Here is a 144,179-nt window from a genome sequence, read left to right as displayed (position 1 = left end):
GACTATTTTTATTTTTTATCATTTAATAATAGTAAAAAAAAGAACAAAAACAAAAACAAAACAAAAAAACGAAAGAAAATGAAACCAAACCAAAATCAAATGAAAGCAAACCCAGTTAGTTTGGGTTAGTTAAAACAAAACAAAAGCAAATGAAAGTAGGCACAACAAACAAAACAAAGCCAAACGAAAGCAAAGAAAAATAAAAACAAAATCAAACAAAAGACCAAAAAAAAACAAAACAAGTTAAAGTGAAACCAAACTAAAGCAAACAAAGCCAAGTGAAATCAAATGAAACCAAACAAAACAAACTTGAAAATGGATGCAAATATATTTTGTTTAATAATAGGAAAAAATAAGACAAGAATACTTTTTGTGTGCAAGGAAAAGAAAAATAACAACTTATTCAACAATTTCTTCCCTTCGTCGGCTCCTGCGTCAGCTGCACCACACACACGCATTGTGGTTTTGTTTCTTTGCACACAGAGTATTCTTGCAGCTTCATAAAAAAAAAATTAAATAAATAAAAATAAAAAACAAAAACAAAAAAAAACAAAACGGATGAAAATGAAACCAAGCGAGACACAAACAAACCCAAGCAAACCAAACAAATATGAACAAAACAAACAAAAGCATACTAAACCAGGCACAACCAATCAAAACCAAGCCAAACGAAAGCGAAACCAAACAAAACAAATAAAAATGAAAGCACACATATTTTGTATTTATTTTATTATTATTTAATAATAGTAAATAGGACAAAATAAAATATAAAAATAAAAACAAACCAAATAAAAACTTACAAAAGCAAACAAAACCAGGCACAACAAGCAAAACAAAGCCAAACAAAACTAAACAAAAATAAATAAATAAATAAAAATCAAGTGAAACCAAAATAAAAACCAAACAAATCAAACACATGAAAATGGAACAAACATATTTCATTTATTTCATCATTTAATAGGAAAAAAAATAAGACAAAAAAAAACAACATAAAAACGAAACCAAACGAGAAGCAAACAAACCAAGCAAAGCCAAACAAATATGAACAAAACTAAGCAAACAGAACTAAACAAAACCTTAAAAGGCCAAAAACGAATTAAAGTGAAACCAAAAGAAACCAAACAAAACAAATGAAAATGAAAGCAAACATATTTTGTTTGTTTTCATAAGTGAAAACAAACAAAGCCAAGCGTAACCAAACGAAACAAACAAAATTGTAAGCGAACATTTTGTACTTACTTTTTCATTTAGCAATAAAAATAAAAAATAAAATAAACACAAGCAAACCCCCCAAAAAAAAAAACAAAAAGGATAAAAACAAAATTAAGTGAATATGAACAAAACAAACGAAAGCAAACTAAACCAGGCACAACCAAATAAAACCAAGCCAAACTAAAGCAAACAAATTCATACAAGACCAGAAACAAATTACAGTGAAACCAAACGAAATCAAACAAAACCAAGTGAAAGCCAATGAAACAAAACAAATGAAAATTAAAGCGAACAGAAGACATGCAAAACCAAATGCTATAAATACGAACAAAACCATGTGAAACCAAACAGAACAAAAGCAAATCTAAGCAAAGCCAAACAAAGCCAAGCGAAACTGAAGAAAACAAGTTGAAGACACAAAAGCACATAAAACAGGCAAAACCAAAATAAAACAAACAAAAAAGACCAAACGAGTAAAAAAACTAACGAAAACAAACAAAACCAAAATGAAACAAAACCAAATAAAAGCAAGCACAAGTGGCTTAAACCAACAAGCAAACAAAATGAAAAAACAAAACTAAACAAAAACCACATTTCCCAAGTTAAAACTCTAGGTTTCTTACCTTGTGAGTAGAGAAGGATCTGCATCTCCAGTAGGACACAAGTAAAAATCTGCACCAGATTTTCCACTCCCAACAACCGGAAGGCCTCACTCAGTGGGAAGTCAGCCAACGGCAGCTCCCCGACACCAGGCCTCTGGCACAGGACAGGTTCATACACTCCGTGGAACTTTAAAGAGCGTCCGGGTGGCGGTAAAGGTACTTCATAGAGGATGTTGTAGATGTAGCTTTCCAAAGGAAGTGGGGGCGGCTGATGGGAGATGACAGCACGGTGCACCTGGGACAGGAAGCGTTTACAGGCGTGCATGAAGGGCATGGGCGTGATTAGACAGATAGCTTTGGACACATACAGAGTGTCGCGAACAGAGTCGTAGCCTTCGCTGGAGCAGCCACAGCTCCTGCGGGCCCCTTGTGAGGAGGATGTCGAGGAGGGAGACTCAACTTCATCCAGGCTGCTGGCTAAAGAGTCCATACTAGAGGAGGATGAGGATGATGAGGAAGAGGACGACGACGAAGGGCAGTTGTGGGCAGATGCATTATGCTCTGCTTGGTGCATCTGGTGTAGCGTCTGCATGGCGGAGCAGATCTGAGGGCTGGTCACCTCCTCGTAGAAGGTGTGGACGAAACCGTAAGTGCGAGATCCGTCTTCTCTCGTGATGAGGAAAGAGTGGAACTGTGGCGTTCGACTGTCACGCTGTGTTCGAAATGACAGACCTTTGGGCATGCAGAGCTGAAGAGAAAGAGAGAGAAAAATAGTGTGTTGACAAATCAATTCAACGTAATTTTTCAGCTTGTTTTCTGGCAAAAATTAGACGCTTTTGCACATACGCATCTGCTTTGATATTTATGCAGCACCGTGTTACATACTGTAACTTGTTAACATCCTATCAAAATAAAGTGCCATTCAAGTGCAAGAACTGAAAAGATAGAGAAAGGACAGAGAACAAAAGAGTGCAGGAGTGAAAAGAAGATTAGCCAAGAGTGGAATTGAAAAATGAAAGTAATCACTAGGGGAATTTTAGCCAGGCCTTGGAGGACTGAGAACTGAAATGGAGTTCTGTGATTGCAAGCTGTCTTTCAAGCACTTTTTATATGTGCGTGTGAATATTTTATGTGCAAACCTCTGCAGATAAGAGATTAGCCTTGAAAAATGTCTCAAAAGGAACACCACTATGTTTTTTTCCCTCTTAAATAATGTGACGGCATCACGACTGGCAGCTTGAACGCTTCAGGTGCTCCTTTACAGAGCGAGAACACGCACAATGAGCCGTTTCCATGCCGACGTAAGCAGAGAGCCTGGGTTGAATAATTGATGCTGGTGTCACTACCGCCAAGCTTCCGTTTACGTTTGCTGATGGAAAAAACGACCTTGCAGCACGGGAACGATAGGTCAGAGGTTTTCGTTACCTCTGCATGCTCTGGGACGGTAACACAAACCCTTCAGCTGATCGCTGCATGCAACCACAGAGTGAGTGAGAGTCTGCGTGTACACGTTTTGACACTCCGAATCAATGCAGATACAGATCTAGACTATGACTAATGTGAGAAATAGTGAGACTGCGTGTGGGAACCTTTATTTGAAACGGAAAACAAACAAGTTTAGATGTGTTGAATTTGATAAATTTGTTAGAAAAATTCACCCTAGTCATCAAGTCTTAGCATGCTCTGAAAGCTCACAAAGACACTACAAACAAAAACAATACAAAACAGAAGCACAAAACAAGAATGATAAAATATGACATGAATGAACAAAACCCAAAGCATATAAAATAAAACAACAGAATGATATAAAACAAATGAAAGAAATAAACACAGCAAAATAAAGAATGAAACAAAACAACACAAGACACAAAAAACAAAGCACACAAATAAAACAAAACAATAGAACCATAGAAAACAAAATGAAACAAAACCACAAAATAAAACAACAAAACAAAACACACAAGAAAACAAAGCACAAAACATGAAAATATGAGATGAATAAACAAACCTAAAACAAGTAAAACAAAACCTGATGCGAATGATGCAAACAAAAATGAAACAAAAAAGCAAACAAAAAGCACAAGAATGATAAAATAAGAAATAAATGAATAAACAAAACCCAAAACAAAATGAAAATTAAACAAAACACCAGTATGACAATGAAAAAAAAAAAAACAAACAAAAAACCCTAAAATAAAAAAAGCAACAAAAAACTCCTAAAAACTAAATGAAAGTAAAAAAAAAATGAAACATAACAAAAACCAAACAACCACAAATAAAAAAAAAAAAAAAAAAAACACAATAAAACAAAAGGCAAAACATGAGAAAATATAAACAAAACCCAAAACAAATAAAATAAAACAAAAGAATGAAACAAAACCACAAAACAAAAAAAATAAATAAAACAAACAAAAAAGAAAGACACACAAAAAGCACAAAACAAGAATTATAAAATATGAAATAAATAAAACCTAAATACAATAGAATGATACAAAGAAAAATTAAAATTAAAACTCCACAAAACAAAAAAGAAAACAACAAAAACAAAACAAAAAAGACACACAAAAAACAACATATTAAAATACGAAATAAAGGAATAAACAAAACCAAAAACAAATAAAACAAAACAGCAGAATAATACAAAACAAAATTAAAATTAAACAAAATGCCACAAAACAAAATGAAACAAAAACGAAAAAAAAAGTATGCAAATAAAACAAAACAATAGAAATGTGCAACAATAGAAATGATGCAAAATAAAAAAGTAAACAAACACCACAAAGCAAAATAAATAAATAAATAAAAAAACTAAAACAAAACAAAACAAAACAAAAACTGAATGACACAAACAAAAGAATGATAAAAAACAATGAAAAACAAAACTGTTCAAATCACTCCTAGAGGTAGTAAATCAAAAGTATAAACCAAACAGTTAGAAAGTGTCAAGTGCTGAATTCACTTACCATGTTAACAGCATCCTGGTCAAATGGGTTGCACTCGATGTTCTCTGGGTAGTGGGCAAGCACTTTGGACTTGAAGGTCCTTTTGAGGGGGCTCTGATCAAAGTTTTCCCCTGCAGAGTGGAATGGAACAAGTATTAAGAAGAGTAAAGGCCTGGAAACATCTTTTAAAATATTCATAAGCTTTAAAATGCAGAAGCATCTATGATATGAGCGTGTCTGAATTCTTATGCACGGTCGTAAATAAGAAGAGGTTTGTCATACGTCTCACTTACACTGCATTAAACTGATAAAAGCTTCATGGTTTAGCCACTAAACTGCAAGGCCTTTTGAATTAATAGTACAGTATGGAGTCCTCCACATGAACAAGTTAGAGGATTGCATACTTCTGTTTAGTTTAAGTGAACTAAGGTGTTAACTTATATTTTCAACAGTTACAGTTTTAAAAAATCTGGGATATTACTATAACACACACTTTCATTTTTAATTTTAATAGCTTAAGAACTTGTTGAAATAAACAGTGCTGTGACATGATTACTACAACTCTCAGGTATGTTGGACGGAGTAATCCACTTGTATTTACCATGTAAATGTGACCCAGATACGACACCTGTCTCTGAGGGGATAGCGCTGGTCTGAGCAGGATTCCTCACCCTCTAATCTCAACACTAACATACTCGCACCTACATCTGGGTTTGTTCACATTAGCAGCATTCATTTTCCCCTTCATAAACTTCCAAATAAGAATGTGTTAATTGATTTATGATATGTTGAATGATGATTCTTTAGGTCACTTTGGGTAAATTCCTAAATGGCTGCGTAAAACAACACTTTTTACTGTGTCAAAAACAGTGACCCATTTCGGTGTATGTCTCTTTAAATGATGACGAACTGCTGTTCACCCTGCCCCTCTCTTCTTTACCATCAAAAACAAAATGAAACCATTGCGTCCTCAGTGGCTCTGATGTCGGGAGAAAATCAAGACTCTTATGTTCACTTTTACATTCAAATACAAAACACCTGCATTGCTTACGAGACATTGTTGTCGCTACAGCATCGAGTGCGGAGAAAATGGCGAACAGCATACAACTGGCTGAGGGCTGAAATACGCTAATATGGGACAGTCTGTCAGCGGTTGTGGGTGGAGCCTGAGCAATATGACATCATACTGAACAGAAATTCAAAATGGCTTGATAATTGAGACTGTTTAGGTTTTTTTGGGGGATTTAAAAAAAAAGTGGAAGGCATAATCTGCCTTTATATTCCACACTTTGTTTGTCATACAGTGCTTTGTGCTGCGAGACGAAGTGGATGAACTTGTCGGATCTTGGCATTGTCAGATTTTCATTCTGGATTTTGGCGTTCGTTTGTACAGTGGCTCTGTATTGTCAAAACACCTCTCAAAATGCTTGCTACGGATGCGAAAAAACTGAAAATGGAACCCAATCAAATTTGTTTTATGACGGATGAACGTTTCGTAGGCAGTGCATAAACATGATCGACAGCGTGAGGTCGTATTTATTTTTTAACGTACGGAAATGTCGGTACTTTCTAATCAATTAATCGCGATTAATCACATTGAAAAATCAAGGTTTGTTTACATAATATATGTGTATATGTGTATTGTGTATATTTATATACATACAAATATACACAGTACACACATATATTATGTAAAACTTATTTTCGAAGTGATTAATCGCAATTAATCGATTATTAATACACATTAATATACGCAGTACACACATATTATGTAAACATATTTTTGATGTGATTAATTGCAATTAATTGATTATCAATCCATATAAATATACAAAGTACACACACATATGTAAACAAACTCATTTCTGTAATTAATTGCGATTAATCGATTATCAATCCACACAAATATACACAGTACACACACATACATTATGTAAACTAACTTATTTTCGATGTGATTAATTGTGATTAATCGATTATTAATCTATATAAATATACACAGTACATATATATTATGTAAACAAACTTATTTTTGACGTTTAATCGTGATTAATCAATTATTAATGATTAATTGATTATTAACGCATACAAGTACGTACACATATATTATGTAAACAAACTTCTTTTCGATGTGATTAATCGCGATTAATGGATTATTAATCCATATAAATATACACACTACACACACACATATGGAAACAAACTTATTTTTGATGTGTTCAATCGTGATTAATCGATTATTAATGATTAATTGATTATTAACGCATACAAGTACGCACACATATTATGTAAACAAACTCATTTCTGTGATTAATTGCGATTAATCGATTAGCAATCCATATAAATATACACAGCACACACACATTATGTAAACTAACTTATTTTAGATGTGATTAATTGTGATCAATCGATTATTAACACACAAGTACGCACACATATATTATGTAAACAAACTTATTTTCAATGTGATTAATTGCGATTAATCGATTATTAATCTATAAATATACACAGTACACACACATATATTATGTAAACAAACTTATTTTTGACATTTAATCGTGATTAATCGATTATTAATGATTAATTGATTATTAACGCATAAGTACGCAAACATATTATGTAAAACTTATTTTCGATGTGATTAATCGCGATTAATCGATTATTAATCCATATAAATATACACAGTACACACACGTTATGTAAACAAACTTATTTTTGATGTTAAATCGTAATTAATTGATTATTAGTGATGAATTGATTATTAATGCATATAAGTACGCACACATATATTATGTAAACAAACTCATTTTCGATGTGATTAATCGATTATTAATCCATATAAATATACAGTACACACACATATATTATGTAAACAAACTTATTTTTGATGTGATTAATCGTCAATAATCGATTTGACAGCACTATTAAATATATTAAAAATTTAAACGCATCAATAACCGGATTTGTTTAGGGTTAATATGCAGGTTCAAATCATGGAAATCATGATTCATTCTTTACGTCAGCATACAATGATGGTCTGAGAACAACAGGAAGGCACTGTGTCGCTTTGTACCATCATGAACGCAACAGTTTCATAAGACGCAATTGCTTTTTTGACTCAGTGCATGTTAGTGCATCTCAAACAAGCTTTGACAGCAAACCACAAGCGGGAACATAGATTGGAAAAGCGCCATGAACAGCGCAGATTACAGGAGCAGACAGTGTGTCATGCAGGATTTGGATCTGATGAGAGGTAAAAAGAAGAGATATAAATCGAAAGCAAACAGGATAGAGCGTGCAGTTAGCATGAAAAGATAAACAAGACTAACTAACTGACAATACTGATGTTACAAGTACAATTCTGATGAGATGAAAACGGCACTCAGGCAGTCAGAATGAAGCAAAGTAATTAAGATTGAGTCTAATTAACAACGTAGCTCATGTTTTGTCATGTATGAAAATTATTTACGGCGTGAGTCTGTGCTGTGGGGTGAACTAGCGGTGATTTGGCAGGAGAGAGTGTGTGTGACAGCCCTGGGCATTAACTAACAGGAAAGGACAGGGAGGAGGAGAAATCTACTAAAGCCCTTTATAACAGAGAGTCTGGGGCCGCAGGCATACACGTGAGAAGAGAGACACTGATGCAAACGCCCCATGAAGCCATAGCAGGAACAGCAGGAGAACGGCAGAAAAACAAGACAGGGAGGCAGTAAGAGACCGTCAGTGTTGTGAGAGAACAGGAACTGATTTAAAATAACAAGCTGAGGCAAATGACCCACATTTAACTATGATGCATATCGCATAGAGACAACCAGAGGAAAAGAGGGAGGAAGTAGTAAGGACTGAAAGCTAAATGACAACAATGACCCCGTTTACACTTGGTATTCAGAGTCGGTTAATTTTGATATGTAGCAATGTTTGATCAATCCTTGATGGATATAATGAAGTCTTGTGTATTTTCCTAACCAAACAGCCCATTTCCTTTGGAAATACATTAAAATGCAATTACATGAATGCGTTTTTAATATGTACAATCAACAAAGTGGCAGTCAAAAACACATTACCACATTACGTTTGTATATATTATATAAATGTAAACATTAATCTGTTCAGATGCAGATGGGACAGCAAAGGATACACTAAAATGAGGGTTTTAAAATGGTTAGAAGCAGCTTCAAAACAAAATAACCACTGAAAATTCTGGAGATTAAATTTATTTTATTGACATATCTGATTAATAAATATGAAAATAACATTAAATTTAACCTTAAAATTCAATAATATTTAACTATTAAAATATTCAAATATTAACTCTTACATTTATTCTAAATGATTAAAAATAAAACACTATTATTTATTCAATAATTTACCATTATATGATTTTAAAATAAAAAAATATTAACATTAAAAAAAATAATAACATTTAAATATTAAAATTCCCAAGCCGAAAAAGTGCACACATTTATTTGCACATAACTGCAGCAAAAAATTCTGGACATTAACATATAAACATATTTATTTTATTTACACAATTGCCTGATAAATATGAACATAATATTAAAAGCAACACTAAAATTCTATAAATATTTAACTATTAATATTCAAATATGAACTCTTGTAATATATTTATTAAAAATGATTTTAAAAATACTATTATTTATTCAATAAACAAACATCATATAATTAAAGAAAATACTAAAATATGACCATTTTTAAAAATAACATTTCAACATTAAAATTCTATAATATTTGCCTATTAAAATTCAAATATTAACTTTTATAATATATTTATTCTAAATGATGAAAAAATAAAATATTATTTATTCAATAATTTGTAATATAATTTTAAAATTCAAAAATATTAACATTTAAAAAAAAAACATTTTAATATTACAATTCTATAATAATTACTCTTTTGTAATATATTTATTCTAAATATTTTTAAAAACTACTATTTAATAATTTACCATTACATATTTTTTAAATAAAAAAATTAACATTTTAATATTAAAATTCTATCATATTTACTTATTTTTACATTTAATCAGTAAATATTACAACATAATGATATTAAATACTAATATTCACATCTTCAAATAATAATTTTTATTAAAAATAAAATAACCCCATCCTAAATATTACAAGTGAATTTAAATCACAATATTTAAATGTACAGTAAGAAATGTCTATTTTCTCACAAAATCAGACGATTAAAAAATAAAATACCATTTATTCAATCATTTACATTACATAATTTTACAATTCAGGGGCTACATTTGGGAAACATTTTAACTGAATCATTTGAGGTGGATTTTAATACCAGGTGCAATCAGGGCTGAAGGAAAGAAGGATGAGAAATAAAAATGGGGAAATCTAGGGAAGCGTAGCGGTGAGGAGGTTAATGATGACATTTACCTGCTGCCACAGCCTCTGGGTCCCTGCCCTGACGATCGGCCTCTAGCCATTGGTACAAAGCTGAGATGGCAAACACACAAACAGACAAACAAAAAGCAAAAATGTCAAACCAAACACAGAAATGGAGAAGCAAACAAAATGGATGCATGACTGAATTCAAAGTGCAATGGCTTTGCAGACACAGACAGCGTGTGTGTTATTTTGCGGGCTGAGCAGTGATGGAGGTGAAGTGAGACATGTTTCACAGCCTTTGCTTTGGCGAGCACAGCTTGACTGTAGGCTGTAATCTCTGCGGGGACGGAGACATCACGTTGCGCATGACCAGCAAGTGCTCGAAGAATATCTTAATGGTGGGTGTTAAAGGAACGCAACGAGGTGGTTAAGAAACATCTACATGTGCAACCCACACAAACACACACACACACCACCCTTTCTCTCTTCTGAAACACAGTCTTTAGTGCATGGCTAGCAAAAAATGTTTGGATCAACAAAATTGGATGCGTGCTTCATCAATTTCTTAAACATAACCCAAGACATTTAATAGACAATTTTGAAAATCCCAAACCCTCTCAAATAAAATAAAATAAAAAAATATTATAAAATAAAATAAACAGAAAAAAAATAAATAAATAAATAATTAAAAGAAAATCATAAATGAAATAAAATAGTAAAATAAATTTAAAAAACAAAACACAATAAAAAAAATAAAATAAAAGTAAAAAAAAAAAAAAACAAATAAAAACAAAATAAAACAAAAAATAAAGTAAAAAATACAATTTAAATTAAAAAAAAAAAATACAAAAAAGCAAAGCAAAAAAATACAAAAAATTAAGAATTAATTAAAATAATAAAATAAAAATAATAATAATTAAAAGAAAATAATTATGAATAAAATAAAAAAATAATTAAATTAAATGAAAACAAAAGAATCATAAATAAAAAAAAACAAAAGAATAAAATTAAAATAATAATAAATTAAATGAAATAAAAACAAATACAAAATACACAAAACAATAAAATAAAATAAAGAATTAATTAAAAATAAATAAAAAAGTAAAAAATAAAAAAGCAATAAAATAAAAAATGAAATTTAAAAATAAAATTATAAATACAAACAATAAACAATAAACAAAATACGAAATTAAATGAAAAGAAAATAATCATAAATAAAGTAAAATAAAGTAAAATAACTAAACAATAAAATAAAAATACATTAAAATAAAAATCATTAATAAAATAAAATAAAATAAAATAAAATAAAATGAACTAAACAATAAAATAAAAAATAAAATTATAATAAAAGTCATAAATTAAATAAAAACAAAAAAACTAAAATAAATAATTAAAATAATAAACAAAATTAAATTAAATTAAATTAAATTAAATTGAGAATACATTAAAAATGTTGTACAACTAAATCTACCGTTGTAGTAATGAGAATCCTCATCGAGATTATAGGTAATAAACTAAAATAAATAAATAAATAAATAACGGTTTATTTTATTCAAATTAAATATATATTTTATTTTAGAGAGAAAAGCAAGCCAGACGTGTTGTTCTCGAGATTCACCCACACAGGAAGCGACTGCTGTGTCTGCAGTGTTATGAACGGCATTTACAGGATGACTCAGCCTGTGCGTTACAAACAAACGTCATTGCTGGCTGAACGTGAATCAGGCACTCTTTGAACTCACCTAAGATCTAGAACTACCTCTGTTAAATCCAGCACCTGTCATAGCCGTCCTCATTTAATTAACCCATATCACACTTTTTCAAAGACTCCGCTACTTCTAACTTCCACAAAAAGTAGTCTTTTTGCACCAAGGTATTCTTTACAGCACCTTCGAGTGCAAATACGCATCGTACATGTATGCATATTACAATCAAAATCATCAGACAGCACTGCAGTCATTTTTCGCAAGACCTTTTTCTGCATTAACACCTGGCAGCAGTGAAAGAGAGTATTGGATTTGTGATATTGAGCTTCAAAGACCAAAACCACTGGCCTCGCTCAGAGCACCATTCATTTTAAAAGTGCTGATGGAAGACGGAGAAAGCGCAAGGGATGGCACACAATGTCTCCCGCAGAGCCTTTGTCCATCCTCAACAGTGTTACGTAACTGAGCTCTGAGCTCTATGTATGTGTGTGTTTCAAGTGCTGAGCGGGCACATTGTGAGCACGAAACATTGGGGTTCTTCTCGCAGGGTTTCGACAGCTCTGCTGTCAGCCTCATAACACATCTACTAAAGCTGTAATCCACAACAAGTCCCGGCCCGTCAAAACCTCAATGCTTTATCTTTCACTACCATAGAGATAAGCAAGAAAACCTTTCCCTTACGTAGTCTGGTATTGAAACTTCACAGGACAAGTGGTTTGATACGAGTTACTTTTAAAACAAGCGAAGGCTTGGAACAAGTAGTGAGTCATTCGTCTTCATTTAAGATATTTAATGAGAGCGTTCCAGAGTTTTATTAAGAAAAGAGCTTTGTGACGTTAGGAACACGCCATGGTTAACCTCAATCATTCAAATACACTCAAAACACCACAAAAAAGCACTTTTTCAGGCCATGACAAATCACTCAAGGCTGTCAAGATAATGTAACTCATATCAGCCTGTTGCAGATTTTCAGGTCAAGGTTTACAGAGAACAAAACAACCTGTGTGTTTACATCCACTTTAAAAATTCAATTTCAAAGTCTGACTAAAATCATATCAGTCCGTTTATTTCTGATTTAGAAACAAAAATGCTACTGCATACTGTCAGTCTTGCATACTACATTCCTAAAGCTTAGTGTAGGGGTGGGCGATATGACCAAAATCTCATTTTACAATATGAGTAATTTTCACGGTAACAATATATATCACAATATAGTTATTTTTGCTTTATCCCCTTAAGGGTCATATTTGAACATAGACGTTTGAACAGTGTACTATTCAAACATAAATTGTTATAATTTATGAACACTTTGGATTACAGACCTAAGGTTGGATTTTTTAAAAACAATCTGCAGATTATTGCAGAAGTGCAATCACTTCAAAACATTAAAAGAGAAGTCCACTTCCAGAACAAAAATTTACAGATAATGTATTCACCCCCTTAAAGATTTTCATGTCTTTCTTTCCTCAGACGAAAAGAAATTGTTTTTTGAGGAAAACATTTCAGCATTTATCTCCATATAGTGGACTTCTATGGTGCCCCAAGTTTGAACTTCCAAAATGCAGTTTAAACGCGGTTGTAAACGATCCCAGCCGAGGAAGAAGGGTGTTCTTCTTCTTTTTAATGTCAAACGCTCGTCTTGTCTCGCTCTGCCTGAACTCTGTTTTTTCCAGTTCATGACAGTTTGTCGAAAAACTCCAATCTCATGTTCTCCCTCAACTTCAAAATCGCCCTACATCGCTGTTTTACCTTTTTTGTTAAGGGTGTTTGATCTTCTTTGCATGTTCACTTTGCAAAGACTGGGTCGGTACTTCTGCAGCGATGTAGGATGATTTTGAAATGATTTTTGAAGTTGAGGGAGAAAATACGATTGGAGTTTTTTGACACCCTAACTGTCTTGAGTCAGAATACACAGAGTTTAGGCAAAGCAAGACAAGATGACCGTTAAACATTAAAAAGTACATACATTTTATTATTTTTATAAAAATAACCAATCGTTTCACTAGATAAGACCCTTCTTCCTCGGCTGGGATGGTTTACAACCACATTTGGGATCGTTTGAAGTGGCATTTAAACTGCATTTTGGAAGTTCAAACTTGGGGCACCATAGAAGTCCACTATATGCAGAAATGCAGAAATTTTTTCCTAAAAAACAATTTCTATACAACTGAAGAAAGACAGACATGAACATCTTGGATAACAAAGGGGTGAGTACATTATCTGTAAATTTTTGTTCGGGAAGTGGACTTCTCCTTGCTATAAAATGAAAGCCTTATGTCTAAATAAGTCATGTTCCAAATTTGAAGTTGATTAAAATAAATTGAGGATCCTGTGAGATTTTATTTATGATGTTGTATCACAAACAGCCAGATTTTTTAATGCATTTTTCCTGTCACAAATGTCTACATTTCTCTATCAATATTTCTTCCATCACAAAATATGGAATCTTGAGACTCTATCGACCTTTCTGACGATATGCATTTTGTCAAGATTACAAACAAATGTATTCTAAAAGACCATAATACATTTTGTAATATGACACCTGACACCGCCCACTAAGGGGGAGGAGACTGCTAAAAGATTTTAAAGTGCAATTTCCATGATAACATAATGTCTGATTTCAAAATGGTTTTCACAGTGACAGTCGCTACAATTAATGCATTCATTATCGATCCATGAATTGCGATGCATTGATTTATCATGACAGGCCTAGTCTCCTGGTATTCGCTTAAGTCTGACGTCAAGCTTCACATCTTCTGTGACTTCCGGGTCCAAACGTTCTATCAGATGACACGAGAAAACAACAAACGGAACTAATTATACACTCATAATGTGAGAACACTACCAAAAACTCCACACCGAAATCCCAGACAGCCAGACAATGAAAATATAAATAAATAAATATAAAAATGACTTGTTTTTGAGATGCTGTGAGCACAGAGACTATACACCGTAAATTTGAAAACATTTAGCTTAAATGTTTAATATAAATAAACAGTGCTCATAAACGGCTGCTAAGATAGTATTCTCAAGTGAAACAGCATTTGTTGGTGTGTTCATTGGATGCATTACGTCATCACTTAACAAGCCCATATCACCCAACCCTAGTATGCACTTACAGTCTGGTATAGTAAACTTGATGATACTGATAGTCAAAAGTTTATAAACCATATAATTGCCATAAAATACCACAGTTTTTAAAGTTACACAACAAATAAACTAATTAGCCTTCACATTTAACAGTACAGATACAAATCTGAGAAGCATATGAATCACACTTAGCTGAAATCAAAGTCACATGGTGTTCGATAAGTCTTATCTGAGGACACAGGTCAGCGATGAGCTGGAACTTTGTCAATGAACAAAGTCAACATGACCAGTTCATGGTCTCATTTGGTCTCACACATACACAAACCTAGCGAAGACCCAGCAGATTCGACTGCGCAACCTTTTTGACCTGTTTAAGACCCTAGATATGCATATCGACACATCCAATGCTTGCAACAGTATCTTGGTGGTTGAGAAACTTAAAACAACCAGAGCCATCACATATCCAGAGCTGCATTTCTGACTGTTATTAAAGTAAACATTTTAAAAGCTTTTATTTTGAATGCTGTATGCCATCAGACACCCAAACATACATTTATATGATGAAGACTTCGGAATGGCCTTACCTCAGTTTTAATCTATTAGGATGAGAGCCACGCAGAGTGGTAAAGATGTTATGTAAGTGGATTTTGCACCTGTGACATAACTCAGTTATGACAAATATTGCCCATTCGGCACCAGCTTCTGCACAGAGCTTTAAATAACTCTCATCTAGAGCGATGATACTTATGACAGATATTCACCCAAAGAAGACAAACTGCCCCCCAGATGCTTTTAAAAGCACTTGACCGACATAACCATCCCATATACGCACCAAGTGGCCAAAAGTATATGGACGCCACCTTGAAATTAACACATTTTGACTACTCCTGTCACTTCTGTGAGAACAAATCTTAATGATGCACAGTACAATCTTTGGACCCTCAATATAAACATACATGTTTTTAGAGACAACTAATTTAAAGTGGGACTCAAACTTTTAAATGGATAGTTCACCCAAAAATGAAAATCTAGATGTATATGACTTTCTTCTTTCAGATGAATACATTTGGACTTACATTAAAAAATGTCCTGGCTCTTCCAAGTTTTATAATGGCAGTGAATGGGTGTTAAGATTTTGAAGTCCAATAAAGTGCATCCATCCATCATATAAAGTACTCCATACTCTTCTGAAGTGAATCGATGCATTTGTGTAAGAAAAATATCCATATTTAAAATTTTACAAACCCTAATCTCCTCCTTCTGCTAACTTCTACATCACTTCAGAAAGCATTTATTAATCCCCCGGAGCGGTGTGGATCACTTTTATGATGGATGGATGCACTTTATTGGACTTTAAAATCTCAACAGCCATTCACTACCATTATAAAGCTTGAAAGAGACAGGACGTTTTTTAATATAACTCCGCTTGTATTTGTTTGAAAGAAGAAAGTCATATACACACAAGATGGCTTGAGGGTGAGTAAATAATAGGATAATTCTTATTTTGGGTGAACTTTTTCTAACATAGATTTGTGTTTACAGATTTTCCAACACTAAGGACATTTTACCAAATCTAATGTGGAAAACTAGCCTGCACAAACATGCATGGACTTGAAACCTTATTGAACATATCCTGCGATGAACTGACAGCAGGCTATTGCCTAACATTAGTGCCCAACATTATGATGCTCTCATGTCTTGCTAAACATTTCATTTAATATCACAGCAAAAACCATTAATCCCTCTTTTCCCTGCCACAACAGCAGCTTTCAATGTTCTAGGAAGGCTTTCTACTAGATGTTGGAACATGGATGCAGGGATTTGCTAGCATTCAGACACAACATCAGCAGTAAAGCCAGGCACTCATGTTGTGCAACAGCTTTAGGCTCATAACTTGCTGTTTATTTGAGTTTTATTCTGTTGCATACTATTTCTTAACTGGCCTTGCTTTGTGTATGAGGCATCGTTGGAACAGAAAATAAAAGCGTAAAAACCTACTTAAACCTAATATACATTTCAGTTTTTACATGTTAATAATGCAATCAAAGGCTAAGTTAATGACAGATAATTACAGTATTGGTACAGGTTGTGAAAATGAGTCTCACGTTTGCAATACAGCACTACACAGCATTGAAGTTCACTTCAAATTAAGCGGAGGGTAGATTACAGTTGTACTGAGTCTCTGAGTAGATTATGCTAACAGGCTTACAGACCCCCTCCCACCATCTTTGATCTCTGAGCAGTCTAAAAAGTACTGGGGAGGATAAAAACATGACTTTGAACTGCTTCTCATCAGAAATATCTTAATTTGTGTTCGGAAGATGAACGAAGGTTTTACAGGTTTCGAACAACATGAGAGAGAGAATTTTCATTTGTGGATAAACTATCCCTTTAAGTTTAAACTCCCTAGAGTGGACAAAGAAACAGAAAAGGAAAGCTTCAGCTACACAGCACTAGCATTTGACCCGTTTTCCCCCATTTCAGGCTTATTCAAGGAAAAGTCAATGGAAAGTCAGGGAGGTGTTGCGGGATTAGCATAGCCATTGTCCCAATGTCCACGGTGGTGCTCACAGACAGATGGTCCAGGAACCAGTTCTCTTTATGGCTGTCCACTACTGCCTTGCGTCTCTGCCTGCAGTCACAATACGAGCTGGTCGGCGTCAATAAGAAACAATGAACGGAGACACGTCATGCAGCCACAATGCAACAATGCACCACTTGACGCCCAGGTTTTAAAAGTCTTGTCTGGGCTGAAGCATTAGAAGCTTTTTATTAGGGATTTAATATATCAGTATTTAATATATCAGACAAGTGTCATCTTTAGCAAATGTCACAATGAGCAGTTTTAATATCAGTGCATCATTCAGTATTTTATTTGAAATTTATTTACACAACTCTTTTAGAAATGCATGCAAAACTGCAGAACGTTAGCTGCAACTGGGGATTTCAGAAGTACATGTAGTTTGGTATTGTAATCTGCTCTGAATCCATGTTTTTAGTTTTTGTATGACTCAGGTCACTGCCTAGACAACAAACCACTAACGGCAGACATACTGCTGGCTGGGCAAAATGTACCTCTCAGCATCTTGTTTGCCCAAGTACTTGTTACAAGCTGTTTAGGGACCTCTATAAAAGTTAAACAGAGACGATACAGTGCTTCAAAAAGCACCACTTTAAATCAACAGGTACCTGAAGAAGACCAGACACTGTCGATTCGCTGTTAATGACTGTTCAAGGTGTCAAATCCTCAGTAAATGAAGGTAATTGAAAAGACAGATCACCTTCTTTAGGTAGAGGTGTGAACGATGGAGACAGGCTAGTACATCAAAGACTGAAACATCTTTCTCTGCCAAAGCAGGAATGCCCATTTTATTGATGCATGGCACATCAAGTAAAACACAAGATGAGATAAAGGCCTGTAGATGCGGCACGCTGTGTAAGGGAACTGAAAACATGATAAAGGTGCAAATCACCAGAGCGGAAAGATCAGCATGTGCATGACTGTGATTCAAATTTTGCGTTTCATGTTTTCATTTCCATTGGTTATTACTGTTCACAATCACAACATGACAAATACCAAGGGACTGCATGCGAAGCAATTTCTTTCTCACATGTAGCTATCCTCTTCAAACACAAGAGGCCTATTTATAGTCTTATTTTTATTCCACTCAGAGCACATACATGACACCCTTAGGCTTAGAATATGTGCCTTGAAAGTGACAAGCCCTCTAAGAAAAAACATCCACTGTTGAACGAGAGGGGATAGAGACAGAAAAATAAACAGAAGCGAAAGATAAAGATAACATGAATGACGGCCAGCAGGGCAGCTTGTTTTCCCCAAATCACTTGTGGAAGCAATTTTGAGGAAGTTTACAATAAGACAGTTGCACTTTGAGATATGAAGCTGAATTAAAAAGTCAGACATTAAGAAATAAAGTCACACTGTAATATGCAAAGATGCACTGTGACAAAAAGTCACAATAAGAAGAAACAAAGTTACTTTGCATGACATATTAAGTTGCACTTATGAAATATAATGTCGCTATGCATTATATAAAACCACGTTGTGATATAGTCACAACTACAAGAAAAACAGTTGCCTGAAAAGTTGAGACAGCTTTGCATTGTGAGATATAATTTGCAATTACAAAATAAAAAAAGTCGCCTTGTGAAATATAAAGTTGCAATTATGAGAAAAAAGTCACCATGCACAATTAGAAGGAAGTTGCATTGTGAGATATAAAAAGTGGCAACTACAAGAAACAATGTCACCATGTGCATTTAGGAGAAACAAAGTTGCACTGTGAGATACAGTCGCAATTACAAGAAATAAAGTCACTATGCATGATATTAAGTCACATTGTGAGATAGTCACAACTACAAGAAACAATGTCGCCTTTAAAAGTCGAAGTTACAATAAAAAACCGTGCATTGTGAGATAAAATTGCAAAATGAAACATTGCAATTATGAGAAATAAAGCAATCAGGCACACTTAGGAGAAACAAAGTTGCACTGCGAGATATAAGTCACAGTTACAATAAATGAACTTGCTATGTGTGATACGAAGCCACACTGTGAAATATAGTCACAAGTACAAGAAAGAAAGTTGTCTTGTAAGATAAAACATTGCAGTTACAGGAGACATTGTGTTGCATTGTGAGATATAAAATTACAACTACAAATTCTAAAGCTGCAATTACAAGAAATAGTCACCACACACAATTAGGAGAAAAAAAGTTGCATTGCAAGATATAAAGCCACAACTACAAGAAATAATGTCGCCTTGTGAAATATAAAGCTGCAATTATAAAAAGTCATCATGCACAATTAGGAGAAACTAAATTGCATTGTGAGATATAAGAAGTTGCAGTTACAAGAAATAGTCACCATGTGCAATTAGGGGAAACAAAGTTGCATTGTGAGATATAAAGTGGCAGATACAAGAAATAAAGTCGCTGTGCATCATATAGTCACATTGCAAGATACAGTCACAACTACAAGAAACAGCCTTGTAAGTCGCCTTAAAAATTGCAATTACAAGACATAAATTCATCAGCACAAATAGGAGAAGCAAAGTTGCACTGTGAGATATAAAGTCACAATTACAAGAAATAAACTTGCTATGCATGATACAAAGCCAAATTGTGAAATATAGTCAAAACTACAAGAAACAACGTTGCCTTGTGAAATATAAAGTTGCAATTATGAGAAATAAGTCATTTTGCGAAACATACAGTGGAGATCAACAATATATAAATACTTGCTTTTTTCTAAAATATTGTTAATCTTCATCGTTAAAAATTTGATTTAGGAAGGAATATTAGCTGTAGGTATACCACTGTTCCACTAGCATTTTAACAAAAAACCTTCATTTTGTGAAAAACACAAATGATCAAAATTTGAGAACAATAACCACCGTAGCACAAAAGATGATTACAACAAAAATTTTGGAGGGTTACAGCTGTCAGAAAAGTGATTTGAATGACTGCAGGACATCACTAGCTTCTCAGACTGCACTGGTGTGATCTTGGTCCACTCTTCTTCATAATTTAATAACTATGGTGGGTTTCTTAGCCATAACTTTGTCCCCAACAATTTTCCAGAGATTTTCAGTCAGGTTTAGATCAGGACCAGCCATTTCATTATTTCAATGTTCTTAGCTTTAATGAACTGCCGTACCTGTTTTGCATGTCTTGCATAAAAATTGCAGGCTGATTGGGAGATGCTTGCAGGAAAGGAACTGCATGTTGCCACAGGAGGTTCTGATAAAAATTTGCATCCTGCTATGTATCTGTACAAGAGTCTCAACTTCTGCTATAGAAAACATGCCACAAACCATGACACGCACTTGGGCTTCAGTCTTTATCTCAGTTTGATGTTTCCCATTAGTTAAGCAAAAAATTTGCTTAACTAACTTGTGCTCATCGCTAAAGTGAACTTTAGGCCAGTTCTCCTCTTTCCACACAACATGCTCCTCAGCAAAGGTGAGTTTAGCCTTTTGATTCTGCTAATAAGAGTACACTTTTAGTCCGACTTCTCTAAAAACATGGCGAGACTGAACCGGCAAGCAATTCCAGCTGCAGTGCTGAACCAATTCCTCATTTAAAGTCTCTGCATTACCCTGTCTTCTCATGCATTTGTTTTACGTGGACAACCAGTCTTTTCAGGGGACTTAGTGTCACTGTAAACCTACAACAGCGATAAACTTTTCTTGCAATGGCTGAAAGGGTCATCCCTTTGGCCTTCATCTGGAAAACCTCCTGTTGCAGGGTTTCATCTTGCCAAGTCTGTGAAAACTGAAAAGTTAAGCTGCCAGTAAACAGGGTTTGTCATATAATTAAGCCAGTTAGCACCAGGCGCCTGATTAGCACCAATAACTTGGAGGTATCTAGAAGTATTCTCTAATTTTAATCAGCATTCTTTTTCAAATATGTAATTTAAGTTTTTTTTATACTGCTTCAGAATATATTTAACTCATGAAATATGCTTAAAAAACTGCTTTTACTCCTGTTAGGATAACTTCAAACACTAAACAGTGACTTGAAATTATGGGTTGTTCTCCAATTTTGAACTCCACTGTAGTTGCATTGTGACATAAAAAGTTATAATTACAAAAAATAGTCACCTTGCGAGATATAGCATAAAGTCGCAATTATGAGACAGAAAGAAAAAAAATCACTTTGCTAGATAAAAAGTTGAACTGCACTACATAAAGTTGCAATTGCAATAAAGTCACATTGTCAGATAGTTGCAACTATGGAGAACAAAATTACTTGCACTGCAAGATATAAAGATGCAATTAATATTGTGAGGTGGAAACGGTCGACTACAATTTGTCTTCGCAGAGGATGACAAGCTGACTCGAAAAATGGCAACTGTAGTAATCAGAGCCGAGGAAAACCACCTCATTAACAAGCCTCTGCCATCAAGGAAAGTAGGCACGGCAACTCAAAATAACACCAATCGAGGGGCCACAGTGCGTTTGTGTAATGAAAGATCACTTCAATTAACCTTGACACAGTCAAAACAACCTCGAATAAAAACAAGAAACAGATTGTACACAGACAGTCCAGTGAAAGGGCGACCAGCAGTGATGATTATGCGGAAAAGCCCAGGGAAAGGAGGGGAGATCGGTCGTATGAGTGCAGGGCTCCTCTGGGATTGGACGGCAGCACATTCAGTCATGCAGAAACACGCTGAGGTATCCAGCAGGAAATGTGTGTTTTGAACAATGGACGTGAGGAAACAGGGCCAAAAATATATCAGGAAAACCATCTCTCGCTCTTTCCATCTTCAAGTGGTTTGAATTACAAATGAGCGTTCTCATCTTTTCACAGTAGGTGCAACCAAAGCTAACCTTTAGAAACTAGGTCACCAGAGAATACAGGTGCTACGGGGTGGGGCGAGGGGGCTTTTCAAAACACTCGATATTGATCAAACAAGAACAGTACGATAATCTTCAACAAAGGTTATGTTGTACATGGATCTCACATGAAGCATCTCACAATGCTACACACAGTGGGACTTCACATGGCTTATCTGAGCAACCTGGGGAGCTGATAAAATCCAAGCCCTCATGACACTGGACACACACAGCAGTAAATTAATCAAGCTCAAACTGTTTAATCAGGATGAACTTTATCTGGGGTACCAGACCAATCTCACTGCAAAAAAAGAGAAAAGGCTGAAAGAGAATGGCTTTCTTATTGTTAACTAAAACTATTAAAAATAATTTTCTTTAGTTGAAATAAAGCTGGAATCATGTAAAATCTAAAAAAAAATATATATATATATGTCAAAATCAAATTTAAAATTAAATGAAAAAATGAGAGAACTGAAATGAAAAAAAATTAGAACTGAAATAAAATTAGTTGAAGAACTAAAATTAATCACTTAAAACTAAAATAAATAATTATAATATTTTAAATAAAACTATTTAAATATTAAAAAACCTAATAAAAATTACAATAGCACCTAACAACATTTAAAAAAGATTTTTAAAAAATTTAATATTAATAAATACTCAGTATAAATAATGCTAAAATAACACTGTCTCAGCTTTCTCTTTATGGGACTTTTTTTTTTTTTTTTTTTATTGAGATTGGTCAATATTGGATATTTAAATACTTCCATCTCTTTTTACATTTATAATAATAATAATAATAATAATGCCATCATCTAATGTACACTAATAACTAATAACTGTGAATAACTAAAATTACTCAAACTAAAATAAAAACAATAATAATATTTAAAATAAAAACTGTTTAAAATATAAAAAAAACATTTAACAAAAATGACAAAAGCACCAAAAAAAAATTTAAAAAGAAAATATTTAAAAAAAGCATAATTTAAATATTAATAAATACTGTAATAATGTATAAATAATACTAAAATACTCTCCTTCAATGTAAATCTATAGGATTTTTTAAAAAATGGTTTATTGATATTGGTCAATATTGGATATTTAACTGTACTTACCTTCTCTTTTTACATGAAGAATTAAAATTACTCAAAATAAAACAAAAAAGTAATATTTAAAATATTAAAAAAAAAGACAAAAGCACCTAACAAAATGATAGGTCTACACAGGTCAATATTGGATATTTGACTGTACTTAAATACTTCCTTCTCTTTTTTACGTTTATTATAATGCCATCATCTAATGTCTTACACTAAATGTAATCGTTTTAGCAAATCTTTTAGCAACATAAAAATATTTTTCATAATGTACATTATAATGTTGCTATGATGCCTTAATTCACTTGTTGCATTTAAAACACATGATTTTAGTTTTAAGTGTTTTCATTTGCACAAAATAGTTTATACATTTGAACGTTGGCCATTAATCAGTTATCTTACATTTTTAATAAACTGACATAATCCCACAATCATTTCAGATCACTATTTAGCAGCCATGAATAGAGTTTAACTTGCATATCCCGGGGCAGACAGGCCTTTAATAGCATAGGCTTATTGTATTGATTTTTACAAATTCCTCTCTAAAAACCTCTGTTCAAAGCAAAAATAGAAACTCTAAGCAGGTTCATCATTATGATGTGATCCCACGCGGCCTGCTCTGCACTCTCTCGGTTTAAAGCAACACATCTAATCCACGAGAGCATCACGCACATGCAGCTTAGCTCTTCATACGCTTCACCAGCAGTCTGTTAAACTGTGCCAGGCCTTAAAAAGGTAGAGCAATCAGCACATCTGTTAAAACAAGGCCAGACAAAGATTGGAGAAAAACAGAGTAGGAGCACACAGACTGGCTACTGGGATTACAAGCAGTAGTTGCTTTTGGAAGCAGTGTTTTCACTGACAATTACACTCATATTCTTGGCAAGAGCTTTTGTGCTTTCAATTCAGGTTACAAGAAATGTGCATATCGCACGAGAGACAACTACAACAAACACAAGGCTCATGGTGCCAAAAACACACCGCACAAAATGCATAGCATCAAATACAAGTCATCTGAGAGTCATCTGATGACACCACAGTATGAGTGATTGAAATCAAAATGATGACTAGTGACAGCCATGTGAACTGACCAGCACTGATTGCTCAATGCAAGTCACACTGAACCGCAATACTTTGTGAAATCTTTAAAAACCTTTCAAGTTCAATAACCTTTTAGATGCATGTTCGTGATAAGACCAAAATGAGAAGTTCAAAGACTTACAGTTGAGGTCAAAAGTTTACATACACCTTGCAGATTCAGCAAAATGTTAATTATTTGACCAAAATATTTAGAAAAAGCTTTCAAAGCAGGTTACAAGAAATATGTATATCGCATATGAGACAATTACTACAAACACAAGGCTTGTGGTGCCAAAAAGAAACCACACAAGGTAGATAAATTTGACTTATTTTGTCTTTTGGGAAACATGTATGTATCCTCTGTAGCTTCTGAAGGGCAGTACTAAATGAAAAAAAAAAATATGATATTTATGCAAAATGAGAAAAATGTAATTGAATGGGTTGAAATACACAAAAATGCTGAAAAACCAAAGAATTTGTGGGACCTAAAGGATATTTCTGAAGAACAGCAGGCAGTTTAACTGTTCAGGACAAACAAGGGACTCATGAACAACTATCAGTAAACTAAAAACAGCTGTGGATCATTCAAGTAACAACACAGTATTAAAAATCAAGTGTATGTAAACTTTTGAACAGGGTCATTTTTTATAAATTCAGCTATTACTTTACTCTTGTGGACAAAACGTCTTTTATGTGAAATGTCTTATTCAGGTCAGTACTAACTAAAAAATAACATGGATTTTGTATGATCCCTCTTATTTTTGGTAAAATAACAGTTTGCAGATTCTGCATGGTGTATATAAACTTTTGACTTCATCTTTATAAATGTATAATTGATTTTTCCTCCCATTTTTTTACATCTTGAGTCCTCAAAACTTTCTCAATCCATCCATATAAGCCACTGTTAGATGTTTCCACAGGATGCCAACAAGACAATTAAGCCAACAGATGATATTAAATACCACGCCACGATTTGACACCACAAGCCATCCAAAAATTCAGACAATCCATATACTGTATGAGGATAATGATGATTGTTTTATTGATGCTTTGAGGTTGGTCCATCTCCAAACACTGAATTGATCTGAACCTTTTTCTAACAGATAACTGATTTCTTTCCTTAATTTAGGTAATTGAGTATTAAATTGACTTATCCATCTATCGATGTCTACATCTACATCTAATTAAATGTTATGATACTATCTGTGCTATGGGTTTAATAAGCTTACACAGACTGTGTTTACATTTTTTTAGAATTGTAAGACACTGTGATCATATTTTCAGTCAGAAACACCATATGTCAGCTCCGTCAGAACATTGCAAAGCTATTAGTTGGATTTTAAATACTTTTCCTCATCAGAAAGAAACAATTTCATCTCTTACAAGTAGCCAATATCAGAAAAGAAACAAAAAGGCTACTGCATTTAATAAACGTGTGAAAAACATGTTTATTTTCTCAACACTGCATGTGTCCTCTGAGCACGCAATGTGAAGCTCTCAACACATTGGATTTAATGTTATATTTGTCAGATTTATAAGGAACGTTTGCCATATTTAAGCAGTATGCAAGGAAAACTTAAGATTGAACACAAACCCCTGGTGAAAAAAACAGCTTATGCTGGTAGGTATGTTTTGATGCTGGTTTAAGATGGTCCTTTGCTGGTTTATGCTGGTCCTTAGCTGGTTTATGCTGGTTCTTTGCTGGTTCATGCTGGTCCTTGACCAGCAACATGACCAGCAAAGGACCAGCATAAACCAGCTAAGGACCAGCATAAACCAGCTAAGGACCAGCATAAACCAGCAAAGGACCAGCTTAAACCAGCATCAAAACATACCTACCAGCATATGCTGGTTTTTCCACCAGGGACATAGATGAAAACCTGAACATTTTTAACACAAACCCAACACAATTCAGATATCTATCCCATATGTTGTAGCAAATTCCGTCCCATGTTTCAAAAATCAGTGCAGTTCTCTCATTTCTTAGGGTTTCTTGTCAAATTCGAGGTTGCTAATCCAAAAAAGCTATATTAAGACATTAAACACATTTGAATGTCCTATCAGGAGGATAATATGATTCAGTCTGGCTCATGAGAAATCAGTGCACGTTAGCTTGTGTTTATTATAGATGCTCTAGTACATTTACAGTCAGGTTACAATGTATAACACACAATAACTCCGTCTTACCTGCCAATGCATCGGGTTCTAGACCCGTTTCGTTGTCTATTCCGCATATAACAAAGTAATGTGCAAAGCGGCAGGGCGCTGACCCAGAGCCGCTCATAGTGGCGCTCATCTCGGCTCAAGCTGATCCGCTTTGTCCGCGTTTGTTATTCAGACCCAGCCAGCTCCATATCCAGCGTCCTCAGGCAAATGAAATCAACCAAAGCGCTTTTGTAATGAAAGCTAATTACCGATATTTTACGCGGTGAGCTTCGGAAAGCAGTCTATGTAGGTATAATTTGGTTTGAAGAGCGTTTGCTGCTGTGGCTGTGAGTTGTAGCTGCTTTTAGGATCGCACTGACGCACCGCTTCAGCTGATCACACTCAGCCAATCCAGACCTTTCAAGCGTTTCACCACAAGTATTTGTTTGAGATGGAGCGCGGACTGATGCAAACCGTGTTTTGTTAAATGTGATCACCGGCAAAAAATAAGCAAACAAAGATTGTTCATAAATCAAAGATGCATTTACAAATAGTATGCACAAATGTTATTACATCAGATCATATCTGATAAATATTTAGGCTGTTGCTTTGTTTTCCAGTTCATGTCTGATTTGTTTCATGATACAGCCTACAATAAATATGTAAAAGAGTTCGTTCACCCTGGTGAGAACTATAAGCAAATGAAGTTTTAAATAAACAAAAGTCTACATTTTCAAACACAGCAGAACCTTTTTAATGGGAACGCCTTTTGTGTGTTTGTTTTGTTTTTTTAAATGTCCATGTCAAATGCCAATAGCCTATATGTGACCCTGGACCACAAAACTAGTCTTAAGTTGCTGGGGTATATTTGTAGCAATAGCCAAAAATATGTTGTATGGCTCAAAATTATTGATTTTTCTTTTATACCAAAAATCATTAAGAAATTAGGTAAAGATCAATGTTCCATGAAGATATTTTGTAAAGTACCTATTGTAAATATATCAAAACTTAATTTTTGATTAGTAATATGCATTGCTAAGTGCTTCATTTGGACAACTTTAAAGGTGATTTTCTCAATATTTAGATTTTTTTGCACCCTCAGATTCCATATACTGAAATAGTTGTATCTCGGCCAAATACTTTTCTATCCTAAAAACCATACATTGATGGAAAGCTTATTTATTCAGCTTTCAGATGATGTCTAAAGCTCAGTTTCGGAAAATTGGCCCTTATGACTGGTTTTGTGGTCCTGGGTCACATATTTAAAGACATGTTTGAAATGCCCCAAGCAAAATATAGTTATTTAAACATAACATTTTTTCTTAACCATTCACACAAATTAGACATTAGCAGTCATTTTCTACTACTACTAATATAGCTGTTTATTTATGATTTTTTCAGTAAAATATCATACTTTGAATATCTTTGCTAAAAAAACAAACAAAAAAACAATATAATGTTTTAAAAAATGATATGTGATCCTGGACCACAAAACCAGTCTTAAGTCGCTGGGGTATATTTGTAGCAATAGCCAAAAATACACTGTATGGGTCAAAATTATAGATTTTTCTTTTATGCCAAAAATCATTAGGAAATTAAGTAAAGATTATGTTCCATGAAGATATTTTGTAAATTTCCTACTGTAAATATATCAAAACTTAATTTTTGATTAGTAATATACATTGCAAAGAGGTTAATTTGGACAACTTTAAAGGCGATTTTCCCAATATTTTGATTTTTTTGCACCCTCAGATTCCATATACTGAAATAGTTGTATCTCGGCCAAATACTTTTCTATCCTAACAAACCATACATTGATGGAAAGCTTATTTATTCAGCTTTCAGATGATGTCTAAAGCTCAGTTTCGGAAAATTGACACTTATGACTGGTTTTGTGGTCCAGGGTCACATATAATGTATTATCCACTGATAAGCCATGGTTTCCAATGGCAGTTTGGTTACCGCCTATAGCCAGTATATTACAATATCGCCCTCTGTTGGTTAAACCGACGTATTTATAATGCATCTGTGTGCTTTAAATCAACCATTATGGTAATAATCTACTGGGCATCACTCAGTGTTTTACTGTGGGCTAAAACGAATTAAAATTGTTTTAAAAAATCCGATATAAACTACGCAATAAATGGGAAAAACCACAAAAAATACACAGACAGTAAATTCAGGTATATGGACCCTGGTGAAAAAAACAGCATATGCTGGTAGGTATGTTTGGATGCTGGTTTTAGCTGGTCCTTTACTGATTTATGCTGGTCCTTAGCTGGTTTAAGCTGGTCCTTTGCTGGTTTTTGCTGGTCATGATGCTGGACCAGCATGAACCAGCAAAGAACCAGCATAAACCAGCAAAGGACCAGCTTAAACCAGCATCAAAACCTACCTACCAGCATATGCTGGTTTTTTCACCAGGGGACTCAATCTAGCCTAGTTGTTTTTCACACTTTTGTACTCCAAGGCCTCCCTCATTGTCGAAACAATTTTCAAATGAAAGTTTTTTAAGACCTTTTTCATTTTCAGAAATGTGGAATGTTAGTTATAGATTAAAAATAAGTCAAACTAAAATAATTATCATTAAAATGAATTCCAAAAGTTTCAAGTGATGAATGTTCTTCTCAATTAACGTACAAGACATTTCCAGTCATTCATGATTTGGATAAGGATTTAAGGATTTTTCTAAAAAAACAAAACAAAACAAAACAAAAAAACATAAAAATACATCCAATACCAGTCATAATTTTACTATTTTACTATAAAATTTTACTACATAATTTTACTAATTTACTATAAAATAACCATTTCCTATTTGAATATATTTTAAAATATTATTTATTCCTGTGATTTCAAAATGTACTCAACTGTTTTAAATATCGATAATAATAATAATAAAATTGAACAGCAAATCAGTATATTATACTGATTTCTGTAGGATCATGAACACTGAAGACCAGAGTAATGATGCTGAAAACTCAGCTTTGATCACAGGAATAAATTACATTTTAAAATATACTCAAATAAAAAGCAGTTATTTTAAATAGTAAAAATATTTCACGGTATTACTGCTTTTGCTGTATTTTGAATCAAATAAATGCAGGCTTGGTGAGCAGAAAAGACTTCTTTAAAAAAAAAAAAAAAAAAAAAAAAAAAAAAATTAAAATCTTACTGTTCAAAAACTTTTGACTGGTGATGTATTGTTTATACAAATGCCCAAGGCGTTTTAAGATTTTATTAGGTTCTACTAATACTACTAATCTATCTATCTATCTATCTGACACTAAGCCTTTACATTTGCTTCGAACTTTCAGGCTAGGCTTCTCAAGCCAACCTCAAAGTTCGTTCAAAAGTTAAGTTAGTGTTCTAGAAGAAGTGAATAAGTTTTAGCTTATTTTATAGCTTGTTTTGTCTTATTTTAAATCATTTTAAGTCCATTTGAGGCCTTCTAGTGCACTCCGGGCCCCTGGTTGAGAACTAATCTATAAGGATATTCTATACAACAGCGCTCTTGATTGTGTGATATTAAATATAACAGTGAATAACATAATGTTGTATGTTGTCAGAAATGGTTACCATAGTAATATTTCATCTATACAAACTTTTATTTGTGACGTCACTGTTGTGGGAGGAGCCTCGTGTTCATGAGGGGTCAGAAAGTTTTCTCTTTGCGCTACAATGTATAATGCTGAGTCCACACTTCACTGCTAAATGCCAACCATTCCCCTGCATTAGCCGAGTTCAGTCCATAGTTGGTCCACTTTCATCCACGAGTGCAGGTGTTCACTGGTGAATGCAGAAACACGATCTGTGTGAGGTGACGCATGTTTAAACCACACCCTGAACACAAAGAAGAACCACAGCGCTGCTACACGCCCAACAGAGAGACTCGAACACCTGACGCTTCATCCGCGAAGGACCCGATGGCGGAGGCGGCAGACTTTATGCGGTCTGTGTTGCCCGTTCACCGGGCTTTTTACTCGGAAGACTCTTCTTTAGCTTTACCGCAGGCGGACAAACTCGCCCTCGCAGACGCACACCGGCTGAACCGACTACAGCAACAAGTACAGCTTACTCTCTCACGGAAAAGAAAGAAAGCAAAACCGACAGGTATGTGGAATGAAACTCCATCAAATAAAAGTAAATGTGTGAAAATAAGCAGTGTTTTGGTTTGGAACAGAATACAGGTGTATACATTTTTATATTTCTGGGAAAAGTACAGTATGTCAGTCAAAGGTTATTGGTCAGGTTTCAATGGTTCTTTGTTCTCAACTCTTGGTATTTTCTATTTTATTTGCGTGTAAATAACATGCAAAAGCATATTGATTTATTCCCTCATTTAAATTTATTTTTAATATTCTTTACAAAAAGTACTGTGATTCTACTATGGTATATCATTGTGTTACAGAGTGACTTTGATGTATACAATAGTACTAAATAATGAGGCAAAATCTGTGTTCTTGTACCGTATTATATTTACATGGTACATCAAGAAATTTTTATCTTTTATCGCGATTAATCGCATCCAAAAAACGTTTTATATACATATATGTACATATATGTGTGTGCTGTGTATATTTATTATGAATGTATAAATACAAACACATGCATTTACATATTTAAGAAAGTATGTTTTTTATATATTAAATATATTTTATATCATATAAATTATTTAAAAATTAAGGGCTGTTTTATGATTAATCGCGATTAATCACGATTAATCACATCCAAAATAAGTTTTTGTTTACATAATAGATGTGTAAGAAAAATGTGTTTATATATTAAAATTATTTATGTATAATACCAATTATATGAATGTAAATATACATATGTAATTATTTTCAAAATATATGCTGTATGTGTGTGAAAATTAACTTATTTTGGATGTGATTAATTGCGATTAATCACTTAACAGCAGTATATACATGTAAATATTTGCAAATATTTTCAAAATACTGTATGTGTGTGAAAATTAACTTTATTTTGGATGCGATTAATCGCGATTATTCGCTTAACAGCACTATATACATGTAAATATTTGCAAATATTTTCAAAATACTGTATGTGTGTGAAAATTAACTTCATTTTGGATGCGATTAATCGCGATTATTCGCTTAACAGCACTATATATATATGTAAATATTTGCAAATATTTTCAAAATACTGTATGTGTGTGAAAATTAACTTTATTTTGGATGCGATTAATCACGATTAATCGCTTAACAGCACTATGTACATGTAAATATTTGCAAATATTTTCAAAATACTGTATGTGTGTGAAAATTAACTATTTTGGATGCGATTAATCGTGATTAATCGCTTAACAGCACTATATACATGTAAATATTTGTAAATATTTTCAAAATACTGTATGTGTGTGAAAATTAACTATTTTGGATGGGATTAATCACGATTAATCACTTAACAGCACTATATACATGTAAATATTTGCAAATATTTTCAAAATACTGTATGTGTGTGAAAATTAACTTTATTTTGGATGCGATTAATCACGATTAATCGCTTAACAGCACTATATACATGTAAATATTTGCAAATATTTTCAAAATACTTAAAAATTTCAAAAAACAAATCAAAAATAAAAGAAAATTTTATATAATGTAATTATAGTAATTATAATAACCATGTAATATAACTGTTTCAACTATTTTGTTAGTGAGACAGGAGAACCCTACCTTAGTTTGTCAGAAGTCACTCATTCAGACCTATTTAGTAGGATTTGTAAGTGATAATGAAGAATATGTTTTCCATTGTATTGTATTGTATCCAGTCCAATTGTGTGTTTTGGGCGTTGCAGAGTCCTCTCTCTCAGACAGTCTGTCCAGCTGTCATATTTCAAGTAGCTCATCTTTAGGAAGTCTGCACCTGAAGGTAAATACATTTTTCCAATGGGCAAATATGTTCTTAAAGAAACAGCTCACATTAAAATTCTGAAGCAGTTTGATGGGTTTGTGTCAGAAATGGACTAAAGTATTAGTTAGTGGGTGAACTAATCATTTAATATCGCTATTTTGATTCACTTGAGATAACAACACTATTCTTTGCAGCGGATCCCCGTCAGTCATGAAGTCACAAGGTTGTCACGGATGGTTGAACGATCTCGGTGGTCGAATACCGAGCCACCTCCATTTTACAGAGGCTATGGAAGCTTTCGTTACATTGCTAAAAAGCCGGCTTTCTGCTGGGGGTCTAATTCTCTCACACTCCCCTCGGCCCCTAGAGTCAACCGTTTTCACATGAAAACACAAACTTTACGTTACGCCCATTCTGAGGTTCTGCGAAACCCGAGGTTCGCAGACCTGTCGGGTGTCACACAGCTCTCCAGTAACCCTGTGTATGAGAACAATGACATAGATGATACAGATGACGTGTTTTTACCCGACACCCCACACAATGCTTCACAAGAGAGAAACAGGATGGAGATAGAGAAGCACACCCTTCAGAGGACCCTCTGCATGCCGAGAGAGGGGGGGTTTGGTGCTCAAGAACAATCAGAGAACGTGTCCTGGCACAGCCGCATACGGAAGCCGAGTCTGGAGCTTGTTGCAGGAAGACGTCTCTCCCAACCTGGCTCGCTAATCAGCATGGAGGAGCAGTCGGGAAGCTCGAGGATGATAGACAAGGTGGCGGTCAAACAAAATGCAATGACAGGGTCATCAAAGTAAGTCAGTAGTTTATAAATTTTAACTTTTAGTCATTTAGTAGACACTTTTATTCAAAGCAACTTACAAATGAGGACAATAGAATAGAAGCCTCTAAATCAATCTGACGTATTTGTTGCTTCTAGAAAGCATTTCTTTCTGGCTACTTTGTATTGGTTTCTATGTAAGTACTGGTGCTTCTAATTGGGCTGAGTTTGGAATTTAGCAAGTTAGAAGTGAAAGTATTTGATGGATGTATACTATGTGTCAGGAGCATTCACTCAGTATCATTATCTCATTATTGACTGAGATGGCTTTTAGCTGGTTTTGCATCTGAGCTCTTCATATATACACACACAATAAATTATATAATACTGAATTTAAATTAAACACATAATTGTGTGTAATATAATTTGTATATTATACGTTACAAAGATTGGTCTGCACTAAATATTAAATTGTGTACCCACAATTTAAGATAAGAAAAAAAAAATACACTATCAGTCAAAAGTTTTTGAACAGTAAGGTTTTTAATGTTTTTAAAGAAGTCTGAATTTTTATCATCATAATTCCAGCCACATTCTGATGTTCTGCTTTAAAAAAACATTATGATGATGTTGAAAACAGCCGAGTAGAATTTTTCATGTGTCTTTGATGAATAGAAAGTTTATCTGAAGAAGAGCATTTATCTTTTGTAACATTATAAATGTCTTTATCATAATTTTTGATGAATTTAAACCACCGTTGCTAAATAAAAGTATTCATTTATATAATTTCTTTTCCAAAAAAATTATACTGACTCAGTTTTTGAGTGGCATAGTGTATAATGTAACAAAAGCTTTTTATTTCAGATAAATGCTGATCTTTGGATCTTTCTATTCATCAAAGAATCCTGAAAACCTGAAACTCAGTTGTTTTAAATACTGATAATCATTTTAAAAAAGTTTGTTGAACAGCAAATCAGCATATTAGAATGATTTCTGAAAGAGCATGTGACACTGAAGACTGGAGTAATGACGCTGAAAATTTAGCTTTGATCACAGGAATAAATTAGATTTTAAAATATATTCAAATAGAAAACAGTTATTTTAAATAGTAAAAATATTTCAAAATGTTACTGTTTTTGCTGTACTTTGGATCAAATAAATGCAGGCTTGGTGAGCAGAAGAGACTTCTTTACAAAACATGGTAGTGTACATAGGTCATAAACATAGTAATTACCTTGAAACAAAGACATTTCTGTCCTTTGTCTGTTTGTTAAAGGAAGGTCAGACAAGCTGAACTAGGTCCAGAGATGACATTAAAAGGGGCTGTAAATCTTCTTGCACAAGATAATATGGAAACACAAATCACCGCAGCTAACTTCATACAGAACCAGTGCTTTAACAGTCCAGATGCTAAGAAAAAGGTAAGTGATTCTTTACTCCAAAATTACGTACGCTAGTACGATCCACCCAAAAGATGATAATATCTCTCACATAGTCGTCAAAGTCTAGCCTCAACAGTTGCGTTGATAACAAACACCTGAGGCAAAATGAAACGATGAGTCATATTGTTACATGGTGAGCTGTCACTTTAATTAAGTGGAAAATGGGTGTGGAGAAAAGTGAGAGGAAAGTATTTAGCGTGGTTTACGTTTACAGTGCGAGTTAGTAGGATGACTACATTTGGCGTCAGTGTTTCATTGACTTTAGTGTTATATTTGTGTTCGTTTTCTAAAGTACTTGACCTTCGTAGACTTAAATATTTGAACAAACTTTCAAAGGACAGTTCATATTAAAAAAGGGTGGTGTAGGTTTAAGATACATTTATCACAATTGAATCCTTAAGGAAAGGTAAATAAAATTATTTTAAAAATGTGAGCCATATATGGCAGTGAACGTATTTAAATGTAAAAATACTGGAAATCATCTTGCACAATTAAATAGCCAATATCGTCCAATTACAAAATATTAAAATATCTAAGATCTGTCAATAACCAGTATTATACATATATATTCTGCTTCCCTAAAAGTAACAATTTTGACTATTTTATAAACTCTTAGACTCATATAACTGGATTTTTTTTCCTTTTCTAATAATAGTTTTTCATGTACTTGTAGTTTTCATGTATGTTGATGAACTATAATATTAAGAATCAGGAAGCTGCCTCCCCAATCCACCCATATCATTTATGAAATCTAACCTGTAATTTTTGTTGAATGATAGTGGTTGTGACATTATGAATGTTAGCACATACGTGCAGACACAGCCGCCCTTGTTTACGTAAAAACAGTGATTCAGTGCTCAGCAACTCCACCTGTCCTGATAAAAGACAGTGTGAATTGGTAAGCAGAGGTTAACCAAAGATAAAAGGTCAAAGGTATTATTTAGATTTCTATTTCAAATATATGCTAATCTCTTAAACTTTATATTCTTAAAAGAATCCTAAAAAATAATAAAGGTTTTCACAAAAATATGAAGCAGCACAAGTGTTTTCAAAATTGATAATAATAAGAAATGTTTCTTAAATCAGCATATTACAATGATTTATGAAGGATCATGTGACACTAAAGAGTGGAGTAATAATGCTGAATATTTAGCTTTGATCACAGGAATAAATTACATTTTAAAATATATTCAAATAGAAAACAGTTATTTTAATTTGTAATAATATTACTGTATTACTGTATTTTTGAACAAATAAATACTACTGACCACAGCATTTTATAATAAGTCTTAAAGTTAAAATAGCCAAAACAGGCTGTTTAATCATAAAGAGAAATGCTGGAAATTAGTAATAAAAAACCAGTGCAAGAATCTTGACTAACAGAAGTGGACTTATAGGAAAATATTAAAAGATACAAAAATATACATAAAATATGATCTATTTACGTTTTAAGGTTTCTCATTTTATCATGTTCCATCTGTTCAGATACATTATCTTAAAGGCATCCCAAAGCTACTAAAGCTCATGCAGAGTGACAGCGAGGAGCTCCAACGGGCTGCTGTTGGTGCACTCCGAAATATTGTTTTTGAAAACAATGACAACAAAATGGCAGTCAAAGACTGTGAGGGGCTTCCGGTGATCCTGAGACTGCTCAAGAAGAACAGAGACATCGAGACCCGACGGCAGCTAACTGGTAAGGGAGCAATTTAGAGTATTTAAAGGGATAGTTCATCCAAAAATGAAAATTTTGTCATTATGTACTCACACACTCATGTCGTTCTAAACCTGTAAGACCTCTGTTTATCTTCAGAACACAGATTAAGATATTTTTGTTCGAATTGTTGATTGAAGTCATTATTTTTGTTTTCTTTGCACACATAAATATTCTCGTAGCTTTATAAAATTAAGGTTGAACCACTGATCTAAACTAGTCACATGGACTAGTTTAACAATGTCGTTACTACCTTTCTGGGCCTTGAACGTGTCAGTTGCATTGCCGTCTATGCAGAGTCAGAGAGCTCTCGGATTCATCAGAAATATCTTAATTTGTGATCTGAAGATGAACGAAGGTCTTACAGGTTTGGAACAAAATAAGGTTGAGTAATTACTGACAGAATTTTCATTTTTGGGTGGACTATTCCTTTAAGTAAAATTTGACTGCACTTTAGCTGATCCAGCTAAAACTCAAGCCATGTCCCCAACTAAGAAAACATCCAGATCTTGAACGTGTGACCTCTAGCCTCCCACTAATCTTGCAGATGTTATTCTCTCTCTAGGGCTGCTGTGGAATCTGTCTTCTCATGACCTCCTGAAAGAGCAGCTCGCTAGAGAAGCGGTCGAACCTCTCACAGTTGGCGTGCTGGTGCCCTGCTCAGGCATTTCTGAAGGGGAAGACCCCAAGCTGGAGCTCCTTGCTGACCCTGACATTTTCTACAATGCTACTGGCTGCCTGAGGTATTACCAGTGTTGGGAAGGTTACTTTGGAAATGTAATAGGTTACAGATTACAAGTTACTTGATTTAAAATGTAATAAGTAGTGTAACTTTTCAATTACTTTATTAAAGTAATGTAACTTATTACTTTTAATTACTTTTTGATTACTTTTCTAAATTTCTAATATTTTCAACTGTTAATCATTTTGAAACATTTAAACCATGCATAGTTAACCTTACAGTAGTGTTCAACACTGATTACTGTCAGACTTTCAAAGTCCTTCATCACTTGAATTAAGATTATAATAAGTAAGGAATAACATACATCTTTATTTTGCGATAACAACTGGCTGGATGTACATTATCCCACTTATTACACAGCTGCTTGATAGATTATTTAGATGTTTCGTGTCAAAATAATTAGACACAAAACACTGATCTGAGTTGAAATATTTGAACGCAAAGCTTCCATGAAGAAATCAGTTGCTAGCAAACGGCAAGTTCAAACTAGACATTTTAGGGATACAGTGCAGTCATACCACTTTTCTTACACAACATTTCACCACATAAATAATTAAGTAGTATTACTAATTTGTTAGTTATTTTATAATCCATTACTGTGGACAAAAAAAAAAGAAAAGAAATGGCAGCAGCTGCGTTTGTCTATCCACAATACCAGGATGACAGAATTAAGAAATTGTCTACATAATATTGAATTAAGCTTTAATATTTTATTACGTAACCAAACGCAAAGTGTCCGCCAAGAAAAACTATCAGGCGTGTAGCACTGACTTAAGTTGCCCCGAATTAGTCTGAGTTATTCGTTTTTACCAGTTGTTATCAAGGAATAACATACCTTCGAATGTCATGACTGACCAATCAGAATCAAGCATTCCACAGAGCCGTGTAATAATTTAATTTAAAGCACAGCTACCACAAATTCAGATTTTTTTTTTTTTTACTTATTTTTTGGGAGAGATGACAGGAAAGAGCTGGGAGGAGAGAGGGGAGCGGGATCGGCAAAGGGCCTCAAGACGGGAATTGAACTCGGGTCACCGTAAGCGCAGTTGCGCTATATGTCGGCACACTAACCACAAAGCTATTGGCACCAACGCCCCAAATTCAGACTTAACAGCTCTTATTTACTTTGAGATCATTGTGAGGTTAAATACAGATTTGAAATCATAAGAAATAGTTTAATAGCTATGATACTGGGTTTGAAATCAAATGTTTGCATAGTTATGACAGAAAACACTAGCATCTAACAATGCCTTGGAAAAAACAATCTTAAAAAATAAAGTTTATAACCCAAATAGGAAATAAAACAGTTATCATATAAGCATGTGTCCTATTCTGTGTCCTAAACTCCTGAAGCATTCGTCTCATTTTAGAGCAGTCAATGCAATTTATGAAAGAAGTCAATTAAATCTGTAAGTGGGGGTGGGTGTGTGAAAAAAAATTCAGATCCCTTTTGTAATCACTGGCATTTTTCAAAAGTAACTGTAATTTAATTACACTTTTTTTCAGTAACTGTAACTAATAACAATTACATTTATTTTGTAATTAAATTACGTAATTCCGTTACATGTAACTAGTTACTCCCCAACACTGGGTATTACCAATGGAAATAGTAGATGCAAAATGTTTTAAATAAAGCAGAGTTATTTTGACAAGCCAGGCCATTCTTAGTGTTTCAACTGCCAACATTATATACATCGATCTATAAAAGTTTTTTTTTTTTTTAATACTAATACTTGTATTTTGACCGGCATCATTAAACACACTTATAATATTACAAAAGATTACCAAATCAGCATATTAGAATGATTTCTGAAAGATCATGGGACTCTGAAGACCGGAGTAATGCTGAAAAATCAGCTATGTCATCATAGGAATATATGACATTTTAAAATATATTAAACCAGAACATGGTTATTTTAAATTATAATAATATTTTACAATTTTCAGAATTTCACAGTATTTTTAGAATAATGCATTTTGCATTACATTATATTTTTATTTATTTATTTATTTTTTAGAAATTTAAGTTCAGCTGGTCCAGATGGACGTAAAGCCATGCGGGACTGCGAGGGTCTCATTGAGTGCCTCATCTATTATATTCGTGGTACCATTGCAGACTACAAACCTGACGATAAGGTAAAGAGCTACTCACATTAAATCCCCTTCTTAATCAACAGCAACACTGAGTCTGTCATTTATGTCTAGTAATTAAAGGAGTCATATTACAAAGAATCAATTTTCCTTGATCTTTGAAGATAAAAGAGCTTGAAATTCCTGTGCTATGAAAACACAGGATGTCCTGTCAAGTGGAAAAAAGAAACTTTTATTCAAACTAAGCTCTTAAAACAGCTCTTTCTGAATGCTCGCAACTTGATGAATGCATAAGCATGCGACTGTCCACATTTTCGTCAATGAAACTTTGCAGCTCACCCTTTGCGAGGTAGTAAAGAGAAAGCCAGATATTATGTTTTATGTAGTGTTATATCATCTAATGTAATCCTGAGTGATTATTCCAACTGGTGAACAATTCATCCTAATTTAATTATTAATTCTTATTTTCCAGGCCACAGAAAACTGTGTGTGCATCCTGCACAACCTCTCTTATCGGTTTGATTGTGAGTTGCCTTGTGTGGATTCACCGGTGGAACAACAGCCCAAACAAAATCACAATGGAGAAACTAGCAACCCCGGCTGTTTCATCCTCAACAGTCCCAAAAATGCTGACGAGGTTAGTGTTATACATTGGATTTAACTGAAATGTATTAACTCTAAAACCATGCAAGAGGTAAATGAATTTGTTTCGTCATCAAAACAGATTTGGAGAAATTTAGCATTACATCATTTGCTCACCAATGGATCCTCTGCAAGAAATGGGTGCTGTCAAAATGAGAGTCCAAACAGCTGATCATAATAAGTAATCCATACGACTCCAGTCCTTTAATTAAAGGAGAAGTCCACTTCCAGAACAACAATTTACAAATAATTTACTCACCCCCTTGTCATCCAAGATGTTCATGTCTTTCTGTCTTCAGTCGTAAAGAAATTTGTTTTTTGAGGAAAACATTTCAGGATTTTTCTCTTCATTGGTGCACCGATTTTGAACTTCTAAAATGTCGTTTAAATGCAGCTTCAAAGGGCTCTAAACGATCCCAGCCAAGGAAGAAAGGTCTTATCTAGCGAAACGATCTGCAATTTTTATTTTTTTTTTTTTATATAAAAATTTGTATACTTTTTAAGCACAAAAGCTCGTGTAGCACTGGCTCTAGGATGCGCGTCCACCATGCTACGAATTAGTAATGGGTCGTTCTTGAACGATTCTTTCATTTTGAACGAATCTTCAGTGTGACTTGGGAAGAACGAGTCGTCTCGGGGAGTGATTCGTTCAGTCGCGCATGCGCAACATCTTATTAAGTTCTGTACTGGAATTAGTTCACCTGTTTCAAGTCTTCGGGTTTTTCGAGTCATTCGTTCATCTTATGGGGATGTCACGTGATGAATGAATGACTCAAACCCGAAACTTGTCAGATAAGAAGTGAGGTGAGCTAATCATAGACTAAAGACCCAGGTAAACAATGAATTAATCTTTAATGTTTCTTATAGCATTATAGTTCTGTCTTGTTGGTAGTGTGATCAACGTTTGTGTAGCAGTAGATGTGTTAGGGAAGTAACATGTAACATTTTAATCATATTTTGCTAAAATGAATGAAATGACTCAAAAAAAGATTCGTTCATTTTGCTGAACGAGACTCAAAGGTCCGAATCTGTAAAATGATCTGAACTTCTCATCACTACTACGAATCACGTGTAAGTTCATTGTCTGTGTACGGAGTATGGCGAAAAACATATTATTATCTTATTTTCTCCTACAACTTGAGAGGAGGACATCGTTCTACCTTTTTGTTTGTAAACAGCAACAGAAAAACATGAACATCTTGGATGACAAGGGGGTAAGTAAATTATTTGTGAATTGTTATTCTGGAAGTGGACTTCTCCTTTAATGTCTTGTGAGGTAAAAAACAAATACATCATCAAATGGCTAGTTCACCCAAAAATAAAAATTACCCCATGATTTACTCACCCTCAAGCCATTCTAAGTGTATATGACTTTCTTCTTTCAGACGAATACAGTCAGAGTTATATTAAAAAATGTCCTGGCTCGTCCAAGCTTTATAATGGCAGTAAATGGCTGTTGAAATTTTGAAGCCCTATAAAGTGCATCCATCCATCATAAAAAGTACTCCACATGGCTCTGGGGGGCTAATAAAGGCCTTCTGATGCAATTCACTGCATTTGTTTAAAAAAAAAGTCCATATTTAAACTTCAAAAACCATAATCTCTAGCTTCTGCTAACTGTTGTGTACACGTTCACGAGAGAGTAGCTATGGTTTATAAAGTTTTAAATAAGCATATTTTTCTTACACAAATGCATCGATTCACTTCAGAAGATCTTTATTAAGCCCCCAGAACTCTGTGGAGTACTTTTTATGATGGATGGATGCACTTTATTGGACTTTGAAATCTCAACACCCATTCACTGCCATTATAAATCTTGAAAGAGCCAGGACAATTTTTAATATAACTATGATTGTATTCGTCTGAAAGAAAAAAGCCTTATACACCTAGGATTGCTTGAGGGCGAGTAAATCATGGGGTAATTCATTTTTGGTGAACTTGAAGATGTTTTTAATGTTGTTTCCAGCTATCCAAAATATTGCTTTCTCCAGTGAAAAAGTTGTTTACAAAAAAGTGAAAAAGTTGTCTAAATCCAGCGTGAAATATGCACAGTTCAACCATGTTTTCAAGTAAAAACACTCCAAAACAGTACTAGATGAAAGTAAATATGAATTTTGCTGTGAGAGGACGAGAGACGATGGACATTTTTACTGGAGGAAGTGTAGTTATGGATTATGGAGTAAAAGCAACTGTTAAAATGTTCAAAGTTAAAATGCCAGAATAATGGATTTGTGTTTTACAAACACACAGTTTTCATTTCTTAATACTCTTATTGATGGATTGAAGTCATGTGGATTACTTGTGGATTATGATGATGTTTTTATCAGCTGTTTGGACACGTATTCTGACAGCACCCATTCACTGCAAAGGATCCATTGATGAGTGATGTAATGCTAAATATCTCCAAATCTGTTTGGAAAATGCCTTTAAAATCTTTTGAAATACAGCATATGTCTTTCAGATTCAAACTACAGTGATTTAATGTTGTAGCTGATGATGTAATCAATGCAAACGTGTGGCTTTTTTCCTGTTGAGTACTCAGACTGGTTTCTAATGCAAATGTAGTGGCGTCAAACACAAATTGACCTCATGCGGCATCGTACGCGTTGTGTCTCACCTCAGACTCAGGGAGCAGATGAAGTCTATCCCTTACTCGAAGAGAACGGCAGTCCTCATGGTGTAGAGTGGCTCTGGAGTGCCATCACCGTTCGCATGTATCTCTCTCTCATTGCGGTCAGCACAAACCAGCACACAAAGGAGGCATCCGTTGGAGCGCTGCAGAACCTCACAGCTTCTTCTGGAGAGGTATAATCCAAAAATGAATCTCAAAATAACTAAGCAGCACTGACTTCAAATCACATTTAGACTTAGATTAATGTCTTTTATCTCTATTAGACATCCCAAGCCATCGCACACTTCATCGTGCAAAAAGAGGGAGGCCTATCTCAGGTGAAGAAGATGCTACAAGAAGGAGAAAAGGAAGAGATTAGAATATCTGTGTCACTGCTAAAAAACATCTCTCGTTACCGAGAACTGCATGCAGATATTGGTGAGTTGCTTGCGCCAATAAACAATAACAGCTTATGGCAGAAGAGCGAATAAACAAATGGTTAATGAATGATTTATTTCTACAGTTAAGCAAGTGTTACCAGAGCTGGTTGCCATCCTGCCAAACTCTGACCGAAACGTTGAGCAGCCTATAGACATCACTGTGATGATCTGTCACATTCTCATCAATCTGAGCCACGCGTCTATACCGAACACTCGTGCCATCATAAACCAAGGAGCCTTACCCAAGATCATCAGCATCAGCACTAAAGACAACGGGTACTTATGGAATGTAAAGTCATTTATGTTCATTTATGTGATTTATTCTATTCATACATTTAATTCTCAACTAAATCTAGGTTTGGACCCACACGTGCAGGCCAGGCGGCTTGTATTTTACTTCATACCTTATGGAGGCATTCAGAACTGCATAGCAGTTTCAGAAAGGTGAGGTGTTTTGCTATATATTTGCATCTTACAGTCATGAAGTAATAAAGTGTTATTACTTAATGTTTTGGTTGGTAAATAAATAAACAAGCAGTATGAAGATCAGTTTAGGGCAGCTACTTAAGACAGTGTTTACAATGAAAAAATGAACTGGAGGAAGGCACGACAAAACTAATAGGACAAAACTCAGTAGTTAGTCTACATGCACTTATTTGTGGCACTGAAGCTAATGCGGTCATTTCACATCATTTCCTGATCTTATTATTCTGCCTCACCTTGTACTGATCATTTATGCTTGACTCCTTCTCACCTATCTATAAAAAGTGGCAAAAACAATTATGTGAGAAATGGTCAGAAAGATGCAAAGATTTACTAATATTAAAAGAAAAACATTTAAACACAATAATAGTTTAATCTATAGATTTTTAAAAATGTGTATTTTTCTACATATTTTTTAAAATATAGTTTTTTTATTTTATGTTAATTAATTTTATTTTCATCATTTACGCCTCACTCCCTCTCTCATCTATAAAAAGTGGCAAAAGGCCAACAATTATGTGAAAAATGGTCGGAAGGATGCGAAGATTTACTAATATTAGAAAACATTTAAACACAATAATATTTTTAATCTATATATTTTTTAAAATGTTTTTTTTTTTATCTTATCATAATTTATGCCTCACTTCCTCTCTTTCCAATCTATAAAAAGTGGCAAAAGTCCAACAATTATGTGAGAAATGGTCAGAAAGATGCAAAGATTTACTAATACTACAAAACATTTAAACAATAATATTTTTAATCTGTATTTTTTTTTTTTAAATATATTTTTTAATAGTTTAATTTATTTTCATTTATTTATTTATTTTATTATCATCATTTATGCCTCACTCCCTCTTTCTCCCATTTGTAAAAAGTGGCAAAAGGCCAACAATTATGTAAAAATGGTCAGAAATATGATTTACTAATATTTAAAAAAAAAAAAAAAACATTTAAACAATAATATTTTTAATCTATATATTTTTAAAAATTTATTTTTTCCCACACATTTTAAAAAATCATTTCTTTTATTTTTAATTTATTTTATTAACATCATTTAGCCTCACTCCCTCTCTCTCCCATCTACAAAAAGTGGCGAAAAGGCCAACGATTATGTGAGAAATGGTCAGAAACATGCCAAGATTTACTAATATTAGAAAACTTTTAAACACAATAATATTTTTAATCTACATATTTTTTTTTTAAAAAAAGTATTGTTTTCTATATATTTTGAAACATTTATTTATTTATTATTTTATTATCATCATTTATGCCTCATTCCCTCTCTCTCCCATCTATAAAAAATAGCAAAAGGCCAACAATTATGTGAGAAATGGCCAAAAAGATGCAAAGATTTACTAATATTAGAAAACATTTAAACACAATATTTTCAATCTACATATTTTTAAAAATGTATATTTTTTTTCTATAAAAAAATTTTTGTTTTTTCAATTTCTAGCCAATAAATTATTTTAGAGAATGGCGCAATTAGAAAAAACTACATAAACATAATAAAATTACCTATATAATTAACACCTATATAGTGTTTTACGATTTTATTAATTTATTAATTTCCCAAGTCTGTAAATACCACTTTTAAAACTATCTTGATTTTTGTTTTGTTTTGATAGCTTACTTTAAAGCATGCTTTGTCTTACGAAAGTCATCCTATGGCTTCCTTGGAAGTTTGTGGCCCCCTGGCTGAGAATTACTGATCTAGACTGTTAAAAAAATTATTTCACGTTTCAGATTTTGCTTTTTGTCAATGTATATTAACTCTTGTCATCTGTTTTTTTTAACCTATGGCAGGCCGGATACAGGAAAGCTGACTTCGTAAACAACAGGACAGTGAAAGCTGTGAATTCATTTCGTGATTAATAGAATCCAGAATTTTTTTATTTTTTAGGAATATTAAAACTGGTGCTAATAACAGCTGTGGTGTGTTTTTGTATATGTGCATTCATTGTCTTAATTTAATACTTAATAATTTACAATGTGTCTTAGTAAAGTCTGTCCAATTCTATTTATTTTTACTATCCTTTTAGTTTTTTACTGCCTGTGGTCTGTTTGGATAGCGATATTAAAGCATTTTCACCAACACGATACTGTATATTTGTTTTTATTTTGCAGTGGCTAAAGCCACTTCCTAGCTTTGTGTAGCAAAACAGTTTTTTATAATTTTCAAATAAACTGTTATTTTTTCTCCAGTCACTGAGGGGTTAATGTCTGTTTAGTTACCATGGTTCAGTTTGAGTACAGCCTGCTCTCTCAACGCTCCATTAAACACTGTTTATTAAAGCATAAAGCATTAATAAAAACCTCAAAGGAATTTCACATTTAACTCTGATACCCGTGATGTCTTCTGTAATGTGAGAATCACGCCATATGTTCAGGAAGTGATTTGAAGTCTTTTGAATAATAACAAACCATCATAATCCTCGGTGGGAGGGATTAAGCGAAAATTCGAATTCGCTTTATGTTTTCGACAGAATGAGAACAGAATCGAAACGTTCGACACATGCGTTCGTCGACAATAAATTACTGAGGTTTTATGCTTTGTTACTTTGTACAGCAGCTCGCTTTGTCCACAAAGCGTTTTAATGTACTTTTACGTCACATCCGTAAACAAAGAAGCTCATGCAAGCTGGACTGTACCATTATGTTACTAGGGGGTGCGCTTTAGTCTCGTACATGCGATATTGTAAAAAAAAATTGTCGTTTTATTATAAAACAATAGTTTAGTGACTGTTTGTGTACAGTCAATATCTTTCCTACAGTTTCATGTTAATTTTTCTTAACAGCTTTAATTCTCATACCAACGACAAAATAACAAAACCCCCAAGAGGAATAATAGATTCTCCCAGTTTCACAAAACACTACAAGCCAAGTGGTATTTTAAAGAGCCCTTTAAAGTGTGCTAAGGAAGGAGTATCAATACATTTCGAGGAAAAACTCGGTTGTCCGCTGTTGTTTGCCAAGTCCTCGCTTTCGGGGACTTGACTCAGGTAAATGTTCCCTAGTTTTATTCGTTTACAGTTTATATACGTAATATTTTCTTTGCAAGTTTAAAGAGCTGGACAGTGCTTATGTTTACATCACTGACTCACACTAAATCAAATGCATTGCTGAAGCATTAAAACATTGGAAAATAAAGTCGAGCACACTCGCTGTTCGCTTTATTAAATGTAGAGTTTTATTTATTAATATTTAACGTTATTTCACATCCAAATTATAAAGTGACTGTTTACTAATTCCACGTTGCTGGTCTTTAAATGGGTTGGGGTTTGCATGATCTGGAAAGTCCAGTTCGGCTGCTCTTCAGCTTTGACAGTTTGCTCGTGTTTTGTCCTTGTTTGTGTGCTGAAGATAAGGTCACGTGTGCAGAGCAGCTGAGCGCAGAGTGAGTGTGTATGTGGAGTTTGTGTGTGTCGTGCTGTTACAGCACCTCCTTTTAGGGCCCAGAGCTACACGAGCAATAACCGGTGCCAGAGGTGCTGTCATCGGTCCTTCCTAATTTAAACCTGACTAAGGATGTGCATGGGTTTCTGTTTTTACCCTGAGAACCGCTGGTCTATTACGAGAGGAGGTTGCAGTGCTTTTTTTCCTATGCTCAAAATAGACACTCTCTTTTGGGAGTAACAAGAATGGAAGGTTCTTGAATATGTTACGTCATTGGTGTTTCTCTCGTAACTGGGCTCCACATATTGGTAGAAGTACTGGTCTGGAGCAAGTTGAGGTGTACAGTTCATACAGTTCATATTAGTGCCCTAGTATGCATAGTAAATTCGACTTTGTTGTTTTAGAAATTATAATAACACTAAAATAAATATGGTAACACTTCACTATAAGGTGTCATTTGTTAACATGAATGTGTTAGCTAACATGAACAATACATTATTACAGTATTTATTCATCTGTTAATGTTGGTGAATAAAAATATAGTCATTTATTGTTCATGTTAGTTCAGTGCATTAACTCATGTTAATAAACAACTTGAAATTAACATTAAGATTAATAAATGCTGTAGAAATATTGGTCATTCTTATGTTAAGTAATGAACCTTATTGTAAAGTGTTACCATAAATATAATATAGAATAAATCAAATCAAATGTGAGGAAAATTATCTTAAAGGGACAGAAAAAATGATTCACCAAATGATAATGATTTATTTATTGAAATCTGTTATTTTTAGTCTTACTTTATGTTATTATAGTATTTAACACTTTGAATTTAAGTTTTAGTAGTTTTCCTATGTGCCTTTTTATTAATAATATTTTTATATTTTTATTTCTTCAGTGTACATTAGCAGTCAAAAGTTTTTGAACAGTAAGATTTTTAAAGTTTTTGTAGTCTCTTCTGCTCTCCAAGCTCACCATTTATTTGGTCCAAAGTACAGCAAAAACTGCAATTTTGAAATATTTTTAATATAGTTTTCTATTTGAATATGTTTTAAAATGTAATTTATTCCTGTGATTTCAAAGCTGAATTTTTAGCATCATTACTCCAGTCACATGATCCTTCAGAAATCATTCTAATATTCTGATTTGCTGCTCAAAAACATTTATTATTATTATTATTATTATTATTATTATTATTATGTTGAAAACAGCTGAATATATATATTTTTAGTTTTTTTTTGCTTTTGTTTTCCACATAAATGCTGGATCTTTCTATTCATCAAAGAATCCTGAAAAATGTACTCAACAGTTTTAAATATTGATAATAATAACAATAAAACAATTTTTTTTGTACAGTAAATCAGCATATTAGAATGATCATGTGACACTAAAGACTGGAATAATGATACTTAAAATTCAGCTTTGAAATCACAGGAATAAATTACATTTTAAAATATATTAAGATAGAAAACAGTATTTTAAATAGTAAAAATATTTCAAAATGTTACTATTTTTTGCTGTACTTTGGATCAAATAAATGCAGGATGGTGAGCAGAAGAGAATTCTTCTTCAAAAAAAAAAAAAAATAAATAAATAAAAATATTACTGTTCAAAAACTTTACTAGTAACTTTTACTAATATTTACTTCAGTTTTAGTTGTAAAATGTCAACATTTTAAATTTCAGTTTTCTCTCCCGCAAGTCTGAGTTTTTCATCAACTTTATTTGAAAACGTTTAAGAGTTTTAGTCAACAACAATTAATTTCTAACCCTCATGTTGTTCCAAACCAGTATGACTTGTATTAGATGGAATGTTCTTACTTGAAATGCAAAAGGAGACTTTAGAGCATTTTTTCCATAAAATCAAAGTAACTAGCGACTGCGATTGTGTTTCACAGAAGTAAGAAACCCATACAGGTTTGGAACGACATGAGGAAATGATAAAAGAATTGATATTTTTCGTTTACTATTCCTTTAACTCTCAGAATGTGCAGAAAATCATTGCAATTTCAAATTATTCTTGTTTTACAGTATCACCTAAAAAAAAAATTTGTCATAGATTTTGTAATTCCATTGTAATAGACAGAGCTGGGTAGTAACTGATTACATGATTACATAATCAGATTCCAAAAATCAATACTCGTAATTAGATTAGTATATTACATTTTATAATGCTTACAATCAGATTACAGTTACAGTTTAACTTTTGTCTATAGTCACAATATAAAATGGCCATGTAATAGTTATGTGAATAATTTTGCGCACCAAGCAATGGATCCCCATGTTAGATGAAAAGTCATCTAATGTAGTCAGTAGTCAGAATTCATTATCTAAAATGAGTAATCTTTTTCATCACGTAATCTGTAATTAGTAATGAACTACAATTTATAAGTAATCTATCTAGCTCTGGTAATACATGCCAACATGTAATTACAAGATAGTAAAATAAACAAGCAGTTTTGTCAGAGCATTAAGAATAATAAATCAGATGAATATAATTTGGTATCTGAGTGTTTTTATTAAATAATGAAAGTCATTGTTGACATTTAGTTACTGATGCTGACTCAACTTGCTGAAAATACTAGCAGCTACTAGGTTACATTAGGAAACAGGTGTGTAGTGAAGCCTGTAAAGGCAGAGGGGTGTAACAAGATAGGTTTGCTTTTAAAGATCACACTGTTATCCGGACGTTATCTGTTACCCAGGAGACAGCACCGGACAACGTCTGAATCACATTTAAAATACAATGTCCCCTTTGTGGGCCACATGAATATCACTGAGCCCTTTTGTTGGCCTGTTTATTTTCCTTTGCCTTTGCAAGTCACTTTTCTTTGTTATGCCAACGAAGCTTTATGTCCTTGTGGAATTTTCCGGCACTGAAAGTGTGCCAGCTCTAACTTTATCCTACTGTCATAGAAGTGATTGCCCCATTTCCACTAAAGCATCAGCTTCAGGTTTGTCATTTTAGCCACAAAACTTTTCTCTGTACCCGTTTACTTCATTTGCAGCAGCCCCTCACGATGCCACTGAACGATGAACGTCCCACCTCCACGTCTACAGTGGCCAGCGAGGACCAGAGCAGTGACACAGAGTCGTCGGAAAGGTGCGACAGTTTGACCTCGTCTAGCGACGTGGACTGTTCCCGCCAGAGCTTCACCAGCGATTCGTCCAGCAAACACAACTCTCCTTCATGTAGGTGTTGTACTAACATTCAAATGGCAAAAAATACAATTTTAGTATCATTTATATACAACGGTAGTATTTATCAATAGTTTAAATTATGTTTTAAATTTTTAGTTTTAATTTAAATTCAGTTTTAGTACTTTTGTTATGTGCTTTTGTCTTTTTAGGAGTTTTAATTAATATTTTTATTGATTTTTTTTTTTTTTACAATTACAGTACCAGTCAAAAGTTTTTGAACAGTAAGATTGTTAATGTTTTTTTTTAAGTCTCTTCTGCTCACCAAGCCTGCATTTTATTTGAACCAAAGCACAGCAAAACAGTAAAATTTTGAAATATTTTTACTATTTAAAATAACTGCTTTCTATTTGAATATATTTTAAAATGTAATTTATTCCTGTGATCAAACTAAATTTTCAGCATCATTACACCAGTCGTCAGTGTCACATGATCCTTCAAAAATCACTCTAATATGAGGATTTGCTGTTCAAGAAACATTTTATTATAATCAATATTTTTTATTAGATAGAAATGATAGAAATTAATACTTTTATTTCACAAGGATGCTTTAAATTGATCAAAAATTAAAATAATAATAATAAACATTTTTAGATAAATGCTGTTCTTCTGAACTTTCTATTCATCAAATAAACCCGAAAAAATTCTACTGAGCTGTTTTCAACATAATAATAAAAATAAATGTTTTTTGAGCAGCAATTCAGAATATTAGAATGATTTCTGAGGGATCATGTGACTGGAGTAATGATGCTAAAATTCAGCTTGAAATCACAGGAATAAATTACATTTTAAAATATAGTGGAATAGAAAAAATATATTTAAAATAGTACAAATATTTAAAAATTTTACTGTTTTGTTGCACTCAAATAAATGCAGGCTTGGTGAGCAGAAGAGACTTCTTTAAAAAAATATTTGGTAGTACGTTTTTTCAATTAACAGAAAAATGTAGTAGTTTTAGTTAACAATAATAACACAGATCTAAACATATTTTGTTGTTGTTTTTATTGTGTATAAGTCTATTGTTCTTTTTTAACCTGTATTGCCGATGTGTCCTCAGGCAGCCCACCAAAAACCCTAACGCTTGATGAGGTCATGGCCTCGGCTCGGGACCTTTCTAATCTGAGCCTGGCTCATGAAATTGTTGTCAACCGGAACTTCCACCTAGAGCCTCCGGATCTACCTCAAAATAGGTACTAAACTGTTGTTATATAATTACCATCTCCAGATATGCGTCCCACTCGATGTTCAGTTTCCTTAGTAACTGTTTATAACTATAAACATAATTACTAGACACGTGTATCTTGGCTATTATACAGTTTGCATACATACAAAATGGCCCATATCTAAAACAATTGAATCCAAACCTTTTTTTCCCTTAAAGCCTGGAGAAGAAAGTCAAGGATATGGTGCACAAGGCCTTCTGGGACTGTCTTGAATCCGAGCTGAACGATGACCCTCCTGAGTACGATTACGCCATCAAACTTCTGGAAGAGATCAGAGATGTAAGTTACGCATTTACTCGGATACAATGATGAAAAGCAGACTTCCTAATCATTTTTCTTTCCTATCATCAAAGACCCTGCTGTCCTTCCTTAACCCCGGCGCCAATCGCCTGCGTACTCAGATTATGGAGGTTCTGGACATGGACCTGATCCGCCAGCAAGCCGACAACAATGCGGTTGATATCCAGGGCCTCGTGTCTTACATCATCAATACTATGGGCAAGTTCTGCGCGCCGGTCCGAGACGATGAAATCAAGAAGCTCAAGGAGAACTCAGGCAACTTAGTGACACTGTTCAAGTAAGTTATTAAGGTGTCTAGGTGTATAGCTTTGTAGAACGAGGTCAGTTTCACTTTAGCGGCCATTGGCTGGTATAATATGCAAATAGCATGTCCCATTCTCATTCAAATTCATGCATGAAATCTGTGTACAGGTACATATATTTTCATGCACAAATGTGAACCTGGACCACAAAACCAGTCATAAGGGTTGTTTTTTTAGAATTGAGATGTATACATCATCTGAAAGCTGAATAAATAAGCCTTCCATTGATGTATGGTTTGTTAGGACAATATCTGGTTTGAAAATCGTAAAAATTAAAATATTGAAAAAATTAATTAAAGTTGTCCAAATAAAGGTCTTAGCAATGCATATTACTAATCAAAAATTACGTTTTGTTACATTTACGGTGAGATATGTACAAAATATCTTCATGGAACATGATCTTTACTTAATATCCTAATGATTTTTGGAAAAAATTTGAATAATTTTGACCCATACAATGTATTTTTGGCTATTGCTACAAATATACCTGTGCTACTTAAGACTGGTTTTGTGGTCCAAGGTCACAAATCATGAATCACCAATTACTTTCTTACTAAAATATGTTCGTAATTTACAAATAAATGTATCAACAACTGAAATCGCACATATCCAAAAATCAAATACAGGGTGGGCCCTTAATAAAATGGGAATGGTTGGTGATATTAACGTCCTGTTTGTGGCACATTAGTATATGTGAGGGGGCAAACTTTTCAAGATGGGTGGTGACCATGGTGGCCATTTTGAAGTCGGCCATCTTGGATCCAACTTTTGTTTTTTCAATTGGAAGAGGGTCATGTGACACATCAAACTTATTGGGAATTTCACAAGAAAAACAATGGTGTGCTTGGTTTTAACATAACTTTATTCTTTCATGAGTTATTTACAAGTTTCTGACCACTTATAAAATGTGTTCAATGTGCTGCCCATTGTGTTGGATTGTCAATGCAACCCTCTTCTCCCACTCTTCACACACTGATAGCAACACCGCAGGAGAAATGCCAGCACAGGCTTCCAGTATTCGTAGTTTCTGACCCCCTTAGACTTTTATCTTTGGGGTCATCTGAAGGCAATTGTCTATGGTGTGAAGATACAAGATGTGCAGCACCTGAAACTACGGATACTGGAAGCCTGTGCTGGCATTTCTCCTGCGGTGTTGCTATCAGTGTGTGAAGAGTGGGAGAAGAGGGTTGCATTGACAATTGAAAAAACAAAAGTTGGATCCAAGATGGCCAACTTCAAAATGGCCACCATGGTCACCACCCATCTTGAAAAGTTTGCCCCCTCACATATACTAATGTGCCACAAGCAGGACGTTAATATCACCAACCATTCCCATTTTATTAAGGTGTATCCATATAAATGGCCCACCCTGTATTATGGGTGCCCTTACAACTATTGTTATTTTAGTGTCATTGAGATACTATTATAGTTTGTATTCAAGTTCATATAGATTATACTTCAGTTTTAGTTTTTGTTATTTTAGTGTGTCAAGTTAAACTAAATTAAAATTAGAATGCCTTGACAACTTTTATATTTATATGGTTTTAATTTTAGCTCTTGTCTTAGTTAACTATAATAATACTGCTTATAACAATGTTATAATTGCATTTTATTCATAGATATTTCATCTTCAATATATCACAAAAAGGTTAAGAGCACATTTTTGTGCATAAGCACAGGTTGTGAATTACACAGAAATTTTTCATCACAAATATGAATAATTAACGCAGTTACTAGTAACTGAGGGGAATGCGAGACACAAATCAGTAATGGTGTTGTTTTCACTAACAGCCATGTTTTATGTGAACATTCACCTGAGGCAAGTAATTGACTTGTAAATGGTCACTTGTGTCGTAACAGGGAAATCTTCCGGGTGCTGGACCTGATGAAAATGGACATGGTGAATTTCACCATCCAGAGCCTCAGGCCAGAGCTTCAGAGGCAGTCGGTAGAGTATGAGAGAGCCAAATTCCAGAGCATTCTGGAAAGAACTCCCAGTAAGTCCACTAACAAATTAATTGAAAAACTATTGAAAAACTAACTGCATTTAAAAGGAAAAAATTAGAATTCTGTCATCATTTATCACCCTTTTGTCATTCCAAAACCACTTGATTTTCACAAAAAGATGATGTTTTGACTGTTTTTGTCCATACAATGAAAGTCAGTGGAGTTCAAAACAACATTGGACACCATTGACTTTGATTGTCTAGACGAAAAAAAACTTTTCATAATATCTCCACAGAAGAAATAAAGTCATACAGGTTTGGAACAACATATGTAAATGCTGACAGAATTTGAAGTATCTGAACTCTTTTGCACACCTGGCCTCTTAAGCTTTAACCTTAACATTAATTCACTCAGGTGCTTTGGACCACACAACTGAGTGGATCAAATCTTCAATAGAGGAGGCCACTCGAGTCATGCCACCAGCAGACAAGACCAGCGATTCTGGGCAGACCAGCAAACCTTTACCAGGCCCCACACTGGTGCTAAATACAGCCTACATCAGACTGCTCACCTGGGACGAGAGCATGGGCCCATTGCCTGAGGTTGGAGAACCAACACATATTTAAAGAGATAGTTCACCCAAAAATAAAAATTCTGTCATTAATTACTCACCCTCATTTCGTTCCAAACCCATAAGACCTTTGTTCATCTTCAGAACACAAATTAAGATCTTTTTGATTAAATCCAAGAGCTGTTTGACCCTGCTTAGACAGCAACACAACTGACACGTTCAAGGCCCAGAAAGGTAGTAAGGACATTGTTAAAAAAGTCGATGTGACATCGACTGGTTCAGGAGAGCAGGAAATTGTTCAAAGTCGTTATTTTTGTCTTTGTGCACAAAATGTATTCTCGTAGCTTCATAAAATTAAGGTTGAACCACTGATGTCACACAAACTATTTTATCAGTGTCCTTGCTGTCAGAGCTTTGAACGTGGTAGTTGCGTTTCTGTCTATGCAGGGTCAGAAAGCTCTCAGATTTCATCAAAAATATCTTAATTTGTGTTTCGAACATGAACGAAGGTCTCACAGGGTTTGGAATGACATTAGGGAGAATAATTAGTGACAGAATTTAAATTTTTGCAGTTTAACAGTTTAAATTTGCACTTGCAGACCTTGATGACGGATGAAGTGAGGTTGCAGGAGATGCAGCGGTCTCTTCAGCTGTATCAAGCGGTCGCGTCTGTTCTGCTAATAGTCTACAGCTCAATAGGAGGGGCCGTGTCAGGCCTGCCCGCTCTTGTCGAGCGGCTTAAGAAAATGACAGCGGTGCTGCTAGAGGGCATGCACAGCAAGTACGTCCATTCCCTGTCCTTCCCCTAAACTCTGCTCAGGCTAACACATGCACACATGACACACACATACTTTCACATTAATGTAATAATGAATCTATCAATCTAAAAGATCTTGCCTGTCGGCTTTGTTTTTTTTTCACGTTTGGCTTGCAGAGACTTTAATCTCACTGAAACTCTTGGAAACGTCAGTGCTCAGATCTGCTGTGAGGTCAACAAGTCTTTGGCTGAAAGAAACTTCCCAGCTCTGCCGGCTGAACTGCAGGAAACTTTAAAGGGCCAGATCTGCGACATTACCCAGGAAAACAACCCAATACGTACTCTTGTTGGTAAGAATATTTGAGTCTAATTAACAACACTTACGACACTGCAAAAATTATTTTTTTAAATTCTTTTTTTGACTTGTTTACCAGTACAAATATCTAAACGAACATTCTTAAAAGGGATAGTTCGCCCAAAAGTGGTGCTCTCGTATATGAGCATCGAGGATTGACACAGAAGAGAAGAAATTGTTGAACAAAGTCATTAGTTTAGTTTTCTTTCGCAGAAAAAGTATTCTCATTGGTTTAGAAAATTAAGGTTTAAACAATGTCTATGAAGGGTCAGAAAGCTCTCAGATTTCATCAAAAAAATCTTAATATGTGTTCCAAAGATGAACGAAGGTCTTGTTTGGAACGACACGAGGGAGCAATTAATGACAGAATTTTCATTTTTGGGTGAACTATCCCTTTAAATCAAAAGCAAAATAGATAATATTATACAATATATAAATTATATATAAAATTATAGAATAAAACAAGAAAAATATCTGCCAATGGGGTAAGAACAATAAACTTGTTTTTCCTTTAAGTTAGTTTATTTTTCTTTGCTCATTGCAATATTTTTTTATACTTTTTCTGTTTTATGCAAGTCAAGTCACTCAATGTTTAAGTAACTTGATTTAAGAATGTTTATAAATTTGTACTGGAAAACAAGACAAAATAAGTCATACTAGTAAGATTATGTTGTTGTTTTTTGCAGTGTAATATTGCCTAAAAATATTTTAATCTTAAAATGGAAATAAATTAAGTTAAATTTTGGATTAAAGGAGAAATGAGAAGTTTATAATTTTATAAAGCAGTTACATTAATTCTTCTGTAAAAAACGGTGTATTATTTAAGCTATAACGCTTATATATAACGCTTATGCATATAACAGGTAGCAAGCTTTTTCGCACAATAATATTATATTATACATGTATTGTTCACTTTTTGTGGCTGTACTATTGAAACCGTGATCTTTTTTCATTTATTGTAATTGTTAGAATGGAATGGAATAGAATCTGCGATCTCCACGTAAAACAGATCGTGCAGACCAAACCGTAAGTTGTAGAGACTTAAAACTTGGGGGGACGGTAGTACTCACACCGCTGACAACGCGACCAAGGCTCACCCGAAACGGTCTGACGGGAGCGCTACAGCGAACAAAAGTATGAAATCGCTCATAACTCCTAAAACGTCGGTCGCAGACTCAAGTGTCTTATGTTGTTGGAATCCTTGTCTCATGGCGGACAAAACACATGCCAATCGTGATTCGATCAGATTTGATTGTGGGCCTATTTTTGGGTATTTAGCATTTTTTTTGAAAGACCTACTTTTGCGAACTAGTCCTAGGTTTTTCACTCGATCGGAACCAAACCAGTGCAGAAAGACTCTCCAGTGAATATCAATACTTTAAAAAAAAAAAAAAAAACGTTCTCACCATCGCAAATGGACATCAAAACATTCGAAAGGGTCACAAGTGTCTATAAGGACATTTGCGTATCTCAAAAAAACATGGTCGCCATTGGGCGACAAAGTTTAAGCACCTGTTAGACAAGGTTAACGGAGGCCAATCAGAACGAAACTTGGTGGGCCTATTCGACTCATAGCCACAAAGGTCTGAGAGAAATTTGAAAGAAATCGGCCACTGGGATGGAGGTGATATCTTATTTTTCAAAGGCGTAAATGATCATACATCACACGGTTTTCCGCACATACATGCGATATTCGTATCATATGATACAACTCCTCATTTCGGGCAACTTTGCCTCTAGAACCACTGCTGTCAATCAAATCGTTTGTTAAATGATCAAAAACCTACTTTTGTGAACTAGTCAGGTTTTTCGCTCAATTTGGAAAAAAAGGATGCAGTACAATTCTTTGGACTCTCTAGGTCAATAATTATCCAAAAAAAAAAGGTTGAAATTTACCCTTTGGGAGGCTATAATGGGGTCGTTTAGAAAAGGGGCCTGTCCAAATGTACCCAAAATCCTATAAAGCCTAAAGGAAAACTCAAAACTTCACAAAACCTGGTAAACACATACGAGCTGGATTTGCCAAAAATGCTTTTACAAGATGCCTGTAAAGCCTGTTTTAATGTGCCTGTTCTGTCTCACAGAGGGAAGGGTACAGCAGTACTTTAGGGTGGTCCTCGCCTCTACCAACTCTCACAGGACACCCCCTCCCGTACCGCCAGGTTTGGGTCTGATTCAGCCAGAGCTCATGGGGCTCGGGGTCAATTTTGTCAATCTCGTCAACTTCAACAAAAAGGTTTACGGTCCTTTCTACGTGAGCATCCTGAAGAACCTACTTTTCATCGACATGCAAGCGCCAACTCCGCAGAACGGGATCATACAGGGGCCACCCGGCAGCCCGCTAGAGTCCAAATAAACCAGGATGCATCATTTACTTGATTCGTTACCATCACCAGACATTTCACTCACGTGTTTCCAAGTGAATTATCTGATGCTTGATTCAAGGGAATCACTGCAGTACGAAGACGACTGAAGAACAACAAGCTATGGTGCTTAAAAGGGGAAATTACGAATTTGGGTGGGTGGGGGGTTGCTGTTTATTATGTTACAAAGAAAATATGTTCCTTGCCAAGTAATATTTTTAGCATCTCTCTAACTGTGGACAGTGTTACTGCAATGGAAATGCAGTCATTACATACAGTATATTGACCATGTTTAAGTGCAAGGCAGAAACTTTTCTATATTTACATGTGTTGAAGACGTAGCCAAAATAGGCTAATATATTTGCATAGATCATTTACAGACTTTTGAGAATATGATATATCCGTTTAGAGATACCCGTGTTGTTGTTTCCCATGCCCACTTTCTAGATCATAAAAAAGTTTATTGGAACATCACATTATTTTGAAAGCATTGTATTAGAATTAACTGTATTTATACTTGAAAAAAAATGTCTGAATTTCTTATTTTGCATAATTTGAAATGGAAGAAACTTGAAAGTATATAAAGAGGGAGAATCACAAACTCCGGGAAGATAAAATTGAACAATGTTAAATTAATTAGATTTTTTTTTGGTCCTGGTAGTGTCATTTTATACAGACTGCATGATGATTTGTTGTCTTTTTATCCTTCACACATCAACATTTGGGTTAGTTTTGTATGCTGTTTGTATATCATTGTGCTTTGGTTACAGGCATGTTTGTTTTATGAAAATTAAGGCGAATGTCTTATATAATTGCATTGAGTTTTATTGTAACTATTACCAAACCGCATAGATCAAAACACTTGTTTTGTTGGTGAATATTTTTGCCGTTGTGACAAGAGAATGAACGACATTGTGTGTAAAGCCTTTGACATGACAGACCTTCAATTTAACAATTTTTCAATATATGTATTGTTTGTTTTCGAGATGTAAGAACCCATGTAAAAACAATAAAATATATGTAGTGTGACAAGCACTAAAAAAATAATAAAAGAAAGTGTGAAAACCAAACCGGTTTCTGCATTCACCTGACAACATTTAAAGGAGGGACGGGGAAACATTAATATTAACATCACATCACAGTTTGGGCTGTTTAGCTTTACTTTACGATTGAGACTCTTATTTTGCAAGGAAACTACTTCCGGTTTGTTGATGTTATGCTGATGACACATGAAGCTAGTTGAAGGCTAACCGTGTCAAACTCTTAACTATTTCTAGCCTTCGGGACCATTGTCACTGTTATTTAGTTTCTTTTCATCATTTCAAAGCTTTAACCATGATGCAATTCATAGTAAGTATTTACATCTGTTCGTGAGATCGTAAATGTGCGTTTATTCGCTTGCTAATTGACACTGTAGTAACTAGCTAACCAAAGATTTCGTTTAAACTAAATATAAACATTTACAAACGAATAATTTATAAACGAATGTATCTGTGATGTAATTTAAAAGCATCTGTTGTTGTTGTTTTTTTCAGCTTGGCTTCACTCTGGGGAACGTGGTTGGCATGTATCTGGCACAGAATTACGAGGTTATATTTATATAATATATTATATAATACTTATTCACATATTAACTGTCTGATTTAATCTGTGCCTGTCTAAAATAGTGTAGTAAAAGACTGGATTAAATAGCGTTAGTCTTGAAATGGAGAAAAGCTATGTTGTTTAGTGATCAGTGTCTGATATAATTTATTTTTTTAAATAAGGTACCCAATATTTCAAAGAAAATCGAGGCCTTTAAGAAGGACGTGGAGGCCAAGAAGAAACCCCCAGAATGAGGACACAAGTGCTGTGTGGAAAACATGGCTAACTGTAATTAAATTTAGATGGAGGGACATTTAAGAACTGGAATATAATATACCATGTGTTAAAGTATAAACAAAGAGCCCTCAAGATGCACAATATATTCGTAGTGTCAAATAGTGCCTCAAAATTGTTTTGAAAATTTGCATTTTGCAATGTATTCTCTGTCTTTTTTTTCTAAATCAGGGTAGATTTGTTTACACCTGATTTATTTGCTGTTACCTTTTGGATAATTATTACTATATTTTAAATCCAGTGGAATTGTTTTTTTGTTTTTTTTGTCAGAAATTGCTCGCAGTATGATGCAGTTCTTTGGTTTCCTGTATTTATGGAAAAACATGTTTGCAGTGCAAATAGAAACTGCACATAATCAAAACAAATCACTGCAATATCTTAATATTATGTAATAAAGGTGTGAGATTATACTATATTGTGTTGTTGTATTTATTGTATTGTTTTTTTGTTCAATGCTTTATTACCAACTCACTGTATCCACCTTATTTTTCAATGCGGAAGTAAGCTGTTTTCTGGTAATGTGTCAGACGTCCAGTTCGTAATCCGCCATAAAGAAATAACGAGAAGAATATCAAAGTGCAGTAAACGGTAAAACAGTTTGCACTACAAACCAGTGTGTTCATAATTAAGATACTACATTAAAATAATATGGTAAGACATGCCTGTTTGCAATATCAAGCAGCAAAACGACCTTTTGTGAAACTAAAAATAGCTGGAAGTGAATGAGACCGGAAGCCAGACACAAAAAAATTACAAATGGCTGCACCCACTCTTATGGGAAAAATAAGGTGGATAACAAAACACATTTCATATGCCTCAGAATAAAGGAACAAGAAGAGGAGAAAAAAAAAAAAAAAAACGAGAGGGTACATAAGCAGTTTACCGACAAATATATCTTACACAAATATTTACATTTCATATGCTATTACAATGAAATCTTAATACAGAAATATACTTTGCAGATTAGCACCATTAAATAACCTCATTTTATGTGAAAATGTTAAGGGATGAGCATATATTAATCGTTTTAACCGCTTTACTATTTTTAGATTTTGACATCACATCTATATACATTTTAATCTCTTTTTCAAGAACTAAAGAGGTTTGCACTTTGTAAACTTGCATTTATGAATGTGAAATTTACATAAAAATAAAATGAAATTTATAATAAAACAAACATCCTTTGAAGAACGATCTTTAATAAAATAACCCAAAATCTCATGTCTATAAGATAAGGAAAATGGTTTTAAAATATTACCATCAATGAAAGCTTTCACATTATTCCAAAAATGCTGGGTATATCGACAGGACCAAAACAGATGAGAGATTGTTTCACTGGAGCATTCACAAAAAGAGCATTTTAAATCAGTGTCAATTTTAAATATTGTATTGTTATTATTTTCTAGTAATACCTATTAAATAGCCTATGTGTCACATTTAATTGTATCAAATAAAAAAAAACAACAACTGCACATTACATTTTTGTTATTTAAATTTAGGGAAGACTTAAGAGCCATTCACATTAAAACTACATTTTTTCATGGTAGAAAAAACTTAAAAAATTATTTGTCTAAAACTTACGATCACTCATCTTATATGATAGTATACACTACCAGTCAAAAGTTTTTGAACAGTAAGATTTTTAATGTTTTTTTTTCTGTTCACAAAGCTGGCATTTTTTGATCCAATTAATTACAGAAATCAATACTTTTATTTAGCAAGGATGCTTTAAATTGATCAAAAATGATGATAAAGATATGTATAATGTTACTAAAGATTTCTATTTCATATAAATGTTGTTCTTCTGAACTTTCTATTCATCAAAAGAAACCTGAAAAAAATTCTACTCAGCTGTTTTCAACATAATAATAAAAATAAATGTTTTTTGAGCAGCAAATCAGAATGTTATTATGATTTCTAAAGGATCATGTGACTGGAGTAATGATGCTTAAAAATTCAGCTTTGAAATCACAGGAATAAATTACATGTTAAAATATATTCAAATAGAATACAGATAATTTAACCTTCTACGGTACGCAATATGATATCAATGAGGAAAAAATTATTTGTGATGTTTTTTCCTGCCTAAAATTGGACACTATAACAATATCAATAAACATTTTTATAATTGTTTTATTTATTTATTTTTTAAAAGTTTGTTGCCTCAAGGAAAGATTGTACCACAATGGAAAAAATTAAACATTTGATATTTTCATGCAGAAAAAATTAATCAACCTTTTTAATCAAACATTTGAACAAATAGATTCATCACATTTTTGATGTTTTGCACATCTCATATTTAACAAAAAGTATGATTTCATACCCACGTTGCTTTCAGGCAACACTGTACCATCGCGGATCAAAAGTATAACCAAACTATCATATCTGTTCTCATACCAAAACATTATAATTAGTGTTGTTTCAAAGTAAAAAAAATAAAATTATCATAACCTTATGCTAATATATAACTTATGCTTACAAGCATGCACATACACACACAAGCACATGCATCTCCTTCCTCACTAATGACTCCTCACAGCTTGTGAAAGCTGAGAAAGCACTTCCTCTCAACAGAATATGTGCAGATATTGTCTATGAATTACAATTCTTATAAACGCATTACAATATCATGCAAAAATTCTAATACATTTAGATAATTTAGATCAACTTTTTTTCTTACAAATATCATATACATGTATGCTATGCTACATGCCTGGTATGGCCATATGTGATTCCATTACGGTACAATGTTGCCTTGAGGCAACATGCAGTTTTTTGTAAATTCCTATGATATATTTGATGATATATTATGAAAAGTGTTTAAAAATACTTCTTTACTAATCAGTGAAGGTGATTCAGATTTTTTGCTGGCAATTATATGAAAGAAAATTGATCAAAACTGCACCTTTCTCTGGACAAAATATGGAGTCATGTGACATGTGCACATGTCCTGAAAGAAGGAGCAAAATAGACCCCTATGGGTCATGTGACCACTTTTTTGCAATTTCATTTGTTAGTATTAGACTTCTTCTTTACTATGATAGCATTGATTTATTAAATGGGTGGCTCATTTTATTTAAAAAAGGAGGCAACACGGTACCATAGAGGGTTAAATAGTAAAAATATTTCATAAGTGTACTGTTTTTGCTGTACTTTGGATCAAATAAATGCAGGCTTTTTTAAAAAAACATTGAAAAGTCTTACTGTTCAAAAACGTTTTACTGGTAGTGTACATTAAATAAAAAGCTGAAACTAAGAACTATAAAACCGTTACGAGCTACTTACAGACCTGTTAAAAGGTTGAAACAGTGTATAAACTTCCACAGGTTGGTAAAAGTGTGCTGTAAACACTGACCGGCAGATGGCGGGTTGGACACGGAAGTAAACAACTTCATCAGCGTTTTAAATACAGCGGTTTCGTCTCTGTGTACATTACGTTTATTACGGATAAAAAATAAGTATGTAAAATGCTACTTAATTACAATAAATATTTCGTAAAATAGTCTCATATTTACCACAGTGACGTTTGACACGTCATCACTGGGAACGCAAAAAACAATTAAAAATGCTTTAGATATTTTTTTAGCGTAGTACTTATTCAAAACAGAAATTATTCAGAAAACTAAATAATACGAGATGCATTAGTGTTGCAAAAGTTTAGGAAAGTTTCTCCGGAAGTCGAACGTGAGTGTTTCCGGTACGCGTGGCCGCTCCTGTTGACAGCTGCTACGAGAGACAAGCCAAGATGATTTCCCTCACCGACTCCCAGAGTAAGATTAACATAACCTTAAAATCTCAATGACAGCTGTTCCTTAAACAATGTCTAGCGTCAGTGCATTCATCTGCAAAGCTTGTTGTCTGTTTTATTTCGCCTGTCTGATTATTTATGCGCGTTTAGATTCATGCAGCTGCGCACAGATGTCGCTCTACCGGTAATAAGTCTAACTTAAAAGTGAATTATATCTCAGGAAACAGACTAAATAGATGTTGTGGGTTAAAAAAAGCTTGAATGTTGATAGTGAACTGCATTAGAGTGACTGCGTGAAGACAGAACAGTCCCGTACAGTTTTCATGCATATGATCATCATAATAATCAATAAGAAATGGTGGTGTTTACAAATAGTGTCTAACATTCATGTGGTGTTAAATGCAAATTACAACAGATACAGAACTGTCATTGATAAAACGTGTTTACGTGTCTTTATGGCTTTTCATCTCTCAATAGAAATTGGGATGGGGCTAACAGGATTTGGTGTGTTTTTCCTGTTTTTTGGAATGATCCTGTTTTTCGATAAAGCTCTACTTGCCATAGGAAATGTGAGTGGTCTTTTGCTTATATGTTTTAATAACTTTTTTTTATTATTATGCCTTAAGTATAAGCGTTTATTTGATTAAAAATACAAAAAAAAACCTGTAATATTGTTAAATATTATTGCAATTTAAATTAGCAGTTTTCTATTTTAATATACTTTAAAATAGAATTTATTCCTGGGAATTTTCAAGCATCATTACTCCGGTCTTCAGTGTCACATGATCCTTCGGAAATCATTCTGATATGCTGATTTATTATTAATGTTGGAATCAGTTGTGCTGCTTAATATTATGCATTTATTTATTGGAACCTGTGATACTTTTTTGTTTAAAAATAAACAATAACTATACAATACATACTACTGTTCAAAGTTTGGGGTCAATATTTTTTTTTTCTTTCTTTCCTTTTTTCTTTCTTTCTTTCTTTCTTTCTTTCTTTCTTTCTTTGAAAGAAATTAATACTTTTATTTGGCAAGGATGTGTTAAATTGATAAAAAGTGATAGTAAAGACTTGTATTGTTAGAAAAGATTTCTATTTTAAATACATGCTGTTCTTTTTAACTTTTTATTCATCAAAGAATAAAAAAAAAGTATCACAGCTTCCAAAAAAAAATAAATAAATAAATATATTATATATATATATATATATATATATATTTATTTATTAAGCAGCACAGCTGTTTCCAACACAACAAATCAGCATATTAGAATGATTTCTGAAGGATCATGTGACACTGAAGACTGGAATAATGATGCTGAAAATTCAGCTTTGCATCATAGAAATAAATTATATTTTAAAGTATATTAAAACAGAAAACTGTTATTTTAAATGCCAATAATATTTCGGGTTTTTTTTTCTGTATTTTTGACCAAATAAATGGAACTTTGTATAGAACTATATATTTAATGTAGTTATATATGTCATATACAACATATATTACATGTTTGTAAATTTCTATACATATTTATTTCTTTATTTTCACGCATGTTTGTACTAGTTTTACTACAGATTTCTACTTTTTTTCATCATATACTTTGTTATGCTGCTCTAGATTTTCCTGGTATTAAGTGTTCTTTTATAATAGCTAAAATACAACATTTTTATACTGTAATTTGAACATAAGTACAGATTCCTCCACCCAAAGCCATTTTCTATCTCTTACCTCTCTCTTGGTCTTCATTTATCTCAGATTCTTTTCGTTGTCGGTTTGGCGTTTGTAATCGGGCTGGAAAGGACGTTCAGGTTCTTCTTTCAGAAGCACAAAATGAAAGCCACCAGCTTCTTCCTAGGAGGCGTCTTCGTAGTGCTGATCGGATGGCCCATCGTCGGAGTGATTCTAGAGTTTTATGGCTTCTTTCTATTATTCAGGTATTTTTTACAGAATGAGAAAGCTCCTATCAAGGCAAATCGTATACATCTACGTAACTAGTAGCTCTGAGACGTTAGAGGCCAATACAGACAGGCTGAAGGCGGATATAGATATTATGTACCCAGATCAACTAAATTTACATATGAGTAAATGAGGGGAAAAAAGGAAATTAAGTAATTTAATTATTTAACATATTAAATGTACATTAGTCAGAGTCTGTCGGTAGATTTTGAACCTGTGAAAGGAAAGGGAACTAGCATTTCAGATCATTAATCTCAAAATTATCCCAATATTTCTTAATGATATAATCACTGATTCTCTTGATGTGTAGGGGATTCTTTCCAGTGGTCGTAGGCTTCATCAGGAGAATTCCTGTACTGGGATACTTACTGAATCTTCCCTTCATTAGTGGGGTAAGTTTTACCCAGCAGGGTGGTGAAGAAGAGAGTGTGAGGTGGTCTTTTTCTCCCTTCTTATTAAGGATCCTAAGATTGCAGTGAATTTAACACGTGTCCTAACCAGGCATGATGCAATACAATGATAAGTAACAGAGTGTAAATGAGCTGCCAAACCATTGAACAAGCATGTTCTGATTGAATACGACAGTGTTAACATTTACACCATCGGTGTGAACGGATAAATTACTTATCAATATTAACTTATTACATCATGTCTGGTTAGGACAAAGTCTTGAATTAAATTCACTTCTAAAGCTTTTGCTTGCTTTAGCAGCTGAGACTAACATGCTTTTCCACTAAGTGTAATACAAATCAAATATATTTTTATCTTATACTTTTATACTATATTTTATATTTTAATATATAATGCATATACACAGCTGTTCAAAAGTTTTTAATCTTTTTTAAAGAATTCTCTTACGTTCATCAAGGCTGCATTTACTTGATTAAAAATACACTGTGAAATATTGTGAAATATTATTACAGTTTAAAACTGTGGTTTTCTATTTTAATATGCTTTAAAATATAATTTATTCCTGTGATGCAAAGCTGAATTTCATCATCATTACTCCAGTCTTCAGTATCACATGATCCTTCAGGAATCATTCTAATATGCTGATTTATTATTAACATTGGAATCAGTTGTGCTGCTTAATTTTTTTTTTTTTTTTTGCAAACTTATTTTTTTTTTTTCAGGATTCTTTGATGAATGAAAAGTTCAAAAGAACAGCATTTATTTAAAATAGAAATCTTTTCTCTTAAAATCTTACAATATAAGCCTTTGCTATCACGTTTTATTAATGCTGTCAAACGATTAATCGTAATTTAATCACGATTAATCACATCCAAAATAAACGTTTTTGTTTACATAATATATGTGTGTGTACTGTGTATATTTATTATGTATAAAGACACAAATATGCAGTATATATTTTGCAAATATTTACATGCATATATTTATATTCATATAATTTATATAATAAATATGTAAACAAAACATATTTTACTGAAATATATACATGCATATAACAAATCGCGATTAATTGTTTGACAGCACTACTTTTTATAAATTTAACACATCCTTGCTGAATAAAAGTATTAATTTTTTCAAAAAAAAAAATTTCAAAATAGTAGTGTATATTGTTACCAAATATTTCTATTTTTTAAAAAATGCTGTTCTATTTATTAAGGAATCCTGAAAAAAAAGATTCACAGGTTCCAACAAAATATTAAGCATCAATAAGCATTAACTGTTTTCAACGTTAATAATAAATCATATTAGAATGATTTCTGAAGGATCATGTGACACTGAAGACATGTGGCAATGATGCTGGAAATTCATCTTTGAATCACAGGAATAAATTACATTTTAAAATATATTCACATAGAAAACAGCTATTTTACATTGAAATAATATTTCTAATTTTTCTGGATTCTTTTAATCAAATAAATAGTCAAATAGTAACTAACTCACACATTTAGATAAACACTTGGCCTTTTTTGGGGCAGATTCCCACCTGTTTTCACCTCATGCAAGAAAACTCTTGCGAGTGTCTTTCAACGTGTGTTTGTTGTTCTTTTAAAGCCTTCCTAAGGCTGAGCGGACAGTCAGCCATCTTGGTCAGTCACTGCTAATTCTGTCTTGCATGTGAGCATGAATCATGCCGTCCTGTGTGCACATAATATTTTAAGTGATAAACGTGTCATGAATCAAAATATTGTCATTTCATATCTATAAAAGTGGCCTAATCTTTCCCATAACTCTTTTTGTTTCTCCAGTATGTGGACACAATGAGCGAAAGCAACAACATGGTTTAACAGACTCTTTTTTTACCACTTATTTATGATGGATTTTCTACAGCTTTAACCTTACAACAGCCATGAGAAGTATAGAGGTCGTATTACCGAAGCTTTACATTCAGACGTGTTTCCACTGTAAGGACGTCTGAGAGATATATTTACGTCAGTGAAAAGCCAACTGTGCAGCGAGGAAAAGAAGCCACTCCTTCGTCGGCCGGCCAAAGCAAAGCAATCAATAGAGCTGCGTCACAACACGATTGCATCCCTGAACAACTGTGCCCTACTTTATAAATGCAAACTTCATGAAGAAGTTACTGGAGATCCTCCCGTGAGGAACGTTTCTTTGAATGTGCAGAAGCGACTTCTGAAAGTCTGTGTTCTGTTACAACAATGGCCTTGTTACATGGTTTTGTCTATAATTGTATTTTAAAGAGGGAGGAGAGCTGGAGGACTCTTAATTTCTTCATTTGTTTTTCTATCACACCTGCTGAAACTGCAACTGTGAGATTTACACTTTCTTGTAAAATTAAACTGTTACTAATCAGACTGGAATACAGAGATATTATTATTACTATTATTAGTATTATCATCAGCATTATTATTATTATTATTTTGTTCTTTCCCCGTTGTCAAAAATGTATTTCTAATTTTTATCACTGTCAGATTTTAAAATGATTCAGCTGCCACAAACGTTTGTAAATATAAATTGAAAAATCTGACATGAGGTCAGTGTCTGTCATTTTCATTGTTATTATTATTATTATTATTATTATTAGTAGTAGTAGTAGTAGTAGTAGTAGTAGTAGTAGTAGTAGTATTACTTTATAATATATTATTGTATAGTGTAAAAATTAAAAATAATAATAATAATAATAATATAAAATATATTGTTAATATTATATTGTTGAAATATATTGATAATATTAATATTTTGTCATGTGCATATCTATATCTGTCTATCTATCTATCTATCTATCTATCTATCTATATATATATATATATATATACACACACACATACTGTAAAAAATAAAATAAATGTAATTTTAATATAAATATATAACATTAAAATAAATATTGTAATGCTAATAATATTATGTACATTCTTTTAATGTTAATAATTTGTCTTCTATATAATCAAGTGTGTGTGTGTGTATGTATATATATATATATATATATATATAAATATAAAAATTGTATTTCTAATATTATTTCTAATTAAAAACAAAATGTAAATAAATGTAATAATAATATAATATATATTGTTATAATAGAAATATTCCATGTTTATTTATATATATATATATATATATATATATATATATATATACACACACACACACACACACACTGTAAAGTTAAAATTAACTATAATCTGATAAATATAAAATACAATAAAAAATAAATATAATAAATCTGCTAACAATTATATAACATTTAAATATAATAATTAAAAAATAATGTAAAATATATTGTTCTAATATTAATATTCCGTTTATATATATAATTATTAAAAAAAGTATATGAACAAGAATTTAAGAATATTTTTAGAATAAAACTGGACATGAGGTCAGTGTCATTTTCATTTGTATTGTTATTAATAAAATGGACATGAGGTCATTATTATTTTTATTTATATTGTTTTATATATTAAAAAAACTATTATTATTATTGCTTTATTATATATTGTTTTATAGAGTAAAAAAAAAATTATATATATATATATATATAAAGGGAATGAGGCTTGTTTTATTTTCTTCAGCCTAATTTTTTCTCCTAAATAGATTACAAAACAAGAAATCCTGGCAGACACCATACACATTTAAGCTTGTTTCTTATCCATTATTCCCTTCTAGAAGAGACATAAATTGCAAGTAATTTGGAGGCAGAGCCCAGCAGATATTTATATATGTAGTGTCAGCAGGGAAACCCCATCAGCCGCTCACTGTTCATTCATAAAAAACGATTAGCTGGTGTATTTGAGACGCTTCATTGCTAAAGGTGTAAACATATCAATACTTTCCGCCCTCTTCTTTTCATTAGTTAAGCTATAATAAGTGCCCACCAATGGAAATTTCCCTTCGGCAGTGCTAAAAAGCATCCTAGCTTTCTGATGTAAATGTAGCCAGTGTGTCTTCAAACGTCATAGCGGTAAAGTAGCCTTATTATTTTTACAGGAAGGGTTAACTAATCGCTCTGAAAGGTTCGTGGTCCGGCCCCGTTGTGAATCAATGGGACTTGACCTATAGCTGAAGACTAATTCATTCAACATTCCCCCACCCTGATGATTATAAATATCAAGGACAGGTTTCACAGTCTTCACTCTTGATCTTGCCTCTGAGACTCAACAGCTGAAGAAAACGTCTGACACTATGAAAGTAAGTCGGCATTCACGCTCGCATTTGTCTCGGACACTTTTACCAATCAACTTCTAAATAGACTGAATAAAAAGGGGGAATCTAGCGTGATTACCAGGAATTTAGTCATTTCAATATTAGAACTCTTGTGTTGGTACTTTTGTGCATTATGTAATTAACAATAAAGAGAAAAGAGGCTGATTGCAACATGGGAAATGATGTATTTTAACACGACTTCACCTTTTCAGGATTTAAGGACTCTTGCGGCTTACGCTCTTGCACTGTTACTACTGGCAACGTTTGTGTCCCATTCCTGGAGTGCGCCGAAGGTATGATACAATATTTATTTAAGCATTTATTATTTTAATTTAAACAATTCAATTATTTTTGAAATTACATTTTATTTTATAAATATTATATATAATATATATTAAAATATACTATTTTTATACAAAATGTGTTAAATATATTCTATATGAAACTGTGTACTGTCATTTTTATTTAAATGTTTACTAACTTAAAATTTATTTTATTTTATTTTATATTTATATTTATGTTATATATTAAGTATATATTAAAATATAATAGTTTATGCAATTTTTAAAAATATGTTATATATGAAATTATGTAAATAGTAATAATTTTAATTTTAAAACTAATTATTTGCAATTTATTTTATTCTCTTTTATTTTATAAATGTTTACATTTTACATTTGTGTATATATACATATACATATATACATATATATACATATATATATATATATATATATATATATATATATATATATACACACACACACACACACACATATATATGTGTGTGTGTGTGTGTGTACTAAAATACAAGTTTATACAATTTTTATACACTTTCTAAAAGTTCTATATGAAACAGTGCAATGTCATTTTTATTTAAATAGCTGCTACTTTAATTGTAAAATTGTAATTATTTTATAGTGTAATGTAATCATTCATACTTCAGAATTACAATAAAATTGAAATTTATTTTATTATTTATTTACTTTACACACACACATATACATACATATATATATATATATATATATATAAAAATATAACCTTTTTGTACAATTTTTAAAAATATGTTCTATATAAACGTCCAAATAATGTGTCATTTTATTTAATTTTTTACTATTTTAATTTTAAAATTGAAATTATTTGCCATTTAAAATATTTAAATAAATATTTAATAAATATTTAAATTGTAATTATTTGCAATTTATATTATTTTTTTAATTTAATACATTTTTTATATATATTAAATATACATATTAAAATAATATTTTATACACAATTTTTAAATGTTCTATATGAAAGTGTAAATAATATGTCATTTTTATTAAAACTGTATATTAATTTAATTTTTTTTTTTTTTTGCAATTTATTTTATAATTTTTAATAAACGTCTTATTTTAATTATGTTCTACATGAAAGTGCAAATAATCTGTTTTTTAATTAAAGGGCAGTTTTCAGCGTCGGAATTGGACGCCCCAAGCCATGTTATATCTGAAGGGCACACGTATGTTCCTGCTATTTTTTTTTTTTTTCAAACATATTTGAGCCTAAAACTGCATATACGGTTACTTTTGTTCAGTATGATTATGTATCTCTTTTTTATTATTTATAACAGAGGGACGACGCTTTGTGTCAGAAGACAGAAATGAAGGGGACTTGTACGACACAATACGCTTGGGTATGAATTAATAATTAAAAATCTCACAGTTTGATACTTTTTTGTCACCGTTATGCTTGCTAAGACTTCACACTGTTCATAATGCATGCAAGTATAATACAACTTACAATACTAAGAAAGCTTGTAAATAAATATTAGTCTTAATAAGCACACTCTCATTCTTCACAGAGTCACGCAGCCAAAACACAGAAAACCTGAGCATCTCTAAAGCGGCTGCATTTCTCCTAAATGTTCTCCAGCAAGCCAGAGACGAGGGTGAGCCTTACTGAAACCAGCTACAAGAGCGCCAACAACTTACTCTTTCATCTGAATACTTCCAGTTTTGTGAGCCATGTGGAATTTAATGTTTTCAAGCTCATCCTCTGCAACAATAACGCCCGTGTTTGACATCTCTGAAGATTCATCATTTACTGTTCAACACTATTACAGCTAGATTTGAGTAATGTTATGTGCGTCTCCAGTTTGTTTATATGATTCCACTTGCACTGGTCATTTAAATAACAAAGACTGATAGTAAGGCATTTGTATTTCTTTTTATTTCTTGGTTTCTTTCAGGTGAAATACTGGGTTGTTTTTTCAAGACATACCATCTTGGAAAAGAGACTATTAATGATGACTGAAATTGTGTGTAATATAAAATTAACTGTACAGATTTTTGTCCTTTTCATTTTCATATTAAATCAACATGTGAATTGAATGGTCTGTAAAATACATATTTGCGAATGTCTGAACATTTTCTCAATTAATTAAACTGAATTTGCACTGATAACCGGTGTATTGCGTAAGACTTTTTAATTAACTAAGATGGGATTTTTTACATTTTTGCACATTATGTACAGCACAGGTGTCTTTTCCTACATTTGAACAATTATTATAGCCTCATATGGCACCAATATGTGAAATTTGGTTTTCAAATACCAAGAAAAATGCGCATTTGGTACCAAATTTCCATCCAAACATCTCAGAAACGTCTTTCACAATAAGTTCTCAGTATTGTACTATGAGTCAAAAAAGTGAAGAACTGAAGAATTAACATTAATTTTTCTGTCTTGGTATTTGGTTTGTCCCACTTTGGCTTTACAAACAGCAGGATTTGAGTTGCATGAACTCCACAAGTTTGTCAGACCTGATAATCATGTTCTCCAGCATGATTTGAGCTTTGATGGAAGCCAGAATCATATGTACAAATGAGTTCACATGGTTCAGTTTTCATTAGTTACCAGTTTAAATGGGTTATTTAATCACAGATTTTCAATGTGATTGAACATCACTATTTTAAAGATATCTTCTCAATCATACTGGGGTGATATTTGATCAATAATCCACTCAAAAGCTGTAGTCAGACAAATGTGGCACATTCTCAGAGGGAAGTTGGTGTAAATCTGTCCTAGAGTCTGAATTACAGGAGCAGGAGGGTGCAGATCTCAATTCCCATTTTCCAGGGGTTGATTGCTCTTACCCTCAGGCTCTGCACCCAGAGTGAACGGTGCCTTGATGTTCTGCCTGTCCCTCTCCGCTTCCTCCTCTTCGTCATAGGTGTCGTCATCTTCCTCATCGCTGTGGTGAGGGGTGGAGTGGAGGGAAGCCGACGGGGATGGAGGGACGGAAGCGGGTCGGGGGTAACGGAAGCCTTGTGTCTGTAAAAACAAAGATTTAGTCACTGATTCTAGTAGTCAAAATTGCATTAGAGACTTGTTTATCCAGTAATTCATGTCACTTTTGTAATTTTCTCTGTGTGTAGATCAGTCTGTGGGGATCACCACAGTTTGAATGGAAATCAAGTCATTTTCCTGTGCAGGTAAATGTTATCCTGTCAATTAAATTCAAGAATGAAGCTCAACAGCAGTTCATCCTCATCACTGTGGGGTGTCAGACATCACACATACATTCAATAACACTCAGATTAGAAAGAGATGAGGTGGAACAAAGTGGATATGAAGTATTTGCTCCACATCAGCATGAACTTGTGACTTATTATTATGTAACGTCATCTTTACATGCACCTTGTAGAATCTTCAAAATCTTAAATATTTTACCAAAATAAGAGGGATCATATGAATGTTACTAAACTGAATAAGATATTTCACATAAAAAGATGTTTACATACAGTCCACAAGAGAAAATAATAGTTACATTTATAAAAATGACCCTGTTCAAAAGTTTACATACACTTGACTCTTAATACTGTGTTGTTACCTGAATGACCTACAATTGTACACATCTTTATTCCACTCAAAAGTTTACACCCCCGGCTCTTAATTCATCATTTTTCCTTCTGGAGCATCAGTGAGTGTTTGAACCTATTGTAATAGTTGTATATGAGTCCCTCAGTTGTCCTCAGTGTGAAAAGATGGATCTCAAAATCATACAGTTATTGTTGGAAAGGGTTCAAAACACAACAATGCTTAAAAAAAACCCAAAGAATTTGTGGGACCTGAAGGATTTTTCTGAAGAATAGCAGGCAGTTTAACTGTTCAGGATAAACAGGGGACTCATAAACAACTATCACTAAACAAACCACAGCTGTGATCATTCAGGTAAAAATTAAACGTATGTAAACTTTTGAACAGGGTCATTTTGGTAAATTCAGCTATTATTTTCTTTTGTGGACTATATGTAAAGAACTTTTATGTGAAATATTATTCAGGTCAGTACTAAATGAAAAAATAACACAAATTTTGTACAAGCTCTCTAATTTTGGGGAAAACAAATTAACATTTTGCAGATTCTGCAAAGGTGTATGTAAAAAAACCTAAACGGTCTCAATTATCAAGTCGTTTTGATTTTCTAGGTAGTATGATGTCATAATGCTCAGGCCCCGCCCACGACTGCTTACGGACTGTCCCATATTTGCATATTCCCGCTCAGCCAGTTGTATGCTGTCTGTAATTCTCTCTGCACTTGAGCAGCTGTAGCGATAACAATGTTGTTCCGACATCAGAGCCGCTAAAGATGCAGTGGATTAGTTTTGTTTTTGATGGTTATGTGCCAGTGAATACCCAAAAAAAACGGAAGAGAGGGGCGGGCTGAGTAGTAGATCCTTAGCATTTAAAGAGACATGCCCCGAAATGGGTTGCTGTGAACAGAGCCGTTTTTGACGAAGTAAAAAGGGTGTTGTTTTACACAACCATTGTGGAATTTTAACCAAATTATGTTACATACATATCATGAAGACCCTAAAGAATCATTCCAATTTGTGGAAAATGGACATCTGATGTCCTCTTTAAATGTCTTCACTTTCACTTTTGAACAGTTTACTGTGTCCTTGCTGATTAGAAGTGTATGTATTAAACCTGACCCCAAACCTTTTGAACAGTAGTGTATATTTCTCTTTATTGTGCTCTTTAAGGTTATATATTGAAACATGGAGTGCAGCAGTCTATCATGTTCTCATTGACAGTGATAGAGAAACATGACAGGACATTAATGTGCATCTGAGAGACTGTGAGTGTTCACAGGACTCACCGGTGCAATGTTAAGATGGTCCATTTTAAATTTACCAGGGAATGATCTGCTGAGGGCCAGATGCCGGGCATACATGTAGAACTAGGCAGAGAGAAACAATTCAAAACCATATTAGCCAATGGAGCTAAAGTAAATCACACCTGAATGCTCAGAGATGAAACTCACTCGTCCGAGGTATCTCCAGTCCAGCAGGTCAGAGAGCCTCTCTGTGCGGTTACGCTGGATTATTCGCTGTCTACGCGACTTCTGGCAGAACGAAAACATGAACTGAGTCAGCTGGTTACATGACTCGTCCGCAGAACGGAACCGCCGGTCCACAATGTAGATTCCTATAACACATACAGAAACAACAGCATAACTAGCTGTACCAGATTCAGTGTATTATATCAAATATGAAATGTAATTGAAATAAACTGATAATGCAAATAAAAGATTAAAGGGTTAGTTCACCCAAAAATGAACATTCTGTCATTAATTACCCTCATGTTGTGGTTGAATGAAGTTGTTATTTTTGTTTTGTTTGCGCACAAAAATAATACTCGTAGCTTCATAACATTAAGGTTTAACCATTTTGGACTATTTTAACGATCTTCTTACTTTCTTTCTGGGACTTCAACGTGTCTGTGCAGGGTCCGAAAACTCTTGGATTTCATCAAAATCTTAATTTGTGTTCTGAAGATGAATAAAGGTCTTAGGGGCTTGCAATGACATGAGGGTGATTAATTAATGACAGAATTTTCATATTTGGTTGAACTGTCCCTTTAAGCAGTGCAGACAGTTTTGGAAAGCAGTGACTTCACTCACCATATTCAGAGGGTTCAGAAACATGTTCCTCCATGAAACAGCCAAAACCAGACAGATTGGTGGTTACGCTGGGAATGCCCATGACGGTACACTCACCTGAACACATCACAAAACAGAAGATATGTATATGTGACCCTTGACCACAAAACCAGTCTTAAGCAGCAAGGGTATATTTGTAGCAATAGCCAATAATACATTGTATGGGTCAGAATTATCGGTTTCTTCTTTTATGCCAAAAATCATTAGGATATTAAGTAAAGATCATGTTGCAAGAAGATATTTTGTAAATTTACTACCGTAAATATATAAAAACTAAATTTTTAATTAGTAATATGCATTGCTAAGAACTTCTTTTGGACAACTTTAAAGGTGATTTTCTCAATATTTAGATTTTTTTGCAACTTCATATTCCAGAGTTTCAAATAGTTGTATCTCGGCCAAATATTGTCCTATCCTAACAAACCTTACATCAATGGAAAGCTTATTTATTGAGATATTGTATAAATCTCAGTTTCAAAGAATTGACCCTAATGACTGGTTTTGTGGTCCTGGGTCACATATATGATGCAAAAAAATATGATTTCATTATATGGGATCAGAGATCCCATGTATAAAAATATGCATTTTAAATAACATTTATACATAAAAAAAACAAATACAATATATACACAAATGGACAAAATATTAAGCTAAAAATATTAAGCCCAAACCCTTTGAAAATGCATCCATATTAATATATAATGAATCAAGTTAAGCAATTTTGATTGAAATGTAAGATGTTGGATTTAAGAATGTGAAACGTAACAAAATGGAAATGTGCGTGTGTGTTCTATGAGAAACCTGGAGTGTAGCCCCATGGTTCATAGTAGGATGGAAACACTCCCAGGTGGCAGCCGCGCACAAACTCCTCATAGTCCATGGGCAGCAAGGGACTGGTGGAGGACAAGAACTCCGGATGGAACACAATCTGACATAAAAACAATGAAAACATTTCTTTTCATTAAATAAAGTACATCATTTTTGTATAATAGTGTCATGGCAAACAGTAAAAATCTGAACTTTAATTCCAACTAGGCCAGTATGAAGAAGAAAAAAAACCTTTAAAGAGATAGTTCACCCAAAAATGAAAATTGTGTCATTAATTACTCACTCTCATGTCGTTCCAAACCTGTAAGACCTTCGGTCATCTTCGGAACAGAAATTAAAATATTTTTTAATGAAATCCGAGAGCTTTCTGACCCTGCATAGACAGCAACACAACTGACACATTCAAGGCCCAGGTAGTAAGGACATTGTTAAAATATACCATGTTTAGGGTCAGAAAGCTTTCGGATTTCATCAAAAATATCTTAATTTGTCAATTAAGATGAACAAAGGTCTTACAGGCTTGAAGGACATGAGGATGAAATATTAATGAGAGAATTTTCATTTTTAAGTGAACTATCCCTTTAATGTCTATCCCTAGATAACTGCACACCTTCACTCTGTCATTGCGTGCATTGAAGAGGCCGATTCGGCGGATGTTGCTCAGGATCGGGTCTGCGGAGTCGTCCAGCATGTTATGAGTTGTTACTGGAGGAAGAGAGTGTCTCTATGGAGAACAAATGCATGGATGCAATTGCATGTGAGTGTAAATGGCAATGGAAGTGCATTGAAAATTAAATCAATAAAAGCAGTGATCCATACGCAGCTGTTAAATGAAATTTCCATTTAAGGTCAATAGTAAAAATAAAAAAAAATCATAATCTTACTATCAAAATTGGCTGCTTGCTCTGCTTCTTTGTTTCTACTTGCACCAAATGCTTTCTATATATTATTTTTGCTAGTAAATTCAAGAGTCTGGGTCACTCATATAAAAAAAGTAAATGGACTTCAACCCTCCTGAAATATTAGACTCATTTCTTACTTTCATTCCTTCTTATAAACAAACACCAACGCTAACGGATCAATATCTCTCCCCGAAATATTGATACCCAGATAAATCTAACCAGAGTGGCTGTATATTGACTGGCTGCTCATAACGCTGCCATTAAAAAGCTGTAGAATAAATCTCAGTAACACATTCAATCGACCAACTGCAGACAGTCAGGAAACGCGGTTAAATACGTCACTAAGCTCTGTAACGCCAGTAATCCAGCAGAGTGATGCAGGGGATTCCAACGCAGATTTACAGAGGCGTAGTATGTCGATATTCACTATAACCTCAGCCTGACCTTTGATTAGAGTCCATTCATAAAAAAACATGCAGGGGAGGATGAATGAAACCCCACAAGAATGCTTATTCATTAGTTCTGAGATGTCCATCTTTAGACCCATATCCTAGTTTGTCCCAAAACACAACTAAAATAATAACTCTATTTTAATTTACACATCAAATAAAAACTAGATAGTATGTTAAGTTTAGTACATAAGGAATAATGATTTGTTTCGCGATAGTGACCCTCTGACTACATTTTCTTTCTTGTTTCACAGCTACTTACCAAATAAATAACTGGACGTGAAAAATTGATTAGAACTAAAATTATTTTAGCATGTGAAAAGAGAGCATGGTGTAATGCAAAAGACATGAAAATAGAAGATTGGCCACCATGCACATTTGTCAGTGTCCATTTATTGCAAAAAAAAAAACATATTAATGTGTCAATGCAAAAATACAAAGATATGACACCATTTTAGTGGCATGTTAAAAAAGGAAAAATTGGAAGATCATGCGATTATTTTTTAAATATTTTGACTTTGCGATTATGCGATTAAAGTTGTAATATTTTGAGAATAAAGTCAAAATGACCAGAATAAAGTCAAAATATTTCAAGAATAAAGTCAAAATTCAGAGAGTAAAGTAAAAATATTTTGTCAAAATATTTTGAGAATAAAGTAGCAATTAAAGTTATAATATTTTGACTTTGTTCTCAAAATATTTTTGACTTTATTCTCATAATTTCAACATTATTCGCGTAATTTTGACTTTATTGACGAAATATTTCGACTTTATTCTCGTATTTTCAACTTTATTCTTGTCATTTTGACTTTATTCTCAAAATATTTTGACTTTATTCTCATATTTTCGACTTTATTCTTGTAAATTTCGACTTTATTCTCAAAATATTTCACCTTTATTCTCATAATTTTGACTTTATTCTCAAAACATTTCAAATTTATTCTCGCAATTTTTACTTTATTCTCAAAATATTTTAACTTTATTCTCATATTTTCGACTTTATTCTTGTATTCTCGAAATATTTCAACTTTATTCTAGTAATTTTGACTTTATTCTCATATTTTCGACTATCTCGTATTTTTGACTTTATTCTTGTATTTTCGACTTTATTCTCAAAATATTTCAACTTTAATCTTGTAATTTTGACCTTATTCTTAAAATATTTTAACTTTATTCTCATAATTGAGACTTTAATCTGGTATTTTTGACTATTCTCAAAATATTTAAAATTTATTATCATAATTTTTACTTTATTCTTAAAATATTATGACTTTCTCATGATTTTGATTTTATTCTTGAAATATTTATTATATATTATATATTTATTATATATAATATTTATTATTTGTACTTTATTCTCATATTTTCGACTTTATTTTCTAAATATTTTAACTTTATTCTTATAACTTCTCGTAATTTTGTTTTTTTCTCTCAAAATATTGCGACTTTAATCTCGTAATATTCTCACAATTTTGACTTTATTTTCCAAAATATTTGGACTTTATTCTCGTATTTTTGACTTTATTCTCATAATGTTGACTTTTTTCTCAAAATATTACGCCTTTAATCACGTAATCTTAGATTTTTTTTACATCCCACTAAAATTCTGTCGTTGAAATATGACAAAGACAGTTAAAATTCTTTTCTTAATTCATGTTTAGAAATGTAGTTTAACATAACCTCTATTAAACAAATTCAATCGAATAACAACAACAAAAAAAAACAACGAAATTTTTAAAAAAAACTTTTTTTAAAATAAACAAACTTTTTAATACAAAATTGGAAAAAAACAATGTTTTAGAAGTATAAATTATATCTTGAAAGCACAATAATGTGGAGAACCGATAGGGATCAGTTTAGTTCGTTTTTAAATGTGAAATCTTGTTATGCAAGAAAGAACAAACATTTTGCCTGACCTGTGTTGCATAAATGGCCCTCTTCATGATTGTGAAATCATCTCTGTCCAAGATTTTGCTCATGTCTGGGATCTCACCCCTGTGATTGCAGAAGAGCTTCATTAGACAAGTAAACTGACTTGGCAGAAGCCTCATCTCATGAGAAATGACCCATTGACATCACACAATGTCATTATAAATATCCTAAAATCTGACAACCCCCTGGGGAAGTGCAGCGTACTCTCATCAACACCTGGATAACGCTGTGAATTATCAACACTTGAAGGCTACACAGCCACTCCAGTTGACATCAGATGTTCATACTTCCTGTTCATCAGCATATACTGACAGCATTTACCGTCACATCAATTTTGAGCCTTGTTTTGACAGGTCTGCATGAGGAAATCACCAACCTTAACAAGCTCTCGTAAAGCTTTTTTCCAAACTTCTCCTTCACCGACTGAGCTGTGTCCCTTTGAGAGAGACGAAAGAAGATTTGAGAAGTCTCACTCACTAAAGACATCTAAAAATAAGAGGCATTTCTGGATCGGGGCTTCCTTTCACTGCCTAATAAATAATATTAGTACAGCTAATAAAAGCTGATTCAGAATCAGGGCTCTACTAGTGTCATAAATTAAAAGAAAAAGACTAGCTCTTACTTTTAGAGTTAAAAAAAAAAAAAAAAATCTAAAATTTATGTACCACAGCTGCTTGCGTACAGCCTGTCCTTTAAGAGACTCCACGTTGAAGTTGTTGGTTTTGGCAGGCATGATGAAGAACACAACCACTGTAACATCACTCTTATGAACCTGTCAGTCAGCATGAACACAAACACACAATCAGAAATGAACATATTTTGCTCTGACTAGTACTAGAGTACATTTTGTGAAGAAACTTCAACAGTGAGTGTTCATACCCTCAGCAAGTAGTTTAATCTGGACAGAGACTCGAGAAACAGGTCTGCTCCTTTATTAGAAAACTCATATCGTCCCGCGATGAAAAAGAACAGGGTCTTTTCCAGATTGAAGTCCAGATGGCTGTCAAAGAGAAGAGATTTTTGAAAAACTATAACAAGCACTATATTTTTGCACAAGTGTGTGTTAATGTGCAAACAGAAGGAGCTCTAACCCGTAGAAGTGTCCCCTTACGAACTCCTGGATCTTGCCTTTGTTCATGGAGTGCAGGTTCTGGAACTCATGCATGGCTGAGAACTTCCTGACATTCAGGCCGTTTGGGGTGACGACATCTGCAAGGACCATAAATACAAACGTGATCTTTTCAACATGACATATTTGGAAGCCAATAAAAGCAGATGAGGTGATTTGTAATGCAAACCTGGTTGTCTATGGAGCATATGATTGGCCTCCACAGCTGTGATTTGGGACACGGTGGTGAAGACATGTGCGCAGTGTACCGCGGCTCTTTCCAAACAATACCGATGGTAGATCTGTCTCTCTCCTGCCTCTTGGTCTATGTTGAACTTTATGAAATAGAGAATAAAACAAGATGGAAATTAACCGTTTGAAAGGAAAGACTATGGGTTAATGTTACGCAGAGTCCAAAATTAATTTTTGCAACCTTTGCTGAAATAAGAATTCACAAGTCTCAGAGCTTCCCCTCATCAGCAGGTGAAGGAAGTCTCTGTGGGGCCAAAAGGCTTTTGCATCAGCCGGTAAATCATAAGATGCTGTCAATTATTCTTCAATCAACCCCTGCGACCTTCAGGCATGATGACCTTTATGCTCCCTACACCAGGCCCAATTATCACTGCATGCACTCACACCTGCTCAGTTCCACCTCTAATAAGTGTTCACTACACCAAACAACTTGTCTGATTTCTGTGGGACACACTAGCAGAAAACATGAGGGGTTACACCGGTATTGACGATAATCGTGATATTTAAATAACTAAATACCATTATCGTGTTAATCAGGAGTGTCGCATTATATCCGTATTGGCTACATTTGAAAATGAACAGCACATATACGACAATATTCAGGGTTGCCAGGTTTTCACAACAAAACCCGCCTATGGAATGAAAAACTTTGACACTGTGCTAAACTAAAAACTGTAATTGTTCAGCAGTGGAATGATTTATTGGTCAAAAAAAAGATAGATTAATTTGACTAATAGCATGATTATAGATATAATATATCGTTATCGTGAGTCCGCGATAAACGTTAGTGAAAAATATGATATCGTGACAGCCCTACTTGATTTGTGTCTTGTGTCTAAATTGTAGTATTTTGTAACACTGATTTTCCCCCCTAAATAAATACATTTTAAGCCAAAAACTTTATAAAGAAAAAATAAATGTTTAAATGTCTCTGCATTTTTAAAGATAATATGCCTGTGTATGATAGGGGAAAGGTTGCCAGATTTTCTCATAAACCTGGGGTAAAATACACATTTTTTTGGCAGGATTCCCTGGTAAAATAAGCATTTCAGGGGCTAAATATTACGCTGTAGGGGTAGCTTCAACCCGCGGACATGAAAAACAACCTGCGGCAACAGTGTTAAAGTAGCCCAATTCTGCGGTAAAACCGCAGACTTGGCAACACTGATAGAGATGACTTAAATTATACTAATAATTAATGTAGTTACATAATAATCTAATACATAAATCTATTAATATTGTTATTAATAATGTTAAGATTTTTTAAAAATGTTTTTACATTATAAAAACCTAAAAAAAAGGTCAAATAAAATAATGAAATTAACTGAAAAATAAAAAGTGAAATCATATTTACTCTAATAACGATTATTTTTTTTTAGAGCATACTTCCAGAAGGTGCCTAAATTAATTAACCTATATCAACATCTGTATCGACTCCTATATATCCCCAGGGATGGCCCATGGGTTTGTGGGGCCCCAGGCAAGATCATTAAATTGGGGGCCATTTCTTGATCTTACCAATACTGACATTTAATTCAAACTACATAACTAATGCATACATGCATAAAATCACTAAAAACAAGCACGCTGTAGTGAATGAATAAAGAACAGTGTATATTTGTGCCCTAGACCACAAAACCAGTCGTAAGGGTCTACTTTTTGAAACCGAGATTGATGGATACATTTAAACTTGAACACTTGAATACAAACACTTTTTAGTGCAGCACAATGAAAAAATGTGCACACAAAAAGTTGAAAATAAGTGAAAATCAAGTTTAAATGAAATGAGTCTGTATTGCCTGTAGGACGGGATGGTCCTGTATATTTTAGTCAATTGGTTATAATATGAAAGGGGCCTTTGAATATTGTTTTGGACAATGAGGGCCTTCAAGTCAAACAGGATGAGAATCAATGGTGTACACTGTCAAAACAATCCTCACCTTGTCCAAGTTGTTGTAGAAGTCTGCATTGCCAGCGCACAGGTACCGCCCCAGTAGGGTGGCATGTGTGGTAAAAATGGTTGCCATGGGAATCTTTCGGGAGCGGCTCAGTACAAGTCCTGTCCCAGCCTGCCACTCATGGAAATGAGCAACTACATTGGGCTTGTCTTGTAATTGGTCTGTTAACTGCAAATGGAGACAGACAGGTATAACATCATCAGCACATTATTCCATCAAACCTTCAAAGTTTCATCCCACATAGTTAACATACACTAAATTAATTATAGTGGGAATAGACTACAAAGGTACTGGTGAAACTACAAAAAAATTCCAGGCAAGCAAAATCAGATGGTAGAAGATTACAAAGGAGATCTCTTCACCTCCTTGAAGAACCAGGCCACAAGAGAACCAAAGATGAGCGAGTCGTTGGCCTCTCTGTCGTGATAGGGCAGTCCGATGCTGCACGCGTTCCATAGATCCCCCTTCCAGCGGTCCAGGTTCCAGGCAGCTGACCCAATATCAAACAGGATGACGTATGGACTACCCTCAATCAACCAGCGCCCAAAGTGCACCTGTATGTAGAGAGGAAGTGAAGGAAAAAACGATGCTAATAAAAACCATAGGTGGAGTGAAGATGTTGTCAGTTTTATTTCTCTTTTCTTGTTTAAACTTGTAAAATCAAAGACATCAGAAAAAAAGTGGCTTTTACTGTTTTTAATTTATTTTTAATTTATTGTTTATAAACTATTATAGTATTATTAATATTTTGAATGATCTTTTATTTGTGTATTTTTTTGCTTCTAAATTTAGTTTACATTTTAGCAATTTTTATACTAATATGTTTTTTAAAGGATTTCTGTTTTGCACTTCATTTTATTTCAGATGACAAAGCAACATTTGTCATTTTCATCATTTTAAGTTTCTTTTTTACTTGATCAAAAATACAGAAAATAAGAAATATTATGAAATATTGCAATTTAAAATTTCTACTTTTAATATACTGTAAAATACATTTTTTTCCTGTGATGCAAAGCTGAATTTTCATCAACCATTATTTTAGTCTATTCCAGTCTAGAAATCATTCTAATATATAGATTTATTATCAATGTTGAAAACAGTTGTGCTGCTTAATATTTTTTTGGAACCTGTGATACTTTTTCAGTATTCTTTGATGAATAAAAGCTAAAATGAAAAGGAACCATTAAGTCAAAATAGAAATGACGTTTCTACCACTATGTCTTTACAATCACTTTTTATTGAATACATCCTTGCTGAATAAAAATATAAATTTCTTTCAAACAAAATTTCTTTCTGTTCTTTTTAACATTTTCTCCTTATCAGGGTAAAAACAGTCATATTACTGCAATTTAAAACTGTTTTCTAATGGATAGACATAGATAGATAGATAGATAGATAGATAGATAGATAGATAGATAGATAGATAGATAGATAGTGCCTCAACTGGTATGTTAAAAAAAAATTAATCAGTTTCATCTCTGAAGTGAGACTCTAGCGTCATCTGCTGGTCAGAAGAAGACCAAGACAAAAAAATCAACATTTTTATAATAAAGATACACTGTTGCATAATAAAAGCTGCTTCATTTTCTAACTTTAATACTACTGTCTGACACTGATACGGCCGGCATGTCAATCCCAGAAGCTGTTGCCAGTTTAGAAGCATTTTGTTAATTGGTCAAATGACTACAACCCTCAATAAACCTGACCAGGGTCAATAACCACGTGTGCAATACCTGGCAACCGTTGTTAATCAAGGAGTCCATGGCGGCTTTGATGGCTTGGTTTGGAGGTTCACATTTCTCCACCTGGGTCTTGAAGTTGTGTTCGTAGTAGGGTCCCATCATGATGTAGTTCTCGCCCCATTCGTCCACTGTGATCTTTGCTTTAGTCTGAATAACAGTGTATATACCACCAACTGGAGACAAAGAAACAGAGAAGATGAACAAAATAAGAACATTGTTCAAAATAAGCCTTAACAGTATTAAATTAGTTAGTTTCAAAAGCAATTTTGTAACATCAAGATTACATTTAATATGATATGACAAATTACATACCCACAAACACCAATTGTTGTCTTCTAAAATATTCCACTAGATTTAAAAGTCTCAGAAATCTGGCTATTGATCTGGAGTTTAATGTTTAACCTGTTAAAGAGCCCCACTGATACAAGAGTGTATGAATTCTGCACACATGCACACATTTTACTAAATGACAGCTCTTGTTGAACTATTTTCAAGCCTTCTGATAATAGGTGAACAGTCTTGAGGTCAAACGCACTTTCAGAGGCCAAACTCACAAGCTTTTGGCCAATTTGGCCTAATGGACGGTGAACAATCATTAAAAAATTACATTAGACATAATTTCCAGCACATCTAAATGTGACCCTGGACCACAAAACCAGTCTTAAGTCGCTGGGGTTTATTTGTAGCAATAGCCAAAAAAACATTGTATGGGTCAAAATTATTGATTTTTGTTTAATGGCAAAAATCATTAGGATATTAAGTAAAGATCATGTTCCATAAGATATTTTGTAAAATTCCTACTGTAAATATATCAAAACTTAATTTTTGATTAGTAATATGCATTGCTCAGAGCTTCATTCGACAACTTTAAAGGTGATTTTCTCAATATTTAGAGTTTTTTGCACCCTCAAATTCCAAATTTTCCAAATGTTGGTCTATTATAGCAAACCATACATCAATGGAAAGCTTATTTATTTAGCTTTCAGCTGATGTATAAATCTCAATTTGGAAAAATTGACCCTTATGACTGGTTTTGTGGTCCAGGGTCACAAATATGACTGATATATAGTGGAAACGAAGTACTTTTAATATTTATGGAATAAAATGACTTACATATTTGCCTGTCAAAGGTTAATCTCATAACTAGGTGTCCTAAATACAACCAAATATTGTTTTCATAGGCAGTGTTGGGGAAAGTTACTTTTAAAAGTAATGTGTTACAATATTAAGTTACTCCCTAAAAAAGTAACTAATTACATTACTTAGTTACTTTTTATGGAAAGTAATGCGTTACTTTACTTTTGTGTTCTGTTGTGTTCTTTTTAAATCTGGGAAGGGCTTGCTTGTTTGTTTTTAATATAAAAAGTTCTATTTTTGGCAGATGTAAAAGCCTTTTCTAAAAGCCTCAGGCTTTTAGAAAAGTAAATTTACGTCTGTACAGCAGAAAGCAGAAGATAAAATGTCAACTCTTCAGCAATAAAAAAGGGAAAATAAATGTTGGATTATCTTGAGAAATTTTTGCTTATTAGTATGCTTGAATTGGATCATCAAAGGTCAGCAGCAAAGACATCAGTTAATAAAATGGGATTAAATGCATAAAGGATATTTGTATTATTTAACATATTTAATTATTGCAGGATTGCGTCATATTCTGAGTTGAATTTCACTGTTTTTATTCATTTTGAGGAATATTTTTTATTCATTTTTGTGAGTGAGATGAATTAATGCATGTTCACATTCATTCTAGAACTAACATCTTAAGATTTCTCTCAACATGGGGACAGAAGAGCTTTTAATTAATAAATGGGGGGAAAAGTAGCTGACAATAGTTTTTTGAAAAAAGTAACTCTGATATTTTCTTCTCAGTTAAAAAGTAATGCGTTACTTTACTAGTTACTTGGAAAAAGTAATAATATTACGCAACTCGCTTTACTCGCAATGCATCACCCCCAACACTGTTCATAGGCTACAATTAGCATAATTTGACAAAATTGCTTACATTTGGAAATGATGCACAATAAAACGACATTACATAAATTAAAACTTGAATCACACAGTGTTGTAGTTTCTTACCCTTATTGGTTACTTCCCAAGACACCTCAAAAAGCAAGAGGTCTTGCACAGGTAGACTTTCCTCTTCCCACAGTGGAAGTCCATTTAATGACGTTATCGACAAAGATCTGGACAGTCGCATCTTACAAGCTGTTACAAGTCGTTTTTTATCTATCAGCTGGTGTTGCAAATGAGAAATGGGCTGAATTACTATTATTGTGGTAAAAGTAAAGAAGCTAAAACCATCTAAACATCTACCAAGACACCAAATTCTGTGTCTCTGCTAGGTAATGGAGCGCCTGGAGGTCCTGGACACACTGTGAGCTGTCGCTCTATCTCTTGCTCTAACCTTTAGTGAAGTCTAAAAAAACCTCATGTGCACACTGTGAGCGCGTGTCTGAAGTCCACAGACATCAAGGCGAAACATTTGGCCGCAGCGCGCGAACCCCTCTGACTGCACGTGCACATGCACTTGCACAGCCCATATTATTCTTTTGGTCCGTTTAATACTTCCATAAAACAAATAGCATATCCCAGTGGGTTTAGAATGCATATTTTCTATTTTTTTCCACAAGAGTGTTTCTATTTTGTTTTTTTAAATTAAGGGTGAGAGAGAGAGCGAAAAAAAGAAAAAGTAAATACACAAGTTATGACGCACGTCTACGCGTGTTTGACGTTTGACTTCTGAACGACAACATTTGTTATTTATTGTATAGAGAAATGCGTTATCTACAGGGCAGTCCGGATTTAACGGGATCCAACAAGTTTATACAAAAAGTAAAGACTATTCAGTAACATGTTAAAATACCACAGACAACCAAATCAATGCTGATAGATAGATATATAGATAGATAGATAGTAACTGATTACATAATCTGGATTATGTAATCAGATTCCAAAAAAGACTAAATTACTTAGACACTAAATACATTTGTCATCTATTGCTTAATTTTTCAACTGGAATCTGATAACTAATTTCAATGACATTGCAGGTTTTTACAGTAGTGCCATTTTTAGACTGCAAAAATCTAAATTTAGCAAGACTGACATAATTTAGATAAATGGCATGCGAGTAAAGCATGGTTAAGTGTTTTTTGATAGCTTGATTGCCTTAAAGGAATAGTAACACACATACAGAGTTTGATTACATGTAATCTGGATTATGTAATCAGATTCCAAAAATTAAGTACTTGCAATTAGATTAAATTACATTTTTTTAAATACTCATAATCAGTCTACAGTTGCTTTTTATGGACTACATGATTAAAAATTATTCACAAAATAGCAATAAATTACTCACAGTTTATTGATTCTCTTTAATTCCTCTTTTTCATCTTTTAAGATTTCTTTCTAAAATAGCCTACTGCTTATATATACATTCGAAAAGCTTGTTTGGACATTCACATAAAGATCAGACATTAGTCAGGTGGTGCCAAAAATCATTTAGGTTTAAGAAGTGTTTTAACGTTGGTTCAACTACTAACGAACACATTGATTTTTATTTGAATTATCACTCTGTAGATTAACCATGCATTTAGAAGGCTTTTGTCCTTCAAATACATTTAAATGCAAAAATTCGCAAACTTTTTTTGTCATCTGATCCTCTTTCACCTAATATATTTACTCTTGAGATTTTAAAATAAATATTTTAATAATTAAGCATCACATTGGCATGTTCATTGGTGCTCTGATGTTGGTTATGGTCACATGACATGCAGGTAAACAAATATTTTTTTAAGTATTTATTTTGATTTAACATTTTTTATGAATGAATGAACGAATTGGTTCCTTCACAAACACCAGTTTGAGAAAATCTTAATGTAATATAATGTTAAATGCACTTCATGTTGTTAATAACAATAAATGCAATACATTTTCTTACTCTTTTGTATTTTTATGTCAGTGTGGTACAATATTATCCAATTTAAATCAATGTGATAAACAAGTTAGGTCAAAAGTAATCAAAAAGTAGTCTGATTGTAATACCTTTGGATTACATTACTACAATTTTTATAATCAGATTAAAATTTATATATAGATAGATGTTTTATAGGACAAATCTTATTACCTTTCAATTAATTTTTGTAATATTTCAACTAAATAAAGTAAACACTTAAAACCACTTTCTAACTTTCTGCTGATCTGTACTACTTTTCCTGAGAAACGTTAATCACTACCACTAACAAAATTACATATTTTCACATTCAATATTTACATTTAGGACATCTGTAGCATCACAAAAAATGCTTTCAGTGCACCATCACAAACGTACCAAAAACCATCGCACTTTTGCATAATTCATACTCACACCATGTAAGATAATGTAGTCTCATTATGCCAGGAATATTTTCTTCTTGTTATGCCATTCAGGTATGATCTTATTACCATGGCAAGATGACAGTTTATGATATTTTTTTCCACAAGGCGCTGAAAATGACTATGATTGTACATTATTATAGTGGCCTCATTCAGGTTTTCTTGCTACAAGCCCTTATTTTACTTTCATATCATGTTTTCCCTGGCACTGAAAGAGAAAAAACTAAAATTAAAATGTGTGATGTGTATAAAAACACACATAATGTGCTTTTGGTGGATTTTGCAGCACCTCTCCAGCTATTCGAATAATCACACTGGATTTCAGTGTACAATTTACCTTTTCCAAGAATAAATATAATATTTTAATAGTTAAAATGCTCTGGATGAGGCTACAGGGAGGTCCTATTTGCCACAGACTGTCATACATGTAAAATAAGGTCAGAGGATGTCACCAGCCAAGCTTTATATTGAAGCAGGACAGCAGAGAATGGCTTTGTTCCCTGAAGAGAGAAAGGCTCAGCTGTGCTGCATAAGCTTTACAACTCAGCAATATGAAAATCAAGGCACTGATTCTCTTCATGTCTGCAATGATCTGTCAGTCCACAGCTTTGAGAGCACCATTCACTGACATGGATACAACAGAGCCCATTCCAGGTAAGGTGATGCTTTCCCTTAGAAATACATGGTTAAGAAATCAAACAAAAGCTTGCTAATGAGTACATCTTACTTCACAGACTCCAAGCAGCAGTATCTCTCAATGGAGCGGAGGCAGTTTGACGAGCCCAGTGCTTCAGACGACGCCAGCCTTTGCTTTTTCTTCCAAGAAAAAGACGAATCGAGTCACATTTCCTGCAAACATCGATTAACACGCAGTAAATTCAACTACAACCCGTTTGGGCTGCGCTTTGGGAAGCGAAATGAAGCGACAACTACTGAGAGGGACAGACCCAAACACAAGCACCTGCTGCCAATGATGCTTTACCTGAGAAAACAATTAGAAACTTCTTGAAAATCGCTCTTCTGTCAGATGGAAGGACGTGGTTTGCTTGGTTGAAAACTGTGGGTAAATATTTCAGGCACGCCTCGCCTGTTATTATGCTTTTTTATTTCTCAATTATGGAATTTTATGGCGCACTTGTTTCATTGAGTTACTGTATATGTGCAATAAACGTTTTATATTGTTTGATGGCTTTGTTAAGTAAATCAAATGTGTTTATGATTACTGACAGGGTGCGAATTAGGAGGAAGGATTGACATTTTTTTTTATTATTATATAGTGGTATATAGTAGTCAACCCTGGTGAAAAAAGCAGCATATGCTGGTAGGTATGTTTTGATGCTGGTTTAAGCTGGTCCTTGACCAGAAAAAAACATTTAAGGACCAGCTTAAACCAGCATCAAAACATACCTACCATACCAACCAAAAAGAATACCTGTTCTTGTCTTAAGACAACTTTGATTTTTTTTTTTGCTCCACTTCAAATGTCGACTACTGTATATTCCTTTTAAAAATGCATTTCAAACATTTTAACCATTTTAGGTGTACAAATATTTTCAATTGGCTGTAAATAGAAAAACTGTCAGAGGGATGTTCGATTTTTTTTTTTTTTCCAATTCAGAACAAAACATTGACAAAAATGCTTTAATTTCCACTTATGTAATTAGCCAAACATCAGTCTTGAAAACGATTTGAAAAACAAAAAAAATGTTCCCCTAAGGTAAAAACGTCTATAATATGTACACTTATTAGTTAGACAGCTTGTTTTATCCACAAAAGGTACAAAACATTTGTATTGGTGCATGAAGATCACAAAAACAGCCCACAGACAGATCTGAACAGGTTATTTTATTAATTTCTTCTTACACACACTCATATTGCTAACATTTACAACATGATTCAGAAGAATGAATACATTTGTATCTCTCACTTCAGTCTCTTCTCCTCGACTTAAACAGAAAGACCCAAGAATGTTCCCTAATGATCTCACTAAATTATGTTCAGACAAGAGAGGTGTTGGTTCTTTCTTTATTGCCCACACAGTGACTTCGTTAACAAGTGCAAATGTGAAGAACCAAAGATGTTGCCCTTTGATCACTCTCTTTAGAAGAAAATTCAACATTTTGGATTATGCGTATATTAACCACAGTGGGAAAAAAAATACTTCAAAGCAACTGTGTCCAAAAGCAAGTGAGAAGAAAGAACCGACACAGAGTTAGAGAGTGTGTATAGATAAAGGAGTGTGAACAAAATTGTGGAAAAGCGTCTGATCTACAGATCCTTCAGGTCTTTCTGGATGCCCCACAGAGTGTCGGCGCTCTTCTTCAGCTGACCGATTTCGTCGTCAGTCAGGGTCATGTTGACGACGCTGCCCACTCCGCTGCTGTTGAGCACGCAGGGCAAGCTCAGGTAGACCTCCTCGCCGATACCATACATGCCCTACAGACCGCACAATAATAAAAAAACGAGGATTAGGATTCACTCAGTCTGTGCAATTCTGTGATATGGAGAATCGTGATGAGTGTAAACTCCTCTCACCTTCACCATGGTGGAGACAGGGTGAACCCTGTTCAGGTTCTTCACCAGGGTCTCGGTCAGGTCGGCCACACTGAGGCCGATGGCCCAGTTGGTGTATCCCTTCAGCTTGATCACTTCATAGGCACTAAGAGAAGATAGAAGCTACTAATTAACAATAAATACTTTTCATCATTTACGCCTGTCGTGCTGTTCAAATCCTTGCCGTTTTTTTTGTCGTTGAACGCAAAAGGAGAATTTTGAATACAAACCATGCATCCAAATATCCCTACCATATACTATGCAAAAAAAGCTGTATGAGAGATTAGGTAGTAGTATTAAGGTTGTTGATGAAAGCATTCCAGAATTTTTCTCCATATAGTGGACTTCAATGGGAGCCATTGGGTTAAACTGCAGTTTCAATGCAGCTTCAAAGGGCTCTACACAATCCCATCTGAGGAATAATGGTCTTATCTAGTGAAACAATTATCCATTTTATTAAAAAACCCCACAAATGCTCATCTTGCACTAGCTGGACTTCACGCATTATGTAATCAAGTTGAAAAGATCACACGTGGATAGTTGTTTGTCTGTGTACTCCGGTTCAAAAAGGTAGGGTAGGATGAAAAACTCCATCCCATGTTGTCCTCCAACATTGTTTTAGGCTTTTTTTTTGTAAAGGGCATTTGACTTTGCATGTTTACTAAACACTGGGTCAGTACTTCCACCAACGCATGACCTTTCCCACCTGACTATGTAATGCAGAAAGTCAAGCTAGTGCAAGATGAGCATTTGAGGTTATATATATATATATATATATATATATATATTTGAGAAAAAAAAAATATTATATTATATATATATATATATATATATATATATATATATATATATATATATATATATATATATAATTATATATAGCTGCATTGAAACTGCAATCCCCATTGAAGTCCACTATATGGAGAAAAATCCTGGAATGTTTTCCTCAAAAACCTTAATATCTTTCTGGCTGAAGAAGGAAAGAAGGAAAGGTTCCTTTAAAACCTCCTTTTGTGTTCATCATAAGGGTTTGAAATTATTTTTAATTCACCTTCTTAACAGCACTTTGATTAACTAAAATATATTAATACATATTCCTAATTGCCCATCAGTCAGATGACACAATGTGACCTACCTGTCCACAACCATCTTGTGAGCATCCTTCCAGTTCTCGCTGTCTTTATCTGTGCCGATGTCAGGGTTGAGTTTCTGCAGGCTGACTCCAGCCACATTTGCGCCACTCCATACAGGCACTGGTAAATAAAAACAGCAACATTAAAAATCAAATATGCTCTGATTGACTGCAACCATATCACTTGATGCAGCAATTCACATTCATCCATCTCATTATTCTTTCTTCATCTGGTTATTTTTCTTCCTCTCCACACCATCTCACATATTCCTCTCCACTAAGCTCAATCTCTCACCGCTGGAGTCTCCGTGCTCTCCCAGGATGTAACCGTTAAAGCTGCTGGAGTGGATGCCCAGCTTCTCTGCCATGATGTAGCGGAAGCGAGCGGAGTCCAGGTTGGTCCCGCTCCCAATGACACGGTGCTTTGGCAGGCCACTCAGCTTCCAGGTCACGTAGGTCAAAACATCCACTGTATGAACACAAAGACAACCAGAGTTACTACAAATACACTACATGAGCCAGCTTTAGAATTACATTTCGTTTTTTAAATCTCATTAGAAGCTGCGCAATATATTTGACCGAGATATTATTTGCTAATAACTATTAAAAAAAATACTTATTTAACAATTTATGGAAATTAAAGGGTTATTTCATCCATTCAAGAGAGTACCACTGTTGTCACATGGACTATTTTAACAATGTCCTTACTACCTTTCTGGGCCTGGGAACATTTCAGTGCAATTGCTGTTTATGCAGGGTCAGAAAGGTCTTATGGGTTTGGAACGACAAAAGGGTAATTACTAACAGAATTTTCATGATTTGGATGAACTTTATTTTAAAAATAGAATTTTAACAGGTAATTTGCTGCACTCGTTTGCATAATTGCATATTATTTACATTGGTTCCAGTGCAGTACAGCAAAATGTTAAAATTAAGCATGTTGAGTGTGTGTGTTTGCTCACCTGGATTGGACACCACAACGAGGATGCAGTCAGGACTGTATTTGACAATCTGAGGGATGATGTGCTTGAAAATGTTGACGTTTCTCTGCACCAGGTTCAGTCTGCTCTCACCCTCCTGCTGACGCACTCCAGCCGTCACCACCACAATACGGGAGTTAGCAGTCACAGAGTAGTCTGTCGGACAAATAAAAATCATAAACATACACTGCCACTCAAAACGCTGGATACCGGTACTGATTGCTACACTATTTACAATAGAAAATGCACCTTTTTTGAGAGAATTTCATTAATCTGACAACATTTTTGGACTTTTTGAGATCATAAGAAAAAAAGAGTGCATCTAAACTTAATGTATATTATTATATTTAATTGATATCAAATAAAATTTAATTTAAATGAAGTTAAATTTATTTATTTTTTTAACAGTAAGATTTTTTTAAAGAAGTCTGCATTTATTTGATCCAAAGTACAGCAAAAAGAGTAAAATTTTGAAATATTTTTACTGTTTAAAATAACTGCTTTCTATTGTAATATGTTTAAAAATGTAATTTATTTCTGTGATTTCAAAGCTGACCTTTTTAGCATCATTACTCCAGACACATGATCCTTCAGAAATCATTCTAACCACTGCTCAAAAAAACATTTATTATTATTATTATTACTGTTATGTTAAAAACAGCCGAGTAGAATTTTTTCAGGTTTCACTGATGAATAAAAAGCTCAGAAGAACAGCATTTAGCTGAAATAGAAATCATTATATTATTGTATCAATTATTACATCAATACTCATTTTACTAAATATTGCTAATAATAATAATAATAATGTTTCTTGCATATCTCAGCATAATACAATGATTTCTGAAGGATCAGGTGACACTGAAAACTGGAGTAATGATTGGAGTATGGACTGGAGTAATTCAAATCGAAAGTTATTTTAAACAGTAAAAATATTTCACAATATTACTGCTTTTGCTATATTTAGGATCAAATAAATGCAGGCTTGGTGAGCCGAAGAGACTTCTTTGAAAAACATTAAAAATCCTACTGTTCAAAAACTTTTGACTGGTTGAGCAATTTAATTAAAAAAATTAAAAAACATTTAAAATCATCCTATTTTTTACATAAACAGTCCTATTCAATAAAGCGCATCCCACCCTTATCAGCCACAATTTTAGGGGTCTTGAGGAACAGGCTGCCATGTTGCAGATCCAACATCTCCCCCTTCAGTCTATCCTCCACAACATCCACCAAAGCCAGTTCATCTGTAAGCTCCTACAAGACAAAAAAGCAACAGCATGGAAAATTATTCCTTGAAACACCTGGCACAATTTTGGCATAAAGGTGTGGTCCCATGTGAAGGCAGAATGTGCCAAACTTGAGCAAACTTCAAAGTTTTTGCCCTCAAGTGAAATTCCCAACCACCGGATTCCTTTTGCAATTACTAGATTTCTGGCAGAGAAACTTCAAGCAGTGGCAAATCTAACCACACCTTTATTTCAAACCACAGAAGACAAAAATAACACTTTGCTGATTAAGATGAGGCTTTCTTACCCTGAGCAGGATGCTGACGGCACATGCCATGCCCACCTGCCCCACGCCAACAATTGTGACTTTGTTCCTGGGGGGCTCAGCGGGGCCGCTGGCCAAAGGGGTGATCAGCTTCTGCATTACTGAGGCCATGATCCCGCTAAAAGAACAGAACCGAAAATGTTCACAATGCAAACTATTAGAAAAATGGAATCTGTGGGGTAAACGTTTACTAGGTTAAAGCTTCAGTTAAACTTCACATGATCAGGCACCAAAGATGGGTCAAGGTAACAAGGTCACCCTCATTGCGAAAACCATTACTCCATACTGAGAAAATTACCCATATCCTGAGTCCCGCTCAGTAATATAATTAGCCAATGGAGTCAGGTCACTCTGCCCCCTTTGCTAAATCTAGACAAACTGAAGGAGGGTTCTACACACGCAAGTTTATTTAGGCAAGGCATGTCCATGTTAGTCAATGTCCAAGGGGAAACCCTAATTAAAAGGATTTCCAGATGCATTATGCAAATAAAGCCTTAATTTGTAAATGTTTAGACTATTAAAATTCCATTCATTTAAGTTTATTACATCTGACTAGACAAGTCTAGATAAGACACCACCAGACGCACTGGCTTATGAACATGCAAAACAATGATCACATGTGACACTAATCCTAAATGGCGCTCATGAGGATTATGTTAGACCTTAGATATTATTATCTAGGAAACGTTAGATATTGCCACCATAAAATGTCTGAGTGCATTTGTCCCTGGCCATAATAATATAGTTACATCTTAACGGTCGTGTGCATTTATCTCCAAACCTTATCCTTGAATGCTGCTGCTACTTAATGAATGGAGAGCCATTCATTCATCATTTAATGAGCTGATATCATAACAAAATGATAACAAAGCAAGATGATATACATACACTACCAGTCAAAAGTAAGATTTTTACTGTTTCTAAAGAAGGCTCTTCAGCTCACCAAGGTTGCATTTATTTGTTACAGCAAAAACAGTACAAGTTTGAAACATTTTTACTGTTTAAAATAACTGCTTTCCATTTGAATGCATTTTGAAATGCAATTTATTTCTGTGATTTCAAAGCTGAATTTTTAACATCAGTACTCCAGTCACATGATCCTTCAGAAATCATTATAATATTCTGATTCACTGCTCAAAAATTGTTTTTTCCAGGTTTATTTGATGAATAGAAAGTTAAGAAGAACAGCATTTAGCTAAAACAGAAATCTTTCAAAAGCTTTTTATTTCAGCTAAATGCTGATCTTTGGATCTTTTCATTCAAAGAAGCCTGAATATTGATTTAAATATTGATACTACTACTACTGAATGTTTCCTGAACAGCAAATCAGCATATTAGATTGATGTCTAAAGGATCATGTGACACTGAAGACTGGAGTAATGCTGCTAAAAATTCAGCTTTGAAATCACAGGAATAATTACATTTTAAAATATATTCAAATAGAAAGCAGTTATTTTAAATAGCAAAAAATATTTCTGCTTTTACTGTTTTTGGATCAAATAAATGCAGGCTTGGTGAGCAAAAGAGTATTCTTTAAAAAACAAAAAAAAAAACAAAATACTGATTCCAAGCTTTTGAATGGTATAGAGTATAATGTTTCAAAAGCTTTTTATTTCAGCTAAATGCTGATCTTTTCATTCAAAGAAGCCTGAATATTTTTTTTTAATATTGTTACTACTACGACATGTTTCCTGAACCGCAAATCAGCATATTACATTGATGTCTGAAAGATCATGTGACACTGAAGACTGGAGTAATGATGCTGAAAATTCAGCTTTGAAATCACAAGAATATATTACATTTTAAAATATATTCAAATAAAAAGCAGTTATTTTAAATAGCAAAAAATATTTCTGCTTTTGCTGTTTTTGGATCAAATAAATGCAGGCTTGGTGAGCAGAAGAGTATTCTTTAAAAAAAAAAAAAAACACTAAAAATCTTTTAAAACTTTTGACTGGTAGTATAAAAGTTTGTCTTTTGCTACAATTAAAGAATTTTGATATGCATTTAAAATTCAAAACATTGTATAACAATAAGCATGAAATAACTTGGACTTAAACTATTTACAAATTTTATATAAAGCTGATGTAATGAAAGAAAAAAAACAAATTGCTACTTTTAGATATATTTACAATACATAGCTTGTTGCAATGATCACTGTTTACGCAACAGGAAATTGCAACTGATTAAAAATCAGAAAATGAAAGTATCAAAACTGAATTTTGGCGCTCATAAACCCTATTATGACGCAACCGTCCTTTTAACGTCCTTGACGATACGGATGCAGCGATTGCGTTTGAAAACAAACAGTAAATTGTACAATCACCATGTTAATCGATCTGTTCTTATTTTAGGCACATCAAGTTAATCATACATTCGAGGTTGGCGGCCCTCCATCAGCTCTTACTAAACAAGGCCAAATTCAAGTTCAGCGTGCATTGGATTCCTCCATGTTCATGCGTGTGCACCACGCACAAACGTCCTTGGCTGCTCATCTAACACTTCACAAGGGAAACACGATAGTTGCTTCACTTTTAATGCAATAAAAGACGTTAAACATCGAAACGTGGCGTGCGGAAGTGTTGCAACCATCACCAAAACGCCCATTTATCCGCCACACTTCAATGTCAGCGACACTGCTTGCATCGCAGCATGACGTCGGTGCTCGTTTAAAACAATGCAACTCGAGAGAATTTATTTAGACGATGCATATAAAGCAATAAAACAGCTATGTCAAACCATATACATACATTTGTTGCAGGAATGTTAAAAAAGTATCCTTAGCTGCAGGAAGGGCAGTGAGAGCCGCTGAGCACCGGTGAGCGTGACTCGTGGAGAAGCAGGATTTTGAGTGTGCGTCGCTACGTACGCAAAGAGCGTATGACCTGCTGTTACAAGTTAATACGATGCCTTTGCTGATATGATGAATATGAGAACGACAGGCCGGCCCACTTTCCCCCTTGAATAGCTATGTCAAGGATTTCATTGTCATCATAAAAATACTTCCACATCACCGACCTTGCACCTTAACGGAATCTGCTATATGTTAGAGTCGCTTCCCATGCAAAGCTGAATATTACAATGAAAACATTGCATGTGATGCTGGTTGTCATATGCAATCACTGGAACTGCACAGCGGGGTTATATGTGTTATGCAACTATGATCTGCAACAAATTATACAAAAGAATGCTTGGGTACAGTGGTTAAACAGAACAATGCTGTAATTTACAATAAAATTAGTGTTTCAAATTCCATTCTGGAGTCATATTAAGGTTTACTAAAGAGTGTTTCCGATGTTTAGATAGGTAGATAGATATGTGTTTGTGCTAGGCACCTCAGCAACATAGCCTTTGCTTTCTCATGAACAAACAATGCTTTCTTAACTACTAAATATGGGGACCAATGAGGCTCCTGTTCCTCCCACTGGCTTGTCCAATAAGAGCATTCATCTGTCAGTGACATTTGAGTAGCTTTAAGGGCATTGTCTTTATTTGCTCAAAAGGAAGAATGTGTCTAGATATACATGCTTTAAACTAGGGAAAAGAGATTAAAGTTAAATGGAGATGATAAAGAAACAAGAAAATAGCAATAAAGGAGATGAGGAGCTGTGTGTGTTGGGAGGATTATGGGACGCGTTGCTGTTTAGTTAGTGTTAGGGTTTTGTGAAATGATTGTGTAATAGGTTGTGTGTATTTCATAACCGTTTGTGCCCTCTAGGTTTTGTCATCCTGATGGGTGCCAACTATAAACACAAGACCTGATTATTTACTCACATACATGTCATTCAAGATGTTAATGTCTTTTTTGATCAGGCACAAAGAAAGTTTTTTGAGGAAGATATTCCAGGATTTTTCTCCATATGGTGGACTTTAATGGTTTGAAGGTCCAAATTGCAGTTTCAATGCAGCTTCAAAGAGCTTTACACAATCCCAGCTGACACTCTTAAAAATAAAGGTGCTTCATGATGCCATAGAAGAACCTTTTTTTTTTTAAATGGTTCCATAAAGAACACTTAACATCTGAAGAACCTTTCTGTTTCACATTAGGTTCTTTGTGGCGAAAGGTTCCTCAGATTATAAAAAGGTAAGACCTTTAACTGAATGGTTCATTGTGGAACCAAAAAAATAATTCTTTTATGGCATCGCTGTGAAGAACCTTATAAAGCACCTATTTTTAAGAGTGTAAGGGTCTTATCTAGTGAAATGACATTTCATTTAAAAATTAGATTTATATACTTTGGTAACCACAAATGCACATCTTGCACTAGCTGGACTTCATGCATTATGTAATCACATTGGAAAGGTCACACGTGGTTCTTCATCTGCATACTTCGGTTCAAAAAAGTAGGGTAGGGTGAAAAACACATTTTCCAACTTCAAAATCGTCCGACATCATTGTTTTAACTTTTTTCTTGTAAAGGGCGATTGACCTTCTTTGTACGATCGCTTTGTAAACATTGGTTCGATCCTTCCGTCTACGTCACGTGCAGAGGTTGCGTTAACTGAAAATTGTCCGTCATTTACAGATTTTTAAAAACATTTTTATCAGTGACAGAAAAATCTGAAGACCGTCCATCTCTTGAATGGTGATCTACTGTAACTTGTAACTGTAATTCAGTACCAGCAGCAGAGAACGAGATCCAGAACAAAAATAAAACTGTCACGAATCTTTTGCTGCCCACAGCAATGCAACTCCACACATTAAAGACCAGCAAAACGGTATTTATTGCTTGAATTTCCTAATGAAATGGACAGAATTTAAAATCTGAGATGGGAGGTGCACTTATGTACTGTTCATTCATCAACTGAAAACAGCATAGACCAAAAGATCAATTGGGATTTAAAAATCGATATTGGCTTATAAAAATGAGAATTGAAAAATGAGAATTTTGTTGTTTTTAGTAGGTGTGGTGTTGAACTTGAAAAGTGACGCACAGTCTCTGTTCATCTGTTCTCTTCAAAATAAATGCATAAGCCTACACTGTAAAAAATAAAAAACACAATTTGTTGAGTCAGCTTAAAATAATTTGTTACCCTGTTGCCTTAAAATTTTAAGTTCAGTCAACTAAAATAAGTTCAGTCAACTTGAAATGTTAAGTTGTGCTAAGTAACAACTTAGATATTTGTGTTTGCTAAACTTAACAGATGGGTAAGTAACCCAGCTGCCTTAAAATTTTAAGTTGAGTCAACTCAAATATCTAAGTTGTCACTTAGTATAATTTAACATTTCAAGTTGAATAAACTTTTTTTTAAGTTGACTGAACTTAAAATTTTAAGGCAGCCAGGTTACAAATTATTTTAAGTTGACTCAACAAATAGTTTTTTTACAGTGTATATTGTCCTGTAAGTAAGTGATTAAAAATGAAAATGTGAACAAAAATAAAAGCAATTAAATGTATTGTTATACTTAAAATCTGAAAATGACGGGTAATAATAGATTATGACGGAATTTGACCTCCGGTCACACTTCACATTTTCAACGTAATTACGTAATGTGTGAAGTCCAGCTAGTGCAAGATGAACATTTGTGGTTAAAAAATGCATTTTTATTGTTTTAAGAAAACGACTAATCGTTATTCCTTGGCTGGGATTGTGTAGATCCCTTTGAAGCTGCATTGAAACCTCAATTTGCACCTTCAACCTGTTGGTTCCCATTGAAGTCCACTATATGGAGAAAAATCCTGGAATGTTTTCCTCAAAAACCTTCATTTCTTTGCGGCCGAAGAAAGAAAGACATCTTGGATGTCACTTAATTTCCAGCAATACTGCATACTATTTGAACTGAACTGAGCTAGATGATGACATGACTGAACTCAGTGAACTGCCTTTAACTTAAAATTGTGTTTACTGTTGTTGTTTTACATTATTCACTTGATGACTTGACTTGACTTGACATGGGGGTGAGTATATTATCAAGAATATTTTTATTCTGGAAGTGAACTTCTCCTACTAAAATGAGTGATTTCTGTGTTCCACAGAATAAAGAGATTTGTACAATTTGAAATGGCTTAAGTGTAGTTATGACTCATGTATCTGGTATTCATGTATGGGTTTACTATTTCTTTAAGGCAATCCAGCTGTCAAAGAAGGCTTAACATGCTGTGTGTTTAAATTATGTGTCACTCCTGCTAAATTTAGATTTTGTAGTCTAAAAATGGCTCTTTGTAAATACCGAAGTACAAATGCACCCTGTCGTGTCACTGAAAGGTATGAGTTGAGAAATTTAAGTTAAATATTTATCTATTGCAATAGCTGATAAACATATTTAGTGTCTAAACAGTGTAGGTTTGTGTCTCAGTGGTATAGCACACCTCATTTATTCCCTCCAATCGGTGAGCACAAAGCCACCATGCACTAAACCAATAGCCAATCACTTGCCTGTTTACAGCAGCAGAGATAAAGGGAGAGACGCTTTTTTTCATGAGGGTAGTGAGGGTAGTCGTAGCATGAGAAAAGTGTAGGATTTCTTCCATAGTGAGTTCTGACTATGAGTTGGCAAAAATGAAACTTATTTATTAAACTAATAAGGCATGTAATTTAGTTTCCAGTATTTAGGCTCTTCAATCCCTCTCATGGAATATTACAGCGGCTGCCAAGCCTGTGGCTATTAGTGAACCCATGTGACCCAGCAATAGGACTGCATGCTATTTCAGACTGACCTTTATGAGACAAGGGTTATGACAATAGAGAGAGACAGACACATTAACTCACACTCACATGCACAAATACATAGACGATGGTATTTGCACACACTACTCTTTTGTGAAGCTGTATAGGTTCTGTACATTTCTTTTAGCCTAAATTTTCTGCCTTTATTGCCCGACAAACTGTTTTAAATGTACAGTACCAAAACTTTATGTCAAATATGAAGCCATAACTAAAGGTAAAGCAAATCTTCATTACTGCCTAGTGATAGATCTCAGTAATGTGTATATATATAAAAAAAAAAAAAAAAAAATTCTAAACTGTAAATGAAATAAACTTTACTAGAATGTGTTTTACAAGAAAATTCTTTTTCAGTTTTCTATTTCAAAAATGTGTTTAATTCATGTTACTTACTGAGTGAAAATGTAGTTTACATATTTTTTACATACCCTTTTTTTCTACATTTATTTATTGAATTTCCAGTTGTTTTCACTTTTGATTTTATTAAACATTTTTAAAACATTAAAACATTTATTAGTTTTATTATGTCTATGTAGCATTTATGAAAACTATAGTTTTTATTAATAAAATTTAAATAAAGATTTCTTATTTTTTAGATGTTTCTTTTTCTTTTCATTTTTTTTTTGTGTTTTTGTCATTTTTACTATTTTATTATGTAGCATCTACTAAATTTTATTAAAACATTTATGATTTTTTTTATTTTTATGTAGCATTTTTGAATATATATATATATATATTTTTTTTTTTTTTTAGTTTTTTGGTGGTGCTTTTGTCATTTTTACTTTATTATTTCTATGTAGCATTTATGAAATTTTCTTAAAACATTTTTACATTTTCATAATGTTTATATAGCATTTATGAAAAAAATATTTGAATTAATATTTTAAAGTTTTTATTTTCTACATTTTTACTTTTTACTTCTTTTTTTACTTGTCAATGTAGCATTTATGAAATTTTATAAAAAAGATTAATTTTTATTATGTCTACGTACATTTTTTGTCCACGTACATTTTATGTTTATGTATAATTTATGAAATATATATATATATATATATATATTTTTTTTTTTTTTTTTATTAATATTTTTAAAAGTTTTTTTGTTCATTTTTGTTTTCATTTTAGTTTTTTGTTGTTTTTGTCATTTTTACTTTTTAAATTGTCTGTGTATATATATATATATATATATATATATTTTTTTTTTTTTTTTTTTTTTTTTTAAAGGTGATAATGCCGTTTCTTATTCAGTCTAATCAAATGTTTCATCCAAACACTGCTGCTTTTTAATTTTTCAAGCCGTGACAAACTCAAATCTAACCAAGCCATATCTAACTTGTGTAATTTCATTGCTCATGATCACATGTGCTTCGCAAACAGCTGCTTTGACCCTCTATGCACATGTGCTCGCTAAAGATTTTGCATTCATGTGGGTTTTGATTTAGTTATTCATTCCAGTTTGTATGATTTGTAAAACTAAAGTTCAGTTATATACCAAAAGCACAGTGAAATCATGTGCTTTTAACACACTTTGGATGGCTTGATGCTGCATTACTCACTAGGGAGGTGAAGGTGCATGTGGAGCCATTACAGACTGAATGCATTTGTGGCGAAAAGGTTACAGTGAAATGCAACTCAGAACCCCGTGACCTTTGACCCTCAGCATCAGTGGCTTAGGAAGCAAATCAGAGCGTGTCCATTTCTCAGAATTCAACTTCACTGTTCTGTCGCCGCAAACCACATTAACAAGATACACCAAATGGGATATAATGACAACAATGGAGCACACACACCCAGTCCCTCCCTCTCCAAAACTCATACACTCTCACAAAGAAGACCCAAATGTAGGCACACTCTGTGAAGTAAATGACCCCTCTCTGCTTGGTGTTCCTCTGATAGGATCTCTCTTTGAGAGCTGTATTGAGGTGACGGGTCACCATTTTTCTGTTGCTTACATCAAGCTGATGAGAATGGAAGAGCAGAGAGAACGCAGGGGCATTGTGACATCACAATGAGACCACATCTGTTCATCACTCCTACAGGCCACTCGAAGCAATCGAGACACTGTGGATACCGCATCTCTGAATGTGACTGAAAAATGCTAGAAAACATTCATAAATGAAACTAATTAAAAGTGCATTCAAATCATATTCCACAACAGGAGTTTCTATCTTGTTCGCCTTTTGTTAGCAGAACCGTTATGACCAAAAATGTTTACTTGACATAATGCTAACCTTTCAGAAAAAATGAATTTCATAACAGCTTTACATGCAATTTCATTTTTTTTTTTTATTATTTATTTAACTGATATTTAATAGTTTTTTCAAGATCATGTGCTTGTTTTATTTCATTATACTTTTATGTTATATGTTTATACATTTCTATTTAATTTATTTTGGCATTAGCATTTTTATCACAGTCTCACAATGTTATAGTGATCATTAATGTTTTGAATTAGCTTTTATAATGTCCATTTTCAGTTTAGTTTAAATTTTAGAACATTTTAGTATGTGCTTTTGTTGTTTTTATTAGTATTTTTTCAATATTTCTATTTAGCCTATTATTAGTTTAATTTTATTTCAGTTTTAGTTCAGTAATTATAATATTTCAGCTTTTATAATAATATAATATAATATAATCATTTATATTCTAGTTTTCATTTTCTGTTTAGTTTCAGTAATTATAATATTTCAGCTTTTATAATATAATATAATATAACATAATATACAATCATTTATATTCTAGTTTTCATTTTCATTTTAGTTAAAATTGTAAATTTTATATGGTTTTGTTGGGTTTATTAGTATTTTTCAATATTTCTATTTAGCTTATTTTTAATTTCATTTTTATTTCAGTTTTAGTTTCAGTAATTCTAATATTTCAGCTTTTGTAATAATATAATATAATAATATATATAATATAATATATAACAATCATTTCTATTCTAGTTTTCATTTTCTGTTTAGTTTCAGTAATTCTAATATTTCAGCTTTTATAATATAATATAATATAATATAGTTTATTTTAAATTGTAAATTTGTATATGGTTTTGTTGGGTTTATTAGTATTTTTCAATATTTCTATTTAGCTTATTTTTAATTTCATTTTTATTTCAGTTTTAGTTTCAGTAATTTTAATATTTCAGCTTTTAAAATAAAATATAATATTATGCAATATAGTATAATATAATATAATAATTTATATTATAGTTTTCATTTTCAGTTTAGTTTACATGTTAGTACATTTTTTATATGCTTTTGTTGTTTTAGCATTTTTAATAGTTTTTATTTTTTTTATTTTCAGTAATTCTAATATTTCAGCTTTTAAAATTTAATATAAGCTTTTCTAATATAATATAATATAATATAATATAATATAATATAATATAATATAATATAATAATCATTTATATTCTATTTTTTATTTTAAGTGTAATTTAAATTTGTCTACATTTTTGTATGCTTTTGTTGTTTTATTACTTTTTATTACTTAAAAATTTTCATCTAACATTATTTTATTTCAACAACTTTTTATTTGTTTTAGTTAACGACAGTGAAACCCTGTTCTACTGTATAAAAATAAGCCTAAAACCTATATTTACACTTTATATAAAATATGTGCATACCAATATTACTTAATATTACTCAATATTACTTAATATATTGTTTACACATAATGGCACATAACACTTTCGCTTATACACAATATTCTGTTTCCAGAAGATCAATAGTCTGTGGTTTTAGTTAGTTACCTAATGAAAGCAAAACAGTTTGAACAAACAGGAGTCACATAAAAATCAACAGATGTTTAGTATGTGATTGATTTTACTCTAATATTCATACAGACATACAGTGACATTGGGAAAACCTAGTGATCATTTGATAGCGCTTTCAACACTGATAAACACTCCAGGGAGTGTGGAGTTTATTGCAAGTTGTGAATGTGGAAAAAATCTTTGCCTTTGTTTAGTTACTCAGGATACTGTTGATAAGGGAGGAGTCTAGTAGTCCAGGAGGCCCATCTTTCTCTTAAGGGACTCGGGCATCTCAGGGGGTGGTGGACGGGGCAGACGGAAGTACACCTTCACTGAGTCGTAGATGAACCACTGCAGAGCGGTCAATGTGCCGATCATAATGATTCGAGCAAAAAGACCCTTCCACACACCTGTGAGAGAAACAAAGGCCATATGAATATTCATTTATACACAGATTGACTAGACCTGCGACTAAGCTGTGCTAATCGATCCCTCTGAGCTCATGATGCTTAAACATGTCAATAATCTGAGATAAAAGAACAAAAAGAATTGGTCATTAATCATTTCTAATGAGATCCCTATGATACTGAGCTGATCTAATGGGAATAAATACAGGAGCAACAGCTGCCTCTTTTGGTAATGGAGAGTATTACATCTCTCTGCAACCTTACTGAAATAATGCTTCGATGTCTTATGAGCAATTTATGAACAATATAATAAAATAAACAATGTTATACAAAGACAAGCAGAAGATACATGCCTAAAAACTCTTAATATGTTTCTGCTTTTTTGGGGGTGGGGGTGGGGATGGGGGGGCAAATTGTTTCAAAATAATGTACAACTTTTTTAAATTTCAAATTTTTAAATACTAAAAAGCATGAGTTCTTTCTTGAGAATCCATATCGAATTCAGCCAACAAAAATAAAATAAATAAAAATAAAATAAAATTTGACATGAAATTGCAAATGCTATGGTTTACATCTGTATATTTTTTTCATTTATCAAGATAATGTTAATAAATAATCAATTTCTGAAAAAAAAAAAATGTATATATATATATATAATAATAATAATAATACGTCTAAACACATCTAAAGAGCTTTTAACAAATATAATAAGTAAATAAATTTGATAAGGGTAATAAACAATATTATACAAAGACATGCAGAAGATACATGCTTGAACAATCTGAACAACTTTCATTTATTTATTTATTTATTTTTGACAAAATTGATTCAAAATAATATATAGCTTATTTTAAAAAGCTAAAAAGCATGGGTCTTTCTTGAGAATCCATACAGAATTTAGCCATCAAAAAAAATTATAATAATAATACAATTAAATAATAAATATATAAATAAATAAATATGTGCAGGTTTGTTTTTCTGTTTTTCTCCATTTGCATGGAGACCCAATATCACACATTTCCACTGTCAAATAAAACACGTTCATCAATGTTTAATTATATAAATATAAGTACATTTTGCTACATTAATTAATTAATTAATTAATTAATTAATTATATACCACAGGATAGTGTTTAGAAATAAATTGCAAATGCTACAGTTGACATCAGTATTTCTTTTAATTTAACAAGATAATATTTAAATGAAATGCTGCTTTAATGTCTAATTAATTAGTGAAAAAAGTATAATAACTTTAAGCATATTTTTAACAAACAGTTTTTAACAAATAAAATAAATGAATAAATTAATTAATTTGATAAGGGTGATAAACAATATTATACAAAGAGATGCAGAAGATACATGCCTGAACAATCTTAATAGATTTCAGTATTTATTTATTTATTTATGTTTGTTGCAAAATTGATTCAAAATAAAGTATAACTTACTTTCAAATACTAATAAGCATGGGTTCTTTATTGAGAATCCATACAGAATTTAGCCATCAATCAATCAATCAATAAATAAATTGACTAATTCTACTACAATTCTACTGCAGTTTTTGATGAATTGCAGACGTTACAGTTTGTATCTTTTTTATTTACCAAGATCATGTTTAACTGGGTTTATGCAATGAAATAGTTTAAAAGTTACTAATTTAATCATGTTTGCCAAAAAATAAAGATTACGCAAATACCACATTTTATTTCCAGCTGAAGTCATCCACAAATTGACTCCAGATTACATTTGGTCATGTAAAAACTCCTTGGAAATTCTCAGGAATTGACTTACTGACCTGTTACAAATGTGACAATTAGAAGAAAAACATATTTCGCCCACAAATATCTAAAATGATGAAGTATCATCATAGTATTGTCATAGTAAATCGCTTTTTAAATTGACTTGATTTTGGCTGGTCAATCGTGATATTCTGTGGTGAAATATTATTTTATAATAACCATTAAAATGTGTAAATTAGTTTTCTCCTAGCTGTGCTAGCCTTCCACATTCTCCTCTTCTCACATAATAAAATACTTCCAATTCAAATCAGTATCTCATGTTCATTAATGTATTTATTTGATAAGTAATCCTGTAATAAGCAAGATAAGGTACAGTATGCTGATTGTTACGGCAAAACAAACCCCTCGGGTTTTCTTCTTCCACTCATGTAATTTGATCAACAGCTGTTGAATGCTACGTGTTGCGCGTGTGTGTGTTTGTACAGTGACTCACCTACAGGTCCCAGCCTTTTCACCACCTCAACCGCTGAACTGCCTCTCTCTTTATTCAGTACGGACACCACAGAGTCAGCAGGATGAGACACCACAGCACAGAACACGCCAGCTGAGGAGAGACATACGACACAGCTTATATGCATCTATATCTATCTACACAAACTTGAGCCAGCACTCTATACAGAGATATATCATGCTAAATGGTATGTCTAATTGTTTCTAGACTTGTATCTGAGGGCCTAACCACTTACCAATGTAACCAGCAACAAAGGTCACCACCAGCTGCTCAGGTTTGGAGCACTCACTGCGGGGTTTTGGTACTACATACTTGTACAGCGTCTCCACGGTTCGCTCGAAACAGGCAAACTTCATCATGGTGTAGGGGATCTGCCTCAGCCACAAGGGATAAACACCTTTATAGAACCTGGAAAGACGGTAACACCAGCAATCAGGAGTTCAGAACAGCCTCATAGGTACACTCTTAAAGATAAAGAGTACAAAAAATAGGTTTTCACAGCAATGACCATAGTGGGTTCCCCAAAAAACCATGAACAGATCTAAAAAAAGAACTATTTTTACTTAGTGTGGAGATTTTAATAATCTTAAAGATGTTTTTTTTACTAAAAAATCTGAAAAGGTTCCATGAATATTAAATATTCTTCACAGAATACTGATACTGATTAAAAAGCCTTTATTTTTAAGAGAGTAATGCAGTCAGTAAGAGTTATTTTGTACAGTTTTTGGTTTTGATTGCTTACATTGTGCTCTTTTGTAAATCGCTTTGGATAAAAGTGTCTGCTAAATGTCTAAATGTCAATGTAAATGTTTAGTCAGCCTTGACCCTCTAGTAATCTTTTGTCATTTTAAAGCAATAAATAAATAAATAAAATAAAATAAAATAAAATAATTATTACATTTTGATTTTTTTAACTTCATCAGAATAGTATGAACATTTTTCGCACTTGTTATATGAACACACAAAAAAAACAAAAAGGTCACTTGTGATCTTGGTGATCAAAAATGATCATCATAAGAAAATGAATGGGAAATATGAAAATACAGAGGAATATTTTCGGTCATATATATATAACTATATTTGCTTTTTTATTTATTTAAACAGTATATAATCCTATATATACACATTTAGAAAATACTTCATTTTAACTTATGCATTAATTGGAAATAATGAAATTTGTTTTTGTATCATTTTATATAGAAATAAATGGTGTGTATTTTAGACGAAAATATGATCTAGTACCGTGAAATCCCCTCAAAAAATACAGCATAATTTCATTAACCAAAAAATCTTTTTTGGTCTGTTTTGACCACCGAGGATTGCAAGTATGACCCCTAAGTGAGGAAAACTAGTAGGTTAAAGGGTTAGTTCACCCAAAAATGAAGATTCTATCATTAACTTGTGTTGTTTCAAACCCATAAAACCTTTGTTTATCTTCAGAACACAAATTAAGATATTTTTGATGAAATCTGAGAGCTTTCTTACTCTGCAGAAACAGCAACGCATCTGAAAGGTAGTAAGGGCATTGATAAAATAGTCCATGTGACGTGACTGCGGAGAAGAAATTGTTGAATAAAGTCGTTTTGTTTTCTTTGCGCACAAAAAGTATTCTCGTAGCTTTATAACATTATGGTTGAACCACTATGGTTGAACCACTGTCACATGGATTATTTTAACGATATCCTTACTACCTTTTTGGGCTTTGAACGTGTCAGTTGTGTTACTGTCTATGCAGGGTCAGAAATCTCTTGGATTTCATCAAAAATATCTTCTGAAGATAAATGAAGGTCTTACGGGTTTGGAACGACATGAGGGTGAGTAATTAATAACAGAATTTAAATTTTTGGGGGAACTATCCCTTTAAGGATCTACTCACGCTTTTAGCCCTTCTTCAGCATGCATTTTGGGGGCGCACTCTCTTAGGGTGTTAGCATAGCCGGGCTGCGTCTGGATGCGCACTTTGCACGCTTCCATAGGAGCCAGTGCAATATCGGCGAAAAACTCAGCGCTGGCAGATGCGGCCAGATACACTGATGTCCTCCACAAATAAGCATTCTCCTGTTCACCAGACCAAAAAAATGACAGGAGTTAGCCAGTGATCTATTATAAATGAATATGCTAAAATATGCTAAATGAAACTTTGCAGATTGTCTTTGTATCCCAAATGTAAAGACTCGCCTCTCCAAGCATGTCATTGTACAGGGACTTAAAGACTTCATAGAAACCGAATTTGCAAAGGCCTTGCATGGAGTAACCAATGAATGTAGGGGCCCATCCTTTGCCCAGACCCCTAAAGCCATCCTCTCTCAAGGTGACTGAGAACCCATTGAAGATGGATTTGTACTTAACCGGGTCCACCTGGAAGAAAACAGGAATAATGCATTTGCCAACGTCTGGTTACAAAGTCAGTCAAAACTTGTTAGTTTTTACACTTCTGTTAAATGAGGGAAGTAATATAAACACCTGAATGCGGCATTTAATGAGGTCGAGGGGCACGACTGCAGTGTGTGTGAGACCACAGCTCAAAACCCCACCGAAACCGCAGAGGAGGTAATATTTCTTCGACCCATATTCACAGCTCACATCTGCATCTGAGGGATGAAAACACACATTTAACATCACAAAATCACGAGCATCCATATGGTGTGTGATAAACTAGAGGAAAAAATACACTGAACTTAAGTCAGTTTGACCCATTGCAGTTTGTTTGGAGCTTTGATTCTTAATACTGTGTTGTTACCTGAATGATCCACAGCTGTGATTTTTGTTTAGTGATAGTTGTTTATGAGTTCCTTGCTTGTTCTGAACAGTTAAACTGCCTGCTGTTCTCCAGAAAAATCCTTCAGGTCCCACAAATTCTTTGGTTTTTCAGCATTTTTGTGTATTGAACCCTTTCCAACAATGACTGCATGATTTTGAGATCCATCTTTTCACACTGAGGACAACTGAGGGACTCATATGCAACTATTACAAGAAGGTTCAAGCGCTCCACAAGGAAACACGATGCATTAATAGCCAGGGTGAAAACTTTTGAACAAAATGAAGAAGTGTACATTTTTCTTATTTTTCCTTTTTTTTCATTTAGAACTGCCTTTCAGAAGCTACAGAAGATACTTACTTATGTTTCCCAGAAGACGAAGTTAACTTTACCCTGATCTTCGAATTCAGAAAGTTTTCACCCCCGACTCCTAATTGTTGGAAAGGGTTTAAATACACAAAAATGCTGAAAAACCAAGGAATTTGTGGAATCTGGAGGATTTTTCTGAAGCACAGTGGGCAGTTTAACTTTAGGACAAACAAGGGACTCATGAACAACTATCACTAAAGCAAAAAAACAAAAAACAAACACCTGTGGATCATTCAGGTAACAACAGAGTATTAAGAAACAAGTGTATGTAAACTTTTCAACAAGGTCATTTTTATAAATTTAACTATTATTTTCTCTTGTGGACTATATGTAAATGTCTTTTATGTGAAACATCTTATTCAGGTCAGTACTAAATAAAAAAATAACAAGCATTTTGTATGATTCCTTATATTTTGGTAAAATAATTAACATTTCGCAGATTCTGCAAGGTGTATGGAAACTTTTGACCTCAACTGATTTGTCCTTTATGTTCAAGTGCAATGTTTTCTCAAGGAAAAATGGTCTAGGAATTAACAGCCAATCATGACAAGGTAAAGTCTATTAACCAGACATGTAATCCTTGTGGAGGAGGTTAATTCTTTCCGAATGAAATGACGAACATTCTGATAGTTCGTGTGCGCACTAAAAATAGTAGCGTAATATCACTGAGCATTACAACATCAGCAACTATACTATACGGCAAACAAAAGCAACCTAAATAAATACTAGCAAAAAATAACAAATAAAAAAAATAAATATAAGAGCACAAAATAAATGAAATCAAAGAAAAAAATAAACATTGAAATATGTACAAACAAGCAAAAAAAAAAAAAAATTCTATTTTGGACATAAGTATACTACTTTTTGCAACCAACTTTCCAATTCTGCAGATGAATAAGAACTTCTTACCATCATAAGCTGCTGCAGCAAGTTTGCGTTTTATCTGCGGGCTCTCTTCTTGCTGATCTGGTTTAACGGAGAACAGAGGAGCCTGGAAAGGATTCGATCGTGCCAGCTGTGTTAGGGTGGTTGGGTACATTTTCACCAGGGTTTACTGCCAAAACAGACAGGTGACAATTAAAATCCAAACAAAAGTTAGCCTTTTTTCCATACATTGCTCATTCAAGTATTTCATAAATTTATACTGAAAGAATAGTCCACTCACTTGTTGCTTGTAAAGAAACGGCGCCTCCTGGGTGCATCAGCGGCAGGCGAATCTAAGACGTCAAATGACCTCAGACTAAATCACTCTGACCTTCTGTGACGTCATCACACTGAGAGTGAACACCAACCCATTTGAAAGAGGAATTATGGTATTATGGGGCACACCAGCATTCATAAATATGTGAAAAACACCCATTTATGAATTGCACCACTCTGTGTATTGAGTTATTGCTGCAAATATGTGTCTTACTAAATTGTAGTAACTGACAGTTGAGCCTCACTGCAAACTTGAGCTCATGGTAGCCTGTGTGAGCTTATTACGTACAGCAGTGGCTGGTCTAAGGCGATTAAACTCAATGAGATGGTCTATTCCTGGACCAGAGCACAGGGCCTTGCATATCCTCCTTACCTCTCCCAGATCAAAGTGAGGTCAGACTTTCCAATGTCTCTGTGAATAACACAATACATTTAGTTAAGGATATTTACTAATTAATTAGATCAAACATATATACACAGACATTTATAAAAACAAACCAAACTGAAATGTATGAGGTAAACCGCTTTATTAAACCATATTCTGTCATAATACATAAAAAGTACCTGAACTCTCCAAGCTTTACCTCACAAGTCTACAGCACCTTGTAATGTAGAATAAATACATGTTTAGAATATTGATTCGTAAATGTTATCAGTCTTAAAAGCAGAGTAAAGGGCATAATGGCGGACGTTTTACTCATTGTCCAGTTCTACAAATGTAAGTATAAAGATCATACAGTGTTTAATAACCCAAATTGTAGTCATTTAAAGTCTGTGTAAAACAATATTAATGTGTATTCTGAGTTTGTCAAACCACAGAAGTTTTATTAACCACCCAACCAAATTTGAACGATAAAAAACCGCCAAGTCAATACTGTGGGCGTGTCCGCTGCATCCTCTCTCAACGGTCAAATACCACTACAACCTGAATGGACGACGGAACTGTTTTGTAAATTATGGCACCGAGATAATATGCATTACGTGACAAGGCTAGCTAGGCTAGCTAGAAAACTGTAGGCTGATGTAACTAATGGTAATAACAGTAACTTCCGACTGAGAAACTACTGATGCTAATACGCTCTAGTTACTATAATAGTGTTAGGGGCGGGGCCATGCTCAGTGATGCAAGTGCATCATGATTTCAGCTCCGCCCCAAAAAAAAAAATCCTGAACACAAATAGTTAAAAACCATTTAAGGGTCCACTCCACAATTCAGAACTACATCGTTCAGTCTTTGTAACGTGTTTTCAACAACACATTTTTGCCGTTTATGTGTTTAGAAACAATTCTCTGAATTGCCTTTACCCAGACTTTAACTTTTAATAGTGACAATTTATCCACCTTATTATTCTTCAACGAGGAAGTAAGCCTATAGGCTCATTCCGGTTCATTAGCCAATACAGGGATAAAACGAGAATAATAATGTGCAGTAAATGGTAAAACTGTTTGTACTACAAACCAGTGTGTTCGTAATTAAGATAATATATGAAAATAATATGGTAAGACACACCAATTTTATTAACAAAAACTAGCCGTTTTGTACAGCTAAAAATAGCTGGACGTGGACAAGACCCGCTCTCACAGGAAAAATAAGGTGGATAGAGCATGTTTTTCAAAATCTTCTTAACTAGACAACCCAGTTTTTGTTGCAAACTCTCAATTTGTGTTATTAGGCTGTTCAAATTAATTAACATTTTATAAAACTACTTGTAACTCCAAGATCCTGAAATAAAAATTCAACTGATAATAAAATAATAAAAATATTAAAATAACCTTACATTGCAAAACAGTTTATTGAAAATATTTGTATCCCGACAACATACATAAATACTACAAGGGGCACCAATGTTTAGATGGATACGGCACCTTTAAAGAGCTACATGTGAGAATAAATGCAAAAATATTGTCACAAGTAGAGCTAAATGTAGTTTACAAACTAAACAAGTGTATTTAGCCAACTCCTTCAACACTTCAACTCAGACTCCCATTCATGGACAGCACCAACATTAATCTGTAAAATAAAGTACAAATGAAAAACAAACAAACATACAAAGGCAAGAAAAGTCACTGTTTTAAAATTAAAACATTTCATTCCTCTAAACCGGTTCATTTGGAAAAGAGCCATAAGCAGACATATGATGCAAAAGCTCTGCATTTCTGTCTTTGTATGAATCCATAAAGATCGCAGGTAAAAGTCCACGGCTGCTGGATCGACAAAGAGACGTACTGGCTGAGTATGATAAAGAGGGCAAAGTGTGGGGTGATGCGCATGACATTCATTTGCTGGTGCTCTCATCTGCTCCGCTCTGCTTGAAGAGTCCAATCTCATTAGTCTCCATGGCCTGGTAGATAAAGAATAGGAATCCTGCGACCACACTGAGCAGCAGAAGCTGCACCCACACCGGCAGGCTGCGTCGTGCTCTGGTCTTCACAGCAGGGGGCGCCACGGGCTTGGAAGCGGTTAGAGGGACGGCGGCCACACGTGGAACGGATCGGGTCTCTGTGTAGGTGGAGGAGGAGGAGAAGCTGGTTTCTCTGAGCTCCTTAAGACGGAGACGGGATTCGTCCAGCCATGTGTCACCAACCAGGGGCCTGCCAGCTGCTCCTCTGATTGGTCGACGACAGGTGGCACTAAAAATACATTTGAAAAGTTAAACTCATGATAGATTCTCTGAAAACAATTCTGAATATTTTATTAAAGAGGTCTCCAAACTCTTTCCCGGGGGGCTGATGTCCTGTAGAGTTTAGCTCCAACTTACTTCAGCACAGTTGCCTGGAAGTTTCTAGTATGCCTGGTAAGAGCTTGATTAGCTGATTCAGGTGTATTTAATTAGTTAAACTCTGCAGGACAGCAGCTCTCCAGGAAAGAGTTTGGACACCCCTGTTTTAGAACATTTTGCATCAAGGAAATTTTCCTTGTTTAATTAAAAAAAAAAAAGCCAAGTCTTAATATTTTAGAAATGTTTGCATCAAGGAAGTTTACAGTCTTACAAAAATGTTCTTAATAATAATAATAATAATAATAAAAAAAACTGCATCAAGGAAATATACACAGTTAAATAAAAAAATGTGATAAGTCTTAATATTTTAGAAAATTTGCATCAAGGAAATTTACCTTGTTTTAAAAAAAATGTGGTAAGTCTTAATATTTCAGAAAATTTTGCATCAAGGAAGTTTACCTTCTCTTACAAAAAACTATGTATAAATGTTTGAGAAAATCTGCATCAGCGAAATTTACCTTGTTTAAGAAAAAGTCCTAATATTTTAGAAAATTCAGCAAAAAGAAAGTTTACCTTGTTTTACAAAAAAATTTAATTCTTAATATTTTAGAAAATTTAGCAATGAAATTTACCTTGTATACAAAAATATTGATCATTCTTAATATTTCAGAAAATCTGGCATCAAGGAAATTTACCTTCTTTTACAAAAAAAATAAAATAAATAAATAAATGAATAAATAAATAAAACAAAAATACACATACTTTTCCAAAAAATACTTTTACTTTGTCCATACGTTTAAAAAATTCTGTTAGTTTGGAATCTTTCGCTACTTATTATTTATCTAAACCTATCTGTTGTTTGGGTGTATGCATTAAAAATGATAGAAATGTACAGTTATTTTTTATTAGATATTTTTGAATTAAATCAATTTTGTTCTTTACAATTGCATAAGTATAAAGGGAGCTTTTTTTTAAAGACATGGACACTCTTATTTTGTTTGTCCCCAATACATAAGGCTCTGGTGTTTGATCAGAGCAAATGCTAAAAACTTCTTCCCCTCATACCTGATTCCAGTAGGGGTGTTGAGGTTTTCAGTGGGAAAGATATCTTTAAGCACATCTCTCTCTACCGTCCGCGGAGTCTGATCAATAGCTGACACCTTTTCAACCTGCACACAAAGACAGAGCCACAAAAGATGTGAACACTGGGATATAAAACCACCACAAGTGTTGCGATATTAAATATCTATGCTGTCACCTTTCACTTTAAAAACGAAAAAAAGCCGTTATGTAACACCACAGCTGTGCACAACCTAAGTGATTCTTAAATCCCAAACCTGCGAATCCCAAATTTCCTCATCACCTTTACACACCTGTGAAACCAAACACCATACACCTCATGAAATTACCGTCGCTGTCTTTGGCGTCTCCATCTGGCTGCTATCAATTCGGTCCAATTCTCGGACAGGAGTGATTTGGGAAAAGAAAGGTGTTATTTTGGACTGTCTAGTCTTGGGCTCAGTCTTTGGTGAGCCAAAGCTCTCCTGATAAACCAACAATGTAAATTAGAACTAGAAACTCACATTATATTTGTAACAAACGTCCATAAAGGAACAATTAATAAACTGCAAACCTGGGAAATGTCATACAAGACAGGAAGAGAGTCCTCAGCCATACGGGACGCAGTATCCCTAAAAGAAACTGAGTGTGATGGGAAAACATCTCTTTGGCCATCACAGGAAGGTGAAAGGCGGCTCACCATGTCTATTAAGGATTTGGATGGTTTGTTTTGACTCAAATGAGGCTTTGAGAGCTTCGATACAGTGACAGATTTGACTTCCTGTACCTTCAGAGAGGAAACAGAACCTTGTGAGCTACTAAAATAATTGTTTTAAACAACTAGAGATTGCCGTGAGACATACCACAGGAGCACGGGCAGATGATTTACAGCTCAGCATGTTCTGCATACCCTGGCTATCCACCTGAGATTACGAAAAATTTAAGTAAAAATTCTTTGTGTTGCATAAATATGCATTTTCAGGTGGGCAAAAGTACAAAAAGGTGGTTTGACATCTAATATACAATGATTTAGAGCTAAAAGCATTAACTAACGATGGACGTGTGTGTGTGTATGTGTGTGTATCTTCACCTCAACACAAGCAGTATTAAGCAGGGAAACTAGCGGCTCTCGATTTGAAGGTCTAATCAGAGGAGAACCGCTTTCAGCAGCTTTCTCATCAAACTACAAAGACATGTGAGTGACACAAAAACAATCACCAACTCTATTAAACATAACGTTTTCAATCTCAAGTTGAAAGACATGAAAGATTTATAGAGGGCTGGCACCTTGTCAACAGGAGTGGCGCCATTTAAACCAGACTTGTAAGGAGAGTCGAGACATTTTAGTGATTCCAACCAGTCAGTCGCAGACATGGAGGAGCGCTTTGAGTGTTTGGGATCCTTTGGTTCTGCCTTTAATGAGACACCATTAGAAACACTGTGGCACTAGAATATGAGCTGCATCGTCATGTCCATGTGTGTGGGTTCTTCTGAACCTACCAAAGCTTGTGCTTTCATCCTCACCAGAGGAACAGAGACCTCTTTCAACACTGAGTGCTCAGAGAAGTCCTACAAGAAATTATTTCGATACAAAACAAATGAGACATGTTCTGAACCTATCATAATTTTTCTTCTGTTGAACACAAAGGATGATATTTTAAATAACGTTGGTAGCACTGAAACCCTATTCTAATTGTTGGAATGGTCACGGATCAGCGATCTCCAAGTAAAACAGATCGTGCAGAGCAAACCGAGAGTCGTAGAGACGTGAAACTTGGAGGCATGGTAGTACTCACTCCACCTACAACGTGACCAAGGCTCACCCCAATCGGCCTGACGGGGGCGCTACAGCAAACAAAAGTACGAAATCGCTCATAACTCCCAAACCAAAAAAACACATCAAAATGGCTATACCCTACAGAACCATTTTTCCAATCTTGGTCTGGAGAGTCACAGGTGTCTGTAAGGACATTTGCGTTACTCAAAAAACATGGCTGCCATTGGCCGATGAAGTTTGAGCACCTATTAGACAAGGTTAATGGAGGCAGATCGTAATGAAACTCAGTGGGCCTGCTCAACTCACGGCCCAAAGGTCTGAGAGAAATTTGAAAGGAATTGGCCCGTGGGGGGACTGGTTGCTCTACGATTGCAAGTCGAGCAGTTTTTCGCACATACACATTATATTTGTATCATACGATAGAACTCCTCATTCCTGACAACTTTGCTTCTAGAACCACCGCTGTCAATTAAATCGTTTGTTAAATGACTGAGGAGATGTCAAAAACCTACTTTGGTGAACTAGAAAAAAAAACACTGCAGTGCATTTCTTTGGTCTCTCTAAATTGATAATTATCAAAAAGAAGTTGAAATGTACCCTTTGGGAAGCTATAATGGGGTCGTTTACAAAAGGGTCTGTCCCCAAACCCTATAAAGCCTAAAGGACCTAAAGGACCTAAACTTTCATGAAACCAGGCGAGTATATGCGACATACGATTCTACACAAGCATGCAAAGTTTTAAGGAGATCAGACCACAGCTGGCGCTCTAACAGTCATAAATGTTAAAAAAAATGTAATATTTTTATGGTAAAGTACCTGGATTTACCAAAAATACTTTTTTAAAATCATTGATTTAGGTCAGTGGTGCGCAACCCTGGTCCTGGAGATTGACTTTTCTGCAGTGCTCAGCTCCAACCCTGACCAAACACACCTGAACCAGCTAATTAGGATCTCAAAGAGCACTTGATAATTACAGACAGGTGTGTTTGATTAGGGTTGGAACTAAACTCTGCAGGAAGGTCGAGCTCCAGGAACATGGTTGGGCACCCCTGATTTAGGTGGTTACTGGCTTGCTAAATAAGGTCTTTTTCCATGTGACCCTGGACCACAAAACCAGTCTTAAGTAGCACAGGTATATTTGTAGCAATAGCCAAAAATACATTGTATGATTCAAAATGATCAATTTTTCTTTTATGCCAAAAATCATTAGGATATTAACCAAGGATCATGTTCCATGAAAATATTTTGTAAATTTCCTACCGTAAATATATCAAAACCTAACTTTTGATTAGTAATATGCATTGCCAAGAACTTCATTTGGACAACTTTAAAGGCGATTTTCTCAATATTTAGATTTTTTTGCGCCCTCAGATTCTAGATATTCAAATAGTTGTATCTGCGCCAAAGTTTGTCCTATCCTGACAAACTATACATCAATGGAAAATTTATTTCTTCAGCTTTCGGATGATGCATAAATTGCAATCGAAAAAGTGACACTCATGACTGGTTTTACGGTCCAGGGTCACATATGTGCTTAAATGCCTTAAAACGCTTGAACCCCGGTAATCGCTGCTTGCAGCTATATTCATAGTTATTTTTGCTTAAAATCTGCGCTTCAAATAACGTTTGTCGATTACAATTCGATTACACTGTTTTGCCATTAGGTGGTGACAAGACTGTTAAATTTGTCATTGAATCTGAACTGAAGTACTTATGAACAAGTCGTTTTTCAAAAATTCATTCAAATGAATTAAACATTTTGAGGAAAATAATTAATATTTAGTTACAGCCTCTAGGAAATTAGATGTTATTTTGCTTAGTTCAGACTCGTGGGAGAGTTTGTTTCAACAAAAGAACAAAAAAAACAAAAACAAAACCAAAACATAACTCTCAAATTATCCAGAATCGTGCAGCGCTAGTTTGGTTACCAACATTCTTCCAACTATCTCTTGTGTTCAACAGAAGAAACTCGCTCAAACAGGTTTGAAAAAACTGAGTAAATGATAGAATTTCATTGAGAACGTCAATAGTTTTGCCTTTCATGTCAAACTGAAGTCTCATATGAGGATTTTTTTTAAGCAGAACAAGACCTTATCAGTGACAGGAACCTCATTCAAATCAGGCCGAAATGAGCGGACTGGTGCGCTGCGCCGTCTCAGAGACTCCGTCTTAGATGAGAGCTTTGACGTCCTGTCTTTGAGCAAAGGTCTGGACTCTTTTCTTTCTGCCTTTAATGTAAGGATAAAAGCATGTTCATGAAATCAGCCTAATAACGTAGGCAGTTGGCACTACACCAGTGTCATGGACACCTACCACAGGTCCTGTTCTCCTCCTGTCTTGAGAAACAGGAAAGTGTTCTGCAGACGAGAGCTCAGAGTTCTCCTGAAAACACCACCCATGCATACACACCTCACTTACTTTGGAGTAACAAAAGTATATTATGGCCTTGGCTCATTTGTGAAACAAATTTGAGCTCAAGCAAACCCTGTTCACCCGTGTGCAAACACAAATGTTCTTTTTTAACTTCATAACCACACCCATAAACCAGGTGATGCACATTAGTATCATAACCACAGATTGCGTTACAGTGTCGTCGCTTGCAGGAACCATCTGATCCAGCCTGTGAGAAGCTCTTTTCAACTTTCTCTTAATGTTCAAAACCGGCAAATCTTCCTCCTGCGCGTCTTCCTCATCATCCTACGCATCACACAACAAAAGATCTAGAACTTTCCATACAGAAGTAAATGGGTTATCTGATATTGACAGCAGGTATGACAACATTCAAATGTGGAGTGGTCATATGACCACATGCAGTAGGTCAGATCTCTTCTACACCAGGTGGTGCTACTGAACCCTGAACAGATAATGCTGGGAAAATATGCAGGTGGGAACATCACATGGAAACATTTTTGCAACTGTTTGTATTAGAGATTTTTTTTTTTAACAGTAAAAGCCAACAGGATGCAACGATTGTACTAAGAAACAGCTTTTATGCGAATCAAGATCCTTAGAAAATAAGAAGTCTTTGATGAGAGTATCCTCTTGGGTCATTTGTTTACAAGTGACCTGAACAAGTCTACACAGAGATGCAAGACCGAGTAAAGTCACAGCGGAATGAGAAACCCAAACACGTCTTGAGGAAGGGAGGGAATAAGAAGATAAAAGAGGATTAAAGTCTGGGCCAAGTTGAAGCTAAAGTGAAAAAGGAAAGGGATATGAGACAGTGGGGGTGCTAGATGTAATTGAAATCATGTGAACATATCTTCAGTCTGTAGATTTTGCTTCATTTGCCACGTAATCACAACTTTGGCCAGGCTGATTAATACATACAGTTGAAGTTTTCATACACCTTACAGAATATGCTAAATGTTATTTATTTTACCAAAATAAGAGGGATCATAGAAGATGCTTGTTATTTATTTATTTTTTTTTATTTAGTACAGACCTAAATAGGATATTTCACAAAAAGCATTTACATTCAGTACACAAGAGAAAATAATAGTTGCATTTATAAAAATTACCCTGTTCATAAGTTTTAATTCTTAATACTGTGTTGTTACATGAATGATCCACAGTTTTTTTTTTTTTTAGTGATAGTTGTTCATGGGTTCCTTGTTCGTCCTGAACAGTTAAACTGCCCGCTGTTCTTCAGGTCCCACAGATTCTTTCACTCACTCATGCTTCAGAATAAAACATGATGCATTAAGAGCCAGACTGTAAACTTATAAACTTTTTTTCCATTTAGTACTGCCCTTCAGAAGCTACAGAACATACATGTTTCCCAGAAGACAAAAGTTAAATTTACCCTGTTGTTCAAATTCTAAAAGTTTTCACCCCTGGCTCCTATTGCATGTTTTTTTTTTTTTTTTTTTGGAGCATCAGTGAGTGTTTGCAGCTTTTCATAATAGTTGCATATGAATCCCTCAGTTGTCCTCAGTGTGAAAAGATGGATGTCAAAAATCACACAGTCATTGTTGGAAAGGGTTTAAATACACAAAAATGCTGAAAAACCAAAGAATTTGTGGGACCTGAAGGAATTTTCTGAAGAACAGCAGGCAGTTTAACGACAACAACAACAAAGTTAAAATACGTAAACTTTTGAACAGACTCATTTTTATACATTCATCTATTATTTTCTCTTGTGGACTATATGTAAACATCTTTTGTAAAATATCTTATTCAGGTCAGTACTAAATTAAAAAACAAACAAACAGAAAACACACACACACATGCATTTTGTATAATCCCTCTTATTTTGGTAAAATAATTAACATTTTGCAGATTCTACAAGGTGTATGTAAACTTTTGATTTCAACTATATATCTGCACCCTTGCTCTCCAGATATCGACATAGCTCAACCACTAGACTAAACAGCACACTTCCTTTGTTGCAGGTTAAACGGATTAAACAGTTTGATTTAACTGAGAAGCATTTTGGCTGATGTACAAAAGAAGCAAAAAAAGGAAAAGCATAAGCATAAAGAACAATGCACAGGTTTTATCCTCACCCTGTTGTGCTGGCCACTGCGTGTTCTGCTGGTCACGGGCAGTTTCCCTCTGCTCCTGACAGGTCTCTCCACAACTGGGATCGGCTCGGGTTCTACGTCCGGCTCAGGTTCGGGCACAAACACAGGGGCTGGAGCTACCGTTTCTGACAAATAATCAAAAGAGGTGATGCCATGAAAATCTGACTTTTTCCTTGTTTAACTGCTATAATCAGGTCCCCGGTGCATCTACCAACCTTGAAAACATGAAATAGAACAACCCAGTAAATTTGCTTTGGTAAGCCTTTTTCTGCAAGCTTCTGAAAAAAAAGAGCTGCTCATATTTCGCTCCCCACGTGACACAGAAATGGGATCTTATTATAACATTACCGCCCATTAATCTGCACTTTTCTACCCATGGCACCGCCATTGTGTTTTCGTAAGTGACAACGGTGTACTATGGCAAAAGTTCGAGCAAAGCATGCTAACTGTTCTGTCTTTAGCACAGCCTCAGAGGAGATTTATTGATAGATTTATTGATTTATTTACTGTATATTATGCTGCTGCCACACAGATCTAAAATAAACGTGATTTCTTTCCCAGCTGTTTACCTTCACAGACATAACTGACTGTTTTTGTAACTCCTGTGTGTTTTTAACATAAACTTGTGTGTATTTGACTGTTTAAGCACAATAAGACATGAAAGAAAACTTAGTTTAGTACTCGCGTGTCGTGTGACTTCGGATGTGTGCACTCAGAAAACCGTATATCAGAAGTTTAAACTGATATGGCTTTAAAATACATGTTTTCAGCGCGATAGACATGATCAAAACCAAACAGATGTTTTTTGGTGGAACATCTGAGATACAAGCTGAAAAGGCACAGCTCATTTCTGCTTCCATTCAAAATAAGCATTTTAAAAATTGTATAATAAATGATCTGTGGGGTATTTTGAGCTGAAACTTCACAGGCGCATTCTAGGGACACCTGAGACTTACATATTGGAAAAAGGGACATAATAGATCTCATGCATTTCTATAAGTACATGCTTAAATAAAGGGATCTGTTCATCCATTACCTTCTTCCTTGTCGCTGTACTGGTCTGAGTCTGTGTTGCCGTTCTGGCTGCCGTCTGTTTGTGATGTCTCTGAGGGAGGAGCCACAGTCTCAGGAGGACCTTGATCCAACAGCTTCTGAAGCCTCTTCTCGTAAACCTTCCGAGTGGATGCTGATGTGAAGACGACATTGGGTAATCTCAGCATCAAATCAGTAAAGTTCTTCTGAGCATGACGAACAACATTGGTGAAATATATTGTTTGATTTAAAAAAAAAAAAATTTCCTTACCATCATGAAAGGGTTCTGCCCTATTCAAAACAAGCTGTGAGAAAGTCTGTTGCTTTATCTGAAGAGCTTTCTAACACCCATTTAAGGACATTATAACCATTCAGGCCAGAGTTGGATAAACATGCAAAGCTGCATGCTTGGTGAAACTGTTGATCTACTGATAGCCTTGCACAATACCAAAATCTTTTTTGGTTGGTTGTTTTGCACTGTGATAAGACAAGGTTTTATTTAACCTCATGAAATGCTATATTTCATGAGGTTTTTATAGGATTTGTTTTTGAGGTCCTTACGTTTAAAAAAAAAAACAAAAAAAAAAAAAAAAAAAAAAAAAAGTGACCTTAGCTATGCTTACAGTTCACTGTATTTTTATTTACAGCAACATTTAATTGTGTTTAATTTAGTCTGTTAGAATTTAGTCCATAGATATGACCCTATGAAATCGGTTCTATATATTTTTTTCCAAATACTAGTTTTTTTTTTTTTTTTCTGGATTCTGTTCCTTTTCAATTTCATGATTTTAATGGTTATATTAAACAAAAAGCATGTCTAATTAATTGAAATCATAAAACTACCACAATTTAACAGCAATTTATTAAAAGTTTAACAAAAGTGTAATTTATATGGCCCTATAAAATACGTTTTACTTTTTCCCAAATTCTGTTTTTTCCATTTTAATTTTTCTAGATTCAGTTTTTTCCATTTTAATTTTGCAAAACTCTTTAATGGTTAAATGAAAAAAATATATATATATTAAATCAAAAAACATATCTAATTAATTGAAATCATAAAACTTTTTAATTTAACAGCAATTTATTAAACAAAGTTAGGTGAACAAAAATTACATTACATAAGGCCCTATGAAATAAGTTTTTTTTTTTTTTTTTTTTAGTTTAATTCAGTTTTTTCTGTAATTTTGTAGATTTAATTTTAATGGTTTCATTAAATTGCAATAATCCAAAGCATGTCTAATTAATTGATTTTACAAAAAAGGTAATTTATTATTACGTTATTTATTTACTGTGTTGTGTATTTAACTTTATTGTATTTATTGTTGTTTTTTGGTAAATAAATTCTATAAATGTCAAAAAAAAAATTTAAATAATAATGGTTTAATTATTATATCTCGCAAATACCGTTTAACATATAGTGGCCACATTCATTGCAGTTACTTTTAATATTTTGATTTATATTGTATTGTGCCACACGTCTTTTATAAAAAAAAAAAAAAAGCCACATGGTTTGATATTTTGCTATATAATAAGTATTGCTTAAGTGCCCAGATACCTTTTGGGGGCCACTGTTGAAACGATTAAAATATTTGCAATATTTGCACTTCACTGTGAATTTGAACCCAATAAGTGGCTCACCAACAATGGGTCCAGCATTCAGGCCATACTTCAGTAACAGGTCTTTCAAACCCTCGTTGCTCAGTTCAGTGACATCAACATCCTCAGGACGAACTTTGTCGGTTTTCCTGGTGGCTTTCTGTGAAGAAAAGTCACATTATCCTCATCAGTTCTGTGATTGATCATTTTCGGTTTAATACTCGCATGCGCTTTGCAGAGTTGTAGCACTGCATGTCAAAATGACCTCATGCGAAACTATTTCAACTCGTTTTCAGTGTATACTCAGGAGCCTGTCAGGCATGTTTAGACACCTGTTGCTCTAACAAGACGTGAGAGAATATAGTGCCCAGCTTGCTCCGAAAAAGGAAGCAAGTTTCACAGGAAAATATGAGTACATTCTTTACATTCTCCAGCCCATAAACATATTACACACACACACACACACACTATTACCTATATGAGAAACAGCTGGGTGGAGTTTAAAAACAAGCCCTATGAAGAAAACATGTGTCTGGCATTTAACTACTAATGAAAGTAAATTAGGCAGTGAAATGAAAAATGAATGCTTATGCAAAGCACCACAGAGATAGTGGCTTTAGGGACTGGACGCATCACGAGCATGGACTTTCAGAGTAGGACAAAGCACAAACAATGCAAATCCAGCCACATTCCCTGGAGTCAAGCTCTGCTCCACAAACACGAGCATGTGACCAAAGAGAAATGGTAAAAACAAAAGTGGAGGAGGAGAGAATCTGTTACGAAGGGCAGGAGGAGATCGTGAAGGCGCATGAGCTTCAGTAAGGGGCCTTCACAGGGGCTGATCTGGAACGCTGCCTACTCAAAAAACTTTCATAATCACAGCATTCCAGCAGGACGGAGGGGAAAAAAAATCTTTCCTTAGTCCAGACAACACCCTCACGCCTATAAAGTTTCTGCCAATGTCAGACTCAGCATGTGAAAAAGGGGGAAAATAGGTTTCATTTAGACAAACTGAGTTTTTAGATAATAAAATCTTGGTAAATTTTGGTATGGGTTTGGTTCATGTCTTTCTTTCTTCAGTCACAAACAAATTAAGTTTTTTGAGGAAAACATTCCAGGTTTTTTCTCCATTTCTCCAACGAGTTGAATGTCCTAATTGCAGTTTCAATGGGACACAATCCCAGCTGAGGAATAACAGTCTTATCTAGCAAAACGCAAAGTCATTTTTTTAAAACAATAAAAATGTATATACTTTTTAACCACAAATGCTCATCTCGCACCAGCCCGCCCTCACGTAATAACGTACATAATCACGTTACCGACCCAGTGTTTACAAAGTGAATGTGCAAAGAAAGTCAAACACCTTTTACAAAAAGAGGTAAAAAAAAAATATGTCAGACGATTTTGAAGTAGGAGGAGAAAATGAGACGAAGTTAACCCACTTTTTTGAACCAAAGTATACAGATGAAGAACTAACCATGTGTGACTTTAACTTGATTATGCAATGCGTGGAGACATGCATTCACTTCACAGAGCTATAGTGCAATTTGTGGTTAAGAAGTATGTTTTTTTGTAAAAAAAAAAAATGATCCATCATTTTGCTAAATAAGACCCTTATTTCTCAGCTGGGATCATGTAGAGCCCTGCACTGAAATTGCAGTTTGGACCTTCAAACCACTGGTCACCACTGAAGACCACTTTATGGACAAAAATCCTGGAATGTTTTCCTCAAAAACCTTTATTTCTTTGCGACTGAAGAAAGAAAGACATGAACATCTTTGATGACATAAGGGTGAGTAAATTATCAGGATTTTTTATTCTGGAAGTGAACTAATTCTTTAAGAACTGTTTTTTTATTCTGCATAAATTCTCTTGCAAGCTTTTGCTTTTCGGACGTTAATGTTTTGACGTTTCAGATCTGTTTTATGGGTCACTGCAGAGATGGGTTTTCAGTCCAGGAAGTGCCTTTCTACAAAAACAGTTCCAGATTGGGCAAGTCCTGAGCTAAGTCAGGTCCTGTGGGTTTACACCAGACCGACCAGCATGCTGTCGGTTCACGTGGTTCAATTTAAATATCAGCTCTCTGGAAATTTGCAATAATGAGGCATGATGTTATTGGTTACCCACAATTTACCCAATTGCGGCTTTTACATCACAGCGTCTACTCTAAACTGGTTTTATTTGAACACAAAAAAGCACAATCGAATCTAAACACTTTCACAATGCATTGTAGAGGTCAAACATGAGATCAAACAACTATATGGGGCATCACTCATGCAAAACTGAGAACGAAGTACACTATGCGTGTCATTAAAAGCATGCCAAAAATGTTTGTCACACAGTTCTGAAATTACTATCTGAGAGACAGCAACTTTAAAGAGAAGCACAAAGTGCACACACATCTGGCAGTCGAAGCAGAAATTCCTTTTCGCAAGAAAGTATTTCCTCAATAAAGGGACCAACCCCACTACGATAACAGTCTTGTGCTGCTCTCGTTTTACTGTACAACTCCTAGACTTGTAACTTCCTATTCAATTATTTAAGTCAGGAGTTTTCAAAATAGGGTCTAGGGACTCATTAGGGGCCACAAGAGATAAATTAAACTAAACTAAAATGAAAAGTTGATTATAAATCCATTTTCAACTATATTAGAATAAAATTTAAAATAAAAAATTATAAACTTAAAGAAAATACAGTGAGTAGAGTAAATAAAAATACACATTATCTACCATATTTATAATACTAAAATACTAATTTTCATAGTACAGATTGCATCTTTATACATAAAACACATACACTAGCTGCCTTTTAAAAACTTTGAAATGACAATTCCTGATTTAAGTGATTTGTTTACCAACTGAGTAGTCTTTTCACACCTAATAAATACGTACTGACATTTTTATGGCTAAAGAAAAACATCTAGGCACTCAAGATGAAGAGGGGGTTAATAACAGGGAAACTCTCATTCAGGAAGATTTCACAATGACAGGCCACACTACCTCATTCACTGGCACTGGTGTAAAGAGAGGTGCCTTTAACATCAAACATCACTGTTAAAACATAAAAGGACTCTGTGTAGATGTCTGGGTGGAGGGTTGAGGTAATCGGGTTGGCTGAATAACCAAAACTAACTTGAAACTTGTAGTAAATAATCCAGACACACCCTCATACCTGATGGGAAAATGGTAAAAGATAATTGATAACCACACTGCACTTATTCAAGTGCACACTTGGCTGTATTGTGTGTTTATGAAACAGCTATAGGTATTAAAAATGAGTAGCAAATATGTGACCCTGGACTATAAAACCAGTTGTAAGTAGCACAGGTATATCTGTAGTAATAGTCAACAATATATAGTATGGGTTAAAATTATAGCTTTTTCTTTTATGCCAAAAATCATTAGAATATTAAATAAAAATTATGGTCCATGAGGATATTTTGTAAATCTCCTACTGTAAATATATCAAAACTTGATATTAATATGCATTGCTGAGAACTTCATTTGGACAAATTTGAAGGTGATTTTCTCCATTTTTTTTTTTGCAACCTCAGATTGCAGATTTGTAAATATTCTCCTATCCTAACAAACTATACATCAATGGAAAGCTTATTCATTCAGCTTCCAGAAGATGTTTAAATCTCAGTTTCAGAATCTCAGAATAATAACCAGCAACATCAACCAGATTGAGATGCATATCAAAACCTGTGTATTTCTTCTTTAAATTACTATGATTATGCTACATACGAATTTCCACATATGGATCTTTCCTGAAGCGTTCACTAAACCTGAGGCTTTTACGTTTCCTGTGACTTGAATGGACACGCCTAAAACAGATGTGTAACTGAGACAACATATAACACAGTAAGAATTCCGAGACGTTATAATCTCTACAAATCATGCATTTATGATTTTAACTGGCAGCGGAATGCATTTTAAACACCTGACTGAAACGTCAATCAAACAATCACAGTGACGAATTTAAGCGGGAAATTGTCGCCTTGTAGTAACAGGAAAAAAGACTCGCGTTCGAATCGATTCTTTCGAACGCTTAGTTTCAAAACCCTGTTCTAAAAATGATTCTTTAAAGGCATCGCGTAACACGTGATTCTTGACACTTTACCGCGTTCAAATAAAACCATAAATACATCTGTGCTGTTTAGACTACATGATTGACGTGTTTACGTGCGTTTTATTATATTTTAATTCCATGAGGCAAAGTTAGGGTACTTGCAGCTATGATTCATCTCATAAAAAGTCATTTAGAAACTAACTATAATTTGCATTTATGTTAATTAGTGGTGAAAGCATTCTTAATCCTTGAATAAATATATAACTGTACGTTAGACCTGTAATTCAAACTGTTCGTTCAGACCTGTAATCTAGCTCAACTGATTCACTGAAATGATCCAACTCAAAAATAACGATTCGTTCACGAACCGGACACCATAGTAAAGTTCGCCATGCCGGTTTGTTTTCATTTGTGAGACATGTGCATGGGCAAACCGGTCACTTGAGAGATTTATTTATTCTGATAATACAAACCACTTTATTTCACTCTAACAAACACGCTTTTAGAAGACGCACGACTTAAAAACAAATGATAAAATCCGAAACTGCGAATTGCATGAACTCACTTTGATTCATTTTGCATGCAAATCAAATAACGAGACAGCAAGCATTTCCAAACCAAGGAAGATCGATTATCGAGCAAGCGAGCAACCCACCCTTCCAGAGCGGCTCCTGTTGGAGACCACGGGGGCTGGAAGCAGTTCCTCGTCGCTGGAGAAGACATCAGGAGCGCCGCTGCTCTTTTTGTTTTGCGCGGTCAGATTCTTCAAGTATAGCTGTACGTACACGTCCTTCCTCTGTTCGCCGTTCGGCAGAGCCACATTATTCGCCAGCAGTGCACTTTTAAGCTTATCCTTAGTGAGCACAGACGGGTCCTCCAGAAATTCCGACATGTCTGTTGGCTTGAGCAGGACACTATCGCTGGCTGAGACTGATTTCTTTTATGGGATCAGTGACCATCTTAGGAGAGAGACCCCTATTGGACGCGTCCTGCAGAAAGGAGCGCTCTGATTGGTCGTTGGACTATTTAAAATCACTGGCGATAAACAGACGGGTTGAACCACTTGTTTATAAGAGATTCGCTTACTAACTTTAAATAAATAAATAATAAAAATTATTTAACAACTAGACTGGAAATTTGTAAACTAATAGGTATTTGTAAACTAACAGGTAATTAAAGTGCAAACTATCACAGTAAAAAGCTATTTATTATTTCATTAATAAAAACAGACACAATATGAGTTTCAATTTGATAAAGGTATGTCATTAACATTTTATTGGCCAAATTATACAACATATGTTGCAACCAAAGTCAAAATGATTAAAGAACTTAAGTCACTTTAAAGCTTTACACGTTTACGTATTTCCCAGGCTCTCATGGAAAACATTTACCACAAATTCACACTACTATTGAATAACATTTCGAATAACGTTCCTCAGATGTTATCAAACCGAACATTGAGCTCTTGCATTAACAAACGAAATGTACTGAAAGCACATGTTGTAACACCAAATAAAAAACAAAAAATAATCTTAACCAAAGTGATCACAGTGCTGCAGAAACCGACCGCTTATGAAAGAGCTGACTGGTGTATCATGGGTATCAAAGAAAGAGCAGGCAGCTGGAGGATTAGCATTTGAACTAGCACTCTCAGCTCTACCGCCGTCTCCTGATGCTCATTTCCACAACGTGTACGTGTGCATGTTGGTTTTGTCTCCACGCTCAAAAGTCATGCTCGGCAGTGCGGTCCGTCTCTTGTGAAGAAGGGTGGTGGCACAGCACTCTGCTGGGGTGTGGTTTCCTTGACCCGTCCTGTCCCCTGACCTCTCCCGTGATCTCTCCTCATTTGCTTCGTTGTCTCCCTCTTTCTCTCCCAACTTAGGCCTTGATCTCTGCTGGAGGGCAGTACAGCGCTTCAGAGTTCTCTGATGACAGCTCCTCTGAAAAGGACAGAGAAATTGTAATGTAGAATACATAATCACAAGGCCACATATGAAACTTATTCCTGACCTATGAGTGACTTCCAGAAAAATAACCAAATAATTTAGTACTGAATTATTGATGAGCATGTGTTTGATTCATTCTCATTTAGGTAGGATCGTGCCTGATATTGTAGGAAACGACAGAAGAGCGGAAAGAGCATTTCATCATGCAAATGAGAGGCAAAACAACCCACTTGTCAGCTAATCGCTGAAGTAAAGGCAGTGACATCTGTCATAAGAGTTTCAAAATCTACCAATAGTGCTGGAATTCTGCTGCTTATAAGGTAATGTAATATTCTCCTTCATTGCAAGGTTTTATTTTGGTTACATATTAATAGAAGCATATTAGACTTATAATGGATGTATAGTTTTGGCTTTCAGAAATAAAGTCTACATTTTTTCAATTCATGTGTGTATACACTACCAGTCAAAAGTTTTTGAACAGTAAGTTTTTAAAAAAATATGTTTTAAAACGTAATTTATTCCTGTGATCGAAGCTGAATTTTCAGCATCATCACTCCTGTCTTAAGTGTCACATGATCCTTCAAAAATCAGTCTAATATGCTGATTTGCTGTTCAAGAAAGATTTTTTTATTATTGTTATCAATATTTAAACCAGTTCAGTACATTTTTTCAGGATTCTTTAATAAACAGAAAGATCCAAAGATTAATCTGAAATAAAAAGCTTTTGTAATATTATACACTATACCATTCAAAAACTTGGAGTCAGTATTATTTTTTGGGGGGAAGAAATGATAGAAATGAGCACTTATATTTAACAAGGATGCTTTAAATTGATCAAAAGTGATGATAAAGACTTTTATAATGTTACAAATGATTTCTATTTCAGATAAATGCTGTTCTTCTGAACTTTCTACTCAAAGAAACATGACAAAATTCTACTCAGCTGTTTTCAACATCATAATAATAAGTGGTTTTTGAGCAGCAAATCAGAATATTAGAATAATTTCTGAAGGATCATGTGACTGGAGTAATGATGCTAAAAATTCAGCTTTGAAACCCCAAGAATAAATTATACTTTAAACTATTTTTAAATAGAAAACAGTTATTTTAAATAGCAAAAATATTTCAATTTTTTACTGTTTTTGCTTGGTGAGTGGAAGATACTTCTTTAAAAAAAAACAAAAAAAAAAAAAACATTAAAAATCATACTGTTCAAAAACTTTTGACTGGTAATGTACCTGCTAATAGGGCTGCACGTTTTGAGCAGGAAAGAAATCAAATCAGATAAAACTTGTGGTTAAACACTATTTATAAGCACTTCTGAAGTTCTTATTACAAGTTTGGAAAGATGGTTGGAGCATTTTGTGTTCATAAAAACAACCAAAGCTCAGAGTAGCATTTACTGCAAACTGAGCTGCTCTGAGACACTAAAACCACTGGATCATGAGCTGTTTTTTGTGTGAACGAATGCAGTTGCATGCATATATTGAAATAAATTGCACAAAGCAATATCGCAAATACAGTTTTAATTCAACCACTTTAATATCTATGTAAACTTACCAGGCAGGACACATTTCCACAGGCCGTATGTTTTTCCTACAGCTGTCTGCCACAGACGCAAAGTGCCGTCCTCTGAGCCACTGGCATACAGCTCTCCATCAGGGCTAAACCGCACACAGTGTACAGGCCCGAAGTGACCCTTATATGACTCTGAAAGAGAAATAATCGTAATGTCAAGCATGAACAAATAAATATATATTCATGAGACAATCTATAAGCTTTGTTTTTTTATTTTTTACTACATTCCTACCCATTTCCTCTTTGGTGCTGTAGTCATATTTATAAAGTTTGAAGTCGTCTCCTCCAGCCACAAAGAAGTCTTTGTCAGGATGCAGTGAGGCAGAGTGAATGGAAGCAGGGGCGTCCACGGTCTTAATCAGTTCCAAACTGAAGAAATCAAACAGAAATCATTTGACATTCAGTTCTCAATTCATTTTACCCAAATACATTTTACACTTTACGCATCTACCTGTGGGCTTTGTAGAAGGCGATGGTTCTCCCGTACGTGATGACGAGTATCTCCCCATCAGGAACGTACTCCATGCTGCTGACAGAGGCATCAAACGACAGTGTCTTCACTGCCTCCTTTGTGTTCTTGTCCCAAAGTCTACATAGGAAAACCAACACAAACTCAGAATCAGACACCATACAATATTTACAGACATCCTATAAAACATCCGTCTGCAAAAATGTAAAGCATTCAAAATAAAAATTCAAAGACTTTCTCTGTGTTCTGGACACTCACCTGATAGTTTTGTCCTCAGCAGCCGAGAGAATCTGTTGGTCATTGTTACACCACAGAGCTTTCTTTATGGCAGAGGTGTGGCCTGCAATCTCCTGGGGTTCTGTATTACAAATGCCATTTAGTCTTTCATGTCATTTTATGTTTAAGAAATTATGAATAGGAATTGGATTTTGGAAAATCAAAATAATTCAAAATAAATCACTTTACATACCTGCTTCAGGTTTGCCGAGATCATAGATGCGTAGTACTTTATCATTCCCTGCAGTCAAGAGACTGTTGCTGTCCTGTTGATTCAACATATGCTGGTAAAAACTCCTCATTTAACAAAATGACTATTTAAAAACACGAAATGAAGTGACATTCCTAAAAAAAAGACATCATTAATGTTGTAAACAAATGCAACCCTGGACCACAAAACCGTAAGTCGTAAGTAGCACAGGACAGGTATATTTCTAGCAGTAGCCAACAAAACATTGTATGGGTCAAAGTGATCGATTTTTTTCTTTTGATGCCATGAAGATATTCTGTAAATTTTCTACCGTAAAGATGGCAAAACTAAATTTTAAAGGACAACTTTAAAGGTGATTTTCTCAATTTTTTTTTTTTTTTTTTTTGCACCCTCAGATTCCAGACTGTCAAATAGTTGTATCTCTGCCAAAATATTGTACTATCCTAACAAACCATACATCAATGAAAAGATTATTTATGCAGCTTTCAGATAATGTATAAATCTCAGCATCACAAACATGAGTCTTATGACTGGTTTTGTGGCCCAGGTTCACAAATAGTAGTTGCATACATAGTTTGAATTATAGAGATCAGAAAATAAATCTTAATATTGTTCAGCGTTAACATTTTTTGTATTTGAAATCACTTGAAAGGGTTTTGTTTTCATTACTTTATTCTACTGTATTTAAAATATATAATGTAAGAAGTAAACTAATAAATTATATATTTTCAAATAAATAAATTTGACTTATATAAGAATATTTTATTTCCCAATTTAAGTACAGTATTGATTCTAATCTTTGGGGTCTGATTTTTAAATGCTGAATTTATTTGATTAAAAATACAGTAAAAACTCAAAATCATGAAGACATTGCTGTTTTTACTGTATTTTTAATCAAATAAATTCAGCATTTAAAAATCAGACCCCAAAGATTAGAATCAATAGTGTACTTAAATTGGGAAATAAAATATTCTTAAATAAGTCAAATTTATTTATTACAACTGTATTCTATTTGAATTAATTCTAAAATAGAAGTAACTCCTGCAGTTTCAAATCTGAATATTACTCTTCCGCATCACATAATTCTTTAGAAATCATTCTAATATGCTGATTTAGTGTTGTTGTGAACATCCGGCTCTCTGCATCAAGTCTTACCTGTGTGAAGTTCACAGATTTCACAATGTGCTTGTGCGCCAGAGTGAGGACCTCATCTCCAGTGACAGCGTCCCATACCTTTCTGCCAGATTCAAATAAAAAAAACAGAAAACGGTTCCATACCATTTCACCAATACTACTTCACCCATATAATTTATCACTGCTTGTTCTTACGCTGTAAAATCTGCTGCGGCAGTAGCTGCTTTTGTAGCTTCTTTATTCAAGGTGGCACCCCAGACAGCACCCTTGTGACCCAAGAACGTCCCGATCCAGTCCCCTGTGTCTCCCTGGCGCAACATAGGTTTGCCATCTGCAATTTTGGATTGCAAAACAAACTTTTAGATCCATTTTACAGCCAGCTAACTTATAAACAGTGTTTAATGCAAAGCAAGAAGACCAGGTTTATAATCAAGGGCTGGTTTTAAGATTCAAGAACACACCTACCTTTACAAGCGCTAATAAGGAAATATCCGTAAGGAGTAATTCCACTGAACGCCAGATCCACAACAGGTCTGGTGTGACCAGAGCAGGTGAGAGGAGTCTGTCTCATAGCCATTTTCACTGGAGACCTAAAAAGATGACAGGACACATACGGAATCTTACTCAAATAGAGCTACACATGTACCAAAACTCAAGAAGAGGTCTAAAAATAAAGGCATTTAACAGGACAGAACAGATGTGCTGGCTAACACAAGCCTGGCTAGCCAGGAAATCAATCATTACCTTGCAAAGACAGCAAAACAACGACACACACCAGTACTTTGTGGCCAGATTACGTATCGGGGAGGATTGTGGAGCTCAAAGCTGCACTCCCAGCTACAGTGCTGTGCCACCAGCTACACGAGGTGTGTGTGAGTGTGTGTAAGCTAAACTCGAGCCCTCGCTAACGCTACAGGAACATAATGGAAGCACTAGTGTGAAAACCGGCCATCATTTCCGGCCCGCGGCGCCACGGGATTGGTCAGAATCACATCACGTGGGGCGCTATAGAGTCGGTTGGGTACAAATAGTCCTTTTTCTAAACATGAACAGTTAATACACGCTTGCTAGCACATATTGTAAAAATTTTTAAAGTTTATTTTACAATATAGAAAGAAGAGAAGCTTATAAGAAAAGCTTATATTTGCTCAACATTATGAAATACGAACTCAAAATAGCTATAATGTTATTATTATGAGGCGGTACGGCATTATAAAGATAAAATGTTTAAATACTATTAAGTTATTATGTAATTATGACGACCGTTAATCACATTTTAACCAGAAGATCGCGATTAATCGCATCCAAACTAAAGTTTTTCACATAATATGTGTATGTATGTAATTTGTTATATTTATTACGTATATATAAACACACACACATTTACATGTATATATTCATATAATTGATATTAAATAAAATATTTTTAATATATAAACAACATTTTTTTTTAATATATACATGCATGTGTGTATTTATATATGCATAATAAATATACACAACACACACGTAAACAAAAACTTATTTTGGATTCGATTAATCGCGATTAATCGTTTGACAGGAGTACTTTCACTACATCAAGTTAACTTTTTGAGCCATGGAGCGCCCCCCTAGGGTATTGTCAATACAGGATAAAATTACAATTGTGCTGCCTTTTTTTTTAATACAGTGGTCACAATATATATAACACATAAACAGGTTGCGGTGGGAAATGTTTTACATACAGACATCCAGGTGGAAACTGTGCGTCTGTGCCTTGTTGTTATAAAATTCTGATGTTAGATAACGTCTAGTGATGCTGACAAAATGACGTATATCCTGTGATGTCATGATAATCCTAGGGTTATCATGGGACACGTACCTGTTTAAAGGCAGGGGAGAAATTTCTGGAAAGACTCATAGAATATGCTGGATGGATAGACAGATATAATGACAAAATATTGTCAGCTTGACAAATATGTGACCCTGGAGCACAAAACCAGTCATAAGGGTCAATTTTTTAAAATTGAGATTAATACATCATCTGAAAGCTAAATAAATAAGCTTTCCATTGATGTATGGTTTGTTATGATAGGAAAATATTCGGCCGAGATACAATTATTTTAATATCTGGAATCTGAGAGTGCGAAAAAATCTAAATATTGAGAAAATTGCCTTTAAAGTTGTCTAAAAGAAGTTCTTAGCAATGCATATTACTAATCAGAAATTACGTTTTGATCGATTTACAGTAGAAAATTTACATTGAACATTGATCTTTACTTAATTTCCTAATGATTTTTTGGCATAAAATAAAAATCAATAATTTTGACCCATACTATGTATTTTTGGCTATTGCTAAAAATATACCCCAGCGACTTAAGACTGGTTTTGAGGCCCAGGGTCACATATATGCATTCGTCTTTCATAATTATTTATAGTTTATTTATTATGCTGACAAATAAATGCAATATTTATTAATAATTATTACCTTTATTATTATTCAAAATCCCTGTAATGCTTGTGATTGCTATTAATCCCAGATCTCACACAAGTTTATCTCTCTGAAAATCTTGCTAAAGGCCATTCAAGCTGAGCATCTACAGTAAGCACACATTTTCATGACTGGAAAACAGAAAAGCAAACACTAAAGCCTGTCTACCTGAGTATTATCTTAGTGACACAGTAACGCTGAAAGCTCTAGATGTAAAGCAGTGTGAGTCATATAGTACCAGCATGCACCGCGACAGTCTCTAAACGCACAGGGGTGGGATCATCCGACACCGCTGAGAAGTCCGAATCACTTTAGCGAATCGGTTCAATTGAATGAACCGGTTCAAAAACCAATTCACCGATTTCTTATAGTAAACGCTCAAGATAAATACCTGTCTTTACATTATTGAGTGCATTGTTATGTGCTTATGATTCCACGTCAGTGATAGGAAGGGATTCGTCCCAATAACATATGTAAAATTAGTAAAATAATTATTTATTCATGCTCAGGTTGTTTTCAAACCCCACTCAGACTTTCAGACTCCTCACGTTTTTATTTAGAAACATGTCTTTGCATCTTTTTTGGACTCTGTTTCATTCTAAACAGACGTACACTCATTTGAAACTAAAAGATAAATAATTTTAGAACGTACGCATTTGAACGTTCTGCGAGTCGGTTCAGTTGAATCGCGAAAAAGAACCGCCTGATAAAAACGGTTGATTCGCGATTCGAACAAGCACCACTGGAGGCGTAACCGTGCAGAACCTGAGCTTAAATCCGCACCCTGCTTTACTTTATCGCATTCATTGAATTTTCCCCGTCTCAGAGCAGCAGCAGCGAGCGTTTACAGCAATGGCCAATTACATTCACGTCCCAGAAGGCGCGCCTGTGGTTCCCAAATTAGACGTGACTCTAGATGAGCACGATTACAGAGCCGGAGCCTTGAAACTCATCAAGACGCTGAGACCCCACTGGAAACCCTCCGAGGTCAAAATGAAGGTATTTCTCATGTCTTTTTTTTCCCTTACGTACGATTCGGGAGGTCGCACGCCGACCCTATCTCATGCAGAAAGGTTGCAGTTATTGACAGCAGTTGGTTTGACGTCTTAAATAATGCAGAAAGCGAAGTTAAGCGTGTTGCGCCTTCAAATCCTGAGCTGCGTCACCAGATGGACCCGTAGGCACCATGGCGCTTAGCAAAGACACAGCAGCCAGTGCGACCTGTCAAAGCGCTTATGTTGTAACATCTCATTCATAAAAATAAATTGCTGTTGCATGCATGCATGCATACATGCGAGTATGTAATTAATGCACCGTTACGAGGAAATGACAGCAACAGAATAAATGGAAAGTAAAACTTCAAAGGGAACAGTGTGGGTGGTGGATCCTTGGAGTTTGTGCATTGTATATATATATTTTGAAATATTATCTGTATACGTTTATTATAAGTATTTCTTTAAACAAATAAGTGTCTGTTTTATGTTATTACCATTTTATTACTTACGCATTGGAATAGCAACCAGTATGCTATCTTTTACAGTACTTATTTATATTAGATACTACTAATTCCATATATTCTAACAGTGATAGTGGTTAACAAATTGCAAATTTAATTTGCCTTGAAATTCTACACTGTAAAAAGTGGTAACCTAGTATCTTAAATAGCTGTTTCTAATTAAATCTGTAAAAAATTGTTTTGTTGGTAAAAACTGTGGAGAAAATGGAGAACTACACTGAAAAAAAATGTAAAAAAAAGTGATAGGCATCTGTGGTTGCCGGAACTTTACCGTATAAAAATATGGAAGCAACATTTTAGGATTTACAGTTTTAACTCAAATTCACAGTAAAACTGTATATATATATATACACTACCGTTCAAAAGTTTGGGGTCAGTAAGACTTGTAATAGTCTTTAAAGAAGTCTTTTATGCTCATCAAGGCTGCATTTATTTGATTAAAAATATAGAAAAAAACAGTAATATTGCAAAATGTTTTTACAATATAAAATAATGTTTGTTATTTTAACATACTTTAAAATAGAATTTATTCCTGTGATGAAAAACTGAATTTTTATCAGCTGTTACTCCAGTCTTAAGTGTCACATGATCTTTCAGAAATCATTCTAACATGCGGATTTATTATTAGAATGATCAATGTTGGATAATATCAACAGTTGTGCTGCCAAATATTTTTTGGAACCTGTGATTTTTTTTTTTTTTCAGGATTCCTTCATGAATAACAAGTTTAAAAAGTACAGTGTTTATTCAAAATATAAATATTTTATAACAATGTAAATTATTTATTATTAACTTTTAATAAACGTTTAATTATTAACTTGTAATAATTAAAAAAAATGTACTGACCCCAAACTTTTGAACGGTAGTGTGTATACATATATATATATATATATACACACACACACATACACTAACCCACTGAAGTACTAACATCTGTTTTGTACCTTTGTAATACACTGATAACGTTTTTATTGTAGCAGTTTTACAGTTTTTTACTGTTAAAATTACATTCACTTCCAGTAAGTGTTATAGTTACAAGTTAATAGTTACTCTTTTCGAGTTTTCTAGAACTTTACAGATTCTAGAACCAATTTATGAGTCCTAAAGGCACTGGAAATGGCATATAAGACGTTAACTTTTGAATGACCATTCACTAATGCTTTGTTAACAGTGACATAATGTGGAATGTAGGTGGGTGCTTTCAATGTTCTGACAGATGTATGAAATATGAGGAAATTATCTACCTGCATGAGTGCATTATGGCCAAGCAGCATTCTTTGTTTCTAAAATGGTTTCAAGTCAATATTTGTGTAGGGTAGTCAGAGTCAAAGAATTGTTTGTTATCCAGTGAAGTTACTGTTACACCAATAGGTGCATGCTTACAGCCAACACAGAAAGACGACTGTGACGGTGACATTACGCTGCTCGCTTCACCCCGGAGCGCTCTGCATTCATACATAATTGATTAACCTGAGATGGGCGGATTTAAGTACATCTATTCACATAGCCTAAAACTTCCTTAATGATTGAACAAGGCATGGCTTTTCCAAGAACGAACATATTTCATGTAACGACTCCCTCTTCTAGAAGTTTTCAGCCTTACCAGACAAGCAACATCTCAAGGAGTTTCTTGGAAACGTGCAATGTACAAAGTCACTTCTACTAATTACGGAACCTGCATGTTTGACTATTGACGAGGGCGCTAACAATGTTCAATGTGATGGTTCAGGTTTCCGTCACCTTGGTGTTGTTACTGTGAAGATAGAAATCTTTTCTTTAGCTGCGTACCAGGGGAGACACCTTGAATCAAGTTTTTCAAGTGCTCAGTATTGAATCGAATACCCTCTGATTGAAATAAGCGAGTGGAAATTTCCATGAAGCAATTGGCAATTTTCCCACAGAAATTACCTACATTTTGAACAAGATTGGAGATGTTCCTCAAAACAAATTAAAGACCGACATGAAGTTGACTAAATGACAGAATTTTCATTCTTGGGAGAACTGTCACTTTAAGTCACAAACAAGCCACGTGAACTCACTTCCCCATTACAGTGTAAACCCGCACGTCCGAAGCCTCCATCCGGATGAAGAGACGGCAGTCAGTAATAATATTCTTTTAAACCCAACGTTGTTTAGCCTGAGGTGCGGAACAGCGTTTCCTTGTATAAACAGAGTTGGTAGGGGTGTGTCATGTCACTCGCATGAGGGAGGGAAACCAGATATTGGGTTGTTTTCATCAACTTTGAAACAAAATTGAGTGCTCAGCACATGCCAGACCACTCTGACGCTGGCAGAAATCAAATTCCTGACGTTCTGCCCACTGTCAGTCAATCCCAGATAGTACAGATGATTGTGGCCTGGAATGCATGGCGTCCCAAACACGCATCTTTTTTACATTAGTAGACAATGTTCAGCTCTGTCACCATGAATACGTGAGTTTAAATAAAATTTTGGTTTTGGTTACAGCGATGCTTGGTAATCAATCTTTTTTGTGTACATGTAAATATGAGGTTTCTCTTCAGCTGAAAACAGAAAAGGAACTCAAAGCATGTGATGCTGATTCTCAACAAAGAGTTTTTTAATGAACATCACTAAATGTTAACCTCAAACCGTCTGAACAAGATGAAACCAATGACATCTCCGCTTTTTTTATTCCTCTTTCTGCAGTTTTTCACTGACGGTATCACAAACAAGTTGATTGGCTGTTACGTCGGCGGGTCCATGCAGGATGTCGTCCTGGTTCGGGTCTACGGGAACAAGACAGAACTGTTCGTGGACCGTGAGAACGAAGTGAAGAGCTTTCGCGTCCTGCAGGCGCACCGATGCGCCCCGCGCCTCTACTGCACCTTCAACAACGGCCTGTGCTATGAGTTCCTGCAGGGAGTGGCTCTGGAGCCCGAGCACATCCGCAGCCCTGCCATGTTCAGGTTAGAAACTGCGTGTTAAAAATCATCCAATCATCCTTTATAATTCTGAGCTAATTGATTCAGAGCGGCGTGACGGAGATGGAGACACCGGAGTTGACCTCCAACTAGTCAGACGCTTGTCACGTAACCCCAAACCTTGACCAGTAATCCCTTAAGACACGAATGACGCACTGCACTCTCTCTCGCACGCTGACCCAGGCCTCCCGCCAATACTTTAGCTGTCGGGTCTCAGACAGCTGTGACAGAACAAGGCTACTGTGTTAGCAGGGCGATGACTAAAGTGTTGGTGTTTAAATGCATGCCCGTTCAAAAAATGAATACTTTTATTCAGCAAAGATGCATTAAATTGAGCAAAATTGCCAGCCAAGACATTTATATAAATTAGCACGTTAAAATATTCACTGCAGTTAATGCAGGGGCAAGAATTCTTAACAAGAATTTCGTTTATTTAGATGCAAAACATCCTTATGATCACATCAAACGGGAGACTTTTCAGACACGCACTCCACTTTGCCTTAGAGCCAGGTGTGAGTAAGCAATGACAGCTCTTAAAGTCCTCATGAAATCAAAATTTGAGTATTTTGGCTATCAGTATGAATATGTTAGCCTTAAGTTTATCTGTAAGCTAGTGTGCTTCAAAACAATGACAAAATTTGCATTTAACTTCCGCCAATACGGATCAGCGATTTTGGTGACATCCCCCTGCACTTTAGTTTCTCATCACACTTTCTGTCCAATCAAATGCTCTCTAGAATCTGATGCGTCCCGCCCGCTTCACTATAAATAGGCGCTGTGGCTGAAATTGGTCACTTGTTCACGGAATTTGTATTTTCTGTAGAGTCACTATATAGGGGATAGGGAATGATTCAGACCGTGTAAATATGCATTCCTTTGGGGCGATTGAACACACACACGCAACACACCCGCTCCAGAGAGATGATAGCACGGAGTGGATCAAATGCGCAGACTACAAACCTATTGTACTCATTTGAATTCTACACAGAATGCGATTTTATGTACAGACAATGCGATATGGATGAGATTGTGGCTGTCATATGCTGCAAATGCAGCTTCACCCAGCTCAATGGCTCTGGCCCAAGCTGTGATATGAACGAAACGCTATTGGCTAATTACGTCAACACATAAAATAAGCCTGCGTGTTTCAAACCGATTTCCTACTTGCTGAAGGGCACTGGTAAATAATGGATGAATGTGAAGATTGTTTTAAGTTTGCTTAAATTAGAAATTATTCTTACAGTCTTTTAAAGTTAAATATTTGGAAAAAAGAACTGTTTCCTAGAGACAAAAGTCATATTGGTATGACAAATATTAAAAATATACTGTCTTTATGTTGTTTCTACATTAGTTTGAAGATAGAATGTGAAATTATTGCAGTGTGAAAGTATGTTTGAAAAAACTTTCATGTTAGGCGAGTTCAGTTAATCGATTAATCGCGATTAATTTAAGAAAAAATGTGCGATTAATTGGTTAAATTTATTTATTTATTTTTTTTACAATTGACAGCACTAATTATAATATAAAACATGTTTTTACTATATTTTTGATCAAATGAATGCAGCCTTGTTTAAAAAATGTTTTAAAAATCATACAGATCCGATTAATCGCGATTAATTTCAGAAAAAAATTGCGATTCATTAGTTAATTTTTTTAATCGATTGACAGCACTAATTCTAAT

At 34.1% G+C, this 144,179-nt stretch overlaps 13 protein-coding genes across 25 annotated transcripts in view; 7 read left to right on the top strand and 6 right to left on the bottom strand.

Moving 5' to 3' along the window:
* dennd5b (DENN/MADD domain containing 5B) overlaps positions 1-27,159 on the bottom strand; it is a 51,193-nt gene extending 24,034 nt beyond the window's left edge. For 2 of the 5 annotated variants that reach the window (XM_051107317.1, XM_051107318.1), the window contains exons 1-4: positions 26,648-27,155; positions 10,172-10,231; positions 4,778-4,887; positions 1,836-2,562 (exon numbers count right to left, since the gene is read on the bottom strand). In XM_051107317.1, coding sequence (XP_050963274.1) covers positions 1,836-2,562; positions 4,778-4,887; positions 10,172-10,231; positions 26,648-26,756 — 1,006 coding nt within the window. In that variant the 5' untranslated portion in view covers positions 26,757-27,155. Of the gene's footprint in view, positions 1-1,835; positions 2,563-4,777; positions 4,888-10,171; positions 10,232-26,647 lie in introns of all 5 variants that reach the window. The other 3 variants (XM_051107319.1, XM_051107320.1, XM_051107321.1) reach the window with 2 other exon arrangements.
* A 3,109-nt stretch (positions 27,160-30,268) lies between these two features.
* Positions 30,269-45,516, top strand: pkp2 (plakophilin 2). Its single transcript, XM_051108441.1, has 13 exons — positions 30,269-30,718; positions 32,427-32,500; positions 32,677-33,290; positions 34,534-34,678; positions 36,185-36,392; positions 36,976-37,153; positions 39,171-39,288; positions 39,716-39,880; positions 42,508-42,690; positions 42,781-42,934; positions 43,020-43,212; positions 43,293-43,380; positions 45,226-45,516. The coding sequence occupies exons 1-13, from the start codon at positions 30,433-30,435 to the stop codon at positions 45,292-45,294; spliced, it is 2,475 nt and encodes an 824-aa protein (XP_050964398.1). The 5' UTR covers positions 30,269-30,432; the 3' UTR covers positions 45,295-45,516.
* Positions 45,517-46,285: 769 nt separating this feature from the next.
* tcp11l2 (t-complex 11, testis-specific-like 2) lies at positions 46,286-58,854 on the top strand. Of its 3 annotated transcripts, XM_051107741.1 has the most exons (11): positions 46,313-46,421; positions 49,826-50,006; positions 51,070-51,202; positions 51,394-51,514; positions 51,589-51,812; positions 53,698-53,834; positions 54,199-54,386; positions 54,955-55,136; positions 55,290-55,462; positions 56,437-56,493; positions 57,552-57,647. In XM_051107741.1, exons 2-10 carry the CDS (start codon positions 49,835-49,837, stop codon positions 56,469-56,471), a joined length of 1,365 nt encoding a protein of 454 aa, XP_050963698.1. In that variant the 5' UTR covers positions 46,313-46,421; positions 49,826-49,834; the 3' UTR covers positions 56,472-56,493; positions 57,552-57,647. The 3 variants fall into 3 exon arrangements, with proteins under 3 accessions (XP_050963696.1, XP_050963698.1, XP_050963695.1); XM_051107739.1 differs by lacking the exon at positions 56,437-56,493 and having other exon boundaries at positions 46,286-46,421; positions 49,823-50,006; positions 57,552-58,854; XM_051107738.1 differs by lacking the exon at positions 56,437-56,493 and having other exon boundaries at positions 57,552-58,854.
* Positions 58,855-59,013: 159 nt separating this feature from the next.
* Positions 59,014-60,118, top strand: stmp1 (short transmembrane mitochondrial protein 1). The gene is made up of 3 exons (XM_051107742.1): positions 59,014-59,180; positions 59,366-59,419; positions 59,597-60,118. The coding sequence occupies exons 1-3, from the start codon at positions 59,166-59,168 to the stop codon at positions 59,666-59,668; spliced, it is 141 nt and encodes a 46-aa protein (XP_050963699.1). The 5' UTR covers positions 59,014-59,165; the 3' UTR covers positions 59,669-60,118.
* A 3,279-nt stretch (positions 60,119-63,397) lies between these two features.
* On the top strand, positions 63,398-68,193 carry golt1ba (golgi transport 1Ba). Of its 2 annotated transcripts, XM_051107055.1 has the most exons (6): positions 63,398-63,478; positions 63,934-64,025; positions 65,210-65,388; positions 65,721-65,802; positions 67,433-67,467; positions 67,627-68,193. In XM_051107055.1, exons 1-5 carry the CDS (start codon positions 63,454-63,456, stop codon positions 67,439-67,441), a joined length of 387 nt encoding a protein of 128 aa, XP_050963012.1. In that variant the 5' UTR covers positions 63,398-63,453; the 3' UTR covers positions 67,442-67,467; positions 67,627-68,193. The 2 variants fall into 2 exon arrangements, with proteins under 2 accessions (XP_050963012.1, XP_050963011.1); XM_051107054.1 differs by lacking the exon at positions 67,433-67,467.
* A 1,562-nt stretch (positions 68,194-69,755) lies between these two features.
* On the top strand, positions 69,756-72,018 carry spx (spexin hormone). The gene is made up of 5 exons (XM_051108113.1): positions 69,756-70,024; positions 70,252-70,332; positions 71,486-71,543; positions 71,655-71,717; positions 71,886-72,018. Exons 1-5 carry the CDS (start codon positions 70,019-70,021, stop codon positions 71,984-71,986), a joined length of 309 nt encoding a protein of 102 aa, XP_050964070.1. The 5' UTR covers positions 69,756-70,018; the 3' UTR covers positions 71,987-72,018.
* Positions 72,019-72,230: 212 nt separating this feature from the next.
* gys2 (glycogen synthase 2) lies at positions 72,231-87,617 on the bottom strand. 2 transcript variants are annotated; one of them, XM_051108111.1, is made up of 16 exons: positions 87,270-87,616; positions 85,188-85,369; positions 83,817-84,008; positions 83,437-83,622; positions 81,435-81,579; positions 81,228-81,345; positions 81,016-81,136; positions 80,802-80,908; positions 80,513-80,572; positions 80,121-80,199; positions 77,464-77,577; positions 76,827-76,953; positions 75,987-76,082; positions 75,348-75,511; positions 75,183-75,263; positions 72,231-73,354 (listed from the first exon to the last, which is right to left on the bottom strand). In XM_051108111.1, the coding sequence occupies exons 1-16, from the start codon at positions 87,388-87,390 to the stop codon at positions 73,142-73,144; spliced, it is 2,106 nt and encodes a 701-aa protein (XP_050964068.1). In that variant the 5' UTR covers positions 87,391-87,616; the 3' UTR covers positions 72,231-73,141. The 2 variants fall into 2 exon arrangements, with proteins under 2 accessions (XP_050964068.1, XP_050964069.1); XM_051108112.1 differs by lacking the exon at positions 75,183-75,263 and having other exon boundaries at positions 75,323-75,511; positions 87,270-87,617.
* Positions 87,618-90,042: 2,425 nt separating this feature from the next.
* kiss2 (kisspeptin 2) lies at positions 90,043-90,750 on the top strand. The gene is made up of 2 exons (XM_051108358.1): positions 90,043-90,218; positions 90,299-90,750. The coding sequence occupies exons 1-2, from the start codon at positions 90,116-90,118 to the stop codon at positions 90,571-90,573; spliced, it is 378 nt and encodes a 125-aa protein (XP_050964315.1). The 5' UTR covers positions 90,043-90,115; the 3' UTR covers positions 90,574-90,750.
* Positions 90,751-91,394: 644 nt separating this feature from the next.
* On the bottom strand, positions 91,395-98,699 carry ldhba (lactate dehydrogenase Ba). The gene is made up of 8 exons (XM_051108138.1): positions 98,531-98,699; positions 95,763-95,898; positions 95,366-95,483; positions 94,212-94,385; positions 93,545-93,718; positions 93,253-93,370; positions 92,100-92,223; positions 91,395-92,000 (listed from the first exon to the last, which is right to left on the bottom strand). The coding sequence occupies exons 2-8, from the start codon at positions 95,889-95,891 to the stop codon at positions 91,833-91,835; spliced, it is 1,005 nt and encodes a 334-aa protein (XP_050964095.1). The 5' UTR covers positions 95,892-95,898; positions 98,531-98,699; the 3' UTR covers positions 91,395-91,832.
* Positions 98,700-106,263: 7,564 nt separating this feature from the next.
* slc25a3a (solute carrier family 25 member 3a) lies at positions 106,264-113,408 on the bottom strand. Its single transcript, XM_051108169.1, has 8 exons — positions 113,141-113,408; positions 112,885-113,029; positions 111,312-111,439; positions 111,027-111,206; positions 110,725-110,906; positions 109,084-109,256; positions 108,831-108,941; positions 106,264-106,604 (listed from the first exon to the last, which is right to left on the bottom strand). Exons 2-8 carry the CDS (start codon positions 113,012-113,014, stop codon positions 106,441-106,443), a joined length of 1,068 nt encoding a protein of 355 aa, XP_050964126.1. The 5' UTR covers positions 113,015-113,029; positions 113,141-113,408; the 3' UTR covers positions 106,264-106,440.
* A 1,000-nt stretch (positions 113,409-114,408) lies between these two features.
* tmpoa (thymopoietin a) lies at positions 114,409-130,913 on the bottom strand. 3 transcript variants are annotated; one of them, XM_051108416.1, is made up of 15 exons: positions 130,612-130,913; positions 125,928-126,045; positions 124,294-124,443; positions 123,240-123,382; positions 121,318-121,428; positions 121,045-121,113; positions 120,840-120,959; positions 118,455-118,523; positions 118,242-118,367; positions 118,045-118,137; positions 117,818-117,877; positions 117,529-117,741; positions 117,305-117,439; positions 116,961-117,064; positions 114,409-115,806 (listed from the first exon to the last, which is right to left on the bottom strand). In XM_051108416.1, exons 1-15 carry the CDS (start codon positions 130,846-130,848, stop codon positions 115,452-115,454), a joined length of 2,103 nt encoding a protein of 700 aa, XP_050964373.1. In that variant the 5' UTR covers positions 130,849-130,913; the 3' UTR covers positions 114,409-115,451. The 3 variants fall into 3 exon arrangements, with proteins under 3 accessions (XP_050964373.1, XP_050964372.1, XP_050964374.1); XM_051108415.1 differs by having other exon boundaries at positions 120,822-120,959; positions 130,612-130,912; XM_051108417.1 differs by lacking the exons at positions 117,305-117,439; positions 117,529-117,741; positions 117,818-117,877; ... (4 more) ...; positions 121,045-121,113; positions 121,318-121,428 and having other exon boundaries at positions 130,612-130,911.
* Positions 130,914-131,197: 284 nt separating this feature from the next.
* strap (serine/threonine kinase receptor associated protein) lies at positions 131,198-136,514 on the bottom strand. The gene is made up of 10 exons (XM_051108560.1): positions 136,315-136,514; positions 136,036-136,160; positions 135,766-135,901; positions 135,592-135,673; positions 134,419-134,491; positions 134,208-134,307; positions 133,932-134,069; positions 133,713-133,849; positions 133,463-133,612; positions 131,198-131,896 (listed from the first exon to the last, which is right to left on the bottom strand). The coding sequence occupies exons 2-10, from the start codon at positions 136,145-136,147 to the stop codon at positions 131,835-131,837; spliced, it is 990 nt and encodes a 329-aa protein (XP_050964517.1). The 5' UTR covers positions 136,148-136,160; positions 136,315-136,514; the 3' UTR covers positions 131,198-131,834.
* A 2,272-nt stretch (positions 136,515-138,786) lies between these two features.
* etnk1 (ethanolamine kinase 1) overlaps positions 138,787-144,179 on the top strand; it is a 20,307-nt gene continuing 14,914 nt past the window's right edge. For 2 of the 3 annotated variants that reach the window (XM_051107159.1, XM_051107158.1), the window contains exons 1-2: positions 138,787-139,039; positions 142,224-142,483. In XM_051107159.1, the coding sequence (XP_050963116.1) occupies positions 138,893-139,039; positions 142,224-142,483 (407 nt within the window). In that variant the 5' untranslated portion in view covers positions 138,787-138,892. The remainder of the gene's footprint in view (positions 139,040-142,223; positions 142,484-144,179) is intronic. The other variant, XM_051107157.1, reaches the window with a different exon arrangement.

This window comes from Labeo rohita, chromosome 4 (assembly GCF_022985175.1).
Source record: "Labeo rohita strain BAU-BD-2019 chromosome 4, IGBB_LRoh.1.0, whole genome shotgun sequence".
NCBI lineage: Eukaryota > Metazoa > Chordata > Actinopteri > Cypriniformes > Cyprinidae > Labeo > Labeo rohita.
Note: the sequence above shows the minus strand (reverse complement) of the source record. Positions and strands in the feature narration are given on the sequence as shown.

Coding starts and splice junctions, on each gene's coding strand:
- tmpoa (XM_051108415.1), bottom strand. CDS start 130,848: ATGTCGGAATTTCTGGAGGACCCGTCTGTGCTCACTAAGGATAAGCTT. Junction 118,138..118,241: donor GCGCCACTCCTGTTGACAAG/GTGCCAGCCCTC, acceptor ATGTCTTTGTAG/TTTGATGAGAAAGCTGCTGA. Junction 117,440..117,528: donor TCTTGTATGACATTTCCCAG/GTTTGCAGTTTA, acceptor TTGGTTTATCAG/GAGAGCTTTGGCTCACCAAA.
- pkp2 (XM_051108441.1), top strand. CDS start 30,433: ATGTTTAAACCACACCCTGAACACAAAGAAGAACCACAGCGCTGCTAC. Junction 34,679..36,184: donor GTCCAGATGCTAAGAAAAAG/GTAAGTGATTCT, acceptor CCATCTGTTCAG/ATACATTATCTTAAAGGCAT. Junction 39,881..42,507: donor GTCCCAAAAATGCTGACGAG/GTTAGTGTTATA, acceptor GTCTCACCTCAG/ACTCAGGGAGCAGATGAAGT.
- ldhba (XM_051108138.1), bottom strand. CDS start 95,891: ATGGCCTCAGTAATGCAGAAGCTGATCACCCCTTTGGCCAGCGGCCCC. Junction 95,484..95,762: donor CCGTCAGCATCCTGCTCAGG/GTAAGAAAGCCT, acceptor TTTGTCTTGTAG/GAGCTTACAGATGAACTGGC. Junction 93,719..94,211: donor CGTTGTGGTGTCCAATCCAG/GTGAGCAAACAC, acceptor GTGTTCATACAG/TGGATGTTTTGACCTACGTG.
- golt1ba (XM_051107054.1), top strand. CDS start 63,454: ATGATTTCCCTCACCGACTCCCAGA. Junction 63,479..63,933: donor TTCCCTCACCGACTCCCAGA/GTAAGATTAACA, acceptor ATCTCTCAATAG/AAATTGGGATGGGGCTAACA. Junction 65,803..67,626: donor ATCTTCCCTTCATTAGTGGG/GTAAGTTTTACC, acceptor TTGTTTCTCCAG/TATGTGGACACAATGAGCGA.
- slc25a3a (XM_051108169.1), bottom strand. CDS start 113,014: ATGTACCCAACCACCCTAACACAGCTGGCACGATCGAATCCTTTCCAG. Junction 111,440..112,884: donor TGCTGCAGCAGCTTATGATG/GTAAGAAGTTCT, acceptor TTCATCCCTCAG/ATGCAGATGTGAGCTGTGAA. Junction 111,207..111,311: donor TCATTAAATGCCGCATTCAG/GTGTTTATATTA, acceptor GTTTTCTTCCAG/GTGGACCCGGTTAAGTACAA.
- strap (XM_051108560.1), bottom strand. CDS start 136,147: ATGGCTATGAGACAGACTCCTCTCACCTGCTCTGGTCACACCAGACCT. Junction 134,492..135,591: donor AATCTGTGAACTTCACACAG/GTAAGACTTGAT, acceptor TTGAATCAACAG/GACAGCAACAGTCTCTTGAC. Junction 133,850..133,931: donor GCCTTCTACAAAGCCCACAG/GTAGATGCGTAA, acceptor TGATTTCTTCAG/TTTGGAACTGATTAAGACCG.
- spx (XM_051108113.1), top strand. Junction 70,333..71,485: donor ATTCCTGGAGTGCGCCGAAG/GTATGATACAAT, acceptor TTTTAATTAAAG/GGCAGTTTTCAGCGTCGGAA. Junction 71,718..71,885: donor GTACGACACAATACGCTTGG/GTATGAATTAAT, acceptor CATTCTTCACAG/AGTCACGCAGCCAAAACACA.
- tcp11l2 (XM_051107739.1), top strand. CDS start 49,835: ATGCCACTGAACGATGAACGTCCCACCTCCACGTCTACAGTGGCCAGC. Junction 51,203..51,393: donor CCGGATCTACCTCAAAATAG/GTACTAAACTGT, acceptor TTTCCCTTAAAG/CCTGGAGAAGAAAGTCAAGG. Junction 53,835..54,198: donor CATTCTGGAAAGAACTCCCA/GTAAGTCCACTA, acceptor TAATTCACTCAG/GTGCTTTGGACCACACAACT.
- stmp1 (XM_051107742.1), top strand. Junction 59,420..59,596: donor ATCTGGCACAGAATTACGAG/GTTATATTTATA, acceptor TTTTTAAATAAG/GTACCCAATATTTCAAAGAA.
- gys2 (XM_051108111.1), bottom strand. CDS start 87,390: ATGCGACTGTCCAGATCTTTGTCGATAACGTCATTAAATGGACTTCCA. Junction 75,512..75,986: donor TTCTGAACCCTCTGAATATG/GTGAGTGAAGTC, acceptor TATGTGTTATAG/GAATCTACATTGTGGACCGG. Junction 73,355..75,182: donor ACCATCTTAACATTGCACCG/GTGAGTCCTGTG, acceptor TTGTTTTTACAG/ACACAAGGCTTCCGTTACCC.
- kiss2 (XM_051108358.1), top strand. CDS start 90,116: ATGAAAATCAAGGCACTGATTCTCTTCATGTCTGCAATGATCTGTCAG. Junction 90,219..90,298: donor TACAACAGAGCCCATTCCAG/GTAAGGTGATGC, acceptor CTTACTTCACAG/ACTCCAAGCAGCAGTATCTC.